Source organism: Mugil cephalus, chromosome 1 (assembly GCF_022458985.1).
Source record: "Mugil cephalus isolate CIBA_MC_2020 chromosome 1, CIBA_Mcephalus_1.1, whole genome shotgun sequence".
NCBI classification, from domain to species: Eukaryota; Metazoa; Chordata; class Actinopteri; order Mugiliformes; family Mugilidae; genus Mugil; species Mugil cephalus.
In genome coordinates, this window is record NC_061770.1 from 24984505 (window position 1) to 25114074 (window position 129570).

The following is a 129570-nucleotide window of genomic DNA, read 5'->3' on the forward strand; positions in this document are numbered from 1 at the left end:
CCATCTGATCGATTTAATGCAACAATAACTAATCAGAAGAGCTAATAAACACAATATTACAGGAGCTTCTAATTACCGTTTACACACGGGGCGGCCATCTTGGAAACTCAACTCAGAGGTAGTGACGATTCTACAACTTCCTGCGTAGAAGATCTGACTTCGGGCCACGTTCCAGTTGCGAAATTCCAACTTGGCCCAGGAGAAGCATAGAACAGGCGCTGCTGGTGTAGTGGTATCATACAAGATTCCCATTCTTGTGACCTGGGTTTCGATTCCCAGGCAGTGCATGGTTATGTTGTTTCTGATTCTTCTGGAAACGCACCACAAAGGATGTCTGTTTGTTAGTAATAACCTTTTAAAATATGTCAAGAATACCCGAAGCAAACAGGATCACAACTTCATCCAAAAGAGATTTAAATACTAATAATTTGAATAAGAACTGAATGCTTTAAAAACAAGACACATTGATGTTGTTTTTGAGACCCAGTCACCACATCCAGAGGCCGTCTGGGCCACTTGTGACTGTTTAGTAATGTGAACACAGATGTGGCTTCCTACCCGCCCGGCCACATTGGTTGGCTCATCACTGCGGCCAACTACTCAGCTAACACCCTCTTTCTTCCTGATCTATTGGCCTTCTAACATCTTTCACCCTCGGAGCTTGGAATGAAGTGATGCAGCAGCTGCTTGCACAACATTCGACCGCGCCCCAAATGATGTGGCCGTTTATTTACAGGCAGAGGGTGAAACTGAGATCAGATCAGCTCGTGTGGAGATGCATTTTAAGGCCAGGTGTGAACCCATGTACTTAAGCCCGAATATGGGAAGTTAATTCCACCATCTTTCCTCAGTAAAGCACCTAATAACTAAACATAAATAAGATGTCACCGGATCCTCTACGTGCTTCTCATTGTCTCCAGAGAAAGACTTTTCCACTTTTCCTTCATTTTCCACCACTTTGATGCATCAGCTGAACGGCTGAAACGTGAGCTCCTGATGTCTGCTCGGGCCATTTTATACTCCCGTCCTATTTTGGGATTTTGCTTCTCACATGAGAATTCTTGAATGGACAACCAGCAGGGTTTGCCATTCTCTGCTCCGTTTGATCGCCAACAAACCACCGGCAAAGTAATAGGAAAAGCTACGCTAACGGAGGAACGCACCCGTCCATTTTACGCGGTTCATGAGCCCAATCTGAGCGGCTGAGCCTTCTGCTTTTCTGACTTGTCTTCACATTTTATAGACAGTAAAGGGTTGTCTGGGTACCCGCTAAGTAGACGTGCCGTGTATTAATAACTCCATCAGCATGTCACAGTGTCAGTGGGCCAGCATGTACAGTCAGGTCAAAGAATGTAAACACTGTCTGCACGGTAAACCTAAACCCCGTCCATCAGCTGCTGCTACAGCTGCTCCGCTTCTCTGAAAGCCAGTGCCTCCATAATTCATCTGCACCCCTTTCCACACTTGCACGCCCCACGTGCACGCCCCACGTGCACGCTCGCTGGAACAAACCTACGCAGCAAGGTTTTGAGGTTACAACCAAATCGTATCTCCATATTTTATGAGTTCCGACGAGCAGGTTTGAGTCTTAATGGAGAGGCGTGGCTACAATGACGAGCCCCCCGGGTGCAGTGTTTAAGTGGTGCACACACGATGCAGCGATGGACACACTCTGTGAGCTGCAGCTCGTCTTCTCTGACTGACAGCAAGATGTGGAAAAAAGGCTCGTGGGATCTCACCTCGTGAAATGTAAAAGCTTCCCGGGTCTGGCACTCAACCAGGCTATTATCCTCACGTGCAGGAACACACTTCCACCGAAGTCTCATGGCATTAGACACACGCATGCACACTCAAACTGCCAGATAGACAAGATTTAACGGTGTGACACCTTTTAAGTGTGACGCCATGGAACGCTCCTTCAACCTTCAACTCTGCATCGCGCGACTGTCGAAACACAACAACAGAAAACGTGCAGAAAAAGATTCCACTTTGACGCTTTTAAAGTGGCCATATTAGCCATTCACTCCACGGTTACACCTTAATAATTCACTATTTTGCCCCTCCCATTCACACACACTCACACACACACACACGCGCAAACTTTATTTCCAGTCTTGCAGAATTCCTTGGCTCGTTCTGGCGACCTAGTTTACAGCCCTCGCCTCTGAGCCACAGAGAGTTGGTTCCTTTTGAAGATGCGTTGAGCTGCTCAGCATGACAAGCCCATTATAGAGCCGGAGGAGGAGAAATCGCTCAATTACCAACTGGCAAATCTTGAGGGAAAAGCAAAAGCAACGTGCACAATTCACCAAACCAAATCAGCTTTTTATTCTGAATATTCTGAAGCTGCACACAATCAACTCTTCTCTCTTCCTCTCTCTGCACAGGACGCACAGACAATACACTTATCGGATTCTGTACGAGATGAATGACGCGGAAAGAATCGTAATTTTGGTTATTTTATCACTGGGCTTTTGTGCGCGCCTTAAATACGACACATTGTCTCAAAGAAAGTTGCAGCAAGTATGACTTAATGTGTGCCAGTGGGGGGAGGCAGGGGCTTCATTTCATGGCGAAACCTAAAAACTAATACGCCGTCGGCTCTACCACATGCACAGTGCTGCACAGCGCTCCTTAAAAAAGTTTTTCTGCCTACAAAATGACTCAAAACATCAGCGGATTTTCCACAAGTCCTGAGAGTAGACAAACTAGAACCCAGTGAAATAGAAATATTGTACTTTATTCAGGATGAGTGAGGCGGTATCACCTTTACAAGTTGATTTCAAGGACAAATTTAAGTCCTGTTATGTGATTTAGAAATGAATAATCATCCGTACATGTGTTACAGGGTTTAACCCTTTAGTTTAGTTCTTTATTTCATTCATTGATTAAAACAAAACTATTCAAGATAAACACAAACGTTCCCAAATCTGAATGAAAAGGAGCAGAAACAAGATATAATCTGCCCCTTTACCCCAAGAATCACACTATTATAATCCACTTTATTCCAAACCACCATGAGCACTTCTGTGAATTATGGGTGTGAGTCTTTTATTTTACAGCCACTGATCGATTCTAAGTATAATTCAAAGGCCTGGTAAAACACTAAAAAAAACGTTGAGACGTTAAAATAGTCAAACATTGAAATAAACCTCTACGGGAAAACGAAACCCGCTGGCAAACAGTGGAAAGTGGAAAGTCTGAAGGAATAACTGAAGCAAACAGGATCCAAGTCCACAGTGAAGAGTGTAAATGCTGTAAATTTGAATCTAAAACACATAAAGTGCAATAAATGAACAGTTGTGAAAAGATGCTTTAACCCGGTGACCTGTGATCTGAAGAGAAAGTCATAACGGGAGAGAGGAACGTACACAACCGTGCTGCACTGATGAAACTGAAAACACGGTGAAAGAGGCTGAGTTAAGCCCACGTGTGCACCTAAATGCACACACACACACACACACACACACACGTACACAAATCCCCTGTACAACGACACAACGGTGAAATATTAATCCAGGATTCACAGAAACAATACACAACAGTAACCTACATATCGGGAGGTCTGCGGCCGGATGGTGCAGGTTACTTCACTTATCATTTAGCAGCATCCTCCTGAAGATGAAACTGAAATAGAATAAAACCAGTGTGACAGCCCCCCCTTCCCCTTTTAATCAGCTTACAGTCCTGGAAAATTCATTTGACAAAAGCAGATTCCTGAAGAAAAAGGAGCGGTGCGTCGGTTTGTGTTACCGCTGCGTTGTTTCGTCAGATCGGACGCCAGAAAAAAAAAATCCTTCTGGGCGTCAAACTGACTGGTTCATTTTCATGTGAAACGTATCTGCATCATCAGAGACCGGCTTTACATATCATAGTCTGACACGTAAAGATGGAGCGTCAGTGTCGTGCAAAGAGGAGGCCGCTTTGTGTCGTGTGTCGTGCTGCACCGTTGTGCAGTCGAGTGTGAGCTTGACATAAACTACCGCACAGCCAAGAAACATTTATAATTAAAGTGCAGTTGTTTTTCTTGTTTTTCCTTCGTAGTAGCTCAGTGAAGGTGAAAGGAAAAAGGAAAAGGAAAAGGGATCACATCAGTCCACCGCCTCACACTTTGATTCAGGGCTGAAACATGGCCGTGCGTCCTGGTTAGTACTAGTAGTAGTAGTAGTAGTGGTAGTAGTAGTAGCAGTATAAGTACTAGTATCATGTGTTAGGGCTGACACATGGTTGTTTTTTTTAAACTTTGTTTTATGTGACTGTTTCTAAAATTGCAGATTTTTACGACTTTGTTCAGCACCTGATTGATTTATAAAGAAATACTGAAATAAAGAGTAGTACTAGTAGTACTAGTAGTGCATTAGTAGCTGTAGTAGTAATAGTAGCAATAGTAGCAATATTCTTAGTGGTAGTAGTGTTATATGATAATCACTATTAGTACTAGTACTATATTAGTAGTAGTAGGACTAGTAGTAGCAGTAGTACCACTAGCAGTAGTAGCACTAGGTAGCGGTATCAGTAGTAGTAGCAGTAGTCTATGACTAGTAGTAGTGGTACATGATAATCACAGTACTAGTACTACATTAGTAGTAGTAGTAGTTGTGACAGTAGCAATAGTAGAACTAGTAGTAATGGCAGCAGCTGCATCAGTAGTAGTAGTGTTATATGATAAGCACTATTAATACTAGTACTATATTAGCAGTGGTAGTATTAATAGTAGCAGTAGTAGTTGTAGCACTACTACTAGTAGTAGTAGTAGTAATAGTGGTAATTGTGTATTTGGTTGTTACTCATGAGCTGATTCAGTGAAACTATAAAGACTCAGAGAAGCTCTGTGACGGGACGTGAACCTGTAACATCTAAACTCAGCGCGTCACAGATTCACGGAGCCGTTCAGACTGAACACGAACAAACGTGGAACTCGCTCACATATTAATATTTCTGTCAGCTCCACATGACAGCTGCTCACGACCGTTTCACCCCGCACATACGAACGGCTTCACCCCACCACCGAGGACCAGCTGTGTCCAACCGTCAGAGACAGCTGGCACGCACAAACACGCACAAACACACACAAACAGGCACAAACACGCACAAACACACACAAACACGCACAAACACACACAAAGACACACTGTGACCAATGGCCATGATGGTGCCAGTGATACAACAACCTCCATTATTGAATACGCTCATTCACTCATTGGTTTATTAAAGATGACGTCCTGGAACCAGATGCAGCAAAACAGGAACAAACTGGTCCCGTGTTACGTTATTTATTTAGGCAACAAAGGAGCAGACAACAAAATGAATTTGATACAAACTAGGGCACAAACGGTGCTGCAGGACGAACCTGCAGTAGTAACAGTAGTAACAGTAGTAGTATTAGTATTAGTAGTAGTAGTATTAGTGTGGAATGTGGACCTGATCACCTCTGATCTGCTCCTGCCTCTAAAATCTAAACACACTTTAATGAGTGTGTGCGTCTGATGAGATAAGAGTTGTTGTTTTGCCCTCGGTTGCATAAAGTTCGAGGGCTGCGGCGGATTCCTCTTTGTTTGGGTTCAAAGAGCAAAAGGGTTCAGTGCTACTGCTGACGAGTGAGATAAAACAGGAGAACACCATCGACCGTCTCTGAGCGTTTTCAGGACGCTGACGTTCACTGTTGTGTTTGTTGACGTCCACTCATAATAATGTGAAGGTCGATGGTGACGGATTATATCAATTTACAGCAACATAGCAGTAACATTAGTAGTAGTATTAGTGACTAAGTTGCGGTGGTTACAGTTGAGGGAAGGGGGTTGATGAACACATTATATCAATTTACAGCCGCACAATCTCACACGTGTGTGTTTAGACGTTGTATGTTCGTTAAAAACAGGGAAGAGGAATCAACTGTCACCAAGGTTCTACTTCTCGTTAAGACTCGTCCAGAACAAAACGCTGCCTGTAAAAACCTGCCCAGCTAACAGAGTTCAAATGCACAACACTAATTACACAGTCAAAACAGCAGCAAATAGAAATATCACCTGTAACACACACAGTTACATCAATCACACTGTACTTCTCTTGTTCTCTACATCAGTGGTTCTCAGCTGGTCTGGATTCAGGAGCCGTTAATCAGCCCTTAATGACAAGACCCAGATCAAAGAAATTAAAAGATTGAGCAGCTTGAACCTGAGATTGTAGAATATTATATATCACAGTAATGATAAAGTAAAACGACCAGAACGTGACGATGCTGGAGACGAAACTGTTCCTTTCTATTCTCAGTGAGCTGCATTTTAATTCAACTTCAATTCTTAACTTCAGCCGTTTTAACACACTCAACTCAATATGTAGCTTTAGCGATGTTGTTCTATTAAAACTATTCAGTCACTTGTTCAACCATTAATCGGAAGGTTAACGTGACATTTTTTAACAGACTCAGTTGGTGTGAGATAAACTGCAACTACTGAAAAATATTAACAAAAATGGAAAAACCAGCTTTAGATTCACTCACTGAATCTATGACAACGAACACAAGTGTTCCTCATGAGAGCGTGAAAGTGTTTGAGCTTTAGATATTTGAGGGGTTTTTCCAAATGTTGTCAAAAACCTGGTTATTGGGAGGGAAAGGTGGAACTTTTTCTGTACTTTTTCATGTACTTTGAACACTGCCAATGACAGCATCCAGGTGGGAAACTACCGACACTGTGTTTGTGTTTCTGGTCAGTCTGTAATTGTTTCTCGGACTGTGCGTCCAAGGTTAGCTAAACATTACCCCGATGGCCTCCTCTTTCTCTTTCTGTTTCACACCCACTGGCTGAGAACGTTTTATTGTTTCCTTGGCTTCCTACGTGGGTAAACTCCTCGGTTCTGGTTGTTTGCTGCCCAGAGGTTCTGTTTTGGCTGCAGACGCAGGGTGTGAGTTCCCTTCCCGTCGCCGTGGTCCACGCTCACATTTTCCCTTTTTACTTTACTTTTCCTTTCTCACTGATTGTCCTACTAAACGAAACAGAATTCATATCAGAGCAAAGCTGTTGCGATAAGGAGCTGTTTTCGTGTGAAGGTTTCTTGGTTGAATCCCAACTCTGCTGGGAAAGTCTGCAGCAAAGTCCAAAATGCATGAGTCATAAAAATGACCAGAGGACACATTGAGGACTGATCAGACACCGCTTTATAGTCGAGATCCAGAACGTTCCATCGCTGTCTCTTCCAGGTCTTGGGAAATGTTGCCCTTTGCTGTGGTGTGTGTTTGCGTCAGTCTGCCTCACAATATAACCGTCTTAATCACAACGTCCTCTCGCACATTCCCACTCCCAACTCCCACGTCTTCTTAGGAAACATGAATAATCCTCTGGTCGAAGATAGTCAGCGCACAACACAACAAGAATCCCGTCTTGCACAATGCGGGTTTACTTTACCTGGTTGATAAGGAAGGTCTGTGGTCAAAATAGTTTTTTTGTTTCCAGGTCACTGTGGCATAATAAGACGGTCCTGAAAGGAGAAACAGAGAATCAAAGAATCGAAACAAAAACATTATTCTTTATTTAGGAAAGTGAGCCAATATTACATATCAGTCAGTTGCAAAAATCACGTGCGCCGCTGTTGGCTGAGCTTCATGCTGTATTTATGTCATGGTTAATTACTTTAATATTATGGAATGCCACACGTTACCCAAAGTTTCAGTGAGGTAACACCTCCTGTCACTGATTGGACAGTTTTTCTACTTAACAATGCAAAAAATGCACAGCTTAATGCTCGAAATTCAACTTTCTGAATGTGGTCCTTGTCCCAGTTTACATGCAACAGAGAAAACTGAATAACTGACGGGTTAATATGGCTCCTTTTCCTAATGCTCATATAATAAACAAGACTCGTTCATGTTTCAGACCAGCATTTCAAACAACAACCAGATGGATAATAGTTCAACTTTTTAATTTCATACGTAATGTGTGCGCTACTTATGGTGCAGATAAGATGGCGCTGTCCTTCAGGTGGTTCTTCTACCGGCTCTGTTTACCTTCTTCTTCTGCGCTGGCTTTCGTGGATGTTTTTGTTGATGTTTTTGCTGGAGAAAATCCTTTTCCAGTCTCATTATCTGAATCTGTCTTAGTCGGAGAAGGAGAACTCTGATTTTAGTCGGAGTAACATGTTTACATACACTTGAGTTGTCCAGTTAAAGTCGGATTAAGGCAATAATTCATTTTTTGACTACAGGGGAATTTGTATTTAGTGATTTGTTTTGACCCAAATGGGGGTGTGGCCTAATTCGCCCATTGTCATCAGTATTAAACATTACATTTGCAAGGTGCAACAGTAAGTCCACGTCCAAATTTTAGTTTCATTTTCACTCAAATCGAGTGTTTACGTGCTGATTTTCCACAAACAATACAAAATATTTCCTCACTGCAGGCTGGGTAGACGACTAAAACATTAAAGATGCTGACAATGAGCCCAACACATCAACACTAAAGCAAAGAGAAACCGGAAATCTAAACCATTGTTATGTTTTAACTGCAGTTTTGACGTTTTCAGATTGGGGGTATTTGAGGTTTGATCCCTCGTGAAGCCGTGAAAGATTAACACTACGGTCCAAACGTATGTGGAAGGAGGATAAACAAAGCCGAGTTTGCTGCGTGCATGGTTCTAGATGAACAGATAGGCAGCGACGGGGGGAAGATGAGAGATAAGGGAAGTGCTCTGCAACAACACGTTAAAGCCAACACGCACAACCCAGTTTTAGTTTTCCCACGGGACGCACCAGAGGGTCCCGACGCAGGACACGTAAATATAGTTAAAAACCCACAGATCCCATCTGCCCCAGCGCCTTAATCAGCTTATCACTCCCCGCGCCAGGGCCACTCACAACCACTATCGAGCTCTGACATACATTAGTGCCACTGGGATAAAGCAATACCCTGACACTCCTCCTCCCCACCCACCACCTCGCACATAAATGCACACTGCAAACATGCACACAAACACATGCAAACTCAGATTTGTACATAAGCAGGCGCGCATGCAAAGAAAACTCATCCCACAAACATTGGAAACGTCGTGTAAGCGGGAGAAAAGTCATCAAACTCTAGATTTACAGAACACGAACAAGACACGCAACGAATACAAAACAGCATCTATGTGTGTGTGTTTGTGTGTGTGTTTGTGTGTGTTTGGCGTTTGACGGGACGCCAAAGCCCAGCTGATCTCTCTGTAAATATGGACATATGGTCGACCCGGAGTGTGGAGAGATGACGACACAGACGATGGTTCTCGGTTCGTTGTTTCTTCCTCAGACCCCCCACCCGCCCCCCCACCCCACAGCTGAGCAGGTCAGAGATTCGTCCACATTCAGTTACGCAACAATCTGTCCGTTAACGGGGTGAAAAACAAGGATGAATCAGGCCGCTTCGTTATGTAAGCGAGCGAAGAAGACATGCGGGAAGGAAGACTGGAATGAAACCTTTCAGGCTGGAGTCGACACGAGATCTCCCCCGTACCGTTAATTACGTATTTGTCACAGGACCGGATTTGTTCCTTTTTAGATGGAGAACGTCACACTACGAGCAAACTTTTTGGCATGAAAGAGGATAAGATGGGAGGAGCTTTTTAAAACCTTTAAAACCGAATGTGTTGCCAGATATCTAGCACGTTTTCTGACCTTTTCTCAGACAGAATTAACACGTAACAGGGTTAATGTTACCTTCCTAATATTGTGGTGACTCATCAGAGAATGGACACGGGCCTTGTGAGGGCGTCCTGTGGTGTCTGGAAACAGAACGTTATTAGTGGGGGTCTTTTAATGTGGATCATCAGTTTGGGATCTAGTGAATTAGGAGGCCAGGTCAACACCTTGTGCTGTTCTTCATGTTTTGTTGAGTTGTTCCTAAGGTGTTATTGTGTATGTTGCCATGTGGTGGGGGGGTCTGGTCTGGTCTGGTCTGGTCTAGGTGGGGGCTACATGTCTAAGTAACGGATGAATGCCAGGTTCCAAAAGTTTCCCAGCAGAACATTCAATTATCACTAGATGGTTTTGCTGTTATTTACTTCTCCTGTCAGTGGTTATAATGTTGTGGCTGATCGGTGTATGACCTCAGTTTTCCATTGGAGGAAAACTTCTAATAGAATGATTTTCTCATCACTTTTCTCCTCATTTTCCTCTCATTTAGCTTCAAGTGTGAGTTTATTAGTATGAACATCCTCCAAACCAAATGCTAGTCGCTATTTTTATTTTAAGCGTGATTTTTTCACACCATGAGTTTAAGGTTTTAGGCCAGTTTTGGGTTTTCGAGTTATATTTTATCCCGTTTAGGAACAGAAACTACACACTAGCGTGAACTTTTTAGCAGGACGGAGAGAACGGATCAGTTCCACCTTTTAATGTCAGCAGCTATTAGCGCCGTCAGGTCGACACTAGAGGCACATTTCTAACAAAACTGGGTGTGGAAGCTGGACTGTCACCAGCTGTTTTTACTGCAGCGAATATAACACTCAACATCCTGAATATTACACGTTTTAGTGACGTGATAAACAGATGAATGCACCACTAAAATGAACTCATCTTGCTCCCTGAACCTCCAGCGGTGTTTTGTAGAGGAACCGGAGCTCTGACGCAGGGTCACAGAGGAGACGGGGGCGTCAAACTGCAATTAGTGGTCACGACGTCATAATAAAACTCGCGCAATGTGTCATGTGAGAGACTAAATCATAGCCTGCGAGTCCAGGAGCAGAGCGAGAGCGAGAGCTCGTCTTCGCCTCTTTTTCTTTCTTTTTCTTTTTTTGAATCGATGCAGTCGGACTTTCACCAGAACGAGATCAAAAATTAAACTTAAAACCCCTCGGAGGGAGCTCAGCGGGAGCCTGCAGGGTCAATTATTGATGCAAAGGTTTGAAGCGGCCGAGAACACCTGCTTCAGCTCGAATGAACCTGCACAGGATTTCACAGTTACAGAAGAAAGAAAAACAATAAACAAGAACATACTTAAACATTTTCTTTTTATTATCATCATTACTATTATTATTATTAACCGTTCAGAATACACCATAGCAAAGCATTTTGGATCTCTCACTTCGAAGACTCTCTTTGGGCATCCAGTGCTGGATGAGAAGCACACTTTGTTCTGACCGCTGTCCACACGGAAAACGTCCTGAACATGTAAAAGGAACATGTGCGACATAAATACAGCCTCCAGTTCACGACGTTCACACGTGGCCTCGTGTCTGCGTGTTTTAAACGTGACCCTACGTGCAGACAAACGCCGCAGTCATAGCATCAGATTGCACTCAACAGCAACGATTGAATTCTGTACACAAAGTTGTCCGATATTAAAAAATACATTAAGTTACATATTCCAAATAAATATTGGTCCATTTTTTTTTAATTTTTTTTGCTAGGTCGCCATCTTCCTGAGACAAGTTTCCTTTTTATTCCAGCTCATCTTTTGATTATTCTCCTGGAGGCTAAATGACTTTTGTCACGTGACACTTGCTTCAACCGTCCTTCATCACGTGACTTTCTCTCATACACAACATCATAGTGAATTTTGACCTGAATGTGCGTCTGTGCTTGTGAGTCTTTCGTGAAGTGTGTGCTTTTTCTTGAGATGACAGAACGTTTTAGAAATGTCCACAAACTTGCATGCTAACGAGGAGCGATAACAGTCGTACAGCCCGACGCCTGAACGTTCGCTGGGAAACTTTCACAGTATCGTTGTGGTTCTCTTCCTGGCTTCGCCGTGCGGCGCTCACACATACGCACACAAACACACACAGACATACAAAGAGTACCTTGTAACGTGAGCAACATTTTGCCTTCATCCTCATCATCACTTGCACGTCTATTATTGCTTTCTTATACCAATGACTGTTGGTTTTTTAATGCATCGTGTGCTCGGTCCTGACTCACAGTCCAGAGGAAAAACGTTTTTTCACAGGGAGCCGATAAACATTATCCAGAACTGTGATGTGATGTAAGGCAGCAGAAGATAAAACTAAAAAGAACACGGGCATCCCTTCTACTTCCCTGCTTTTTGTTTTTGTTTTTTTTATAAAAAAAAAAGAAGTCCTTTCAAGTCTATACGTTGGAGACGGCGTTGTTGACGTCTCTGGCCTGTCGGATGCCGTACAGCCACTTGATGACCCGAGCGTTCCTCTCGATGACGGAGATGCCGTAAGGGACCCGTTCGCTGGCCCTGGACGGCCCGTCCTCGTCCTCGTCCTCCGCCCTGTTGCGGTCCGCCTCGTCCCCGCACTCTGAGCTGGGCGTGCTGACGCTGCGGAGCTTGGAGACGGACACGATGTCCGAGTTGGCCCGCGTGAAGCGCTCCACGCCGCCCATGCCCTCCACCTCCTCCGGGTCCAGCCCGCAGTAGTTGAAGAAGCGCTCCAGGTCGGCGGTGGCGCGCGAGTAGCGGTCGCTCAGGTCCGACTTGGAGCGGTGCAGCGACGGGTGCTTGCGGGAGGAGCTCTTGGAGCTGGCGTTGGAGATGCGGGTGAAGGCGGGCGACGCCGGCGGGATCATGCCCGCCCGCACCAGCATGGGGCTGGGAGGCGGGTACGCCTGGGGAGGGGAGGGCAGGACCTGGGGCTGAGTGTTCAACTGATTCTGGGGGGGTTGGTTCTGAGAGGGGGGCGGCGGAGGCGGGATCTGGGGGTGTGCGACCTGGCCCTGAGCAGTCTGTCTGGGCCTGAGCTGGGCCCTCTGTGGCTTCCTTATCTCCACCTGAGGCCGAACGTCCACCCGGCGCACCGTCACCGAGTTCGGGGAGCTGTAGGGGGCCGGGGCCGCGGCGCGGGAAGCCCTCGCTGGTACGGGGGGTGGCCGGCGAGCGACCTCCGCCGCGGGGGTCCGGAGGTTGGCGTTGAGCGGGGAGGAAGTGCAAGAGGACGTGGAGGAGGAAGAGTTCTGCGGTTTGAGGTTGTTGAGGACTCGGTTGCTCCTCTCCTGCTCTGCCGAGAGGCTGCTGCCGATGCTCTTAGCGCCCGACGACGGAGACGACGACGAGGGGGAGGTGGAGGAGGAGGACTGGGAGCACGGCAGCGGTCCGTCGCATACATCATTGATGAGGTTGTTCAGGATTTCCAGGTTGAGAGCCGGGCGCCTCCTCTCCGTCGGCCCCTCTCTGCCTCCGCCGTTCTCCACGTCGGCCGGGCAGCGCGGCACTTTCCGGGCCGGGGGAGTGTTGATCTGGCACTGGAGCATCATCCCGGACGGGACGAGGGGCTTGCGGATGATCGGGGGCTGGATGGGGGCCTGGCGGTTCAGCGCCACCTGCTGGCTCTTGACGTACTTGGCCTTGTCGGCCTCCAGGCGCTCGACGGCGCTCAGCTTGCGGGAGCTGGAGTCGGCCTGGCGTCGGAAGTAGCCCGGCCCCTTGTTGAGGATCCTGAAGGGCATGGCGGAGGTGAAGGGGCCCCCGGCCAGGCGGCCGTCCGAGGGCCGCAGAGTCTCCACCGGCATGCTGGAACAGCTGATGCAAAGAAATAAGAAGATCAGTCACATGACTTTTAAATTGTAAAGAAAAGAGTTTTTAGAGCCTCAAGTAGCAGAGCTGACAGAAGGAGGGGACGGGGGCAAGAATGGGGCTTTAATGGTCAACGAACATCCCTTTAGAGCTCCCACATGTCCCCTCTAAGCTGGAGAAAATAGCCCTTTTGTACTCTCCCCTTTCTTACCCACTCTCCCCCCCCTCCTCCCTCGCTCGCACCCCTGCTCCCAGAGCCCTCCTTAACTTCCTTACCGGTCGCTGTGCTCTCCTTTTCGTCCTCCTTTCTTCTCAGTCGCACCCTCTCACTCTGTTATCCCTCCTTTTTTTTTTTTTTTTTTTCAGTAAAAGGCTTCTGGTTGTGGGACCGGGTCAGTCGGGGTCAAATTCCACATCAGGCCCTGCCAGACCACCACCTCTTATTAGCTTGGCGGTGACCCAGAAACGGGGTTGAGGATCCGGGTGGGGGTCACCGTTCAGCCACGGAGCAGCTGATGGGGAAGCTCTTTATCCGAATCACGCAGGGGTCCCGTAGATGAGCTGACGGCGATTGCCTGCGCCTCCTCCAGCCTTTATGATCCTCTTTAACGTCCGACCGTGATCCGATAGGAAACCAAATAAAGCTCCTGGAAGAGGGGTGAAAACAGACAGGAGTCCCGGTCAGATAACGGTGCAGCTCTTTTGTTTTTCCGTCTGTCGCTTGTTAACAAAAAAAAAAAAAGCATCCACATACACACACACTCTCTCTCTCTCTCTCGCACACATAGACACACACACACATGCACACAAACTCTGGCTTCTGTGGCTGACAGACGGCCGACGCTCCTCAACACTGAAGTGAGTGGAGTAGACGGGACGGGCTTTAATACCGGCGTCTGGCTCCGCCCAGCCGGCCTAAAGGGGGGGGCGGGGCCGAGCGCTCCCATTGGCCCAGGCGCAACAAAACACTAAGGCAGGGCTTTCATTCAAATGAAAATTCTTTGAAAGGGAGAAAAGGGGGGGAGGAGGGGGGAAATTGGGTGAGAGAAAGGGAGCGAGCGGCACAACGGGGCAGAAACAGATGCAATCTTTTACATTGACTTGCATCAAGCTCGGCGGGGTGCTGTGGAAACATTGTGCAAAAACACAAAAAGCCTGCGCAACCGATCCGCTTTGTTTCAGCTCTTTGTCGTCACCGAGAGGAAGAAGTGGTGAAGGTGTGTGAGCAACGACAGAGGATGATCTGATTTCAAATCTGACCAAGGCTAAATTAATATCTCAACCATTTAAACGTTTAAACATCAGGGGCTGATTATTATTATTATTATTATTATTATTTATGTTTTGAAATGAACGCCCGACCTGTAGTAGTTTTGTTTGTTTTAGGTTCAGAATTTAAAAACTACATCCAACATTTCTTCTTCTTCCGTTTAAATAGTGTGAAAGATGCCAAAAAGTGAAGGAGAATGGAAGAAGAATATGAGGAGAAGATGAAGAGGAGGAAGAGAAGGAAGAAAAATGAGTAGGAAAAAAAAAGAGGTAGAAGAAGAAGAAAGGGGCGATAAAGAAGAGACATGTTTGCTTTACGGACCTATTTTTCTCTGGAAAATAAAATCAGTCACATGGTTGTTTAATCTTGATTCATGAAACTTGAAAAAACTCAGACAAAGGCTGCACCCAAACAACAAACACTCAGTTTCCTCTAGAAAACAACCAGGACATAAACGTTCTGGAGCCAAAGTACGAGCTCCACTCGACATCAACTCTGACAGAAAGATTTATTGGACTGAATCCAGTCAAGACGTCAGGAAACCGTGTTTATTTAAGATCTGGTCCGGACTCAGATCAGCCGATACTCGACGTTAAAAGATCAAATCTGATCCTAGTTTCATCCCACACTTCTTCTAGTTTCTCATTTCAGAGAACAACAAACTCCCCTCCCCCTTTAACCCTCACCCTCACCCTCACCGTGGCTCATCATTTACACCATTACACTCCAGGATTACATCACACTTAGTCCTCCTCCTCCACCTCCAATGGATCCATCCACACATTTTTAATTAGTCTTTTTATAGCCGCCTCCCTTTCCAGTCTCCCACCCCTTATGTTTTTCAGACGGGGAGCAAAAAGAAACCGTGGCAGCTTGTGCTCAGGTACCGAGAGAGCTGGAAAACACAGACGTGCTTTCATCTCAAGCACGCGACGAGCCGAGGGAGAGTTTTAAAATAGTCCGGCCTGGATTAAACACATTTACTTCACAGGAAAAAAATGATTCGCAAACATCAGGCGACACAAGAGGCCTTTACAAAGAAAACAATAAGAAATCTAGGAAAGTTCTTATTATTGAGATAAGGAAAGTTTACCAGGAGAAAAGAAAATGAGATCAGAGACGCTTTCAATCAGTTTAGTGTTTGAACTGTAGATGGTGACAAATAAAAATGGAGTAAACACTACGTCAGTGTGTCCAGCTTCAATGTAAAGGCTGCAGGTAATTAGAGAAAGGGTTGCACGGGTGTCCCTTCATCTGGTCCAACATCTGGTCCCAGAAACCTCAGCTACGTCAGGTTTGGTGTTCCCTGGCTTTGTCATTACCCTCACACTTACCCCCTAGTGTGGTGGGAAATAAATAAATATATATATCCAAATTTAGAGCCTGTTCATGTCTGCAAAAAGACCAATTTGTCGGCTTGGTCTTTTGGGCATAAGGAAGTGGCACAAATACTTAAGGAAACAGGTCCTGGTCCTGGTCCTGGTGCGTCGTGTTCACACCTGCACATCAAGCTGCACTCGCAATCAGATGCTAATGTCTGAACGGGGCCGTTCAGAGCCGCTACATGCAAATATCGGGGCGGCTTTCTAAAAAACAGCAGCTATTGTCATTCATTCTCAGGCGGTTAAATCCATCTCTGCTAACAGCACCATTACAGCCTCTGAAGCCACACGGCAAAGTGTGAATTAATCCTCAAGTCTTTGTGTGAACGTAGTAGAAATGAGTTCCTAGAAAAACAAAAACATCCATCAGCGGGTCCCATCTTGATTTTTTTCAAACTTTCCGTTCATGTTCTGGTCAGCACTTACACAAACAGCTGATGTCTCCAAAAAAGCACGCCGCAAACCAAGGAATGATATTTTCTATTCTGCGATGGAAACTTCATCTCCTGGATTATCATAAAACTATGCACACCGCTGCGTTGTTACGGGTCTGACTGCTCTGACATACAGCTTTCCAACCACCGCATTAGCGGGTTGTGATATGGCTTATGGTGTTTTCTGTGTGTGTGTGTGAGACAGAGGTTGTGTTTCACAGCATGTTAGTGACCGTGGGCGGGCGTGAGATGTTAGCAACACACAGAAAAAGTACAAGGAAAGAGAGGGGTGCACGTTTCCTCTCGGATCTATGTGACCAGAAATGTTAGAAAAGGAGCTGAAAAGGAAGGGATGACTACAACTTCACCACAGCTGATTTACCAACCACAATAATTACAGAGAGCGTCCAGGACTGGGAGCAATTTGCCACGCCAATATTTTCTAACAAGTCGAACTGAGGAACTGAGCAAACAGCAAACTGAGGAAATGGGTTTGGGGAGGGAAGGAAAGACAAAACATCACTTTTTATACTCGTCTTCCACGAAAACACAGCCCGAAACAAAACAAAACAGGAAGACGAAGCCCGTCCAAACACTGGAGGACAGGGTCAGCGTGGGTTTGTCTGTGTAGCCGCTGACGCCAGCTGGCTCGTCGTATCGCCGTGGCCTTGGTCCCAGCGGACACTGACCCTGGATAGTATAGAAAACAAGGCAGACCTAAAGACTAACCAGGGCTGGGGGCTGCTGCTGGTCTCCCGGCTCCATTCAGCATCAGCTCACATGTTGCATATGGCTTTGGATTTAAAAAGTACGACGGCAGAGAAGAACTGCACAAAAGAAACTTCTAAAGTGGACGTAAATAGGATTATTTAATTTGTTTCGGACTAGTGAGGGACGCAGATTCAAGGGAATCACTCAAGGGCACGATGCAGCCAAACATCTGCACCAAACAAACCTCAGATCCTTCAGTCCTTGAGGAAAATGTCAGTGTCAATAAACACTTTTCCCCGAGCAGGGGGGGGGAGACTGTTTTGGTGAGTAAGGCAGCAAAGATTTCGTGGGTTCGTCGACCAATGGAATAGGAGCAGGAAGTAGTAGCACGTTTCTCAACAGGAAACGCGTGAGGAAAAGCAAACAAACGCTGGAGCTCGGCTGGAGCTCGGCTGGAGCTACATATGCAGAAGGCTGACACGGTTTGACATCAACTCCTGGGCTGTGGGACTTGCCTCTTTGTGCTGTGGAGGAATTCCATTGTCTTCGACAGCACTGTGTACAAGCTCCATGGCAATCAAACCACTGCTTTACAAAAATAGCAACAATGAGCTCGAAACAACAATAACCATTAGACTTAACTACAGCTTCTAGAGTGGAGTCAGTCTTGTTTTGAGGAACTTATTCCACCTTTAAAAACCTAAATAGGCACTAGTTTTGGCGCATACAAGATAATTTCATCAGCTTTTACTCTGTGAACCCCGATGTGTCTTTAATGTGTGTTCACACCTGTACTTAAAGCTGGACGTCTGCGATGGGACCGGCCGGGACAGATGTTAATGTGAGGTCTGACCCGATGAGAGTAAGACCAGGGCCTGGACGTACGATAATCTAATCAATTGTCACCCCACCCCAGCTGCAGCTTTCAAGTCAATAAAGAAGAGTTCAAAAGGTTATCTCCCCCTCCCTTTTAAGGGCTGGTTTAGAGAACTAATGAAGACGGAGATGCAAACAGCAGAGCAGCAGACCTTATTTCCCAGGTTTAATCCTCAGCTCTCGCTTTGGGTCGAGAGCTCGACTGGCATGCATGACTGAAGCGTCTGGACTGCACGGTTATGCAACTGTTATATCCACAAGGGTCTAGTCGACTGCAAAAACAACCATTCAACCATAAGACCGTTATTACAGCATCCAGAATCCATCTTTCTATGGACTCGCATTAGTCCACTGGTGCCCATTTAACCCCCTCCTCCACCCCCGGGGGTGTAGCACTGTACGCCTGGCATGAAATAAAATGTCGGCATCCTCGTTTCTGTGTGTGTGCGCGCTCGTGTCAGGACGGGAGTTTTGACGGAGGAGGTAATCAGAGGAGAGCAGGTGGCTGAGTGTTCCCTCGGGGAAACTAAACCAAGCAGTGAAGACAAACACGTTAGAACATCTGGGATTCAACCACATTCGCGAAGAAGAAGAAGACGAAACCCAACAGAATTTTCTCCACACTTCTCCAAATTTAAATGTTACCGTTTTGTCTTTGCCTTTAAAATATCAATGCAAAGCAGGAAGTCACAGTCACAGCATTCAGCCAAAGAACTGCTCAGTCCCATCACTGATATATATTTACATATTTTACTGTGGGTGCAAGTTAAAAAAGAAAACAACTCCTGGGTATTTAAATTTTCTGAATGTGTTATCTCACCTTGACTAGAGGAAACCTTTATGATGCACTTTAAGTAGATTTAATTGAAGAAAAGAAATCAACTAACAGGCGGCTTAGACCTCTGCATTAAACTGATGCAGAAACTACCCAGCTCCACCGTAAACTGACATGCAGAGTGACTGGTCCACTTGGTAATAGTGTGTTTTTGAGTATTTGCAGCTGCTTCTACATCTTTAATTCTCTAATTTATTTTATTTTGGATCAATAAAGACAGAAGTTTTCATTCACCATTGTGGAACGTGAAGTAGAAAGTAGAAACAAAAATGAAAGTGACTGTCAAAAAGTATAAACAGCTAGCACTATGTGTGTACATCATGGTGTCTCAGAAACAATCATTATCATCCTCCATGCACTGGGTGAGTAGCACGCAGGGGAACATCCAACTCCTTGGATTTACCCACCAGGAGAGTTTCCAGAGGGTGAAATAACTCGGATCCAGCAAAGAATTTCTGCTGATTATGTAAATTCAATGAAAGTGAACCTGATCCGAGTATAGATAAAAGAAGTGTGTGTTTGGATCAGTGTCTGGAGGCTACTACTACTCTTACCTCACTCAGCTGGAGCTAATGCGTTAGATAACACGCGCCCTCCCCCCCCGGGGGGCATCAGCGTGCACGTACAGCACATACTGATGCAGTTTCATACCGACTGCACGCTAACAAACACGGTGCCGTGTGAATCATGCTTCGTGCCGCTTCATGCAAGGAAAAGAGAGAGGAAACATGTGGAGGTGAACGTTCCAGAGACACGATCGCATGCCGCCGTCCTTAGTCAGACACGGGGCCACCGCTCACTCCTTCACCCACTGTGGTGGACGGGAGAGCGGTCACTGTGGTGTCGCCTCAGTGGCTGGGCCTTACTGTTGGCTTGGATACAGGGAGTGTTTGACTCACACACCCACACAAGGTTGGACTCACATGTACAAACACACTCACACACAGGGCCCATTCTCCAACGGTTAACCCTTTAGACCCCCACCCACCCACCCACCCACCTACCCCTCCCCGACTACGCCTGCACAGACACAGGTGTGAGAGTCTAAAGGGCGCTCGTGACAAAAAACAGTCCAGTTTCTGTTTGTTTAAGCCAACGTTCTGATGGGATGTTTCCTCAGCGGTTTGAAAAAACAAAAAAATGATCCGACCATCGCCTGTGAGATGAACTCAAGCACCCCGCAAGAGGTGAAGCCTGCGCCTGAAGCGCTTTCGTTTTCTACCAAAACTGAAATTGTCAACGTCGAAAGTTGTTGCAGGCTCACCGGTGCTGCCTCTGTCAAGAGCCGAGAGGATGAAAACAGTCCTGGAGCAGGAGCTGCCAAATGTTATAATCAAGACCAGTATTTTTAGATCTGGCATGCCATGTCAAGGACAAGGAAGCGTGGACAGAGATGCAGAAAAACAAGACAATAGCTGTCTCTCGTTACAACACAGGTCCTCTGCGATAAAGCATTATAAGCCGAAAGTCTTTTTTTTGCAAACAGATTCTTGAAAAACACATGAGAGAATGAAACGTGAGGTCGATAGCTGCCAGAGCAACAAGCCCCCCCCCCTCTTAATGAGCACATAAACACACACTTGAATTTCTTAAACAAAACATAAAGTTTACTTACAGGATACGAAAAAAGCTCTTGAACCCTCTTGAATAAATAAGAAGCCGCAGTGTCAACGTGCTGGCGTTGCTGTGAAAGAAGGCGGCTCTGACTCTGCACGGCTGCCGTCAGCTGCTAGAAGCGCTGATGTGCCGCACGCATGTGCTGCTCGCGAACCGAATGAAGACAAACCTGGAGTCCCGGAGTTAAACCCTTCCCTCCTTCTCCTCCCACTTCTGAAGAAGAACACGCCTCCCTCTGTCTACAAGCAGGAAAAGGAGACGGGAGTAAGAGCTGTTTTTTTTTTCCACCCCTTGGCCACGTGAGTTCTCATCACTTTCTTATTACTCTGTGTTTCTTTGTAAGTGCCGTTTCCACTACCGTGAAAGTAGCATCAGTCATGCAGCGAAGGGAAACTTTCATTTATTTAACTCTTTTGAATTTGTGCTATGAGAAAACTGACTGGCATCCAACCCAACAACCTTCTCTGTGCTTTTAGGATGCGGCGGTTTCTTTTGAAAACTTTTCTGTTTGTTCCAAAAACAAGCTGCTGCTGTAAATAGAAAATTAACTTCTACTTCCTGTTCAAGTGCACTTTTCCTGAGACACAGACAAAGGCAGGTAGAAGAGCGGAGCAGAAAAGACATTAAAGACTAGGGACGTCCTCAACTAGGGATCAAACAGTCCGGAAGAATTTTGTTAATTATGCAACGTGGATGCGTGGTGAGGTGGTCGGAGGAGACTGTTATGTAATTTAATCAACGTGACTTACAGAAACATAACGTAAAACGGAATATGTCAAAGGCTAAACGATTAAAGAAGAGAAAAGTTTCATGGAGACGCCACTAAAGACATTAGATGATTAGAGATTAGAGGACGCAAGGTACGAGCTCCCCTCTCCACACTGCATTAACTTATACACAGAAACATTTATTGGACTGAATCCACTCAACTCTAGGAGAAAACAAGGAAAGACTTGAGAAATCTACCTTAAAAGATCAGTGTCAGATCAGGAGGCAGAGAAACGGAATCAGGACTCTACAATTAGCCTAAAAGTTATTTAATGTATGAAGCCACCTCTTCATCAAGCTGCTGAAATTAAATTGCAATTGGTCTGGACTTACACACTTTTTTTTAGCTACAAGAGAAGCACTTTGTGATAGTTTCTAATAAAGCAGGACACTAAGTAAGAATACACACAGTCGAGATAATTGACTGAGTGAAAGGTGCTAAAGCAAACTTTCACTCCAAGCAATTTCAGATAACATTCAGTGCTTCCTTCCAAGTAACTTCGTCTGAGATAACAAAACAATGTATTCTAGTAAGCGAGAAATTCACAGAAGGGAAGTGGGATAACGGGCAGCTGCCGAATGAAAGAAAAAGATTATCATTAAGGAGGAGGTGTGGCGGAGGATATCCTGTCATTAAAGGCCGGCAAAACAGTGGTTCAGGAGAAGCTTTACTACGGAAATACCTCAGCGGGAATTTCTAAAAGATTTGCGTCCAATTATTAAAATTAAAATATAAGTCAGCATATACACACATACACCAGTATTTACGCAACTTCCTTTACGCTGCAGCTGAGCTGCCCATTGCTCGTTACAGTCCAAACACAGAGCGGTGCTTATTTTAAGGAGTCAGCAGGGCGGGGTGCGTCAGGCCAACCTCCCTGTGGTACTAACACACACTAAAAACACGTGTATACAAACCGATGCACCGTTTTTCTGGCACCGGCACCCACGGTCTGAAGTCAAACGCACACGGTCAGTCATGGTCCAGAGGCAGCAGCGGGGAGCAGACCGCTCCTAAACTCCTCACCGGACAGGAAGAGCCGGCGGCGGCTCCGGAGTCAAAGCAGCGCAACGGGGATTCGATGAGATGGGACAATAAACAGTTCAGCTGGGTCAACAAATTCCAACACCTCTACTTCCACCATCACTCAGGCTCTCCTCCCTCCCTTCCTTCCTCCTACACCTTCATGTCGAGCGCCGCTTACGCTTTTTTTTTCTTTTTTCAGATAATATTTCCGTATAACATTTCTCTCCAAACATCAGCAGGTTTTACCTGAGTCTTGAAAGTAGCAAAGGGAACCAACAAGTACAGAAATATTATACTTGATTTATCTTCTTGAATAAATAAATGCACATTCGTACATATCTGTGAGTTGCAAAGCCAAAACCACAACAACAACTAAATGTTTGTGGTCAGTGCTGATCAGTGTCTACAGCAGCTCGGAGGAACTTTAGCCAGAACAGAACCACTTCAGTTGTGAGATGTTGGTGGGTTTCATCACATGAACTGCATGACTTCAGGTCCTTCCACAACATTTCTATCGGATTTAGGTCAGCACTTTGACTTGGCCGTTCCTAAACATTCATCTCGGTCTTCTTTAACCATTTTTTTTTGGAGAACCACTTGTGTTCTCGGCCACGTTGTCTTGCTGCATGACCCAGTTTCTTTTCACATTCAGCTCACAGACACATGTCCGGACAATTTCTTCTTGAATTGGCTGGTAGAATTCAGAATTCAATGGTCCATCAATGATGGTGAGATGTTCTGTCTCAGATGTAACAGATACAGCAAAACAGGCCCAAACAAAGACCTAACCACCACCATGTTTCACAAACAGGATGATCTCCTGGTGCGGGAATGCAGTGGTGCTTTGCTTTCTTTTCGTCGAGCAGTGTCTTCGTCTGTCCCACAATGGTTGTTCAGTCAGTGTTCTCCTGATGGTGGATTCATGAACATTAAGATGATTAGCTGGACCTCTCAGACTATTGATATGAGTGATCTTTGTTGGTGGAGGGTAACAGTTGTCTTAAATCTCCTCCATTTGTTCTCAATCTGTCCGACATTATTTGGATTTTTTTGTGGATTCCATGGTTTTGTAACCTTTTCCAGACTGATGAGCAACAACAACTCTTATTTCTGAGCTCCTAAGAAAGCTCCTTTGATGTGATTTTCACAACACATGTTTTGTAATCCCGGTGGCACATTTTTGCATTTTTAAAATAAATAAACGCACAAGTATAATAATACCCCATCTACTTTGCTTCACCTTCAACCCATTGTCTCATTCCTCCCTTCAATCATTTCCCTCCAAATATCTTCTGAAATCTATCCATCTACGACCTGCATGCCAGGAGGGAATATTCTCATCATAATACCCTGAGAGCATCCTGGGCTGCCCTCTAGCAGTAGTAATGCACCTCCATGGGAACGCACACCTTCGGTCTGAGACACAGAGGAGGCAGGTGGATTAAACCACTTCTTATATGGCCAAATACTGTGTAATCCATGATACACAGATACACATGCATTGGAAGTTCAGTAAACACACACACACAGTCAGCTCTATTCACCATTGTCTTTCTTGTCTGGGTGAGGGTTGTGCAGCTATCACTAGCTCCAATGATAAGTTGCAAAAAAGCTCACAAAGCTCATGTTGCACAGTGGCAAGCCTGAGCAGGTCTAGTCTATGTTGACTTGAATCTTGGTTTGTGGCACATATCAAAACTAAAACCAACTTCCCGAGAAAATTCACACCGAGACAAGTCAACTGGGTTAAAACAATCTTGATATTCCCAGAATGCACCAGCGTAATAACCCAAATTAAAAGCATGGAGATGCTGAAAGCTGCAAGTCACAGCTCCTGTTTAGCCATGGAAATGAAACAACTTCAGAAATAATAAAGACAGGGCAGCTGAAATTTGGATTTCTGGGGGGAAATTATTGTCAGGTCTGGCTCATGATTACATTCGGTGCATGTTGACGTTCACATGCTCAAAAAAAGCTTGTTTAAACATTAACACGTGACGAGATCCGAGGCCCATGACCCCTTTTCTTGCTGATATATTGACTAAACAAACCATAGTGCTCATCAAAGGAGAAAAACAGTGGTATAGATTTCACCACAGGGGCACATTTTCTTTTAATACATCTTTCTTGTGCTAACCCATTAAGATGCACATTCACAATCATGAAAATACAAGTACATCCCATGAAAGTTGGTGCTCTCAAACACAGACCTAGGGCTGGTAGTTGATTGCTTCCCTGATGTTGCGACTCATCAACAGAATCTCAGGCATGTGTTGTATATAATCATGTCATGATACATAAACACATGCTGTTGTCAGAACCCAGAAATTCTAGCCGTAGCCTTCATCTTTTGGTTTCATGGAGGTTTGCAAAGCAGCTTCAATGTGGTAGAGGGTAACTGTGGATGTCGTTTATAGCAATCCATTTCATGAATACATGAACACATGAGCATGGTTTCAGAATCCAGACATTCCTACCGTTAAGCCTACACATATTTGCTGAAGACAGTTTTCAGAAGAAGAATTGTGGTTAGAGCTGCCTCTGGGACTGGGCAGTTTGCCATCATGAGTCTGAATTGATAAAAATATGCTGCATCATATCAAATATTGCTCAAAGATAATGTGCATCATTATCAACGAGGCGAAGCTGAAGCAGAAGTCGACGTTTTAATGTTTAACACAACAGCTAGGCTAATCCAAAGAATGTGTGTGTGGGGGGGTTAGAACAGGCATTACATTCAAGAACAAACCTCAAAGAACTTACAACGAACGGAAGGAATGTTGTGTGGAAGAGCTATAGAAATTTACAGCTGGCTGACGACCGTTGAACAATTTGCAAAAAAATGCGATTAGAAATGACCAATCCCTGCAAACCAAGTTTCAATTACAAACGCATAAAACTCTGCAGACAGTTTGTGGCTACACGAGGACAGTATTTTAGTCCTGTGATCCCAACATTGCGGCAGTAGCAGTGTCAGCAGGGATCATAACACACAGACGTGTTAAAAGCTGTTTGTTTGAGTTCCCTGATTAGTAGGTCAGTGGGTCCAGTGTGGCGGGGGCAGGGGGGGTGTAGTAGTTGACCAGAAGCATGCGGCTAAATAATGACTTAAAAACAGCCGGAGGCGCCGATGTGACCAGCAAAAGGGCATAGTTGCTCTCACATGCAGCATCAATCCATTGCCCTTCTGGGAATTAAAAAAAAAAAAAAAAGGAGGCAGGGATTTTGGGATGTTTGCTTGGCTTCTGTCATTGTTTATCTTGGAAGGGTTGCGCACGTGAAACAAGGGGAGTCCTCCGAAGACACATCGGCAAACACATGCTCTTTCCAACTGACACACATTGCGGCAGATTAAATAGGCGCACGGCAAAACTCAACAAACCAGATATTTCTGTTTGTTTAGTCATTGTTGATTCAGCTTCAACTGTCTAGTTTCCAGCCTCTCAAGATCACGTTTCCATTTCTGCGGCTAGTGTGTGTGTGTTGGGCTGTTTGGTTGTAATTAGCAGCAGAGAGAAACAACACTTGTACTCTCACCTGGCAGACACGGGCCAACAAATATAGAATAATTCCATCGGATCTGTGCAACTGTGAAAAAAGAAAACAACTGGAGGCCAGTTCAGCTGACAGCTGCATTGGTGACCATCATCTACAGTTTGTCTCCAGCTCACAGCTTCCCTCGGTCACTTGACTGGACGTCTGCATGTGAGGCCTGATCTGCTGACCTCCACAGTCCAGAAGAAACAAAGACGCATCATGCCAGGGCGAGGAGTCACGCTGACCTCATTTCTCACAGAGTGACATGCCCGAACTGGAAGCACCCCCGGGCCAATGACTGAGCGGCTCTCAGGTCACATGACTCCTACTGTTTAGGATATTTGGGCCAAAGAGTGTTAAACCTCACGGGTAAACTAGCGAGAAAGCAAACCTAGCCTAGATTCTTAACAATATGAGTGTGGGAACAATCATATCTTTTCATTATGGAGAGTGTGTAAACTGACGCAGAGAAAGGAGAAGAAAATCCTCTGTATGCAAATGAATGGTTACACAAACAATTATACAATCGACAACTTAGTTGAAAACTAATTCTATGAAGGCAAACGATATGACTGGCCCGGCAGACGTTTGCCTCATCAGTTCCCACGCCAGACTCAAAATCTATTATTAAGTAAGTTCTGTTCAAAACTTACTGACACATCATCCAGTCACATATGTTTTCTTAACCACTTCGATTTGAACGTCAATGAGTGTTAGCGTCAACTCAGCCCAAGATCGTGGTGCTTGGCTATTTTGTCACTTGTAGTGTGAATATAACATAACATTGTGCAACAGCTTGTACATTCAGCATCGTTCCTCGCTTGGAGTTTAATGGACAATGCAACACATTGAACAGACGTAACAGAATAAACTACAGTACTGATTATAAGCGAAAACATAGGATATAATGGACATTTTAAAGAAAATTAAGTTCACACAAATGTGTTTTCACTTTTGCCCTATTTGATTTCTTGTGTGTTGTCAGTACTAAGAGGCAAAACACACAGCTGTCACTTTGTGAAATAAACATTAATAAAATTCTTTGTGTAATTAAAGCAAATAATATTAATTAGACAAACAGAGTTCTTGTTTGTTCAAGATCACGTTTCCACTTCTCTTCCCTGTAGCTGAGCAGGAGCACGCAAGCAAGAAGAAGCAATGTGGAAAATTGGAAAACATCTACTAGGCAGCTTTACCAAGGAGCAATTATATTGTTCCCAACTGTGTACTGAGAATGTTATTGATCTCTTATTGGCCAGACTGTACAGAATGAATTATTCCAGTAAGCCAAATACCACCATCGTTCACGGCTGCAGACATGTCTCCAAATGCACTTTGTATTTACTGATATGTAAATCAGTAATTACCCAGATACTTATCAGTCTGACTCACACTAAACGAGTGCTTGTTGCATAATGTTCAATTATATGTGGCTGCGTGTGCAGCGAAGCAAGATTACTGTCACTACTCTGTAAAAGATGAGCTCATCTTCACATAGCAAGAGGTGATAAACTGCAAACTGTGTCAGTGCTGAGATACCAGTCAAACACAGGTACAGCAACAACAAGAGGAACCAAGCAGGAAGACAGGAAGAGGAACCCAGGAAGCGTCAACGAGTAAGACTTGGCACAGTCAGCAAAACAGCACGACATTGTGACAGCAGCCAGACAGTTGAGTGCGAGAAATGCAGCCACGCAGCCACTGACTCAGGCCATGTGACGCGATGAATAGCACTTAGTTCTGCAACACGGGCAGTGTGGGATTTTCACTGTGGCACAACACTCCAGACAAACTGTAAGTGGTCCTGGGAAGACTTTGACTGGAACAGCATCCAACTGTAAGAAAGGCCAGAGAAGAAAAACTAAACACACTTTCCCATGTTGTTCTGCAAATATGATGTTGGCTATGATGAGCTAGACACATCACCAAAGCCACGCTATGATTTGCTGACTACAGATACAGTATGACATTTGGATTACATTACGGGTCGTGTTTCAACCAAGACAGAGAAGAAGAAAAACACCTCTGCGTTCAGCTGGATTGTCCTACAACCAATCAGAGCGATGGATATGTAGGGCTCTGTGTCACTACTAATTTCCTGGATTGATTGGATTCCCATTCCAATATCAATTCATACTGAGATATTTTACTTTAAAAGGACTTTCACTTAAAACTAAAGTTGTCATACTTTCTAAAGATTTGGAATATTGCCACAATATTTTGCCATATGTCTTTGTTTTCGTGCAGCTCGTCTCTGTCGTCATACTTTTTAAATCCAGGCAGCGTTCAGGTCTGACGGTGCTTTCAGGGTTGGAGCTCCTGTCATGTTTTGGATCGTCCCTCAAATGTGAACTAATCTTGATGCACGACTTTGCAACTAGATGGAGGCCAAATCCACGGATTTTATTTAACCCACACCACTTCCTGCGTCCACTTGTTGTAAATCTCGCTATGGGTCTAAGAACTGAATTGATGTCAGATCTTTCAAACGATCTTTCTCTGATCGTCCCAACTTTAAACGACTCAATTCTCTGATGACAGCCATTTTCTCCAGAGTGCTTAGATGACACGTGCGAATACTGTTACTCTTCAGTGCATCACCACATAAAACCAAACGATGAGTCTCCAGACCAACTTCACTGCAAAGAAAAAAGAAAACATTGTGGACGTTGGAAGTTGGCCCGTCTTCCAGGCTATGCTACATTAGCTTCATGAGAAAAGTGTCATAGTTTCCAGATGATCGCCAGCTTGAGGCCATGAAGACGGCATGGGAGAGCTGAGGAAAAAAACAGCGTAAGCTACAGCGGTTATTGGAGTCTGTTGTGCAGGCCAACGCTACAGCTGAGATTAAATGCACCAGTGTGTCTGTCTGTGTCTGGGTGGCAGCTATGTTAAGTCCTGAATTAGAGAGGATTCCCTAGTTTTACACAGAGCGTCTATATTTAAAAAGAGGCACCACCACGACTAGGACCAAAATACTGAAAAGTAAATATGATGAGCGGACGCAGAGAACTCGGAGCGCCTCCGAGACCTCACAAACCAAACCTCAGACATGGTGACTGGAGAAAAGCTACAGAATCTGCAGTGCACCGTACAAGCGTACATTTCACGATGCTAAGCATGCGTTTATGTTTGCCGCAATTATATTATTTCTTGTCTTTAATGTGTAAACCCAAAACATTTAAGTCATTTTCCCTAATTAGAGACTTTGGTAAAGACTAAGCAGTGAGAAATATTTTCTGTATTTCCTTCATTAATGGATTACAAGTTCTCATCTAGAAAGTGTGCAAATGTTTCACAATTTTGCTTAAAGAATTACAGCCTCCTCTAGATTTGTGTGCATGAAATGACATGAAATAAGAATCGATGTAGGTGGGAGCGACTTTAAGTGCCATTCGGGAAAGATCAGTGTAGGATTTAGGACAAAACTTCGAAATGATTTTGCACACCAGTGTTGCAGAACTGCTGATCAAGTAAATTTAAGATCCCGAATTAAACTGTACAACCAATATGCGTAATAGCTTAACAGCCTCCGAGGGCATTACACGAACAGGAACTCATCTCCCGCCTGTAATACCACTGACAGTACACCCCCCGAACAAGCCACTTGCGGCCTGTGGTGGGCTTCTGCCATTACTTCAAAGCGCCATAAGCTTCTTTCCAGACACCACCGATCCATACCCCCTTGTCGAAAATGGAGGAAACGCAGTCTCTGCAAATTCTTCAAAAGACAAATGCGAATAACAGCAGTCCCATCTGTAGCGTACTATACGCACGCTTTGACAAACTAGTATTTATGTTTGAATAGTTGTTTTCCTTTCTTGTAGATGTAAGAAACAGAATTCCAGTTCAGTAAGCAGATGTTTTTTTTCTTGTTTCACCCTCCCAAGATGAACACTCGCTCGGTGAGGAGCCCATAAAAAACAAAAACACCTCCACGCCGATGAGTTATCTCACTTCTTAAGGCTGCAGGAAACACATTCCTGGCCTGGGAATAATTAAGAACAAGAAATTACAAGGTCTTGTGTTTGTTGCTGTTGCTCTTTGTGAACAGTTTTTGCAAGTAATATAAGCCCTGTTCAAAACTCGCATTAACCTCTGTCCTGGGGAATCCGATCACAAGTAGCCAGCACCCACATTTGAATGACTGGTTTGGGATGCAATGCGACTGACCACATTCCTTTGGTAGTGTGAACACACAATGAGTCTTGGGTCAAATTCAAGAATGCCATTTCAACATGCTCTGTAAGAGGCCTCATTCATAAAAGAAAACAAACGCACACATTAGAAATGATCACCTTATAAAGAAAAAGCACCACAAGTAACTCATGTCTGTTCATTAGTACTGACAGCCTTTTGTAATATTCTGTCCTTGTAGCTGTAAACTAAGCAAAGAACAAACCTAAACATGAATGGACATGTAGTTAATTTACCGCATGACCTGCAGAGACTAAATATTAACAAGTGAAATCTATTGGTTGGAGATTGATAAATAAAGACTGGCTCAACGCTCTCAATAAGTACTTTCACATGCAGGCAACAAAAACAACATATCTGCAAAAAAAAACCTAATTATTGCCTTAATATGACTTTAACTGGACAACTTAGACCCACGTAAACATGTTACTTCGACTAATATCAGAGTTCTGCAATTGGAATTCGATTTTCTCTGGGATGTATATGTCTTTATGTGACTAAACTAGGCAATGTGTGTGTGCATCCTCCACAACAAAAACATCCAAGAAAGCCGGTTGCTGAAGAAGAAAGTTAACAGAGCCGGTAGAAGAAGAACCTGAGGGATAGCGCCATCTTATCTGCACCAGAGGTAGCGTGCACTTTAAAAATCTGTACTATTATCCATCTGGTTGCATTAAACGCCGGTTGTTTATTATATGCACATATTAGATCAACCCCAAAGGACAGATATGTGAAAAGACACATATCGTCACCTAGTGTAGTGGAGGAGGACATGTTCCTGTCAGTTATTTGATTTTCTCTGTTGCATGTAAACCGGGACAAGGACCTCATTCAGAAACTCGAATTTTGAGCATAGCTCGATTAAGCTGTGAGAGACAGAGAAACTTCATCATTTGTTCCAGAATAAGTGTCACTTCCCCAAGTCATGGCACCCACACAACAAACAGCTTGTTCATGGTTCTGCAGGTTTGAACGAGTGAAATTTAAGACTGGGTTAAATTTACACAAAGTACGAAAAAATAAAGAATATCAGAGAGAAGGATTTAAAACTTGGCCAAATGCAATGTGAGACTTCCAATGCACAATATGCTTGTATTAAAGACTTTTTGAAGGCCCAAAATTGGGATTTTCAAATTAAGACTCTGCAGAAACCCTGTTCTGATACAACAGTGGAAAATCACTAGACACAGCAGCAACTCTGCGCAATATCATAGGCGTCCCATGTTGTCACTTACAAAACCTTCTCCCTGTGTAGTCACCGTCTGTGGCTCTGGCCTCAGTCTGCTGATAATACAGGAAGGGACATCAGATTCATCAGCGGTGCATTTCAGGCCTCAGCTTCCTCTTCTGACGGAGAAAAAAGGGGAAGTGCTTTCCTGGTGTAAATACACCAAGAGTCCAAACCGTGGTGGAGCCTCCTATGACCTTTAAACCAGACTCCATATCCTCTTAACACACAAGTGGACTTCCTCTTTTTACATAACAGGCGCGTGGTTCTTCTGGGAATCAGTGTTTAGTCAAGCTAAGGCCCCATTTCCCCCCAACATGGTTCTTTTAGGGGAGGGGGGGGGACATTAGGGAAACCGTAACAATACTACAGTCCTTAAATGGTCGAGCCTGTTTCTAAAATTAAAGACGAACCGATTTGTTTTAAGTTTAACCCCTTTTATTGTTTAGCAAAGGTGGGTTCTTGGCACAGGTGCACAGCATTTATCATCAAAACAACGTAACTTAAACAAATAATTTAAAAAAGACGTACTCACCGGTAAATGCAGATTTTTTTATTTCAAATGTCAAACACAAAAAGGTTGGGTTTAGTTTTCTCTGTTGTTCCGAAGAAGGTAAATCGTTAAATATATTCACGACACACTCCAACGGCATTTGGTGTTCACTTTCACAAAACTTTCAACGGTGGCGCGGGTGATACCATCTCCATCTCCAGCGCTAACCACACTAACATCGATAACTAAGCCTCGTAATATACACACATAAACTGCGTTACAATCCAGTAAATTGTGAGTACTGTGACTATGTATTGATTTCGTAATATGAATATGTGAGCTCCTTCAACATTAACACAATTTTTGTTTAGAAAAGTCACTTAGTGCGCCCCTAAACTGTTTCCGCTTTGGTACGGTCGGGGCTCCCCGTTATTGGTCATTCGGAGGGTTTTGGAAGACGCTGCGTGCCTGTTGCCTGGGTGACCACTCCGTCTTCTCGCGATAATATGGGAATATAATGATAAAAAGAATTCAAAGATAGTCTCGCGAGATCGAATACAAGAGACATATTACAAAATAAGAGTATTCAGAAATTGAAATGTTGGACAGGCCTGGTGCCCCCACCGGTGCAGGCCTCAGGCAAATAACTGATAGGCCAACAAGACTTTTACATTTACACAATTTAAATCCACATTGTTATTCGGAGGAAATATCTATATACTGTATTTATTTATTCATTTTATTTTACTAGATACTACTTATATTTTATTTGTACCAGTCTTATTTTATCTTTCTTTTTACTTGTGGTTCTTAAAGGTGTTTCTTTTATGTGCTACTAAGCTACTGTGACCAGGCCATTTCCCTTGTGGATCATTAAAGTCTATCTAAGCCTAAATTACACATGAGAAATTGCAAAAATCGACCACTTACTAGAAGGTTATTTGAATATATGCAAACCAAATGTTGACCTTGGCTGAAAAAAAGTTCTTTTTTTGTTTTATTTTTTAAAAGAAAGGCATTATGGCGCTGTGTAAAGACATGTCATATCTTCCACACTTTCCGCCATACGTTTCAAACACATGTAGGAAATGAGAGATTACAATACAGAATGAAAACAAATTACATTCTGCAGCATTTTGCAGCCAACATCCCCAAACCCAGCGTCATTTCAAGTTGGATTCATTCATGTTCTCTTTCTTTAACAGATGGGGGTTTGTGGAGGGGCAGTAATCCGAGTTCAGCTAATGACAAAACAAGCCAGGGAATGATCTAATGTTCTGGCAGCAAACTGCTTTAATTAAGTGACCTCAGCTGTAAGGAGAGGAGTGTTTTTCTCCCCCCTTTCTCCACGTGCGTGCAAAGGAGGATGCAACTCTTACCACGCCGATTTCCATGAGCACAATCGTTGTGTTCTTCTCCTCTGTAACCCAAGCGCTTGGCCTATTCCTCCACATGTCCTCCTTTGAGTTAAAGAGGACAGGCAAGAAACAAAAAAAACGGCTGGATGAGCATCGATAAGAATGAGAGTGATGCAATGAGTATACTTGCAAGGCATTAAAGAGCAGCCAAGAGCTGTGTGTGAAGCGATGCTAGTACAAACACACTTTAACTGCAGGCATCCTGTGCTGAAAGCTTCATTTCCATTCCAAAAGAAATACGTAAAATGTACAACCTAGAACTTGCAAACCTCTATTCTGTGATGCCAGCTAACCACTTGTCTTGGGAAAACAAGATTATATAATGAGCATAAATAGAGGAAGGGGGCTTTCACAGTTCTTCCTGATTAAAGGGAGTTTTCCATTGCTATTGTCACCTTAGTGTTTACTTTTGGAGTTTCAGGCTCTGGGATCATTTGACATTTTCTTTTATAAGCTTTGGTGAGTTTGGCGCATAGACGTTTCACCCTAGTCCTCAGTTCTAATCAACTGGTGAGGTGTTGGGATTTAAATAGGAACATCTGTGGGTGTTGACGACCAGACACTTACACAATAAATGGTACTCTTAACAACCTATTACTAGCCAGAGTCTCCAGTCTCAAGCTGTGAACGGGGGTGTTGCTTATTTCTGAACAGAGGTGGTGGGCTGAGTTATGATCGGCCATCAAGTACCATCAGAGTACCGCTCACCGACTGGAGGAGGTAAACATAATCATAAAGGTTTCATCCAACTATATTTATGTTAACAGATCATACTCTTGCAAGTTTTGGATGGGCAACACCCACAGATGTTCTTAACAAGACAGCAAATCCCCACCAGCCTTTTAGACCTGAAGACTTAGATGAAAAATCTTCAAGAACTCTATGAGTCCAGCTAGTCCCATGTTTCAGCTTGTTTCTTCGGATATGCTATGACCGGGACGACTGTTTTTATAAATGTGTACGGCACGTATGCACTTGCAATTACCACACCATCTTGCGGCAATGAAAATTTGGATATGTTGTGACATGTCACGCCAATGTCAACAGTCAACACTATCACCAACCCTCTACGCTGACACCCATGCCGCCAAACCTTCTATATCCCATTGATTTTGAGATTAATTCAAGAACCTATTTCTCAGTACAGGGTTTGTTGGGGAAGTAGTACCAGCAAAAACAAAACAAAACAAACAAACAAGCAAAAAAAAAAAACATTAGTAGGATCATCAAATTGATCCAGAAGGCTGGACATGTGATTAGTAGATTGGTAGAGAGTTGGAGACATTTGTCTAAGTGAGGGACAGGAGGACACTGGATAAACTGCTCTCTATCACAGACAATCCACCCACTACACCAAACACTAGAGGAACAGAGGAGCTCATTCTCCCCAGCAGACGGATTCAGCTCCACTGCTATAGTGAACTCTACAGAACTACCCTTTTTCCTCACTCTATCCAGTTGCATAAAAGTTCATCTTTTTGTAACAATTAAGCAAATTTGACCAATTAATTTCCCTTGTGGATCATTAAAGTCTGTCTAAATCTAAGTCTAAACATGCAAACACAAGGCCGTTAGAAATACTGATGCCCGATAATGGAATTTGGAAAGGTACAGCCCCAAAAGGAATGCTAACTGCATTGTTTTTAATGCAGTTATTTAGGCTAAGTACCTTTATTTTGCACGCAAGTCCACCACATAAATCCCACGACCACCACCTCCAGGCCTTTAAACAGTGGCAGTTTGCCCGGCTGTCGCCCAAAACAGGTGAAAACTTCACACTCTTATGTGAGGAGGAGAGTGTAGAGGAGATTTTAAATGTCTGGAAACCCACCACCTGTATAAATAACACAAAGAAGTGAACGAAATACATGTAAAGAAGATAAAGTGTGTGAACATCGTCTATGTTGTTGGAATGAAAGCGTCAGAAATGAATCCTTCATCTTTATAAGGTAGCAAAGGAAGACAGAGTGTTGAGCTTGAAATGAGCGTTGCCAGAGAATGTTTGACTCTGTACTTGTCACAAACAATAGCGTTGGTGTCTCTGGCTGTGTGACTTATGTCTTTATTTAGTAAGTCTAGAGCAGGGGGGTGTACACTTCCTTCTAACTTCAGCACTGTGAGACTTGGCAGCTCTTCATGTTTCTGGTTATATAAATGCCTTATCTGTTATATCTGCTACCCAAGCCCTTGGCATCAAAATGTGCCCCTACACACCCATGTCATAACAACCCAAACACTCGACATGCAAGTACCTCTCAAGGCAAACCTGTCAAAACGTCCTGCTTATTAATTCACATTCATTTTCTTGAGGATTTGCCAGGAAGCTCATAGTCCCATTTGTAAACAGCGGTGTTCTTACATAACACGGCGAATAATTCTCCCACAGTCATGGTTAAAAATTCTTTCCATAGCTTAATTGTCACTGAAGAGACAGCTTCAAACACCAGTCATCAGCTATTTGCTACCTGTACTGGTTCATTGTCCTTTCAACGACTTCCAGTTAGAGAGGAGGAAGTTCATGACTTTGACCCTCAAAGGAACTGCTGGACTTCAGACAGGAGGAAATCATTCAGGGGCTCTTGGAAGACATAATGTCATCAGCTGAAAAGGCTGGTCATAGAGGGCGTAACATACAGTAAAGTAGGGTTAAACTTATTTACTGTCAGTACATTCTTCGTCGTTGATGTATGTGAATTATACTTCGCAGTGGCATCCATTCCCTTCAAAGAGGACTCACAAACCTCCTCAATAATTATCCTTTCAGGCAGTGGGATTGTAGATAAACATTGAACTTGGATTAGGGTCTGGATGGTTAGCGGACCCATCTCCAGAACTTATTAAGGCAACAGTGATTTTTGGTAGTTGCAGGATGCACTGCTCCTTTAAATAGCCCAGAAGCGTAAGCTCCCCCATCCAGGCCGTGCTTTAACATCCATCCAACATCCATCCTGGATCATCTGAACGCAACTGGCCAGTTCTATGTGTGATCTCACACCTTAACCTCCTGAGACCTGAGCATTTTTTTCCCTCCATTTTTCTTTATTTGGGATTAAAACACTCATAATATGTGCAATATTATTACTCGTCAAGGTTTAAATACTCTCATTTCACTACTTACTCTGTATCCCTTCTCAATTCAATACTTTTTGTTACAATCCAATTACTTTTTGATGAATTCATAACTTACTCTGTACAATCCTGTGCAATATCCAGCAGTTGCTATCTGTTTGCATTTCAATATTTTAGGCTTGTCATGCAATGCTTTTTGATACAATCCCATTACTTTTTGTACATATTCCAATGCTTGTATATTGTTTAGTCTATTCTATTTTTTATTACTCTATTACTTATTACTCTTTATACTTGTTACTTTTCTTCACTATGTATGCTGTAGCAAACATTTTTCTATTCTATTCTATTCTATTCTATTCTATTCTATTCTATTCTATTCTATTCTAGTAGGGCCTGAGAACTTTAAAAACTAATGATTGTCTTTGAACAGGAAGTAGTTTGTCTTCAATCGAATACTTGCTAAGTAGCTTAGTTATAGCTAATGAATCTCTACCCAGTGTTGTTTCATAACCACAAACACAAACATTTTTTTTGCACGCACGTCATGACATGGAGAGACGATACATATTTTGGAACAAGCTGTGCTGTTTTTCATGACAGCTATTTTAGAGACCTGCAGTGACAGAAACATTTCAGGTAATAAAGGTAAATTAAGACAAATGTAATTATTGAGAAAATGCTTTACTAATTTCAACCTGAAATCCTCACCAGGTGTTTTAGATGTGGAGATGCCACTTGGACAAAATATATTCAAGAAAAGTCCCTGGTTCAGTTTTGTCGGAGATTAAAACTGAACACAAAAATCTACACTGAAGCAAAATATATTTAAAATATCCACTAACAATGACTCCTTATCTACACATCTTCTTCTCGGTAAAAACGTCATGTTCTCCAAACAGGAAACACTGGAATTATTTTCCATGTGGAAACAACTGAATGTGTCTTCTGCACAATGTGAAGGGTTTTTTTTCCTTGTAAATGGATTAGTAAGAGAGAAGAACATTGTTTTGACCCCACATAGAAGTTCCTCACGATGCATCAATGCCTCTGACAGGCAGGAACAACGCTCCTTAGAGTATAATCCTTGTACCGTGCACTACATTCACTCTGCTTGTCACAACACCGTTCTATTGCCCCTGAAGTCAGCTTCTTTTCTGGAAACACACTGCGTGACCATATATGTTGATTTGTGCTGCCTTTATCAGCTTTCGCCATCAGGCATTAAGTCCGTGGAGCTATTTATGCGCCTGGTTTCCTGCTATTCAGAAAGCCGGTGTCGGAGCGAGGCCTGGCCTGGGCGCAGGTAGTCCATCCCAGCTGGCAGCTTCACCTTTTTAAATTCTTCCACTCCATTCATCAAACAGGTCGTCCCGGTCCTCATCAACTCTCTGCAGCTTCCTAAGCAAACCTGTTGATGGAACTTCTCAGGAAGTAAGCGTTCAAAAATAACTCAATGCTGAAGTGCTTATTGGAAGTCAGACTTTTTTTTTTTTTTTGGGGGCTGTTGTTTATCTGACACGTCATAAATCAAGCACAGATGGACAGGAGTGATTATCCAAGATTTATTGCTGCTGTTTTTTGGAATGTCACTTAAAGGGGAGAAACTGTCAAGAGAAAGACAGCAGCAAAATAAAAAAGTGGGGGGATAGGGAGGACAGAGGAGAGATGAAGTCTGGTTTGCCTTGGCGCTCTGGTTTAAAATGTGAATTGCGGACGGAGCAATCGCCCAGGCAGCAGACGAGACTTCCAGCGGGGCCGACCACAGCGTTCCTCTTGGTTTTATAATGGTAGAGTACAGCTGGGTTACCTCCACTCGCTGGAATGTGAGAAAAACGGAAAAACTGACACATGCATATAAAGAGGCTGCTGCTAAATAACTGCATGCAGCTCTTACATGAGCTCATAACAATATCAACACGAGCACAGAGACACACGGCTCCCATTATTTATATGCAGTGTGAATAATAAATGCAGGCAGGTAATGAAGAGATCAATGATGCAATGATATGCAAACTCATGTATCCTCCTTCCAGACAAGCATTTTTAAAAGCAACCGTTCTGCAAATTGCTGCAAAAGCATTTCTCTCTCCCGCTTTGTGGTAACCAGCCACGCAGATAGTTTTGGTTTCACTGGCTCCGATCTTGTGTAACCACGTGAAAACACTGAAAAGTGACACAAACAAAATGCGTCTTCTTCCGAAAGGGTGTCATTTCCACCGCAGATGCAGGGAACACTGTAATCCCCTTAAACCGTGTCCCGCTTGTTGTTTCTGCTGCAAACATTCACACAAAGAGAAGATGAAAAACATGAATAAGATCATTGAGGAGATCCTCGGTGTTCACCTCGTGCTCTCACCGATGTGCCCCGGCTGTTTTTTCGGAGACGTTTGTCCTTCGATGTCGGCCCTGTAGCGATGGAGACGATCATAATCTTACATGAGACCTGCATCCATCTACCTCAGTTCTTATCTGTCTGCTAACACGTCTCATGAAGCAAGTCTCAACCAATGCAGAGAAAAAAACAACACCTCTGCGGGTAATTCAGATTTGCTATATATATATATATATATATATGCGAATCAGCCACAACATTATGACCATTATGACAGGAGAAGTAAATAACTTTGATCACCTGGTGATGATTCGACGTTCTGCTGGGAAACCTTGGGACCTGGCATTGACTCATGTGGATGTTACTTAGACATGTAGCACCCACCTAGACCAGACCAGACAACCCCATACGACCCCATATATGTGACACTTCTTGATGGTAGCAGCCATCCCCAGCAGGATGCAGACCAGACACAGACACACAAACAACTCAAAAAATAAACACGAAGAACAGCGTAAGGTGTTGATCAGTTTGGGATCTAAGCAAATTTGGAGGCCAGGTCAAGTATCTGTGGGATGATCCACAGACAAGGCCCCTCCCCTCAACCTAAAGACCCCACTATCAACATGTGTCTCCAACTTATACTGGAGACACATGGGAGACCTACATAATATTTCGGTCATAATGTTTTGGCTGATGTCTCAGTTTCAACTGCCGCCACTCTTTCTTATGCCGCTCTCGTCCAGTGATTAGTTTTGTCTTCGGAGCTAATCTAACCCAAGTCTCCCCATCATGACGCCATCTTGGTTCTCAGCGGATTTCCTCCAACACCACCACCCCTTTCTACTACTCTCATCTTTTGTTATCCCTTTTATTATTCCCTTATCAGGAAATTTATTCCATGCGCTTCCTTCCTCTTCCTTTACAGGGGAAATTTGCCTCTAGGTGCAATTCGAGGCTACGATGCTTGTTCAAGGTGAACCTGGGACCCCTCGGCCCCCATGCTGCGTCTCTAGCCAACAACTCCACATTCTTCTTTTTTTGGTTGAAGAATAAACTTCATTCACTGGAGTTTCCGTCCACGTCTCAAAACAAACCTGCCTCTTCTCGAAACAGCGTCCCATTGACTCACACTAATAAATAGATACTATCAACAGTTTTTCATTGTGAGTTTTTCCCTTCGGTTTAAAGGGCGGTTTCCGGATGATGTGACGACATGTGATGTTTTCACCAGAGAACTAAGTTCTTCCATTTACTTCCACTGAGCCGACTCTGAGACAGAAGTCCTATTGATGGAGAGGGCGAGGTTGTGTTTTGCTTTTTTTTTTTTTTTTTTTTTTGCTTTCCCCTGTCTTTCTAGCAACAACAGCAGATGCCACGTTGGCTAAAATGGAAGAATCTAAAATCCTTGTTGTCCAGCCGAGGCCCCTACGACACACTGTTGAGTTTAATATGTTGCTGAAGTGTGTTAGTTTATCTGAATGTGTGTGTGCTGAGTAACAGGCAAGCAGCAGCAGCAGGCACGTGTGTGTGTAGGGGGGAGGAGGGGGGGTTAAAGGTCAAGGTTGACAGTTTCGGGGTCAGGTGATCAGAGAATCGAGACAGATGGTGATTTACCAACGTTGGGCAGCAGGTTCCCTCGGGGGCGGCGCAGGGACCCTCGGGGGTGTTGAGTGCAAGTCAATGGGCAGAAAGAATAAAGGAATAAAAGCAGAAATACGTTGAAAATGGGGAAGAGATGGAGAATAAAAACTGAGCAGCAGATAAGTGATTCACTGGGGATGATAGGGAAGATTATAAAGAAGGGAAATGGCTAGATGTTTAATTTAAAAAAAAGAAGCTCTTTTATGTGATTGCTGGACATAATTTTTAAACATATATATTTCTATAAAATAACTGCTTTCTCTTTCATGCTTTCATGCTGTACCAGGGCATGATATCTGATATCTATATATTTGAGTTCCTGTGGCGGAGTTTTGTTTTAAATAAAAATTTGGAGATATATCAGTTAAAATGAATTCCCATAATATTATCCCTCCAGTTTCTCAACCTACACGTCTTTACTTTTGCGCAAAGTCGTACTTTTAAAATCTTGAATTCCAGTGTTGGAGCTTCTTTCATGTTTTAAGATCATCCCTCACACGTCAACTATTTTCATTTAAAGGTCTCCCGAGATTTCTAATGAGAACGTGCAGGAAACTACTTGTATTTAATGATGTAGGAGCTTTCAAATCAGAAAATGCTTTTCTTTTGTAGCCCAGCCCTAAAATATTCGTCATAATCAAAAAATCTGGGTTTAAACTCATGTCCCTTCATCATTTCATTATTCCTCCAATGTTGCTTTTTCGTAGTACGCCCCACAGATGATCAAATCCAGCTACTCTACTACTCCCACTCCTGGACTGAGGAACTATACTCACTGGATTTGTGTCGTCAGGATCAGAAGATTCTGGACAAAACAAGTTGATCTTGGATCTTGTAGTGATTTGTGATTTATTCCAAACATGCAAATGATAAGTATATGTGAACAAATAAACAGATCATCCCTATATATGTAATATACAGAACATATATCTTCATATATACATATTTAAACATACAAATATACTTTTTATATAATATAAATACTATATAAGTAGCTAAAAAATAAATATATGTAAACAACAATGAATACCTGGTGATAATCAATAACCTTCACCCCTATATCTTGGGAAATACATGTTTTTGTAAGTGTTTTTGAAGTGGTATAAGTTTGAACATTCAACCTATTCCTGACTCCTGAGTCTGTTGACCAGGGATATGTACTGATATTCTGTACCATAATGGTACCAGTGCTAATGCTAAACCCAAAAGTAACACAGATTTCGGTGCCATTGGATTTTTAATTAGCTTAGCCCCCTTTGCTCTAGTAAACGTGACGTCACGGCAGTTTTTCACCTGCATGGATGGAAGTGAACCTTCAAACATTGTGTCAAAAGTTTGGCTGGACTTCATCTCTAAAGATGTAGACTCAGCAACCTGCAACAAGTGCTCAAAAACGATATTGTGCAAGGTAGGTAATGTAGCATTTAACCATTTTTTTTTTAAAAAATCAGAGAAATTTACTGTAATTAACAGCCTGCTAGACCCCTCGCCAAGTGCAGTTAGCAGCATCCCTGGATGGAGAGGAGAGCCACAGATCTTTCTGCAGAAAAAGTGCTGAAAGTTTAAAGCTGCTACGTGTTTCTGAAACACTTAAAAACTGAAAGTTGACTGTTTTTTTTTTTGGCATGTTCTCTTTATTGCTGCTAGTTAAGATATACTGTTGTTTATATTATGATATGATTATGATTATGATGATTAATTAATTCATTATTATTAATTTCTTAATCTTATTCGTATTTACATTATTTAAATTAATATTCTGTCCAACTTGCATGTATGGAAATGCCTTAAAAATAAAAAGGCACCATTTCTCGACAAAGTTTGCATGTTTTCATTCTTTAAGCACTGATATCGGATAAAACCTTAACGATACGTATCCCTACTTTTGATCAGCCCTTTTTTTTTTTTTTTCTTGATGATGCTCTTCATAATGACTCCTCTTGTGCTGGATCTCATTGACTGGTGCGAGCTTCCCTGAAACTGATCGAGGATTTCATGAATCAACTAATAAATCTTTTAAATGGAGGGTGTTTCTTTGTACCAGAAGAACTGTATCAGGGGCCCAACCTGGTTGTCACCTCAGTCGTGTTTCCTCTAAATTGAGATTAGTAAAAACTGGTACCTCGTTACCATTTTGGTCTAATCATCTCAACCAGTCTCTTCCTCTTTCTCTTAAGTGGGGCGGTTCAAGTGTTCGACAGAGCGTAATGCTGCTCAGCAAAGTAAAACTAAACCATATGAAATCTGAGGGCTCCTGCTCAGCATATGTCACCCCTGTTTTCCAACCATCAAAAGTATGGAAATAAATCTATAACTAATTTGCCAAAATGACAGCTGAAGTCAAAGAAATTTAACAACAATACAAATCTGGTGCAAAGGTTGGAGAATACATAAGAATAAATAATAAGATCAATTATCCAATTGTCTGCACCTCCACCCCACCCCCTCTGTCATCCACCCCTCTACCACCTCCACGTCTTTCCTCTGCAGACAACCAGCTGCTGCTCCACACCTCCGTCTAAACGAGGGCCGGTCCCCAGAGAGGAAAAGAGGGGATGGAAGGAGGGCAGGATGGAGGGAGAGGAGCGGATGGGCGCGACTAGACGCTCTGGGTCGTAGGTCAGGCCTGCATGTGCCGGGATCCTTTGTGCCGACTCCCCACCGCCACATACATACACATATATATACATATATATATACACACACACGCACACACTAACTGCCTTAACCACAAACATAGGATACAAGGATTAGTTCAAGAGCAGAGGTGAGGTCAGAGCCCGTGGGGAGAGGACCCCAACGCTCCATCCATCCTCTTCATGGAGTCACACACCCACATGTGAAGAGATAAGTCATAATCACTCCTATCTGTCATCCCCCCGACCCCCCCACCCCCTCCACCCTCCATCTGCATTAGTCCTCCAGCTTTCAGAAAAGTGCTGCCTCAAACACATTTTACGTAATTAAGGAAAAGCAGGTCAAGGAACTTCACTTTGTTTCCGCCATCAGCAGACCCTAAAAAACGTAATGACACACTTAGCAGTGATTTCCATAACACTGCACTAAACTTGGACTTCTGGGAGAAGAGGTAAAAGAGCAAACGGAAGCATGCTGGGACAAATTTTATTTTTTTTTATGGTTGTGTTGAAAGGATGGCAGGTGTTTAGAGACACGATCTACGAAACTTTGTGATGACGACAGAGGATGAAGGTGGCACATTGCAGCATGAACAATACACTCAGTGCATTTACATGCACAGCTCAATGGAGCTATGCTCAAAATTCAACTTTCTGAATGTGGTCCATGTCCCAGTTTACATGCAGCAGAGAAAATAAAATAACTAACGTGTTATCCTCCTCCACACTAGGTGGCGATGTGTGTTTTTTCAGAGGGTTAACACGGCACCCATCTATTACGCCATATACAAGCTGCAACCTCCAGGTCTGAGCCATGAAGCCTGGCAAAAAAAAGTGCAAAAAAACTGCAGTTCATCTAGTGGCCACTTGAGGCTCCAAAAGGGAAAAAGGGGAAAGGCAGATCCCCATAGACGCCCATGTTAAAAAGTCCCACTTCACAGCATTATTAAACATGTTTTTAAGGTTTCCATGGCAATCAATTGCTTATTGTTATTGTTCTTTCATTAATGTTGTTGTGTTTTAACGTATTTTTAAAGGCGCCAAATCAAATGAAATGAAAAAATGAGGGAGAGAGAGAGGAGCCGGAGGATCTGAGAGGCTTTTCTGGTTCATACAATACAAGCATCACTGAGGTATAATCTGGTGCAAGTCCACACAGTGCTCTAAAAAACTAATAAAAGAACCTTAAAATCTATTTTTGTTTTCAGCCTAACTTCTTCCAGTCCAGAATGAATCCTGCAGCTCCGCGTAATCACCCCATCGTCCCACCGTGAAATCATCAAACCCATCGTCCACACATCAACCGTACTGAAGCCACATTGTTCTCCAGTTTCCTCCACGCTAGTTTCGCTCTCCACCCCCCCGGGCTCCTCATCCCTGATAATCTAGGACATCATGCGAAGTGTGTAGCACGAGTTAGACCGCGCCGGAACGAAACACCCCGCGGACCCTCAGCCGTTCACGTACGCAGACACTTCACCAAGGCATGAATTATAGATCGTATGAAAATGAACAAAGACGCTTTGTAGCAGGGAACAAGAATCACCCTGAGGTAACGATTACAAATGACACAAGGTTTGTGATGTGTTTGCAAACAAATACATTTACTCCATTCAGTAAAGAATTAATGTGTCTGACGTCTAAAAACTCAAGCTCAAGAATCAGAGGCCAAAGACGAGCTCAAGGACAAATAACACTCGTAAAATATTCTACTACTGTGTCCCTCATGATGTCTTAGTTTCTTTTCCTAGGGGTGAATACAGGCACCTGATATAAGGCCTGAGATACATAACCAGATATAAATTTACAGCATTAAATATTTGACCATAAAAAGTTTCAACCTTCAACATGAAACTAAAATCTAAACACGAAAAGTAAAAACTCAGTTTCTTTCTTTAAACAGCCACCAGACTGTTGAACATGTCTGTAAGAGTGTTCAGTGTGAAGTGGGATTTGGACCTCTGGAGCCAGTCTTGACACTGAATTGTCATCTAAGATCCTGATTCTCTTTAATGAGAAGGTTTGAGGTTAAAATAAATCTCACTGCTTTTTTTTTTTTTTTTTTTTTTTTTGCAACAGAAGCTCAGCGAGAAGGTTTCAAACCCGCATGTGTCACGTACGGTTGCATGAGAAGGAAGAGAAGCCAGGAGCAAGCAACAAAATGACTTTTATAAAAAGTCAAAAGCCAGAACTTAAAGCTCTGCGGGGTAATCCAAACGAAACCAGCAGAGATCAGAAACCAAGACGGGAACACGAGGTAGCGTGAGGAGGAACAGAAAGGCAAGACAAACTTAGCATTCACAGACAACGTGAGAAAGGAGGAAAGGCACAGTTATATATATAAATATACACTCAGCACACATAAGGACTGATGGAATAACGAGAGGCAGGTGAACCTAATGAGGAGAGGAGCAGACACAAGACACAATGAAAGATATTGATGTTCGATACCACCGATTTTCATTCTGATTTGATACTGATGCAGCGATACCGATCCGATACTTTGTGTAAATGCACCTTAATGTGTGTGGTAAACCTAAAAACAAAAAAAGTGTATTTCAAATCATTGCCTCATAAAGAATACATACAAAATATGTGAAAATGCTGTTTCAAACACTAAAAAAAAAAGAAACAAGTAAAATAATAATTCCATTAAAAGAACTACTGTAAAGTGAAACTTGCATCTGCATCTCAATAGTTTAGTAATAGTTTATTTTCCACTGTGTTCCTACATTACCTCCAATGACTGAAGTATCCAAAGTATCGATAATTTGATTAGAGAGGTTCAGAGCATAGAGTCCTGGTATCGATGTTTCAGTATCGATCCACACATCACAAGACAGGTGAGTGGAATCACAGGACAGACACTTTTATTGCTGGATTGTAGTTTTACTTCCTTATTACAAAAAAACAAAAAACAAAAAAACAAACAAGGTTACATAAAACTTGCATAAAACTAAAAAACCATGACAGTAGGTTTTTTATTTGCAGAGTTTGCTTTATTTGCTTCCTCCAAACGTCCAAAGACACGCTCATTAGGTTAATTGATGACCCAAGGTGTGTCATAATGCATAATGTTCTTGATCTAGACAGCTAATCTTTATGAACGTCTGTATCATTTTCAAAGTTTCAAATGCTCTTACCCCCCAGAAATACTAGAGGTGACTGTAATATACCGGGGCCTAAAGGAGGATTAAATTCTCCCAAATAGTCTTATCTATAAGAGGAACACATTCCTGGAACAAGTTACCACTATACATCAGAAAGAAAGTCTCAAACACTGGCTAAAAATAAATCAGACATGTCCTCACATAGCCTGAATAGTTTTCTTAATCTGATGCATACTCTTTATTTCATGGTCCATTAATCTCTTTTTTATATATATATCTCTAATTGTAGGTCAAATGTTTTGTCATAACATTGTTTCGCTTCTTGTTTCTTGTTTGTTTTGTTTTGACAGTTTCTATATGTGTCTGGTTCTGTAATTGTCCATTGTGTGATTGTTGTTTTAAAGTCCTCTCTGTCTTTGTTGTGTATCTGCGGTGGCACTACGATGGAATTTAGCATTTACGCCGATGACTAACATGTCAACGTTGATGAATGTGCATTGCTCCAATTCAATAAACTAATAATAATAATAATAATAAAAACATCCTTCGCTGCGTGGGAGGAATTAACAGAGCTTAACAGAGCTTTGCTAAAAGTGGCTGTGATGCCTTGTGTTTTTTTGTCCCAGTTTGATGAGCAAATGGGAAGAGTTGGGCTGAACCATCCGTTCCAGGAAGATCCAATACCCCGAGGGAGAAAAGCAAGACGAGGAAAATCGTGCCACGTGACATTTCCACCTCTTATTCCAGCAAGAAACATTTGCTGGTTCGTATTCTGTCTTTGAGGCCATCTAAATCTAAATAAACGCGACCTGTGGCCAATACCACCCCGTCGCCATGACGCCCGGGCATTAACTACCTTTATAGCTGTGGAAGAAACAAACAGAAACATCTGTAGCCTCCGTGTAATCATGGGAACCGAAATAACTAATGACTCGCCAGCGTTCCCTGTTTGTCTGCTGTTTATAGGAGAAGAGAAAACATTAGCACCAATTACGTAGGAGCTGATTCATTCTTGTCACATTTGCACTGTGTGTGTGTGTGTTTGGTGGGGGGGTGCTCTAGGCTATTTAGGCCACTTGACAAAATAGGCGGAGGTGACAGAGGAAAGACAGTCCTTTAGATTAATTGTTATCAAGTTAATTACTGAGTAGACGGGAACCTCCACTGGGTCAGGACCCTGGCTTTGTGTGCACAGGTGATCCGTCATGGGAGCCGAAGGCTTCCTGACGCGCAGAGGAAGGCCCACAGCTTTCAGGACGTGGACAAACCCCGAGCCTCCGCTGCCACGGTAACAACACAACAGCCTCTAGAAACAACGCTGCTCGGAATACTAACGGAGCAGAGAGGAACCGTGACCACTTAGGAGACTTGGCGAACAAGAGTGGGATCTGAATCACAACGTGAGAGGGTTTTAATTAAACTGTCGGACGTCAAATTGCTAAAGAAGGAAATTTCAGGTCTTTCTTAAACACTTCTTCTTTCCTGTGGCTTGCTCCATGTTTTTGTCTTGCCCTGTTCCTCTTTGTGTCAAAGTCACGCAAAGGAAATTAGATTGAGTTAAATGTTTCATAAATCTTAATCTCCTTTAATTTTGAAGGACTCTTCTCTCTCCGGTCCAACCCCCCGTTTGACCTCCTGAACTCTGGGAGGCGATACTGGTCCACATTAAGCCACCGGACTGTTAAACAGTTTCATTCAAATGGATCTCTAGCTACCAGCTTTTAGCTTTTTTATGTGTGCATCAAGACTTGGGGTTCATATTTTGGAACAAGCTGTAAATCGTCTTTCTCTCATTGGCTGATGTTAATATTGATGAATCCACTCAACAACCATGGACAAAGACACTGCTCTCTGTCCACAAAGAACATTTCTACAAGACTATTGGGACAACGTTTAGTGGACAGATGAGACCAGAGTAGAATAGTTTGGTTTAAATGTTTGGGCATCGTCATGTTTGGAGATGAACCAACACTGCATCAGAACCTCATCCCTCCATGAAACATGGGGGCGCTAATGTCCTGGTTTAGGCCTGTTCTGCTGCATCTTGTCATCACTGTGCATTTACATGCACAGTTTAATGGAGCTATGCTCGAAATTCAACTTTCTAAATGAGGTCCTTGTCCAAGTTTACATGCAACAGAGAAAAATGAAAAACTGACAGGAACATGTCCTCCTCCTCCACACTAGGTGGCGATATCTGTCTTTTCAGCAGGTTAATACATCCCTGGTTGGCCTATTACATCATATAATAAACAACTGGAGTCATTCATGCATCAGACCGGCATTTCAAACAACAACCAGATAGATAATAGTTAAGCTTTTTTAATCTCTGCTGGTAAGATGACGCTATCCCTCAGGTGGTTCTTCTACTGGCTCTGTTTACCTTCTTCTTCTGTGGCCAACTTTCTTGGATGTTTTTGTTCCAGGCGTAGTCGTTGTAGAGCATGTGCACACATGTGCTAAAGTCTAGTTAAAGTCTGATTAAGGTGTATACATGCTGGAATATCCAGCATGTATACACCAGCATTATCTGGGTGTCTTAATCGGATAAGGAGATTTTAGTCCGAGTAACGTGTTTACATGCACCTAAGTTGTCAAGTTAAAGTCAGATTAAGGCAATAATTATTATTATTATTATTATTATTTTTCTGAATTCTACCAGTAAAAGAAAATGTCAGGACATGAGTCCATGAGCTGAATGTGGAGAGAAACTGGGTCATTGAGGAAGACAAGGAGCCCAAGAACACAAGTGGTTCTCCAAAAGAACGGTTAAAGAAGAACAAGATGAATGTTTAGGAACAAGTCAAAGTCCTGACCTTAATCCAGTAGAAATGTTGTGGAAGGACCTGAATCATTAGTTCATGAGAGGAAACCACCAACATCTCAAAAATTCCTCCAAGCTGCTGTAGACACTGATCAGCAGTTACCAGAAACATTTAGTCACAAGGAGCTCACAGCAGATACTGGAAACAAGGCTTCACTTAGTTTAATAGCTCACAGATATGAACAAGTGATTAAATTTGCTAAATTAGCAAATGCACGAGAATTGTGTTTCTGTTTCTTTTAGTTTAACTAGGTTCTCTTTGTCTACTTTTAGGTGTGATAGGTTTGATGCCTTGAATCATTTTTATATAAGAAATCTGCACTTTACATCTTATCAAATGATTCCATTTCATGTGCATGTAAACGTACAGAGAGAGAAATGAGGCGAGAAAATTTCAAAACTCCAAACTGTGGGTGAGAATCGTTGCCCAGTGGAAACATGACAGCGCCAAGCCAAGAGAAACAATGTTATCGCGCCGCGCCAGACCTCTACTTTGGAAACTCGCTATCAAACAGAGGAACTGAGCGGAGGAGTGACAGGGATAGTGAAAGTATGAGGAAGAAGACAAAGAGGAGAAGCCTCAGAGCTGATTAGGCACTTTATCCAGGTCAGCGTCGGAAAAACAAACAGTGGAAGCCTTTCATCGGCTGAATGGACATATGGAAGGTGATTTGATGATTATTTTTGCGTGCCGCGGCTTGAAAAGTAGGCAGGCGACCGGTGTACGTGATTTCTAATCTGGAATTTCCATCTGGGAGTTTGCCTGGCATCTCACCAAAGTAGAAGGAAATAATCTGAGATCATATCCAATTCCAAATTGTAGAAGAAATGTTCATCTGATGAATAGAAAGCGGGACGTTGGAGCTAAATGTGGATTCTGTCTTGTCGTCTTTCAAGAATACGTAAGGAGTCCGTCCAGTTTACTGGGGACATGGACGTGGCTCATGACCTTGTCCCCTGTGGTATCTTGTACAGGGTGACGTGTAATTAGAAAATGCCGCGGCTGTTGCTCTGAGCTATTTGATCTTTGAATGCTGCCATGCACATATTCTTGGCAGGAAGACAAGTGTCATTTCACAAATGTCAGGCTTCATGGCTGGAGCCGTGCAGCAGAGCTGAGGCATGCAGAGTGTCTCTTGTTCATCTGTTTTAATTTTCACAGCATGTTGATATTATCTACGTATATAAGTCTGTGATGTATTTTCACTGTGTACCTGGATATTGCTCAATGTAAGGGCTCCCAGGACGGACGTTAATGGAGCCTCCTTTAAAATAAATACAGCCTGTCGCATGTGTCATTTATTTTTATTTTACTCTTAAAGTCGGACGTCATCCTGAGCCTCCACCTTCTGTGGCGTCCCCCAAGGTCCAATACTTGGCGTACTCCTCTTTATTTAACCCTCAGGTATCCGTTTCATTTGTGACCTTCAGGTCAGATTTATTTTTTCTGCATAAATCTCTTAAACCACATAAGCACTTTACAAAACTACCAAAAATTCAATCATTTTAAGTCCATATATGGCTTTGAATGCACACACACAGACGCACACACCCCTTGAAACAGCCACTAAGCTCTAAAACACAAGCACAAAAACGAATTAAATGACAAACATTTTATGCATAGGCCCTATAACGGTTGATTCTTTGGCTGAGAGATTAAAGAATGCATTTATAATGGAAGTCAATGAGGCATTTTCTGCCACATTTTAAATCTGATGCTACACAAAAAGTAATAATGCAATCAAGTCAATATTTCAGACAATCTCGGTCATACCCAAGACTGATCTGAAAAAATGCCCCAGCCTCCCAACATTAGTTTTATGGAAAATAGGTAACTTTTCAAGCTTTTTTTTGTTTGTTTTTTTGTAAAAACATTGACTTCAAGTAATAAAACTGGCATTTAAAGTGGTTTAAGATATCAGAAAAAAATCTTAAAAAATTATTAATCTATATTTTAAAGTTTTTATAGCAGTTTTAGACATGGATGTTTTTGTCCACTAAAGTTTTTAGAATGATTTATTTATTTTAATTTCAACATTTGTGTAGAGATAGACTTTGTTACACAAAAAACACACATTATGCAGCCTAATGAAGAGGAAAATTTTGCCAAAATGCAACAACATGTCCCTAGAGTTGCCTGAGGCTTAAGTTGTAGTTGATGCTGAAGATGCATTTTGATGCCATTTATGAAGAGTTTTACTTTAAGCTGGACTTAATCTGAAAAGGGATAGTAACACAAATGCAATCATAGGCCGCACAGAGGAATGTATCCCTTCAATTGACTTGAACCTTTCCCTTGAAAACCGATGTGTTTTCTTTATGCACTGCTGCAAATTATGTATGAAAATTAAATATAGCTTGTATGTTCGGCCACTGTTTGCACAGATTATGCGTGCTTACCGGTCCCTTTCATCCTCAGTCATGCTTCTGGTGTTTGGCTTTGAGGGGAAGCCAACGAGGAGGCGAGGGCAACCGGAGCCCACCGATACAGCACACACACACACACACACATACACACAAAAATAAAAAAAGCAGCCGGGCAGATTATGAGAATAGGAATCAGGATGAAGAGAAGAGGAGGCACATCGTTAGCATGGGGGCGAATGGGAGAATGACCCAGTTACGCACAATGCCTCAAGGGTGGTGGAAGCGGAGGGGGCAGACAATCAGGCAAAATCACATGCCATCACAAACGCGCACATGCGCACGCACACACACATCAAGGTTCATACAAGTTTTACAGGCAGGACAAGGCTAAAGCCAGCAAGCCCGGACATGCTGAGGTTGTAGGCACGAGTCTGAGGCCTCCACTTTACGCTGGAGCAGAAAAGAAAACGCGAGGCCACACACCATCAGAACGGGGTTTAGCTTTCTGTGACCTACATTCAGCCTGCTGGAGGAATTAAGGGTTTGTTGCAGACAAGCAGACACTCAGCTCCTTCTGTCCCCTTCCCCTCAGCTGAGTAAGCTGCGTTATGTATGCAGCATATGAAGAGATGAAAGGGGGAAACTTTGCATCCTCAGAATCACGTTTTCCTGCAGGAAAAAAACGGAGATGATGAAGGAACGATTCTCAGTGGCATCAACCCATCGGTGCCGCTGACAGAAAGCGGTTTTGGCTGAATCTGCCTTTTTGTGGGGGTGTCATGTTTTGAGTGAAGGCTGCAGAAGAGGGATCTACCGTTACAGGGCTACACAAAAAAAAAAATAGGGGGTGAAGGCTGAACAAAAGGGGGAGAGGAGAAAAAATAACGGATGGTGAACGTTCCCTCCAGGGAGACGGAGAAAGATCTCCAATTCTAATGGGACGGGGGGTCAAAATGGGGTGAAATCTCACAGGAGATGAAGCACAAAGTGTGAGGAGGAGGAGGAGGAGGAGGAGGTCGATTGTGGGATATCTGCACCGTCACGGCCCCTCATCTAATTTCCATAAATGAATCAGGGACGCGTGCCCTACTGTGTTTGTGTTGCACCAGCAGCTGTTGCCTTGTTTCGACAGACGAAGGAGCCGCTCTCTGTCTGAAGGCACCGCTCGAAAAAATCGGCCGCGAGGTTCATTTGGACGCGTCTCTGGAAAAATGTGTCTCACGACGCTTGCGTTTTATTTGCTTCAGATGCTCCCAGCGAGAAATGAAAAGAAGCCGAACCCTCTTGAACGCTCGGGCGACGTGTGGTTAGTTGTTAATGGCACAGGCAGACAATGGCTTTTCCCAAGAAGTTGGAGCTCTCTCTGATGCATCTGCGTTAACCATTGCATCCACACGGACAGACAGGACAGACAACTACCAGGAAACAAGGAAATAGTTTTAGAGTGTAATTATCGTGCAACCAGATACCGCAAAATAAAGTTATGTATTTTAATACATCAGATAAAGCCGCACCGTGCCATGCCAAGACTTAAATATTTATTTCAGACTAAAGTCATTTGTCTCCTGTCTAAGCAGGGTTATTTAATACACCGGTCAGCCACAACATTATGACCACTGCCAGGAGAAGTAATTAACATTGAACCATCTTGTAACAATCCAATGTTCTGCTGGGAAACCTGGCATTAATTCAAGCTGATGTTACATGTAACACTCACCTAAACCAGACCAGATAAAGTATCTGTGGGATGATCCACAGAGGGCCCCTCTCCCCTCAAAGACCCCCCCGACAAACTACACCCTGTTGCCAGACACCAAAGGACACCCTCAGAAGGCCCATGTCCATCCCCTGATGAGTCAAAACTGTTGTGTGGGCAAAAGGGAGGCCTGCACACCATTAGAAAGGTGGTCATAATGTTATGCCTGATCTGTGTATTCTGGTGTTAAATGTTTAAATACGTCAAGGACAATTAAATGAATTTAATTTTCCAGATGACTGATCCTTTATATGACTTCTTTAAAATACTTTCATTTTCTATTAAGCTGCAACCATGTGGTTCTTCTTCTGGAGGCTTGTGCCAAAGGTTTGTGTGGTGCTGCCATCGTGTGGACAAGTACGGTGTTACCACTTGAAGCACAACACAATCCTGGTAAAGGGTGGTTTTATTTTTAGCACTACTGTTAATTCCACAGGTTCTTTTTACTATTAGACTTTATAATGTGCTGTATGTACTCCTGTCTTCTGCCATTCCTCAATCTACAGTGTTGTTTCACTACTGCTATATGTTGCTTTATTTGTATTACTGTTAATGCTATATATGAGTCTTGCACTGCTGCATTTGTTCACTACATGAGTATTTGTAATCTGTTGTTGCTGTGGCCACCAGGTGTCAGTGTTTGACCTGATGTTTTTTTGTTTCTGTCATGGTTTTAGACTTCATTACTAATTAGAACTAACTGGACAGGAGGTATCATAATGTGAGGTGCAATGTCAAAAATATTTCTTTATTCTTAAAGTATTTACATTTTAAAGACAAACAATGAAATTAAACAGAAGACAGAAGCAGAAGAAACAATAATAGAAAGACAATGTATGTGTCATTTCGTTCTGCATGCAGTCTTCCTTTAGAGTGTGTCTTTCTCCAAACCTTGACCATGTACATTACATAATAATAATAATAATAATAATAATAATAAATCAAAATATATTGATTTATGCTGACTATGGGAGTGTGGTTGTCTGTCTTACATTTGAACAAACACGTCTGTCGTCTGTGCTTTTATTGTGATTTATTTACATTAATCACACCTTTCACCTTCCTCTTTTCATTCAGTAAAAAAATAAACAAAAACTACTCTAAACTTCTCTCTTTGCTCCTATCATAGTGGCACCAATCACCCTCGATACATGTGCACTACAACCCTGCTTTATTAATTTTTTTAATTTCTTTTTTTAATATATATTTTTGTATTTATTTGTTTTTGACCAAAAAGGACCAGCTCCATGTGTTTATATTACTAATGTCCTATTACACGTTTTCTATTATCAATAATAATAATAATAATAATAATAATAATAATAATAATAACAATATGGAGACAAGATATATTTTATTTTACATATATATTCATTTGGTGGCATCATGTTTTCTTTCAACAAAATAAATAATAATAATATTAGGAACATGAAGAACAAGAATAATATAAAGAACATAGTATATATTGTATTTCGTCTAAGTGGCACCAATCACCCTCCATACCAGTTAACAAGTGAACCGCTCCTTAAAAGTAGGATGCTAACCAGCAGTGTTGCAGTTAATAGACTATGCTAGGCTATACATATATATATATTTAGCTTTTTGTTTTTTCTCACAGCAGACTGATGAAGTCAGTCTGTTTAGTTCACTTGTCTATATTTTGTATTCAGTTATATGACAAAATAGAAAACAACTCTCTTTTTTTGAATTCTTATATACAATTCTTTTTAAAATGAATTTTAGACAAGAAAGGACCACTCCTTGTGCTTATGCTACTGATGTGCTATTAATAGTTTTCTTTAAAAAAAAGTAAATAATGATACAAAGAACAGGGTATTTATTTATATATTTTATTTTTATTTTAGTGGCACCAATTGGCCTCCACACAACTGAACATGTTTTGCTTCAATAAAATATTAATATAATAATAAACTGAAAAAGTGAAGAAGAAGAAGAAGATCGTTATTATTATTATGTGAAGAAGAGGTTTTTTTTTTTTTTTTTTTGTGGCACCAGTCACCCTCCATACAACTGGACCGCTCCATAAAAGAGGGATGCTAACCAGCAGCGTTGCAGTTAACAGGCTAGGCTACACTTTTTTTTTTCTTTTAGCTTTTTTTCCTCACAGGACCTGAATGCCTGAACATTATGTGAGAGGAAGCGGGCGGATGAAGTCAAGGTAAGCCTGTTTGGTTCACGTGTGACCGGGTGACGGTGGAGGATGCGGGTCCTCCGCCGCCGCCGCTGCTGCTGCTGCTCATCATCACCATCATCCTCCTCATCCTCATCCTCATCATCATCCTCCACGGCGTGATCATCATGTGTGCACATGTCTGTGGCTGGAACCATCGTCTCGTTGTCGGGTTGCATTCAGTCTGCAGCATCGTGGGCCATCAGGAAGTAAATACATTTCAGAGCCTCTCTCTATTTTTTATGTTTTTTCTTGAATGGGTAACGTGGATAAACAAAAGGACTTTATCATCAGCCGCATCTGTTCGCATTAATCCCTCACACTGAGCTCTGTGTAATGCATGGGCATGGTCTAACTACTGAGAGAAGCCTCCAACGCCCCTGACAGACAAAGACACCGGACTGCCTCTGTTCCTCAGTGCAGCCTCAGTCTGGCTTTATTTTTTATTATATTATTATTTTGTATCGTCATCCATGAAATTTAAAGTCATTATCTGCAGGAACAGGTGCAGCGTTTATTCATGTGTCAGCGGAGGATCCCCTTGAGGAGGGGCCCCAGAGGAGCATTTCTAGGTTTAAATGAACTAGTCTGTGGTTGTACATAGCTACCGTCGGATGCTGATTTGATCTCAAGGGTCAGTAGTCTGATGTAACAGCATAATAACGTATAGATAGCTGCTTTTATTTTAGTGCAAAGAAACACATGCACAATGTGGAAATGTTTAAATGTAAATTTTTTAGGAGTAAGATGAAGAATAAGTGTAATTTCTTGTTTAGTTCCTGGTGTCAGTGTCCTCTAAATAGAAGTGTGTGGCCCCTAGTGGACAAATTAATGAGAATATCAGCTCAGTTTTACTTAAAAATTACAGTTAATGTCTTCTGTGTCATTTCCACAATTTCACGCCCTGGGTCTGATGTTTTATTTCATAGCCACCACGGCTACAGGATCGGTGTGCGCTGCCGAGGAAATGACATTTTAGAGAGGCAGGTATGAGTGACTGACCAAAAAATGAAAAAGAGAGTGTGGGCTGCTGGAGCATTGACTCAGCACATCCTGTTAAAGCATGAGAGAAATCAGATCAGGGGCCTAAAACAAAGGTCAGACCTCCTCCACAATGGCCACAGCTGAAGCAACATGTCATCCAGCCACACAGTGCGTTTATACACAGATCAGGCATAATATTAACTGTGTGTGTGTGATACTTGATCAGTTTGGGATCTAGTGAATTTAGAGGCCATGTTTTTCTTTTTGTTAGTTGTTCCTTAAGAGTGTTTTTGTGTGTGTGTGAGTGTCAGGCTGCATCCGGCTGCTGTGTCATTGCTATGAGGTGGATGGGGTGAGGGGGGTGTCTGGCCTGGTCTAGGTGGGTGCTACCTGTCTAGGTAACATCCACATGAATGAATACCAGGTCCAAAAGTTTCCCAGCGGGACATTAAATTGTTGAATTCACTTGTCCTGTCGGTGGTCATAATGCTGTGGCTGATCGGTGTATGTCGTACGTTCTGCTGTGTTCCAGTGTTGTTTTAAAGCCTGGGTCCTGGAGCCAGACAGATAGCTGGAAACGAGTGAACGATGTGACCTCCAGTAGATAAGAATATATAAAACACATGTGCTCATTAGCTTCGTCTCTGCTCTTGGTGCTTTTAACTTTCAAAGCATAAAAACACTCAAAAGAGTTTGTCGGGTTTGAAGGAGGATTCAGTTTGTAACTAACATCACTGTCATATGATCAAGTATCAGAGTTAGTGGCAGAGGGACAAAGTGTTAACACTTCCAGAGGCATGTAAGTCTGGCATGTTGTGCATGAGTTTGGTCGCCTCCGAGTCTACGGGAACTTTTTAACATCGACAGATTGCAGTTTGCAAATGCGATGCTCACACCACCATCCTAGATCGTACTTCACGAGGCAACGATGCGTCAGTTGAGGGTATGCACGTGACATCACAGCAAGATAATCTCCATGGTTACGGCCACCGAACGGCAACAAGTGACAGTTGAGCGTGGAGATTAGCAGCATTAGTTTGAATCATCGGCTTTAATAGCGTCTAAACTGTAAAAACTAATTAAGCTGTTGTGTGATTGACTCAACCAACAGATTTGAAAAGTGGTCAGAGATAAAAGAGAAGTAAATGTATCACTGCATTAGAAGAAACAACTGGAATCCAGGCACAGAAACCTGGTGTTGTGGTTCATTTAGTGTCAGGTAATAATAGTTTATGTTGTATTTATTGATGAAGTCAGACCTTAAATTACTTCTTAAGTTACGTTCTGGAGGTTCTGTCAGATAAGTTTGTTGATGTTGTTGTTTTGGTGTAGTTACAGTCGACAGTAACTATTTCAGCTCCAACAATAAATAACAATAAAACAATAAACTGAATATTTGTGATCACTCCTCGTCGTCCTTTTAACGCTACAGTATTTTATGACTAACGTAACTTCTCAGTGAAGCTCTTAGCGTTAGCATCTTTTATTTAGCTACATTTATCAGAACTGAAACTGACTGACACTGAGGCTAATCCACTTTTCTAAATAAGGGATTCCTCTAGTACAAAGCCGATCTGCCGAGCTGTGTTGTATAAAGTACTAAAAGGTCATACTTTAGTATCAGTGTATTGTTTCCTGGTGTTGAAATCAGGTCCATATAAATATCAGGAGAACTGATTTCTGGCCACGTGTTAACATGCACAGACCATTTGTTATTTGACAGTTCATAGGGGTCATTGTCAAAGTCCAACTGTCCTTAATTTGATCTGATAATCCACATTTTTCCGGGTCTCTCAGTATTTTCTGACACATTTCACCATGTTTTTGCTGCTCAGGGAGGAAGTAATGTCAATGCATAGCCTCTATATTTCTCTGTTTCTCACCCTGTTCTATATTTTTTGCTGAAATACAAATGAGAACTACTGCAGTAATGAGAAGTCGCTGTTCAGTAACTGAGGAAGTGTAGTTCTACATACGTTAACTGAAGCAAATGGGCCACTCACCCATTGTACAACAGGCTTTTTATTATTATAAGTAAACGGGAAGTTTGATTAAGCACAGAGCTCTGTCTGCTGATTCACAAAACCTCCAGACTCTAAATCAGACTAGTCCTCACCGAGGCAATCAATAAAAGCAAAGTGAACCTTTTCCCATTTGCTGATTAAAACTATTTTTAACCACAGACACTTATTAATCACTGCTGCAAGACAAGGAGAAGGGGACCTGACTAACGTACTTCTAATGTCGTGTCTACAAAAAGACAAAAATACATAATCATATAGTGACACGAACCAATAATCCTAGCGTGTTTCCTTTTTCACTTCGCCAGCTCATTTCTATACTTCAAGAGAGACTCACGAGGTCAAAGGGAAAAAGGTGAAAGGGAAACTCCGCCGTCAGTTTCAGGATAAAACGTGTCCTCTCTGTTCTCTCGTAGCCACAAACAGGATAAGGATCCTCAGATATTCTAAAACAAAAAAGGAAAAAAAGCACACAGCGTGCCCAAACGTGGAACATCACATCTCTGTTAATGACACCAGAGTGATTTCACAGCCAGTGTGGGGTCAGCCTCGGTAGCTGTGGCGAGCACTGTGCAGAACTAATGCAGCTTTATTTGGGGAGTTTGTCCGACCCAGTTCACAGAAACAGATGGAGGCCGGAGAACGATGAAGGACTCACTAACCCAGACTCTGCTGTGGCCCGTGAGTTATACAACTTTTAAACCATGACATTAGCCATTAGCTTGGGTTAGCCTTTGCTAAAACTATATATATAAATAGATATAGATATTGTTCTTATTCTTCTATGTAACATTGCATTTTAAGTATGCGGTTGCGACTACCAGGAAGCTGCAGTTTACATCCTGCCACCACGTGTTAATACGTTGCTACATTGTGCAGATTGTGGTTTGTTTGTGGTCTTTGTTCAACCTTTTATATGGTTGACATGCTGACAGGTGCCTCCATGCTTTCTGTATGTTTAGGTCTAAACCACAGAGCTGGCTTGTACCGCCTTCTCTTAGCAATATCGAAATTCACGTAGTCTGCACTATAAAAGGAAGCTCGATTCATCTCTTGTTCTTGTCTCACTCTCTGCAGACTGCACATCACTACGGGGTAATGGCTTTTTTTTTGTGAAGAATTACACAAAGACAGATTGGCTCTTTTGGTTTAGCTTAGATTGCTGTTGATTTGTCTAAGTCAAGTTCAGTGTGAGTCTCTTCCTGTATCCTCTCGTCAAATTTGTGCCTTCAGGGTCTGACTGCCGATCTGCATGTATTAACGGTCACATATCTGAATTCTATTCATAGAGAGGATGAGCTGTTGCTAACGCTAAGCCTAGCTTTTAGCAGTGCAGACAGACAAATAAACCCCTGCAGTTAAGGAATACGTGAAGGAATCTATCTATGAAATCTATGTATCTATGAAATATGCAAAGTATGTTCAGAAAAATATACAATATGCTAAAATAAATGCACTACGGACCAAAAGTTTGGAAACAACTTCAAGTTTTCTATTCACAATGCCTTTCTTTAAAACCGGCATGAGTTCTGTGTATTCTGGGATGTATTTACTCCACAACTTCAGTGCAAAAGTAAAAAAAAAATCAAATCACAGTTTGTATAATTATTGCATTATAACTCTTTTCAGAGTCTGCATACACGAATGCATTGTATATGCCATGATGTCATGATAATTATAATTATAGTAAAAATTTCATCTGATAAGTTACTCTTTATATAATAATCATGTTTATTTTGATGCAAAAGTAAACCAAAAATCTTTTATGTGTATTTCAAAGTCATTTCAGTTGAGTTAAGCAAACTCAGAGTGGGATTTTAAGTGAATTGGCTCCAAACATAAAGATCAGACTAAATCTTCATTCCCACAGGATTAGTTTTACCTGGAGACGCCATGTGATTTAGAAATTATGCCACCACACACACGTGTTTCAACTCTAACCCTAATCCTAATCCTAACCCTTTGCACAGGATAAATAAACTTTGTTTATTGGGGCCTTTCTGTGTGGAGTTCTCCCTGAACTCATGTGCATGTTCTCCCTGTGTCTGCGTGGGTTCTCTTCGGGTACTCCGGCTTCCTCCCGCTGTTCAAAGACATGCTGCTTAGGTTCACTGGTGATTCTTAATTAGCCGTAAGTGTGATTGTGGATGGTTCTCTGTCTCTCTGTGTGAGCCCTGAGACAGACTGAAGACATATGCAGGGTGGACCCCGTCTCTTACCAAATGACAGCTGGGATTGGCTTCACATGTGTAGATATTGTGTACAGTTAATAGTATAAGATAAGTAGTAATAAGATATTTAATGTTGCCCATGGAAAAAAAAATATTTTTTAAACCTCTTCTCGTGAAATGATTGACACACTGTGAGTTCTATGAACAGGAATAAAAATAGGAATGTGTCTGAAAGCAAAATTAACTTCATGGGCAAGAATGTGAAAAAATATACAGTAAAATATATAGTATAGCAGCAGAGCAGCCACAGTCCAGTAGGTGCAATGGAAGTAGTCCCTCAGGTGACCATTTCCTAAGGCTGGAGCAGGACCAGATAGTGGTCTGATGTCTCTAGCAGTGGTAGAGGTGTCCTTTGAGAATCCTTCATGTTTGCATACGGAAGGTTTATTTTCCTGTTTGCTCTGGTGGCACAATCCACACACTTGACCGTGTCCACAGAGTCCACTGTGACACAGTTAAAGTCTCCAAGGATGGGGCTGCTGTGTCTGAAGCCTCATCTCATGTTTTTATTAATTTGCCAGTGCCATTAAAGTGACAGTAAACACGACTCCAATCTTGCATTTTGAAACGTAGCCACGTCTTCCAGTTGATTTCATCACCAACAGGAGGCAGCAAGGTCTCATGTGACGGTGTGCCTGTGAGAATTAGGCCAGTGGGTTGATGTATGCATGGCAACTATACAGTATGTGTTTATGTCTGCAGATACAGGGCTGTAAAGACTGAAGTATGCAGTTTATGGTGGAATGAAAGGGACTGGCTGCAACAAGCTGCAATGCAATGTCACTGGGATCCAGTGATAGGGCATGAAACTTGAGCTGGCTTCACTTACATTATAATTACATTATCAACCTCAGGGTGCATTTTACCTATATGCAACATTAATTCCATTAAGAAGCTCCCTTCAGTTACCCTGACGGGTTTGTAGCTGTTGACGCTGATGACAGTCAATAAAAGGTCATGCAGAAGTTGCACACCGACTATTTGCATGCAGCCCACATTCGGTTGGTGTAGTTTTTTTTTAATACTACAGTATATTAACTATCTGTATCTGGGAGTGTGTTTGCCCGCTTGTCACAGCTCAGGCCGTTAGTTTTGAGCTGTGCGTGGGCAATCTTGAGTCCCAGTCTTTAAAGCTCATATCACATCAGTAGATATAGTATTTTTAGTTGTGCATATTCCCCAACAAATTAAAAGCATTCAAAGTGCCAGAAAGATTTGTCACACAGGAGGACTATTTCAGACATTAATTTTCTCAGTAGGAACATGCATTTATAATACATTTGTACACTAAGAGCTAGGGCTGGGTAGTATACTGGTTCATACCAAATACCGTTTTTTTTTTCCATTATGTGATTTTTTAATATACCGGTGTATTTGATTATAGAATTAGAGTTAAGAGTATAAAGGATTAAATGCAGAAGTGTATTTTGGGATTTTCACCTTGGACATGGACTGCGCTGCATTGGACTGAACCAACTCCCCTGCAGTGCCATTTTGGCTTTAAAGGTTCTTTCTGTGTTCCCCCTGCGTAGCAGTTGAAGATTGGATTATCTTTCGCATTTTGGATTCCTACTTCTTGGACTTTGTACTGAGTTGAGGAGACATATCGGATTACAATGCGAGGGTTTTTTATTTTTATTTTTTTTATTATTTATTATTTATTTTATTGGTCTTTCTAGCCATTAATTGACATGCAGAAAAGGCCCCCAGATTCGGGATTTGAACCAGGGTAAACACTGTCCCACAATGTGAGGACTTTCTGAAGGACGTAAACATTGTTCATTGGGAACTTCCCTATATTACCAACTCACTGTGAGAGTTACAGACTGGACTCAGTGTGGTGCGCTTGGGGCAGTGGTGATATACTTGGGGGAGCCACCCAAGCCTGAGGGTGCAGTTGAGGAGGCAAAGGGAGAGAACAACACAACAGAGGGTTCCTATCTGACCCCTGACAGTAACTCTATGGTGACAGTGATGAAACCAGAGAAGCTGAGACCAAGCAAGGGGAAGCCACCACGGGTTTCATCAGCTTAATAATTATAATAATAATAATAATAATAATAATAATAATAATAATAATAATAATGTGTACTGTATTGATCCCCAAGGGGAGTTTATGTTCCTGCTGTTTGACCCATCCATTTGTTCACACAGTAGTGTGTACAGTCGGAGCAGTGGGCAGGCAGCAAATTGGGAGTGAAGTGCTTGCTCAGGACACCAGAGAGCATCACAGCCATGGAAAGGGCGGGAGGCGAACCTGGGACCAAAGGGTCACCTCCCGCTGTGCATCTAACCACTGCTAGTAGAGGAGTGCATGAGGGAAAAGGCTTTTAACCATGATCAATGTTATTGGAAATTGGGGCCTATTGCCTGTCAGGAGCAGCACTATTGGGTCCTGAATCCCTGGAGTTTGTCATGGGTTTGGAGGAAGACAGCGGCCCACCTGAGAGCGACTACTGACACTGCGACGCAGCCGAACCATCTAGCGGGTCCACCCCTGCCGAAAATGTATGTCCAGAAGATCCCAACACCTGAGGATCTATGGTCTATACCTCCAGGGGATTTTGATAAAATCGATAAATGTGTTGGATGGTGGTGGTAGGATGGTGCAAGACCAGGATGGGAAAGACAACTTCCAGGGCGAGGGGACCAGGTCCCCCAGCTGGTCGTCACCTGGATGTGATATCACACAGGCAGGGGCCTGGTAGGTGGGATTTTGGAAATATAACTGCTCTCAAGTGCAGGGCCATAACACCATGAAGGGGGAGTTGGAGCAGTGGCCGCTATGATGGGATGAGTCTGATAAGACTCGACTGTGGTGGGGGCTGCAGAAGGAAGAAACCACTCAATGACTGGGACCGAGTGTGTGCATGGTGGTATGATGGAACTTATGATACCTGGGTTAAGAATAACATCCATCTCTTTGGTAAAATGACCAGACAGAAGCAAAGCAGTCTGGAGTGGCAGTGAGTGCAGGGGACAAAGCAGTGGGGTAAAGGATGTGTGAAAGATCCTATATGTTTCCTTCAGCTTGATGTATGTATCTATGACAGAAGTTTATCTGTTTCTTCTGTTCTTCTTTTCTCTCTATATATTCTCTGTTTCTACCCGGCTGACCTTCGGCAGATGGGTCCTTCCATACGAGCTGGGTTCTGCTCAAGGTTTCTTCCTGTTAAAAGGGAGTTTTTCCTTGCCACTGTCACCCTCAGGGCTGCTCTGGAGGTTGCAGGCTGATTTTTGTGAAGCATCTTGAGACAATTTGTATTGATATTGGCGCTATATAAATAAAATTTAATTCAATCGAACTGAATTGAAAGCTTTGTTAGGCTTAATGGCCAGAAGGCGACAAATCGCTGGGAAACTGGTGCCTGCTGTGAAGAAAGCAGAGTTGACCAGGCTGGAGTAGCATGCATTATGTAAGAGCCTGTGTGAGGGAAAAGAATTTGAAGGATTTGAATGGGTTGGACCTAACAAGATGTACAACAATGGGACCTGCGAGATCCCACAAGAACACTGGCTATAATGTAATGGCCATGATTGCACCGTAGCGGAATTGTATGGAAGAACATTGTTGCAAAATGCTGTGGAAGTACCCAGGGAGACCCTGGAGAGGATTGAGGATGGGGCCTTAGCTCTAGGATGAGAACTTTGTTGGTTCATCAAAATGACTCTGCCATATGCAGTAATTGGAATAGGGATAGTGCTACCAGTGCCAATTCTATCAGGACTGATCAAATCTGGAGTCAAGGGTCCGGGTGTGGGGCCACCCTGAGTGATGCAGGCTGTCTGTGGAATCTGGGAATGGCGATGCAGTGTTCCAGGTGCTACATGGTGGATCCTCACCTGTATGCAGTCCATGACGTCCTCCGGGGAGCTAATCGCCTAATCAACCCACAAGTACCACTGGACATGGCCATAGAGCTCAAGGAGAATGTGATAATTATTTGGAGCTCCTACTGGAATAGGGGAGGGTCCTGGATGCCTTGGCTCGTGGCAGAAGGCATTTACTCACCAACTGACACCGGGATCTGGGAGTTTTGTGACGTGTCTCGTCTGGGTACTATCCATACCTTGGATGGAAGGATCCTCATAGCAGGAGCACGGTGAGCGCCGTCACCTTTCCAGGTTGAGCCAGTGACACCTCCTCAACAAGAGCCTCGAGAGTCAGGAGGAACATCGAGATGTTTGAACCCAGACAACCGTCACTGGAGTTGATCCAGGGGAGGCTGGTCAGCTGAGCCAGAGGGAGCATCGCAGGACATCACCACATCACCACCCCTATTGGTGTGGTGGAGGAAAACGAGGATGATGATTCAGAGTGGGAAGGGATGGTTGAGGCTGTGGAGCGTCAACTGTGACCGGAGTTGTTGGACCAGCTGCATACGACGGAGTGGCAGAAGGAAGCCTCCATTGCCAAGTCACCAGAGAATCGAGTTGAGAGAATGGAAACTTCGCAAGAGGAGTATGTCCCTGATGTTTTGGAATTGATATCTGATGACCCTAGGATAATATGAGGGATCCTGAGCTGCGAATTCACCGAAAGGCAACTTGCGATCTCAAGAAGGGCGTGTCTAGTGAGTTGAGATCTCAGTTAACCAGCTGCCTGAAGTATGGTACTATGTGTAGATTAGAACTTGAGTTAATAAGTTTTCAAAGAATGATTTTGAGTAATGTTGATTTATTGTGCTGATTCTTAGTGAATAAAATATATTAGTTGAATAAATATTAGTTGAAGAAATGTGACCAATGATTGCGAAATCATGGGCAGAATGTGGAAAAAAAACAGGATATGGCTGCCAGGCAGTGGGGTAAAAAGAGGAACTGGTGGAGGCCTATGGGCCTTGGGCCATGTCAGGGTATGCCCAGGCACAGATGGTGGAAAGATACAGTAAATGACCTAATGTCCGAAGTATTGATTAATAAGTCATGAGGGTAAGACCCTTATTGGATAAAGATGCTGGCATGATGCTTAGTCATGATAATGTACTGGAGGTAGGATGTGTCTTAGAATAAAGAGTATAAAGGATTAAATGCAGAAGTGTATTACGGGATTTCCACCTCGGACACGAACAGCACCAACTCCCCTGCAGTTATTTTGGCTTTAATAGTTCTGTTCAAAGATTGGATTATCTTTCGCATTTTGGATTTCTGCTTCTTGGACTTTGTACTGAGTTGAGGAGACATATTGTATTACAATGCAAGAATTTTAAGATACTTTTCGAAGGACATTAACATCGTTCATTAGGAACTTCCTTATATTACCAACTCACTGTGAGAGTTACGGACTGGATTCGGGTGTGGCCGCATCGGCCGTGCAATGCGCTTGACGCCTTTCCTTCTGTAAAATGATTTTTGGACAGATTTTGGACATTTTTCATTCCCCTACTTCATCCATCCAGCTCATAAGTTATTCTTTATAGTATTTCCATATTGATTTTTAACGTTTATGGTTGATTCAACAATAATTTATTCGTTTTTGACTGATTATCTGATTTTATAATTACCTTTACAACAATTATTTGATTTTGGTTATTTGATTGATTTCTGAGCTGTTGCAATGCTAAAGCTGAACCTGCAAGTAAAATTTGACTCTAAAACATCAGAAGAATTATGTTGAGAATTATTTCCCCTATTTTGGTACAATCTGTCTGATGGAAGTTGTAGGTAACTTTCATGGTAGCTCTAACACCTAACTCTTTTTGGTCACGCTAGTCCATTGAGTCGACTTGAAACTATTATATGTCCCTAGGGTTTACAGCCTAGCCTTTTAATCCTAACCTGGCACGTACCAAGTGCACAGATCCATTAGGGGTAAGCGCCCACAACTGACGGGACTCTACTTCCAACCCAGCTGCAGGAACCCTCCCTGACTGGTGGTCAGAAGCCAGACGAGTTACCCTGCCTACAGCTTGAGTAGTGCTGTCACTAAATTAAGTTGGGTTAATACTGATGTGAAGTCGTTACCCTATATAAAGGCAGAAGCTGATTTACCTGTACCTGTGGGAACAAGACATAGCAGTTTAAATATGTGTATATTATAATATGTGTATAATATTTACCCATCATCACAGTAAAATAGTCCATCCTTAGTCAATCTACTGCATTAATTGCTCTCTCAACCAGTAAGAAAGTATTTTGAACATGTGCTCATGCATGCAAAAAAACTAAATAAATACAGCGATATACATACATACCGCCCAGCCCTACTAAGAGTCAGAAGGATTTGTCAGTTGATTGGTTACACAAAATGAATTTAGATAATTTGATAGTTGCTGCTTTCACTGCTTTGTTACTCTTCTGTTTAAATTCCTCAATGTTGCTTTGGATGTTGTTCAACACTGCTGTCGCTTCAGCTTCACTTCACAAAGACGTAGAGGGGGTGTATCTGTGCTGCTATTCCTGTTTCCTTGTTCCTGACCTTGCTGTCATCTTGTTTTTCTTTTTTTTTTTTTAGCAGAATCCTAAAAGGGGACAGAGACAAGAGACGGGACCAAGCGGTGCAGAAGACAGAACTTCATTCCGAGGGGTAAATGAGCGGTGCTGCCTGTTGAACATGGGACGAGCTGTTGCTGGCTCTCAAAGCTGCAGCCAAGCAGAAGAGCATTAGCGGGTCAGTGCCCACTTTGTCCCATCCCATTGATGCACATTGATGCTGTGACCCCCCCCCGGCTAAGATTATGCTTCCTACTGTAACATGACTGATTCCTGCACTGGGAAGATTGGAACAACAGACAGGACCTCTCCTGGGTGATGTGCTTTATGTAGTATAGTGGATTTGACATTTATGTCACATTTTTTGTCAGATATCCAAATAATATTACGCTTATTGGTGTGGATGTTTCTTAGACATGTAGCATCAACTCTAGACCAGACCAGACACTCCCACCCACAAGGAGTTGACCTGGCCTCCAGCTTCACTAGAACCCAAACTGATCGAGTGTCTGTGGGATGTGGGAACAACATCCTGTTTCTAGACAGCAGAGGCCTCCCTCAGAAGGTCCATGTCCATTCTCTGATGAGTGTCAACTGGTTTGGAGGCAACAAGGGAGATCTACACAATATTAGGAAGGTGGTTATAATGTTACGCCTGATCGTTGTAAGCAGCATAAAACTTGCATGAAGTAATTCATCAAGAAACATTAAGGATTTTATCTAAAGTCAGAGATATTTTCGGAGAAACCTGACATTCATGTGTTTGCAGACATTTCATGGCCTTTTGACTTAATAGGAAAATCGCAGGTGAAACTAATGTTGTTATCAACGGCCCAGTTCCATAAAATGTCACTTGTAACTGGGACAGTGAACCAGCGTTGGTATTAGTCTCTAATAACTACTTGAACAATAGTATCACATATTAGCACGCTGGAGCCACCTCCACCGACTGGAATGCAGTCATTTTGAGCGCTATCAGTTACACCTGTGCCTTTTTCCTGCTCCAACAAGTCAGAATGTTTGCTCTGGAAAGGTCGATGCCACATGCTGGTAAGTACGCAAGTGAAAGATTACAATAAATCCAGAAATAGAAATACAGGCTGACAAACTGGACAGCAAAGGAGCAAAGGCAGAGGGATATCTACTCTGAGTTTGTGTGTCTTGTTTTACCTGGTTTGCCCTGGCTGACGACTACAAGTCTGACGCCCACTTTCATGATTACTTCGTTTACGTTCTTCTTCTTCTTTCATGCATGTCGTCTGTTCTTTCGCCACAAGCAACTTTGTGTTTCATGTATATTTTGGTACAATGGTACAAGTCCTGCATGTGAGCAGTTTATGGACATTGTGTTGTTTCATAAACTAGGAGAATAATAAGTTTCTGGAAAAACAAACAGGCCTGGATGTGAAGGGCTTCGGCTGAAGGTAGTGAAGGTAGAAACGAAAACCAGAGTAGAAAGGTAAAGTGTTGCTCACATTAGAAGTGACTGTTCTCTTCAAGTGTCTCCATTAGCCATCAGAGTGTGAAATTGAATCAGAACAGATAAGTCCCTATTACGGAGCTACTTTAACTCCCAGAGACAGTTTTTACTTGCTTCAGGTAGAGATGTTCCAGTTACCCCACTGATTATTATGACGAGACTCTACAGGTGAACAGGGTGAAATTTTTAACTAGCAGATATCACCATAAAACTTCTCCAGTTGATTACTTACATAAATACAATATTTTTTGTATTACAAGTTTTCTGTAAATTTTTATTTAAATATGCAAATGATGAGTTATTTTCTTAAATATGCGCTAATTTGCATACATTTCCAGTACAGAAATCTGAGTAATGGATAAAGCAGGGTTCAAAATTCTTGTTTCCTTTTGTTAATGTGTTAGATTTCCAGGTATTTACAGAGGAATTTTTGGATATCTCTTTTTATCACTCAAAAATCACAAAAAACTGTCCAAAAAAATCAATTTTCGTCATGTTTTTGGGAGTAAAATGAAAAACTAATCGAGTTAGAAAGATTAGTTTTAGTAATTAGGAGCAAACTAGAGCTGCATCCCAGATAAAGTATATGAAATAAACACCTAAATGTACATTTTGACCGTTTTTTTCAAACTAGTTTGATAGAAGACATGTTAATGAAGCAAAATAGCCAAAAAAATTCTCAAAATTGACCAGTACCTGTCCTTAGCCCTGCTTGGTAGGAGTTGTTCCTCCTGGTTTTATGAACCTGCGCCAACCACAAACCTAGGTCAGGGAACAAATACAGAGTTATGCCCTAAATCCAGACTTTCTTGAGGAGTTCTATATGAACTCCACATGGACATGGTGTTACCTGGTGTTTGGGGGTAACCTGCAGTGACAAGCTAGTTCTCGAAAAAGTCTCTTGTCCTGTGCTACGTTTTACTAGAAAGATATTCTGGTTAAAGATATTCTGCAGTGACATTTCAGGTCGTCTCCGAGAGACTGACAGTTCAGAGTTCATCTGAGTGTGTTGCAATAACGCCATGAGAAACTTCCTCCTGATACTTCAAAAGCCTTTGTGTACCACAGAGGGGGAAAGCGTCGCCATGCCAAAGCAAATAACTTTCTGCTGTGAAGATAAAGGACGCGGTGGAAAGGCCAGCCTATGTTGCTTATTAATAATCCAGTTCCTCGCTCTGATCTCACTTTGAAAACAAAAAATGAAAAGGCGATACGTGGAATAGGATTGGACGGAATTAAGAAAACATCAAAAACATTCATTTATGGCCTCAGAAAAACAGTCGGGCAGGAAGGCGTTACTTAAAAGTTAGCGCATTGTTAACAGAACAACCCGGTTCAACTTTCAAGACACTCCCATCTCCGATCACCTCTTTATCACCTGATACTCTGATCCACCCCCTGACCCCTCAGGGTGCATTTTAAAACCCAGTCCCAGTGTCTCAACTCTCTGATTTCTCTCAGTTGTGTCCATTCAAGAAAATCTTACCCCTACAACTCCACATCCTCAGGCCTCAGAAGACAGGAAACAAGGCCTAACTTCATTTGGCCAACTGTCAATTAAATGTAATGAGTTTTTAATTGGACCAAAGCTTCCCTCAAAAATGTTATTCATAGCTATCAGGAGCGATCAGACAACAGCTCACAGACTAGTGCATATTATGTTTATTTTGACAGGACATTCTGCACTCAGTCAGGTTGACAATTCTTTCCACCAGCCATGTTATAAGCTAATGGTTAACAGACAGTGCAATTTGATGTCCAATTTTGCTTTGTGGTCACGTCCATACCCATAAAACTTATCCACACTCTCTTCTTAACTAATTTTTGCGTATGTTTTTACGTGGTCAGCGTGACCCACTAGTCATGCACAACAAAGGCAGAGAGAACAATACGTGTGCTACAGGACAATGAACGAAGTGTTCTATTCTACTTTCTTTGAAAAACTTGAGAAAATGCCGTTACAGGTGGATTACTGTATGTGGGCTGGGAGAACTCCCTCTCCTCCCATTTGATGATGTGCTGCCTCAGCACTAGAGTATAAGAGGCTTTAAGAGACGGGCTTAGGACCAAGCATGGATACCTAACTCCGACTCTCCATCCTGTCTCTGTTATTCCAGCTCCATCCGATGCTTATTTTTATCTACTTTCATGAACACTCGCCAGACCTGTTGGTTATGCTGCACTTGGAGGTAGGATATTGATAATTTGATTTATGCCATCGGCTTCACTTAAGTGTCTTTGTGATAAAGTTGGACAGTTAGACGTATGTACTGTATGTGATTAAAGTAAACCAAGTAAATGCAGTATGAAAAAGCAGATAAAAAAGAAGAGACCACATTGTTGAAGTTGCATGAAAACCTACTTTGGCTGGTGCAGCTGCAAAGTAATTCAACTGGGACGGCAAATTGCATAACGGGCGTCCTCTCGTAGATGGAAAGGTTTGTGCTGTAATAACACACCAGCTTAATTTACTCGTAGGGCTGCTTTAGTTCATCCTGAGATATGTTCCTTAGCTCCATTCGTTTTATGTAACATTTAGTCATTGAAGTGCGCTGTTACCCTTTGTACTTCTTTAAATTTTAACCATTGTTATAGGTTTATTATGTTTTTGTGGAATGCCAAGGTTAACTTGTTTGTTCGGATCACACTCACTCGCATCAAACACACACACATAATATATGTGAAAACTCTGCGTAGAAAGTTAAGTTGTTTGTTTAAAGTATACAGTACGTGTGTGGGAGGTGGTTAAGTGAGACGTGAAACTTATATTTACCATTAATATGGGTCATGATAACCATCTCTGTAATATAAGATTCTGGAGAAGTCGTCCCAGATAAAGGCTCCTAAAGAAGCTAATGTTTAATATGATGGTCCAGAACTCTTGGAGTTGGATGAATGTGATTTATAACATTTTTTGGGGAAAAATATATTTTGTATATTTGTTCATAAAGGTAATTCTTAGATTTCAGTGTTTATTTTTTTGTTTGTTTGTTTTACTTACTTCCTCATTTTATTTTATCTTTATTGTGGTTTTTATGAGTGTTTTTATGTGCGATGAAGCTACAGTGACAAAGTCATTTCCCTTGTGAATCATTAAACTCTGTCTAAGTCTAAATCTAACCGCGGAGCCTCGACTGCCTCATGGGAATGTGGACAATACTTATCTTTGAACTGGTAAGAATATATGAACTTTGGGGTTTTCCTGTCATAGTTTATGAAAACGATAAAGGAACAGCTCGTAAAATCAAAATGTGCTTTTTGAGTACGTGAAACTGATCCTCTGAAATCACTGCAACAGGCAAACCTGTGAACACTGCTAGTAAAGGCAATGTTACTTGGTCAGATACTGAATGCAGTATTCTGACTAATGTGAAATGTCAGGTGTAACGCCCATAAATATTATTCTATTTATCCATCTTTTTCCTCAACGTCCAATCTCAAATATGGATCAAACAGAGAATAATTCACCAAACTTTAACTATTGAACTCTGGTGCTGCAAATGAATTACAAAGACACAAATCTGAACCATATTATTCACAGTTTGAAGCAGGATAAACTATTCTCCTTACACAGATATCACCTTGAGACAGACTGAATAAAAGTAAACCTACGTACCACATATCAATACAAATGCTTGATAATAACATTACAAGTTTGCACACATTCTGTGGAGCACAGGAGACACCACATCATTACCCAGGTATTTCCGGAAATTACTTTTTGCTCAATGAGAGACATTATCATGTACCATGTGTTGTTCAATGACCTGTCACATATTGTAATTCAAGTGTCATGAGAGAACACTTTCAAGAAACATTGGTAGTCAGTAACTCTGCTGAAGTAACGTTAGTAATGCTAAAAGTACTTGTGACTCAGTCATAACAGAATAATTGCTCCACCAACAGGGGAGGGGGAGGGGCGTGGAAATTTTGCATAACCTGTGGTCTGTATTTGTTATTTCTGGAGTGTGAGACCTCTGCTTATGGTTCATTACTGGTGTAAGCTGTTTGTGTGAGCCTTTGTGTGATTTTTTTTTTATCTCATTATTCTTTGTAGACTGTGTTGGTAATTAGAGCAGTTTTAGTCCTGGCACGCTGTTGGAGGCCAAGTTCAGTCTCGCCTGTGGTGGTGTGCACAGGGGATGGAGTTAAGATTAATTAAAGGCAAGGTTGATGCATGTGTGTGACTTTTGTGAATTGAAATCATGCCCTTACATTACTGAGAAAGTGGGGTCCCCACAAATCACCTTTTAGTCAGGCGTCTTCATGATGTAGGAAAAACTTGTGTGTGTGTGTGTGTGTGTGTGTGTGTGTGTTTGTCTCCCTACACAACCGCATGTAGCGGCCACAGCCGAGATCACAGATCTTGCAATAAAGAAAAAAATAATTTTTCGTTGCATCTGTGAGTCAGTCATTCAGTTTCACATGCATCATCCATCCACGCATCTATTGAAAGTGTTGTTTCAGTAATCAGTTTCCGTTTCTCTCCACAGGATGCCATTTCTCTCTACCAGTGTGAAGTCGTCCGTCCACGCTGCACAGCCTCGCACAGATAAACGGCAGCACCTGAACCGTCATGTCTACAGATTGAGGGGCAGCCACTGAAGCAACTTAAAAAGATATTTTAATCAGCGTTTGGACCCATGAAGTGCACGATACACTCCAAGAACAGATTTGCAACAAATTCAGTTTTACTACTTTGCTGATGGTAGACGTATCACTTCATCTCCTCGGTTCTTAGACCCCTGTTGCCCCATCCCACAGAGCCCCTCAGAGGGGGCGATGCCTGTCTTGCTCAATGCCGATGCCTCCTTCAGCTCCAAGCAGGAGCTCCTGGACCTGCAGGACTGCCCTCCTAGTGGAGTTCCCTTGACGGACACTCCTAGTCCTGTGGATTCCCGGACAGGCAGCCCTCTAGGCTCTGGCCCCAGAAGCCCCGACAGCCTCGGAGGAGAGGACCCACTCCAGCCCCACGTTTTCACCAGGGCTTCGACGCTCTCCGGGCCCATATGCACAACCGAAACAAGATCTCACGTTGACAGTCCCACTGAGCTAACGCTGAATTCCAGTGACTCGGATCAGCTCTGTGGATGGGGGTCTCTGACTCCCAAAGCCATCCAGGTCTTCAACACCCCCCGCTGGGTGCTGTTCTTCCTCTGCGTGGCCTCTTTCCTCCAGGGAATGATAATCAACGGCTTCATCAACACGGTGGTTACCTCCATCGAGCGGCGCTTCGACCTGCGCAGCTACCAGGCCGGCCTCATCGCCAGCACCTACGACATCGCCGCCTGCGTCTGCCTGGCCTTCGTCAGCTACTTTGGCGGGACCGGACACAAGCCCCGCTGGCTGGGATGGGGTGTGCTGATCATGGCGCTGGGTTCTCTGGTGTTTGCCCTGCCTCACTTCACCACGGCGCCCTACATGGTCAGTGTGCCCGAGCAGACAGGGATGTGCTCCGCGAACCGTACCAGCCCATGTCAGGGCAAGGAGCACGGAGGATTGTCCAGCTACCGCTTTGTGTTCATGCTTGGCCAGTTTCTTCACGGTGTGGGTGCTACGCCTCTCTACACGTTAGGGGTCACGTACCTGGACGAGAACGTCAACTCCAACTATGCGCCTGTTTATATAGGTAAGGCTTCGAGGGAGTAATCTCTTTTCTAATCATTAAGATTTTTTTTTTTTTTTGCATTTGAATATAATTCTGAATATGAAAAAAACGATTTTGCAGCAGCATTTCTTTGGTTAGTTTTGTTTTTTATTCTACAGTGAAAGAATCAAAATGTTTGAGGTAAAAATTCTAGTTGGTGACAAAATTCACAGATTATCTACAGCTACTTTCAGACATGAAAATGTATGTGAGTCATATGTAGATGACAAAAGAAAAAAGATGATAGTGTGCTGTAATCACAGCTGAGTGGTTTGAATCTATATGTTCTGTTACTTTTTCACATAAAGAACACTTCACTTTGTTACATGAGTGTCTGAGATCTCTGCACTGGCCACATAGTCGATACTTACCTGAAAAATACTCCCTGGTTATCAATGCTCTGCAGACAGTAGCAGACTTTTGGCAGCCATCTCCAAAATGGCTACTTTCACGGGCAATTTTGAAAAGTTTACAGCAAGAATATCATTTATATTGTTACTGATCTTATACATATGAATAAGGGGTGGAGTTGAACCTGAAAACAGTATTCAGAAAGGCACAAATAACGTGTTTTTACAATTTTTTTTTCAAACAAATAGTTTTCAAATTACTTTATTTATTAGTTAGCTATTCAAACTATTGTCTAATGGTAAATGGTAAATGGTAAATGGTCCTGTTTTTATATAGAACCTTTCTACCTATTGGTGCACCATAATTATTAGAATGGCTAATTAAAGAATACTTATTTTAACACTTACATATCCTAAATGAGGATTTTTACAAACATTTTTTTGCAAACAAACATTATTATAATGATGTTACGAATGCAGGCAAAAGGTCTTGCAGGGTTTGCAGGCTCAAATATTGTTGTAAATGTAGATTTTCCTTTAAGGATATTGAACATACGAATGCTTGACATATGATATGATCAGATTGTTACCACTACCTTAAATTCCCTCTATAAAGACAGGACTAGATGCCAGTAAAAGCGCTTACTGTGTATAAACAACACACATCCTCAACATTTAGTATTTGCTCGGAGCAATCCAAAGAAAATGCTCACCTCCAGCCTTCTTGATCTTCTGAGACCTGAGCTTTCTAGATATGGAGCCCATGAACCGAACAATGGGGCCTTTTTAACTTGTTGGGAACAGGAAGAGGTAAACATTAAACAGGAAGTGTACTGACACACCCTGGCCCTGCGTCTGTGATCTCTCTCGCTCCTCAGGGATCTTCTACACGGCGGCCATTGTGGGTCCAGCAGCGGGCTACCTGATGGGAGGATACTTCCTCAACATCTACACCGAGATCTCCGTCGCGTGAGTCTGCTTTGGGCCACAATAGAACAGAAGAGACTAGAACTAACTGGAATAGAAGAGATTATTATATAAAAGAATAGAACTGGCTGGAAAACCCCCCAGAAAAGACCCGAGTACAAAAAAGCAAACTGGAGAATAAAGAACTCACTAGTGAATAACACACCAGAATAGAACATATAATTCATAATTATACAACAGATGAGATTATAATGACTTAAAATAGACTCATTTAAAATAGAATACAGCTGATAACTGTAGAACAGAAAGTGTATAATTGAATTACATAACGTAAATTACTTAACATGTTTTTACTTTATATTATCACAATGCATGATGCATCTGCATTATTCCTGCCACAACACAGCTTTTTTTAAAAATTCATTATTTTGCAAATTTTTCCATGCATTCCATGAAAGGGGATTTTTTAGATAAAGTGATTCAGACTAATTCAAACTAATTCACTCCATAATTATTGTCTTTCTATAACATAATATACTGTATATTTAACAATTCAGAAAAGAAATGTTGTTTGGGAAAAATAAAATGAAATGATTTTTCATTTTATTCTAAAATATCCATTTAAATATTTATTCATATATATATATTAAAATACATATACTTTTTATTATACATAAGTAGATATTTTAAATATTTTAATGGATATTATAGAAAAGAATACTTTTATTAAAATATTTTATTCATCATTTGACAATAATTCAATATATTAATATTTTTGTTGAGCATACAAACAGTAGTTCATCGTTCATCGTTTCCCGAACAAGGACAGAAAAGGAAAAGGTTCCAGATTCGTTCAAAATTTTTTAAAAACGTGGTCCGTAAATTACCATAAATGCCAGACGTATCAAATGTGATACACAACAAAAATTTAAAAATACGTGGACATTTCCCCCCAACTGTGCCGCCCTCCCTTGATTTCCCATCATAGTTTGTGAACAGTTTGTGAATCCTTGATTGCATAGAATAACACTTTTTAGCCTGTGTTTGTCCCAGCTAACACAGGAACAGTTTTATCCCACTAAAAAATAAAAATAATCCTAGTAAAAAAAAGTACTGTTTTAAATCCCAGTGCCTCGGTTCACTGAACATTAATTAACTAAAACATAACAGACTCACACAGCAGACGAGAACATAATGACTCTAAACTGACTCAATTAAAATCGGATGCGTAATCATAGAACAGAAAAGTGTACAATTGAATTTAATAGACCAGAGATCATTGCAATACAGTTAATTAGAAGAGACAAGGACAGAGCAGAATAAAATAAAAGAATGTAGAAGATTATCTAAAACCCCTGATCGGGTGCAAAGTTTTAGCATTCGGAGGAAGTGGTTCAAACGTTGTGTGTTTGTCTGCGTCGCAGGACGGAGATGACTCCGGAGAACCCGCACTGGGTTGGAGCTTGGTGGATCGGTTTCCTAGCAGGAGGAGCAGCGTCCTTATTAGTAGCGTTTCCCATTCTTGGATACCCACGTCAGTTACCAGGTACCTGCTGCACAAACACACCCTCCCATCGTAGGGTTAAATGCCCCTTTCTGACGCCTATCTCATCTTCCACTTCTCGCAGGATGTCAGGAACATGTGGCCATGCGGGTGTCCGAGGCTCACCAGCTCAAGGACGGAAGTCACACGACGGCATCAGACCCTCAGTTTGGCAAATCAGTCAAAGACATGCCGAGGTAGAGCACTTAACTCCCAATTTAGAAAGCAGGTGTCTCTGGAGCCAAAGTACGAGCTACCCTCTCAACGCTACGTTAGTCTATAGAAAAAAACCTGATCCACTGTCACCTCACAGAGGGAAGGTTCTGGGTTAGAATCTGCCAAGTAGGGCTGGGCGATACTGGGAACTTTGGTATCGATCTGATACCAAGTAAATACAGGGCTAGTATCGCCGATACTGATCCTTTTTACTTAAAATGTCATGATCATTGAATAACTTTGTAGTTATGCCTTTAGTTATTATTATTATGCCTTTACAAGACAAATATTTTAGCTAAATAAACCAGTTTCCATTAACTGATTACAATACTTCCCATTGTACTACACACAGTTGTTTTAGAACAAAAGTCATTAGTGCAAAATAAGAAAAAGGAACAGTGTAACAAAAACATTAATGTAACAATGGAATATAAAGCCAGTAACAAAATCAGCTGAGCAAATAAGTAAACAAAAGCAGCAGTGTAATAATAGACATAAGAATTGCTCAGAGAAGGAAACTGACTTGTATACTAGTCTCCTCAGCCCCTTCCATGTGTTAATAAGCTTAGGACACAGGCAGTTTACAACCATGTTTACTATGAGCTCAGCAACCAGAGTGTAATCTCTTACTATGAGGATTATGCAAGATTATATAGTACTTTATGTAACATGATGATATATCCCAATGAATGAATGAATGAATGCTTTATTGGCATTGTACATCTGTGCAAAGAAAATAAAAAGATAAAAACCCTATTCACAGAGCCACCAATATCCACAATCAAATGACAATAAATACTGTGTGATTTCAAAGGAATAAACTACAAATACAAGTTATTGCACATGAGGTCCTGCTTTTCAGTCTGGCAAAATGCAAAATGCTCCTGAGAAGACAACAGCCACCTGATGATTTTTCTGAGCAGTTCTTGTTATCCTCTGAAGTGGGTTCATGTCCACACAGCGATGCTGTTTGCTATGGTGTAGCGATTGAGTGCCACCAGCAGAGCTGTTCCAGCAGGTTATTGTTGGAGAGCAGCAGTCTGATGAAGAGTCTGGCACCTTCTGACCTAATGCAGCGTTTATCTTCAGAAAAGTTCACACGCTGTTAAGATTAAATAGGTAGATAATCCACACACTCTTTCTTTTCTTTTCTTTCCAGATCCGTTCTGCTTCTCTTAAAGAACCCCCCCTTCCTGTTCCTGTGTTTGGCCGGTGCCACTGAGGCCACCCTCATTGCTGGCATGTCCACGTTTGGTCCAAAGTTCTTGGAGTCACAGTTCAGCCTCAGCGCATCGGAGGCCGCCACGTGGTTCGGTAAGTGACTCATTAAAAAACACAAAGGGGAAACTCTTCTTTTCATTTATATTTCTACTTGCATGCTGCCAGAACAGTTTCACCATACAAAAAAAACCCCCCACATAAATTGAGTCAAAATAGACCCCTTCATGGCCTACGTCACTGTGACATCACAACGCTAGCTGGAGGCAAAAGAGAGGGAAGCTTGAACCGAATACTGTCACTGTCAACCACTGCATTTTCCGTGAAAAATTGTCAAAAAAACTCAGTTTTTAAGTTTTATCACATACTAGTCAGTTACTGTCTCAGAGAGTGAGTGTATTAATATATTCTCTAAAATATGTGTTTCCTTGTCCATTTTTTATAGTGTCTGAGATATTTTGCCTCCAGCTAAGCCCCCACCCCTCAAAAAACTTCACACTGTTTACAAACTGTGAAGGAGTCTAAAGCACAAAATATCTGCAAGACACAGAATGAGAGAATTCAACCTGGAGAAGGGAGGGGAAAAGTCAGGATGGACATGACGAGGACGCCCCAACTAGACCATGGAAGGTGCAGGGCTTAATATACATCTTCTCCTCCCCCCTCTAAGGATACATGGTGGTACCAGCAGGAGGCGGGGGCACCTTCCTCGGTGGCTACATCGTGAAAAGGTTGAACCTGCGCTGTCGAGGCATCATCCGGTTCTGCATGATGTGTGCGATGGTCAGTCTGCTGGCCATCTTCATCTTTCTCATCCACTGCCCCAACGTGCCCATGGCTGGCGTCACGGCACCGTATCAGCCCGATCTGATGGGGGGACAACAGCTGGACCGGTACAGGCACCTGTATGACAAGCCCAGCAAACTGCGCCTCAGGAATAGGTATGTTAGCACCTGTCAGTCACGCTTATTTGGATTCAGTTAAGGAATGTTTATGTCCCCTTCAAGCTTCATACATAATGAATTGTTGAATTGTTGCAAACTGATTTTTCCCTCTCGCCTTTGTCTCCTTTCCGTCCCGTCTGCAGCTCTTCCATAGACGAGAACCTGATGGTGCACTGCAACGCCAACTGTAGCTGCGTCAGGGAGCTGTACAACCCAGTGTGCGGGGCGGACGGTATAATGTACTACTCCCCCTGCCACGCTGGCTGCACCTCCATCAACCACACTGACCCTTCCACGGGCAAACAGGTACAGCACACTCTGTCCGGAGGGAAATTAAACTTGATTTATGTACAGGGCACAGCCTAGTGTTGCTCGCTCCTGCTGGAACTTTTCTTCTGATGGGATGTCCTTCAATTTGAGTTCTAACGAAATGAATGCAAAATAAAGTCATTCATATTTCCAATGCTAATGCAAACTGAAAAAGGTGTAATTTGCAGCAGAGGACTTATGATTATCAGCCGCATATATGACATTTGCCGCAAGTACACTCTGTGATGCACAAAGCTTTTGGAGGAGATGATAAAGTTATCAGATTTATCAGATTACCTGGTAGTGGTTAGTTTGAAGATATTTGGGGTCAGTATAACTGAGCTGAAGGAAGCTTACCAACAAGTGCTCCAGCCATAGAGTGTTTAAAGTAAGATTTATCAGAAGTTAAGGTTCTGAGTTATCAGGATCATTGGTATATTCACAAGTCTATCTTCTTTCTCCAATGGCTGGTGCTCCAATGACTCATGAATGTCCAGAGGCTCTAGTCAAAATGTTCAGGTGGCCTACGATTCTTCTGACACAGCCATGATTAGGGCTTAGTTAAAAATAAATAAATAATTAAATAAATAAAATAAAGAAGCCTCGCACGATGCTCAGCTCAGACTTCAGGGTTGTGCTGCAGAAAGACTCAGGGCTTAAGCTCTGTAAATCCACCGCTGGCGCCGTATTTGGATGAGCACATCCTAACCGAGGGAAGAAGCCCATGTTCAAATCCAGCCTTTCTACTAATGAGCAAAGCTTTTAAGAAGCTGGCATCCACGGTTTGTTCTACGTTGTGTGTGTGTGTGTGTGTGTGAGCTTCACTCCCTGCATGTTGGGATATTGATACATTCATTCTTTAAGATAACATATGTAAAGAATTACCTCCAAAAGCTTAGCTTAGCATAGCTGTTCTCATGGCAACTGTTTGTCATTGTGATTTCGCATCGAATAACCGAAACAAAACTTCTCAGAGAAATGGACACGTGAACATAAATCAGCATTTTATTAAATGCCTACAATGCAGGAAAATGAAGAAACTTGGCTCAAGTCCCGCCCACTAACAAGGAAGGGGCGGGGCTTATTACATATACTGCAGCCATCCACCAGGGGGAGCTCTACCAGTTTTGGCTTCACTTTTGAGGGGCCGTCATGGCGTCCGTTTTCTACGCAGCCTGTATTGTTTAGTGGCAGATTGACCACACTAATTAAACCGAGTTTAACCGAGTCTGTTCTGTGTTTTTAGGTGTACTCTATGTGCAGCTGTGTGGTGGGTAACGTGTCCTGGGGGGGCGAGGGCTTCGCTCTGGCTGGGAAGTGTCCCAGCTCCTGCCACCACATGCCAGTCTTCCTCTCCTTGCTGTTCATCGTCATCTGCTTCACCTTTCTCTGTAGCATACCAGCCCTCACGGCTACGCTCAGGTGGGTGGCCACGACGAAATCTGTAACCCCTTCAATCCAATTCACCGATCAGCCACAACATTGTAACCACTGAGAGGAGAAGTGAGTAACATAAACCATGTTGGGACAATTCAATGTTCTGCCCAGAAACTTTTGGACCTGGCATTCATTCATGGACGTTACCTAGCCATCAGGATGCAGAAAAACAGTTTAGGAACAACTATAAAAAAACATGAAGAACTGTGTTGCCCTCGCCTCCAATTCACTAGATCCCAAACTGATCAAGTATCTGTGGGATGATCCACAGAGGTGGAGGCACAAGGGGAGATTTACACAATATTAGGAGGTGGTCACAATGTTATGCCTGATGGGTGTATGTTAAATGGAACTGCTTGTTGCTTTGTGTGTCTGCACCTGCTGCTTCATCATGGAAAATAATAATAGCTTTTACAGCAGAGTGCGTTTGGACAGTTCCCACTGAGGCCGAGTGTGTTTCATCCATGGCAACCGCAGCGTTTTTAATTTCCACTTCACAGCAACATAATGAAGGAGGCTCTGTGATATAGTCTGTGCAGGATGCAGCCCTGCGTCTAAGAAAAATACACATTTTTGGCGCAACATTTGCTTCTCACAGCGAGGGTTAAATAATTCCCACAACGAGTCAAACTGCGTCCGCTGGTTTTAACGCGTCTGACAATTTGCACTGAGTCATTCTGGATGCAAAAATAACCCAATCAGCCAGACATGTGTCCTCATTATCCACTGCATCCCCACACGATTCAATTTATTTTAAATACGTAAACACTTGTTGCATACTCAAGTTCTTTTCATGCACAAACACAGCCTCAGCATAAAAATGCATTACAGGAGTGAAATATGTAGTGAGTTTAACTGAGTTTCTGACTGTCACTCAAAAAAAAAAAAAAAATGCATTGGCCAGTAGTGCAATGGATAAATGCATCACTTTCTCATGTTTCCCCCAGGGGATGAGTGAAGTATTTTCTTTTTATTCTACATGGTATAAACCAGCCTTAGAATGCACATGACCTGGCAAAATTCAGGCTATGATCAGTAAGTCATTCTCATCCTCAAAAAGGAAATTGTGATTTTGTGAAACCCCTTCAGAAAAATATCATGTTGTAATTAAGCCCAGGATGATTCAGAGCCACATTTTTTATGACAGCACCAACACCTCAGTAATGATTCAAAAAGAGACGGAAAGACCAAAGCAGAAGCACCAGCAGATGTGGCTTAGGAACGTGTCAAGCTGTGTTGGAATAAAGTTAGAGAATCATTATCTCTACATGTCTGACAACAATGTCCTGCGTAGGTGTGTGCCAGACAGCCAGAGATCATTTGGACTCGGCATCCAGTGGATTGTGGTGCGCACACTCGGTAGGCTCCCGCTGCATTCTCTCTGTCATTTCTACTTTTTTAAACCGAAACCAAAGTGTTTTCTAACGTCAGTCTGCACTGCTGTGTTCCTGGCAGGTGGTATCCCAGGACCCATAGCCTTCGGCTCCGTAATCGACATCTCCTGCTTGCTGTGGCAGGATCAGTGTGGTGAGCAGGGTTCCTGCTACCTCTATCACAACTCAGCCATGAGCCGGTACACACTGGTCGCCGGGATTATCTACAAGGTAATGCTAACCAGTGGTGGGCCGTCAGGGCCTGCAAGACCTTCTCAGCAGGCCTTAACAATATCTGAATAACTGACTTAATTATATTTTCCATGAATACTATTCAATAATTAAAATGTCTATTTGCTTCCTTTCCTAGCTTTTCCCCTCGTTGCGCTGCTTCCAAATATGTATTTTAACATAAAAGCTCTCATCCAATCACATTTCAGCCATGATTTGTTGCTAGGCTCAAATAAATCTGCCTGGAGGCCTTCAGAATCAGTTCTGCAGGCCCTGTGGCATAAAAACAGTGTTGATCAAACTGTTGCTTTAACCAATCCGATTTTGTGTTCAGGACACCAGGGCAGGCTAGCAGGCGCACGGTGACGTCAGCATATTCACGCCCTTTGATTGGATAGTCAGAGTGTGGCTAGCCAGAGCTAGCAAACTGAATCTGTTGTGAGCTAGATGAGAAAAAGGGTAGTTGTGTTGATTTAATGCTGCTTTGTCACTGCACGATGGCTGACGGAGGAGAAGAAATGGATTGAGTTGAGAATTTATGTCAAAGTCATTTTCAAGATGGACTTTTCAAGAAAAGCTGGACATCGTTAAGAAAGGTTGGGCAACTCAGATGCTACAGGAAAGGATTTGTCAGCCACTTTTAGTCCACTAACTAGGAGCAGTATCCCTGGGTCACAGGCTCAGAGGGAAACACTATTTTTTTTCCATGGGGGGTGGGGTGTATAAAACAGGAGGGCACTGAAGGCCTAGGTGGAAAATGCACTACTTACCACGCCGATGCTGACGCACAAGCTAACAGAGCATCTGATGTAGAATCCAGATCTGTTCTGCAGTCAGATTTTTTTTGGAAACATTTTGCTAGTGCAGTAGGATTTCATCTTGTGCAGTTTCTTTAATTTCTTGCATAATAAGGGCGTTTCCAGCTGCCAGGTGCTGGTGAGAAGTTCTGTTGTCCAAGGATCAAAGGGAATAAAAGTTGTACAAATCCTGTTCATGGTTTCCAAGCTCATAAAAGACATAAGCGCCACTTTTCTCAGAAGTATTTCTTATCTTCTCTTGAAACACTCAAACATTAAACCACAGCTTGTCTGCTGCCGGTCACTTCTAAGGAAGTCAAACGGATTTTCTCTGACTCAAAGCATTTTAAACTCCGTCTTACAGCAGCTCTTGGCAGTTTGACACATGACGGCCACAAGACTTTGGAGATGATTTTGAGTCTGTTTCACTCATCTGGACTTTATTTCCTCTGTGGCAACATTTTGTTGGTTCAACAGGGTTTTATAAACAGGCCTGACTGTAACCACAAATAAAAGTATAAACCAAGTTGGAGCAAACGTGCTGCCTTGCCGTGGGCCTATAAACATCCCATGATAAAACATTCTTCATTCTAAAAGAATATGTGATGTTAAAATAAACATTTTTTCATGTCATTGGCCATAATATTGACATATTTTGGCCAGTGATTATCAGACATTTGCACCATCTGAGCAACTATTCAGACCTCACATCAACATCTGTCCGGTGGAATTGCACGTTTTCAGTTTTAATTACAGATGCTAACACACTGAGGACGTATTTGAGAGTCAGTCCACATGTGGAGGTGGTCCGGCACATATTTGACCTCATTCTTTTGGTTAGTGTGATGAGTCCTGGGTTCCATTAAAGACCAACTGCTGAACAGAAGGGGAGTTGAAACTTTAAAAAACAAAACAGAAAAAAGACAGACCAATAGAAAAACGTTTTTTTTAACTCTTATTTTAAGGGTGCTTGACACGCCTATGTTCAAGCGCAATGTATGGGCTGCTTGTGGATGTGCCTGTGTGTAAATCTTGCTGGGGAAAAGAAAAATCCTCCTGAACTCAAGACCTTTCCTCCTCCCTCTCATCATCACCTATCCTCGTCTTATTTCAGGTTTTGGGGACGATGTTTTTCCTAGTAGCCAGCATCTTGTACCAGCCTCCGCCGGAGTCACCGCAGAGCAGCTGTGAGAGCACCGACCACGGTCTGGGACACGGTTGCGACCTGCCCATCAAAGACCTGCCCGAGGACGGCGTCATCGTCAACCTGCACGCGAGGTTATGACGTCAAGACGCCTCGTAGTAGCCACCGATGGAGTGCGTGAGACAAACAGCCCCAGAATGCCTTCATGCACACACTCACACTAACACACACACTTTTTCTATAGCACATTATGACTCTTGACATGCTGCTCTTTTTGGAAAAAAAAAAAAGAAATCCTGCTTCGGCTGCATGTGTGTGCATCTGAGTGTTTGGTTGACAGGGCTAAGCCACACACTTCGTTTTATTTATGTACAAGAAGCATCAAAAAAGTCATCAGTTCATGAGCTTTTAGAAACTGATTTCATTTCTGTTTCATGAGACTATGAGACGTCTGACAACTACTGTGTGTGGTGCGTGAAGCATTTATATCCATCTTCTTCTTCTGTTCCGTCGACTTTATTTTCTACCCACAGACGAAGCCATGGCCTAATATGCTGTGCACAAATATCTACGGCCGGTTATAATCCAGTCCTTTCATTTCACATGTCTTATTTAAGGCCAACAGTGTCAATGGGCCCTCGAACCTATTTCAGAAAGTATTCAGAACCTTTTTTTTTTTGCTCGCTAGTAGTTGAATTAATGTACTTTCGATTTTTCAAATAGCAGAAGTATCCAGACCTCAAATGAACCCCTTTGGCTGGATGTCAGGGCTTTGGCCGATTGGCTCATGAACAATCAGAGACTTGTCCTGAAGCTCCTCCAGCTTTGTGTTGGCTGTTTGTTCCAGGCCAGCGAGCGCGGTGCAGAAATGAGACATCCAATCCTGGGTCGTCTTTGAGGTCCTCCCTCGGGATTCCGTCATGCGTCACTGATGGTATCAAAAACAAAAAAGTGCCTGAAATACCTGCCCCAAGGAGAAGAAGTTTAATACAGTGAAGCTAATTCCAAGTGGAATTGTAGGTGTCTAATTTTTAAATTGGCTTCCAACATTAAGATCAGACTAAATCTTCATTCCCACAGGATTAGTTTTGCGTGTGATTTAGAACTTACACCCCTATGTCTGTGTTTCCTGTGGTGCCTAACCCCAACCCTAGCCCTAGCCCTAACCCTAACCCTTTGCACAGGATCTGGGTTTAGATCCATCGTCTGATTGGGGCCTTTCTTTCTGTGTGGAGTTTGCATGTTCTCCCTGTGTCTGCGTGGTTTCCCTCCGGGTACTCCAGCTTCCTCCCAATGTCCGAAGACATGCTTGTTAGGCCAGACCAGGATATATCCTGCCTCTCACCCAGTGACAGCTCTCTCAGGCTCCCGACCTCCCCATCGCGACCCTCCAGAGGAGAAGCGATTCCAGAAAATGAATGAATGGTTATGATGTCTCTGCTACTCTCCACTTCACTCCAATACAGTGTGCAGAGTTAATAGCATGCCTTTTATTCCTCTCATATTTTTAAAATTAAAAACATGATGAGAATTCACAAACTACCTGGCAGTATTTGAAACATCTCCACCTTTACTGACATTAATCTCTTTACTTGATAATTATCAAAGCCTGAACAGACGTGTGGGTGCAACGTTGGTTCACACAGTCTCTCTTGGGATCAATGCAGCCTAATTACATCGTGTTGTATTTATTTATTTAGTTTTTCTTATGAATGTAAATCCGCAAAACGTCAAAAAGCATAGGGGTATAAAATGTGTAATAATATTAGCAGAAAGAAAGTAGCAGAGACGTCATAACCAAGGACAAATTCAGTCACTTCTATAGAGAGTTCTTGGACTTCAATGCAATTCGATGCAGTTTGGAACGAATGGTCTGATACTTTTAAGTTTTAGTTCTGTTTGCAAAAATTCTAAAATCATGTTTCCACATGTTGCCATTGAATCTAAATGAAAACGTGAAGAAAAAAAACTAGTCTGAATACTTTCTGAACTTATACAATTATGAATGATTAATATGTGACAAAACAGCAGCACAAATACGTCACGACTATATTTTGAATCAAAAAAAGCACATGTGTATTTTTGATAGCTACAAGACAGTTTTTTGATGCATCGTGGGTCGTATTTAAATTTCAATGTAGTAAACAGACGGGAAGAAAAAAACCTAACTGCGATGGACTTGAAATCCATGTACATACAGATAGATTACTCTCTGCCAAATTAACAGCAACAGCTCCGATGCTTCTCTTCGGGAGAAACTGCATTGCTGCACTTTAACAAACTTTAATGTTTATCTTAAAAAGGGCCGCTGACAGCAGCTTTTTAAAACGGTCAGATGTTGCAAGAAAATGACATTGTGTTGTAAACTAATTCAACTCGAGGTTAAAACTTGCCATGAATATGATTCACTGATTAACTTAAGAAGCCAGACCGACTGATCAGGCCCCCGCAAAGATCTCCAGAGCCAATGAAATTGCCTGGGTGGGGCTTCGTGCACAGTGACATTTCTAATAAAGCAGCTTGACTTAAAGCTTATGAAATGTAGCTTTTCTCAAGACCATGTTAATTTACAAGTTCAAGTCAGATTTTGTGAGCCGTGGCCAAAAGTTTTGAGAATGACACAAAGTGTTGGTTTTCACAAAGTTTGCTGCTTCAGTGGTTTTAGATCTTTTTGTCAAATGTTACTGTGGCATACTGAAGTATAATCATAGCCATTTGTAAATGACAAAGGCTTTTATTGACAGTTACGTTGAGTTTTTGAAAAGAGTCAATATCTGCAATGTTGACCCTTCTTTTTCGAGACCCTTATAATTTGCCCTGGTCAATTAACTTCTGGGCCACATTCTGACTGATGGCAGCCCACTCTTGCATAACAAATGATTGGAGTTTCTCAGCATTTGTGGGTTTTTATATGTCCACCAACCTCTTGATCTACTGCAAGTTCTGAACGGGATTAGATGGACCCAAAATTTCGATGTGTTATTCCCCGAGCCATTTAGTCATCTCTTTTGTCTCATGGCGGAGTGCTCCATCATTCCGGAAAAAGACATTATTCACCGCCAAACTGTTCTTGGATGGTTGGGAGGCGTTGCTCTCGGAGGATGTTTTGGCGACCCCACAAATGAATGGTCTCAGGATTCTTTACTGTTGGCGTGATGCAGGACTGATGGTAGCGCTTACCTTTTCTTCTCCAGACAAGCTTTTTTCCAGATGCCCCAACCAATCAGAAAGGGGATTCATCAGAGTAAATGAGTTTCCTCAGCAGTCCAGTCCCTGTCCCTGATGTATTTTCCTGGAGAGAAGTGGCTTCTTTGCCGCCCTTCTTGACACCAGGTCATCCTCCAAAAGCCTGCAGATGCACTCACGCCTACCTGCCACCATTCCTGAGCAAGCTCTGCACTTATCATGCCCCCGTCCTGCAGCTGAATCAACTTTAGGAGACAGTCCTGGCGCTTGCTGGACTTTCTTGGGCGCCGTGAATTCTTCTTCACAACAATTGAACCTCTCTCCTTGAAGTTCTTAATGAGCCAATAAATGGTTTATTTAGATAAACCCTCTTAAAGGCAGCAACATCCTCACCAGTGAAGTCCTTTTTATGCAAAGCAATGGTGACTGCACGTGTTTCCTGTAGGTAACCATGGTTAACAGAGGAAGAACAGTGGTTTCAAGCACTTCCCTGATTTAAAAGCTTCCAGCCTCGTTTTAACAAACACCTGTGTTGACTAGAGAGTCACTGGCATGATGTTAGCCGGTCCTTTTATGGTCCTTCATTTTCATCACTATTCAAATTGACATCATCAAAAATGAGGCAGCATACTTTCTGAAAATTAATACGTGTCATTTTCAAGAGTTTTGGCCATGGCTGTACCTGCACTGCTAAATAACCAACCTCCCGCGTCCAAACTTTTTTTTTCCTGATAACGCATCTGCAGAGACCTGCTGGGCCAATCAAAATGTTCGGTCTGGTTTCTATGTGGTGATGGACAGAAGAGCTACAGCAACTCGGCCTCATACGTCAACTGAGCATCATGGAGTTGAATTTATTTACAACTAGATGGCTGGTTCTGGTTGGTTGTTGGACTATTCAATTGCTTGCCGAGGAGTTTTTCTTTCTTTCTTTCAGTTTAAACACATTTGAAATCCAGATGGCGCACTACCAGACTCATATTCTGAATTGCTACCCGAGGCTTTGGCCCTGTGTTTGCAGCAAACATTGACGCAATGTCTGGCTGGTTTTAAACGCTGATGTCAGAAAGCCTTTAATATTCTAGGAAGCTGCTTGTAAGCTGGGTCTGTAATGGCCGACGCACAATTGGCAACTCACACAGCATAAGAGAAAAAAAAAATAAATCACAGCACTGTTATCTGGACCTAGTTATCACAGTACTGTAAGTACACAAATGTGCCAAAGCAGCTTTGCTTAACAACTCTTGCACTTGTTATTTTTATGTTTGTTTTGTTTTTATCATTTACCTTATTTATGCAAATAATTTATTGATAATGTTTAAGCTTTTACGTTAGATTTTTGCATCAAACAGGAATGCTGCCCTGGCTCCGCCCCCTTGTCCTCTCATCTGTACCGTTAACGTGATATGAAGTGAAACACAACCTGCTGGATGTTGCCTGTTTTGTTGTTGTTGTAGTAGTTCTCTGTTCCAGCTGATGTCGAGGGGTTTTTATTTCCATATGAATGTATATATATGCAGTCATCCTAGCTGTGCTTTTACGTCCCTGAGCTTTGACGAACATGTAAACTGATTTCTATTCATTTTTTTATTATTATTATTATATTGTTTTTGATTTTTGGTACTGTATAATTTTTATTTTTATTTTTAAAGGGGAAAAAAAGAAATGAAGGAAACGTTAGACTTGAAATCTATTATCTTTTTACGGAATGATTCTAAGATGTCAAGTGTTTTCTAATTACAAAAGCTGAACAGCAGATTGCTTTTGCATCTCTTGTGTTTCTTAGTCATTTCGTGTGAGTGTCTCTGGTCTGAAAAGCTTAGACACATACTGTATTACGTCCAGCCAACGGTTCCTTTACTCAATAGGCTCTAACTCAACAGAAATCCTCCCAGCTGGGTTCATGTCTGTGATTATGAAAGGAGTCAGGTTCTAGTACACTCGTCCACTTCATTACTTACTGGGGAACTTAATGCAACAAATCTATGGAAGACCTAAGCGGTTATATTATTTTTTCCTGTTTTCCTGTGATAACGAGTTAATTTCCTCTGATTTTTTGAAATCTCGATATATTTAACTCAAGCGAGCTGCCCTTAAAACTGGTATTAATGTCAAAATAACAATAATAATAATAGCCTAATGTAATAGGTCTACTGTAAGTGAGCTGTTTTTTTGTGCTTTTACATTTGCTGGGTAACGTTTCTGGAGATGTTGAGAAAACAGAGCTTTGTTTTCTGAAGATCTCGAGTTATTTATTTAAAACCATTTAGGGCTTCCATACAAATCCATCATTAATACGTATTCTCAAATTTAGCATCTAATGCTATATGCTACCATTCACCAGTAATATTCCTGAAATAAGGTTCAATACACTGGAACCAATCTGTAATTGAAGAAACATGTAAAATAACTAGTAATTGTATCCAGAGCACTGATGCCTCACAGCAAGAAGGTTCTGGGTTCTAATCCCTCGGCCAACCGGGGCCTTTCTGTGTGGAGTTTGCATGTTCTCCCTGTGTTTGCGTAAGTTCTGTCTGGGAACTCCGGCTTCCTCCCACTATCCAGAGACAAGCTTGTTAGGTCTGCAGAGGTCAAGCGGTTACAGAAAATGAATGAATAATTTCAGGGTGTTTAAAGCGAGTCAAACACAAACACTGTCAAGTAAGAAGAATGACCTCCCTTTAGCACGTCCAGTTTGAAAATAAAATAGCATCAGATGACATTTAAGTCCCTGAACAGGTTTACATACCTGGGAGATGCAGCCTTTTCAACTCCACGCTTCAGACGTGAGAGGTAAGTGAACATACTTATTAAATGGTTCTTGGTGTCATTTCATTGTTGGTTCTTGCCCAGAAGAGTTCGCATACGGTTTTAATCTGTAATTAATTTATAGATAAATATGAGGAGTAAATATGTGGCCGTGTAAAAGATCGGTAGTAAAAACCAATGAGCTGACACTGGAACTGATGCACACCTTGTGGAGAAATACTTTCATGTCAGCAATGTTCTCCAGGAACTGAAGAGGACTCACCACGATATGCAAAAACTCCAAATGAGAAAAGTTTTTGAACAAATGGACTCATAAATCAAGATACCTCAACACAGCGGTGAGGGCAGAGATCACCGACTCGGTATAACATTCACTTCCAACCACTAGGTGGTGCTACGCAACCATGTTTCAAAGCCGCCACCATCCTGGCTTTAGGGACCACAGGGACCACTCTGTTAGATGTCCTTCCCACGCCTGTAATATTAAATATTAATGCAGAATAATGACGTCTAATGTTTAAATGCAGCTAACATAATAATTATGCTCCAAGATACAGAAACTAAACATCCTGGGTTTGAGTGTCTCATACAGCATCTTAACCTGAGTGTGTATCACAATTCTCTTCTATTATACGGACGAAGATAAAGAGGAGTGACTGGAAGGATCTGAATCAGCATGCAAAGCATTTATAGGCTGCGTGGGAGACATCATAGGTCATATTTTATTGGATTGAGCTCTAAATAAGTCCATGTTCCTTTTCCTGTCACTCTGACCTTCTCGAGCGAGCACACATTCCTGTGAGTCTTTGTCCGTGCTGCTAAGTTACAGCGAGGCCTGGGATGTGATGGGAAGCATCGTTCAGGAGCTTCAGAGAAATTAAATGTGCATCTTGAACCGCGGGCGCCCTAAAAGGGAAGAGGCCTGCTGCTGTGGAAGCTCTGACACTGTGATTCACGTTGGAAACATGAAAAGAAAAAAGTCACGTTACAGGAGCTGTATTCAGTAGCTGCTTTACAGTGTGTTAGTGATGAAGAAGAATCTAAATGCATATATTTTGTCTGGATTCCCTGGTGGAATTTATCCACTTGCAAATCACTGGTGAAGAAAGTGGACATCTTTGAGAAATAAAAATTTAAACCTAACGGGTTATTCATGTTTATGAATAAACAAAGTTGCAACACAGGATTTCTGTGTCTGATGTTTAATCAGATAGAAATGCATTATTTATTACAAATCTTTTAATATTAAAGAGAACACATTTTAACCAGGGTGCATAATTCAGAGTATATCAACAGTTGCTGCTCCAAAAGGGTTGGACTCTAGGACTGTATTGGAAATCCATTCTTGGGATATGGATTTATTTATTTATTTATTTATTTATTTTTTAAACCAGATATCTGATCCAAATAAACCAGTTTTTATAAACTAATGAAAATATAAAATAATTTAACATTATGAAAATAATTCCCTTTTTGCTACACACAATTGTTTTAAGAAAAAGGAACAATGTAACAAAAATATCAACACAAAAACAATGGAAAATAAAGTCAGTAACAAAGTCAGTTGAGCAAAATAAGTATAAAAACTGATTGGGTTTGGGCCTGTTTATTCCGACTGAGGTGTTTATATGGAGCAGTTTTATTCGGTCGGGGCTTCTAAATCTAATTGTAATCAGAATATTTGTCTGAGTGTGAACCCAGCGACTCCACAGAGGCAGAGCTTGAGAGGATTTGCCACAAGCAATGAGATAAACTGCACAAATCCAGGCATGTAAGGCCAATAGAGACTTACCCAAGAAGTTGTAAGTGCTGTCAAAGCAACTTATCTAAAGTACAGAATTAAAAGTGTGAATACTTAATAAAAAGGTTTACACTGCAAAAACAGTATTTCTGGAAAAAAGAAAAAACTCAGCCACTGGGTTAAACTTTTTTTGCTTGATAATAATTCTTAAAATAAGCACAAAGTCCTTGTCTCTGAACGAAATATAAGATGTATGTCTTTGATAGAAGACTTTTTTTTTTTTTTTTTGCTTTTTTTAAAGTTGCAGTGTAGTTTTCAGAAACAGCCCCAAACATTTTTCTTATTTCCTTTGACAGTTCGTAGATTGATGTAGCCGGCGGCTTAGTTACCACACGGATGTTCACTAAAACACTTAAAGGTCCACCAGTGTAAACATTCTCCCTATCGCACAGACTTGTAGAACAACATAATCACTCTGGAGTGTTTGACCTTCCATGCTCCAGGCCACATACTTTGAATTCAACATGCCGAGCGCAGCCTGTTTACATTCTGATCAACGTGGTGGGCCGGTGCAGCACTCAGACCCCAGTACGTCACTGTGATGGAGCACCAGCAAACTCAAAGCAGTCTGTACTAAAACATGGAAGATAAAGGTTTTCATGTATTTCTCATCACGCAAACAATGGAGGAGAACATGATCCTTTCACAAGGATCAGTTATTACAAAAAGTGAAAAGGAATAAAAGAGAAGAGCAGCAAGGAGGTGAGTGACACAGTGAAGCGTATATTTATTCATTTAAGGAATTTTAAGGATTCACTTTGTGTGATCTTGGATCAGTCCAGGTTAGTAATGGTTTGTCAGCTTTACTGCACGCATTCAAGGACAAACAGAAAGGGGACTGGTACAGTACAACGTGGACTCATGATAATAGCACAGAGAGGCACCGACCCTGCTGCATATTTAAGTCTTCCAAGTCCCACAACCTCAACGATCGCATAAATTCATCCTTCTATACTCTTCAACCTTTATCCGAGTTCGGTTCGGGTGGGAACAGGCTAAGCCAGCAGCACAATCCAGTTCTTCCTCAGGGATTCCAAGACGTTCCCCAAAATCCCTGATTTCCTTTTGAATATTTCCCCATTTTGATAGCCTACCCGCTCAGCTGCTTCTGCCTTTATCCAATCATAGTTCAGCCGTCACAAGTTGCACTTGTGTTGCTCACAATAAAATTGCAGGCAACTGAAGCTTGAAACACATGATAATGATGCTGTTCCTTTAAAGGACTCATATTATGAAATATATCACTTTATGAAGGTTTTCTACCAGTAATATGTCCCTATAGTCTGTGTATGAGGCCCCAGAAGTAAAAAAAAGTTGTTCCCTCACTTCCTTGCTCCACTTTTTAGCAAATGTGTGTTCAAACAGGCGGATCTGAGATTTTTCCCTTCTTGACATCATGCAGGGAAATAACCACTCCCTCCAGTAGTGGATACTGCCTTAGCCCCGCCTCCCCGAGAGATGACCCCACCCTCTAAAATTTCTCCTTGCAAACACAGGGCAAAGGTGTGTTCTGTTGTTGACTGCATCTACAAACCATAACCATTACTCTTACAGCTAGCAGAAGCTAGCATTAGCTATGTGGTAGTAACTGTAACAACACATACGAACAAACTAAGACACAATATTTTTAACTAACAATTCAGAAACATCCTGCTGCAGCTGCAGAGTCTGAACTTGTTCAGGAACCTCTCCTTCTGGGTCAGATTCTGGTTAGTCATAAATCCACAATAGACACTAGCACATGGCCAGGGAAAGCCTCTCCCCTTTTGAGAGGGGCGTGGACAGACGCAGCTCATTAGCATTTAAAGGTACAGTCACAGAAGCAGCCTGTTCTCAGTAGAGTTCACTAGAGACACTTTTTGACTGGTTGAAATTCAGGACCAAGGCTGAACTTGAGGTAATTCAGTCAATGAAAACAATGATCTTGGACCTCTGACACTGATATGAAATTGTTGAAAAAAAAACTTATAATATGAGACCTTTAACCAATCACATCTCAAGTTGGTACTTTTTGGCCTTCTCTGTTCAGTGTTTCCGCGTCTTTTGATTGGAAAAGTAAATTGTTCCATTGTTATAGGTATTTTTTGAACCCACGATGGCGGTAGAGGGGAGAGGCTATCGATTTGTTTGCATTGTTAGTGGTGGTCTTTGAGGGGAGGGGCCTCTGTGGATCATCCCACACATATTTAATCAATTTGGGATCTAGTGAATTTGGAGGCCAGGTCAACACCTTGTGCTGTTCCTTATGTGATTTTGTGTTGTTCCTAAAGTGTTTTTGTGTCTGTGTCAGGCTGCATCCTGCTGGGGATGGCTGCTACCATCAAGGAGTGTCATTACTATTGGGTGGGGGGGGTGTCTGGTCTAGGTCTAGGTGGGGGCTACGTGTCTAAGTAACATCCACACCAATAAATGCCAGGATCAAAAGTTTCCCAGAAGAACATTAAATTGTCACAAGATGGTTTTAATGTTATTTACTTCTCGTGTCAGTGGTCATAATGTTGTGGCTGATCTGTGTCAATTAGCCAACATAAGATGGATGGATGTCAGAACAGACCTTAAAACAATGTGATTTATTTGCATTAATCTCTCATTAAATATCAAAAATATTTTTATTATTATTATTATTATTATCTTTTTTATATATATCTGCTGTTTTCATCCCAGTGCCTTAAATAAATAGAACGTAGTTGCAGAGGAATAAGGGGCTCCAATGATGATGTTCATGACTTTTTAAATAAATTATTATGTCTCTAGACTCCGTGCACCGAAGACCAGAGGCAAACAAAGATTGTAGCGGTGAAGGTAATGCTAAGACGGATGACAGGAAGTATATGTGTGTGTGCAAAAATTGATCCTCGGAGCAGAAAATTATTGTTTTCTATCACTGTGTTACGTTAATGCCAGACGACAGCTGGATGAAGTATAGACAGCCACGTCAAGAAACTAAAAGAGATTTTATTTTTCCTTTCTCTGGAAATAAACACAGCATCGTGCTCGTTCCTTCCAAAGCTATCAGGCTGCTCCTCTATCAGCCGTCACTGATTCCCAAACTGAAGCTGAACACACGTCAAGCATGAAACAAAGAGCCTCAAGCACAACAACGCGACCCGTCTCACCTCAAAACATGAATTTATTCCTGAAGATTTAGAGCAAAACACAAACACAACGGTCACAACAACGAGCCTCGGAGAAGAGCTAATAGTGAGCTATGCTCTCTGAGCTAACAGGCAGGAGGCCTCTGGGGCACTGAGAATTTATGAATTGTGCAGCTTCAGGCTCAAAAACAACTTTTCATGTTTTCTTCCATCACTCCATCTGTTTTTATTTGTTCTTCTGAAACATGTTTTCTTGTGAAACACTGAAAGTGAATTGTGAGAATATCAAACCTACCACTGGACTTTTTATCTTTATCACTCACTCCTTTTATCACTGTCTGAATAGTTTCAATAGTTCCATTACTGTTGGTTCGGCCATTCAACATGTTACAGTATTTGTAATTAACTACTTATGTTACCTTAACTCTTTTACGACGTGATACAGAAATAAACCAGCGTTCACCACTAGATCTGTGTCTTTACAGACATACACATGGATGACAGTTGACGACGGGTTCATTAGTGTAACCCTCATGTTGCCATGGAACCTTTTTTAAATCTGAGTTTTGTTTTTAATAGTTGAACAAATGTTGGACAGGTTTGTTTCTGAGTGCGGTGCTCAGGTAACGTTTTTCTTTAAGATTTTCCAACTACACACCTTCTAAAATAGACTTTCAACACTCTTCATTTTAAGCAAACTGAGCACTCTGTGAGGCATCAGCCATAACATTATGACCACTGACGTGGGGTCTTGGTTGATTAGACATTTGTTTTATATATTTATTAATTTAATGAATTTAAATTGCTTTAAATACACATTAACACAAATCCAACATTTCAGTAAAGTGATAAGGGATAGTTTAATTTTGAATGCAAAATTATAATAATAATGTATATTTATAAAGAGCACTAGGCTGAATTAAAGCCACTTCATCTCTCATCAGTTTGGGGTCCTTGCCCTGAAAAACGTTGAAGACCCCTGAATTAAACCATCTTGTCACAAGTCAAGTCGTTTATACCCGACATTCATTCATGTGGATGTTACTTAGACATGTAGCACCCAGAATCCTAACAATAAATTCACTAGATCCCAAACTGATCAAGTATATTTGGGATGATCCACAGAGGCCCCTCCCCTCGACCCATAGGACAAAAGTCCCCTATTGGATGCACAAGGGAGACCTACACAATATTAGGAAGATGGTCATAATGTTATGCATGATCTGTGTACCTGAACCTTACTAATTTTCATTGCACTGAAATCAGTAAAACCTATAACCATGTGATTATATCTCCTGAACATGTGGCATCTGGATTGACATGGTTTATATCTTTGCAGGACTTACTGTACACAGCGACTCTAGACACCAGCCAGCTGTTGTCTTGATGTTGCGGGGTCCTTTGTGTGTTCATTTTGGCAGCAAAGTGTGAGAAAAAAATATAAAAACTAGACTCAACTAGAAGAAGCCGGGAGTGACGGGCTGTCATGAATTTAGCTCGTAAAAGCCGAATTCTGTCCGAGAACGTGGGCCTCAAACTATCTGTCTAAAAGACAGTTTTGACTGGTTCAAAAGGCTCAGAGAGAGAGAGAGAGAGAGAGAGATGCGAATGCAGTCAGATGATGAGGCGAACCCGTACCCGAGGGGCTGAAGAAAGAAGATCAAAAGCAAAACAGGAACGAGACTGAAACACTGGGGCGGCATACACAATCGACAGAGAACAAATGTGGCAGAGTTTGGTACTGAGTAGGAAAGACGTGGCTATGAAGACAAGATGAGTTCTGCAGATTTAGACGGACGTTTAATGATACAAGATTAAAAAATATATATGTATTATTTAAGTAAACTTCATACACTACGGTTTGCTTCTGCGGTATTCTTGATATTGCTGTTACACACACCACGAGGAGCCAGAAGTTTGTTCTCACGTCTTCACGAGAATAAGTTACAAGATGAAAATGACGTAGGTTTGTTCTCACAACCCTCGTTTGGGATTTCTCAATTTTTTCTTGTTCTCACAGCCCTAGGAGCGAGAACAAATTACTCCCTTCTCATGGGGTATGTATCAAGCTTAACAACCCATTATCGAGAAGAGAATCCAATCACAAGGTGTCATCTGTTTTTACCTCGGTGTTTAGTCATAGAGCAAAATAGTTCTGGCAGTTCAGGAAGGAAGTCTTGTGCAGATGCACAACTCAACACAGGAGAACCAGCTCTTGGGACCAGGATTCAGGTGTCCACATACACCTGAAGGACGAAGGAACCTCCTCTGAGGACAATCTTGAACTCATTGGACTTGTCTATGGCTTTTCTGGCCTGCGATATGTATCCTTGTAGACTATTTAAGGAAAGAGGTTCACAGAAATAGGGGTAGACAGAAAGAGAAGGAGTCTGAAAAGCAATTAGTATGTCACCAATCATTTTTCCCTCCTTATCAGCTACTGTACGCTCAGTGTTTTATTGTGTCACCTCATGTCCCTGAGGTGATTAACCATCGGCAAACAAACAGCTACTGCTCATTCGCTTTGCCTCCCGCGCATTTAATTAGTGAAAACATCTGTTAATCACTGTCCACAATTAGGCTGGCCTTTAATTCCCGCTTTACAACAGCTGATTGATGAACAGAAACACCCACCCACCCCCCATCCCCACCCCTCATCCCCACCCCCACTCCCTCCATCCCTCTGGGCCTCTCTTTGCCCTTCTCCACTTAATGAGTGGATTTCTGCCTTTGACCAAACCTCAGTCGCCGTCATCAAACACCTTCAAATCCCTTAGCGGAAAAGAATGTGTGTTTCAGCCCAAATAAAACCATTTAGAGGTTCAACATGCCTAACTATCCCAGTCAGTCTTTTATTTCTTTTCTGTTTCCTTCGTTCCGTGGTCCCATGTAGTGGCTCCTGGGACACGTTACCATGCACACAAACATTAGACTGAATCAGGTTCTTTCAGACGTCTGTAGACACTCGTTCACCTTGGTTCACAAAATAATGAAGCGCAGTCTGTGACAACTCAATTCAATAGTCCTAGATAATACACTGTCCGGCCAAGTCGCCATCTGGATATAACTAAAGTAGGAGTCTTCTATTGCGTAATTACTGCATGGGGAGATTATCTTTCAGCTGGTATTCAACAAGTTATTTAACACCAACTGATGCAATGAGTAGCCTTCTTCAACAACCATATGGAAAGACACATCCCGCGGTGGTGGAAAAGATGTCAGTCTGTTTGAGAAGGATCAAATCATTGGCTGCATCAAGCAGAGAAAACATCTGAGGAGATTGAAGCAGAAACTACTGAAACTGGGTTAGCAACTGTCCAATGCTACATTATTAAAAACTGGAAGGATAGTGGGGAACCTTGGTCTGATGAGTCCGGATTTACCCAATTCCAGAGTGACGGTGCATCAGGGTAAGAAAAGAGGCAGAAGAAGAAGAAGAAGAAGGTATAGGTCCAGGTTCATTATGTGCCCAAAGAAACGTTTGAACCTGGCATGTTCCACCCCATAGAAATGACACTCCTTGATGACAAACCCACAAAAATAGTTGAACACGAAAAAACATACAAAGAACAGTTGAGCCACAGAGGACCCTCCCCTCAAAGGCTCTGCACTAACAATATTATGCTGCTAGACGCCAGAGGACACTTTCAGAAGCCTCATGTCCATTCTCTGAGTCAGAACTACACAATACAAACCTCTTCATGGCCTTCGTCGCTGTGACGTCACAATGTTAGCTGGAGGCAGAACAGAGGGAAGCTTGAGGCGAACACTGTCACTTTTAACCATGAAGATGTCGTCTTGCTGTATTTTTGGGGCCAAAACCAAAAACTCAAAAACACTAACTTGAAGTTTTACCACATACCAGCCACTGCCAGTCGTAGACAACTTTGGTTTTGCTTTGGCGATTAAAAGAAACAATTGAAGTGAAACAATCATTAACAAATGCGCACACATGCTAATGTTTTAATTAGCATTAATGCTAATGCTAACGCATCATTAGTTGTGTGTTTCAGGGGTGTCCAAGCAGAAACTGCATTTACTACATTACCCTCCACAGTGGTTCCACTTACTTCTTGGAATGTCTTTGTTGGAGAGACTTCACTTGATAAAGACAGACCAGACTTCGTCCCCTCTGTGTCCTTTGGTCAAATCGTCCATCCAGTGAGTGAGAGCGTAGGGGTTGGTGAATCTAGTCCCATCAGTCATAGTCAACTTTTTAAAATAACACTCATGGTCTCGAGGAGTGAGTGTATTTATATATTCTCTAAAATATGTATTTTCATTGTCTATTCTTGCCAAAACAGTTGAAATATGCTAACAAATATGTTAGCAAATATGTTAGCGTTTAAAGGCTACAGTGTTTGACATGTTTTGCATCCAGTTAAGCCCCGCCCCTCAAAAACTGTCACATTGTTTACAAACCGTGAAGGGGTCTATTAGGAAGGTGGTAAAATTAGTCAAGACTAAATTAGTCCAGTTGACTTGACATATACACTTTGGGACAAGCCCTGTCCGACTAGTGAGAGGACACTGAGGAACCACCAACGTTTTAACCTAAGATGCAGGCAACACAAGATAATTCCCTCCAGGCTACGTCTAGGCTCCACAGCGACAGGCCACAGAACGAAGGGAATCTTCTAGAAAAGCCCACACCCACCTGGCAGGTTCCCTTCACCTCGGATGCTCTCAAAGCATTCGCCAAACAGATGCTGAACAGCCCCGAGGACATTCTGGAGCAAGTTTCCAAATTTGTGTGAAAAGGCACGAACCTTGCGTCAGCCACGACGTCGTCATGTCTTTTAACACAATCAGCTGCTTCTTCAAAACAGACCACACAGCTGTTTGATGTGACGGCTCATCAGCGTGATTAATGTCAGCGCTCTCCGTTTGCTCTCATCAACCTCATCTACCAATCTATCACTGATTAGCAGCTAAACATTTGTAAGCACTACATCACCGTGTGCTCTTTACTGTGATGGTTTTTGCAGGGTTAATTACCCACGATTGAGCGCATGATAGACACTGGCACTTAAAATCTGGCCTCTTCTCATATTATTGTCTAAGGGTACAATTAACATTTGCGTTCGTTGCTGTGTCTGCCACGTTTCAATCTGGTCCTCGTCAGCAACAGAACTCAGTGAAATGTCATTTTTGCAGCAAGAACTTTATCATCTTAAACCAAGCTGCATGTATCTGCCCTTCAATCAGCCCCCTGTTGAGAACATTCACTTAAAATTTTGCATGCACAGGTACAACTAAATATACCCCACATGGAAACATAAATGCCCCCTGTCATCATGTCGAGATGACTGCAACAAAAACTGAAAATAACACAGACGCACAGGTGCATCCATTAAAGATAATAGACTCTGCTGCTAGCAAACAAGCATAGCGTAGGAATCATTACCTCATTACCAGAGAAAAAGATAGAAGCATGTGCATAAAAGAGGTTTACAATGTACTAAGTGCACTACAAGAAAACACAGCTTATGGAAATACTGACTGCAGCCCGTGTTACAACGCCATTCAATTACTGACATCGAACGCCACTGATGGCGTGAATTATTAACAGGATATAACGGCTATTTCTGCAACATGCTGTAAACATATCACTGGTGACTGGTGGCACTAGAGCGTTGCCGTGGTTCAGGAAATACAGATTTCCTTTTAGTTCTGCAAAGACTTTTTACAACTATAAGGATAAATAACTCAGTGGTTGGTTGGTTATGGAACAACAACGTGGTTGACATAATAAAATTTCCTTTGTAAAAAGGTTCAAGGTTCATTATGGTCATTTAAATGTTTGCACATACTAGGGGCATGCAAAGCATCGAGTATTTGTATTTGTATTCGAATAAAATTCAAAATAGGTGTAAAATCCAGTTGTTTGAGTCACTCTTCTCGGATTTGCATGCGTAAAAATAAGTATTCTGTAATTAGCCGTTATAATAATTATGGATGTATCTGCAGTTTTGGTCGATGTTTTGCATTAAATGCATTAAATGTAGTCAATACAGAAGAGACCATTTACCATTAACAATAGACAATAGTCTGAACTACCGAGCAAACGAATGCTATCTAAGATGAATGCTAACATGAGAGAACCTGACTGCAGATGTCTCAATACGAATGTAGCATTATGGAATAATCTCCCAGTCAAACTCAGCTTCCCAAAAGTTCTATGATGCCTCTGTAACCCGGTTATGGTAAAAAAAAAATAAATCTATTAGACAAAACTACTGATACAGTTAAGTCGTGTTTCATCCAGTCAGAGCCTCCTCTGTTATGGAGTCCAGACTTTTCACCCTGAAAAGGATTTAGGCACATTGTTTGTGAGTCTCACAGCTTCTGGGAAGAAGCTGAAGCCTTGATGTTTTGGCCCTGGAGTCCTGCGCCTGAGGGGAGGAGGCTGAAAAGCTGTTATGAAAAAATCAATGAGTGAATGTTTCAAAGTGCAAATGTGTCTAAATGAACTGATATCGAATCGATCAGATCAGAAAATCAGTAGTCCTATCCAGTTCAAGCCACAGAAGCAAAATAGTCACAAAGTCAGATTAGAGCCTCTGTGCGCGTGATTTTTATCCTGCATTTACATCGCACTGACATCCAATCGAGTCTGAATAACTTTAAACATGACCTGGTGGATGGAAACACAGTCGGAGTTCTACCTACGCCTTCCTTCATCAATACAACTTGACCTGCTACAGACTGCATATTGATGCTCGCCTGTTATGTCTGTGCTAGGTGTACAGGGGAGTGTACGCCCTGGGCTCTTTCCTGGAGGCAGAGTGTAACTGTGGAGAGCTGGTACATACTAATTTAAAGAGCGATCTATGCATTGGGCATTACTCACGTATCAAAAGGCGCTCTTATTGAATTCCAATGCTACATTCTTTCAGCACTTTCGTATTACAACCAGTTGCAAACTACAACCAACATCTTAGCTGTGTGCTAGTCTGTCCTTATGAATATACCTGAGCCTGACTGTTTTAATACAAATGGCTGAAAGCATTTTGATCTCTCTTGATTAATCAACCGTTTGTCATTAACGGTGACACCTGTCATCATTAGTACATTTATTGGAACAATACTACTAAGCTTGCTTGAAAGGCTTGGTCTGACTGTTCTGCAGCAGTGACTATTTTCAGGTTCAAATTCACAGTCTATTGAGCAAATCCTCCAGAGTGCAGAAGCATGGATTACTATATTCCAAAGGCTCTGTGGACACAGCGGCTTGTGACCTTTTAAAACACTGCTTTCATTCCACATCACAGAGCTCTCTCAGAACCTCCACCATGGTCTTACATAGGTGTGCTGAAAACGATGTATCCTACCGTACGTTATCGGCATAGCTAATGCTCCTAAATGCTATGTAGGAGCAGGCTATGAAGGGCCATGGTCAAATATTCTGGGACATGCACACGAAGATGCCACCATGAAGAAGCAGAAAATGCAGGTGAATAAATGAAATAAATTTGTGATTTATCCGTCCATTGGTACTGGTGTTACGAGAAAAACTGAACACACAGGCTTGGCAAAAGATTTTTGATGGTGTAAAGTAAAGAGCCAAGCTGGTGGAAGTGGCAATCTGGAGAGGTGCCATGAACTGGTCTCTATTTGGTGCCCTCACCTTTGGAAGCAGGTATCTAAAGCAGTGCATTAAAAAGCTGAATGCATGCAGGGGTTATTTAGCTACTTAACTGGAATCAGACATAAGGGGGTCCCTGGTCTGGTCTAGGTGGGTGGTACACGTCTAAGCAACTTCCACTTAAATGAATTTCAGGTCCAAAAGTTTCTCAGCAAAGCAATTGTAACAAGATGGTCGATATTTACTTCTCCTGACAGTGGTCATAATGCTGTGGCTGATCGGCGTATTTAGACCATGTAGTTAATAATCATCATCTAGATTATCCTAACTAATCTAAATTTTAATGTTGTATGCAACAAACATGGAAAGCACCATAGATCCAAACGTATACTAACAATAAGTACCTGCTTTGTTTTGACGTTAATGATAGTAGCTGCAGGACTCTTTTGAACACAGTTTTGTTGGACGCTGAGACGAGTCTTTTTTATATTCTCTTTATTAGAACATATTCAAGTTAGAATTAGAGAAAGAGCATGGCCTGAGGAGGTAACTCTCCCCAATGACTTCAACAAAAACATATTATGGCTCCATTTTAATTCACAGCCCGAGGGCCTCAAATGTAATTGAACAAATCACCATATTCATAAATAAAATGTACATATTTAATACTCTTTGAAACACACGGACATCCCCATCAAGATGTGCAGAGGTTTCTACCTTTGTGATGCTTCGTCAGGGCTTAAATCGTTCAGTAGCATCAATCTGAACCTCGTGGTGAAGGAAGGAAGGGAACTAAGGATGAGGGATTGGTAGAAGTGAAGGAGATGAAGCCAACAATGACAAAACCACGTTATGGAAAGCGGTAAACAGCACAGTGAGAAGCAAAGAGGCTGTTGGTGAGAGGCCGACTGCAACATACAGACGTTCTGCTGCCGTTACGTCTGGAGCTTCCTCCGCCTTTTGGTGAATCAACAGAAGTGTTATTATTTCTTTTATTTCTCAGCTACATACTTGGAGTGGCAGAAGGGAGGCGTTTCCCAGAGGCTCATAATGACACTTTTCACAGAGCCTTCAGTGGCCGGGCTGAAGAGCAGCGATCACACCTGAGTGCAGTGAATAGGGAAAGTAATTACAAGTCATACGCACAAAGAGCAAAAAGGCTCAAAGGGAACGGAATACCACTCTTCTTCCAATTAACATGAACCGAGAAGCCGTTTTGATGGAGAGAAATGAGGGTGAGGACCTGGTTTAAACCAAGCAGGGGGCCCCAATGAAGCATCATTAGTTAAATATTATAATTTTTCTAACACACTATCTCAAGTTGACCTTCTGCAGTTTTGCTAATACGGCCTTTCAAACGCTTACAATTATAGTTATTGTCGACCACAGAGAGATAAAGAGCAGCTGATTCAACAACCTGGAGCACAAAACCTTGCAAACCTAATGACTCGGACTAAAATGTCTTACATAAGAACCGACATTCATGTCAGTAAACTGTTAAATTAACAGAAAACATGGCAGGTCTCATTCAGTTTAGGATTATGTAAAGCTGTCATAATGTTGAGGAGCTGGGTGGTCTTCATTATCTCTGGGCCTCTTACAGAGGCCTAGGAATGAAGTGTCAGATCTGGAATTACATGGAGTCACTCTACTAGTTTCTAGTGTTCCTAGTCACCACATGGACCACTGTTGGCGAATGTCTTTCGTGAGCGTCTTGTATTCCTTCTTCCTGACATTGCCATCGCTATGACCCTCTTCTGCTGTTTGTCCACCACTACAATGTCCAGTGGTCAGTCTGTATCTGGAAGTCCTTGGGACTTCTCTGTCCATACTCTGCACAGATGTCCCTGCACACTGCTCCACTGACTTGGTTCGTGCCATTTGCCAAGTTTGAAAGAGGACTTAGATGTAAATAAGAAATCTAGCCACTGCATCTTGTGCTCACCTTCTGCTGCATCTTCTGCGTTCACCTTTTGCCCATCTCTCAATCACGAGTAATCAACCCTGCTTCTGATTTCAAGTCCAAGTAATCCTGCTTTTGAGCCAGGTCTGTCTGAGTGGTGATATTTTGGTATTCTGGCCATACCCCAGTAGACTGAAGTGTCGAGACAGAGGAGACGGAGAGCGTGATGATTATGGGGGAAAATGAGTGGTCTGCACAGATGTTCCTGTACACTGCTACATTGACTTGGTACATGTTGTTTGATGTGATGTGTGCAGTGTGCACTTCCTGCAAACATCTAACACACCTGCTGTCATGTGCTGGACTTTCTCAGGGGGTGTCCTGGTGCAGCCTGCGCCTAGCATTGTAGATCCCAGCTCGTGCTTGAAGTCTGTTTATGTGCTGCCATAATGTCATGTGCCTCTGAGCCGGCTTTCAGTCCGACCTTTTCCAGCCACTGCTGCTCGAACGCAGGGGGTTGTCCTTCAATGATGGTTCCTGCTCTTCTGTGGTTTCTGCTGCCTGAGGTGTTCCCTAAGCATGAACTCATTGAAAACCGTCAATGATGGAGTCCTGATGTACTCCTGGATCTTTTCATCCAGGATACTGACTCGGTCGCTCACTAACCCTCAACCTCCTCCCTGCTGCTTAGTGTAAGAACCTCAGGGTGGTGGATTTGAGATGAAACCCTCGGTGCATCCATGCACTGTGAGGAACTTCCTTTAGTCAGCTAAGGGAAAGCACCATCTACCCAGATGCCTTCTCTGTGCTGCAGTGACTTCACTGAAAGTTATTTTAATCTACATTTATTACCTTGAACTCCAACACGAGCTTCTGTTTGAAGTACAGAGTGAAATTTAACGCAGCGTGCTGGATGCTAGATGAGTTTTTTAGTGGTGTAATTACAGAGCAATGTCAACACACCAGTGCACATGATTTCACCTGCAGGAGTAGAAACCAAGCTTAAGTGTGTGAGCTTACTGTACATTGCCATGTTCCCATGTCTCAAAGCAGGGGTCACAAACAGCTCAATTCGATCTCTAGCGACAACTACAAATACAACCAGTCTTCCCTTTAGTTTTAGTGGAAAGTTCTAGATCTGGACCTAAGTGCAGGACACTTAGGAAACTCAGGACACAGGAAACCAAGGAAGTTAACAAAGAATTTAAGCTGACCAATTAGCCTAACGAGCATGTCTTTGGAGGTGGCAGGAAACCGGAGTACCTGGAGAAAACCCACGCAGAGACAGGGAGAACATGCAAACTCCACCCAGAAAGACCAGTGCTGAACATTACTACCATTTATTTTTTAGGCCTCAGCGTTGTGTTACGTCTGCAACTTTTACTAAAGTAATACTGCAGTTAATGTCTTCAGTGTGATTCTTTAAAAAGTCAGAGTGGGCCCCCTCTACTATAAATCATTATACTTGTCATCTACCAGATTATTTTCATAAAATTTTCCCTCTCACTCAAAAAGTCTTCAGCATTGACCCTCATTTATGTAAACGAGATAATCTATAAAACCTGACAGCTCATGCATCAGTATTCCAGCCATCTGATGACACTTAGTCCAATCCACTGTTCGTTTCACTTGAGGAAAAAGCCTAATCACGGTCAACTGCTTGGAAGGGTCACTTCCACAAATAATTGACTGCTTCTGACTTTCTGTGAGACATCCTCACATCACCACATGTCCTTTCTCCTTTCTGTGAGCACAATTGGCAAAACTTTCCTACGGGCTCATTGATAATTGATCCAGCAGACAAAGACATCATCATTCTCTCCCCTTGTGTTGTGTAACAGTCATCACCATATCAGACGTCGGACCGTTTCGCTGTTTAATTCATTCATGACTTTCATGCTAATTCTCTAACAATCGAAGAATTGAAAGCCTCCTCCATGCAGACGGGAACTAAATGGTTTGGAAAGGAGTCTGATATTAAGGAAGTTTCTGAACAAGAAAAAGTCTCCGTCTGCCACTAATAAGCTTGAGTACACAATGATTTCTGCAGAATTCTCTTGGACATCAAAGAGATGAAAGTTTGAAAGTGGACTTAAAGGTAAATAAGAAATCTAGCCACTGCATCTGGACGTTATTCTTCCTTCCAGCACCACATCTTCCACTACATTTACTACACTTTCTCAACCATTAAAACATCTCTTTCTGCAACTTTTCTTCTGTGTCTACAACTTCCAGCGTTCACCTTTTCACTGCCGGCCTCTCAACCACGAGCAATCAACCCGCTACCGATTTCAAGTCGAAGTAATCTTGCTTTTGAGCCGAGCAACGCCAGCCAGGTCCGTCTGAGTGGTGATATTTTGGTATTCTGACCATACCCCAGTAGACAGAAGTGGCAGAGGAGAAAGAGAGCTTGATGATTATGAGGGAAAATGAGTGGTCAAAAAATATCAGGAACTGAGGGGAGGTTGGGGGGGATGGAAAAAATAAATATCAGAAAGAACAGAAACGACGTGATGAAAATAAAGGGTTTGAAGCAGCTGGGAGTGGAAAAGACAAAAATGATTGGTGGAGGCTGAGGGAAAAAAGAGAAATTGAATGTGGAATGATTTGTTTGAGGATGACGGGGGGTTGAGCGGTTGAGTCATGGAAACGTTTTTTGTATGATGAAAAACGTTAAGGTTTACCAAGTCAAGTCTTTTTGACCCGTTTTTGAGCCGTAAGTGGAAAAGTTGTCAAAATGTACAGAAGCATGGCGTCGTGAGCAAATCTTTAGCAAGGCTTGATGAATTTAACATTTATATTTTATTTAAAAAAAAAATAGGAAAAGGAAAAAGATAAGATTTCTAGTTTTAGATCTAAATACAAAATAATGTAAAAAAGAAAGCAGTCTCTTATTCTTTAATATTAGACTTAATTTCCTTTTTTGCTAATGTGATTTAAAACATAAAAGTCGAGTCGTATTTTACTTTGATAAACCAGGAAGTATCCAACATCTTGAGTTTCCAGGTCTTCATGGTTCTTCTCCAGATTCACAAGACAAACTCTTAGAGATAAAGTCAGGTGACCAGACACCTTGTTTCAGAAAGTCTAAAATGAAAGAATATTGTTCCAGTTAGACGAACGGAAAAGATTTTGTTGGGGACGACTTCTACCTCTTCTTCACATTCAAAAACATCTGCCTTTACATGAATGTGAATCAATCAAATAAAGAATGTTTTTTTATATATATATATATATATATTAAACGACAAAAGGTAAATTTACAGATTTGGGATTTTTTATTTTTGCTTTTCAAACTAGAAAATCTAAATAAATAAAACTAAATACGAGGGTTATTCTGATTTCTCTCTCTGTTCTCATCTAAGTGGTTTAAAACATCAATGCACCAGAAAAACATGGAGAATCAGAACATGATAGAACCAAGAGATAAAAAATAAATTAATTAATAAGAAGACAGAGAAGTGATCCAGTTTGGTTTCCACATTTGATCTTTCAATGCAATGATTTCGTTTACCCATCTCACTTTGGTCCAATTCCAGTCCGATCCCTAAAGACTCAAATCCTGAACCTTCACTGACTTAAGTGACGTCAGCTGTGAGTGATTGAGTGTGGGAGTCTAAAGGGCTCCACATCCCATAAATAGAAACGGAACAGCACTTATCCTCTTTCACGTGACCTTACCCTTGACACCAGCTACTCTGGGAGTTTTGATTTATAATCCACTTGTAACACGTTATAAAGTCATGAAGCTTACGAGGCCAATACATCTACTGTGAAAACTAAAGCTAAACCCTGAACAGATGTGTCATTTATGTGTCATCATTTGTTGCTCTCTTTGTAAACAATGTGTGATAATCAACACATAAAATTCTTCTTTGGTGCTCCTTCCATTACAATTAGACTTTTTTTTTTTTTAGATATCAGGCATTCAGACGTTTTTCCCTGTATTTGATTGGACAACGCTATGAACTGTGGGTAATGTAGGGTTTGGCATATCAATCTCAATATCGATAGCATCGATACACAGTATATGTATCGGATTGATACTAACGCGATGAGATCGATACTTTTTTATCTTAAATTTAATTTAAATTTTATCTTAAATTTTTATCTTTTATCTATAATTATAATCAACTAAATAAAGGGAAAATTAAGTTATTCAATAATCATTACATTTCAATAAAAAGTACCAGTATCGTATCGTCAATACTATCTGTGGTATTGATCCCAGTATCGCCCAGCCTTAATTCACAGACCCAATGATCTGACAATGGAACAGCCCTAATACTCACAGAATTCCTAAACATTATCCTTTCATCCAGTTCTTGGTTCCTCCACTAATCCATGGATCTGGTCTGAGAGATGAAATCTTCAGTGGAGGTGTCTCACCTGGCCACACCTGAGACTATGTGGATGTAATGGTGCGTTCACACAAGAAGCTCTGCTAAGCTCAGCTCTGAGTAATGAAATGCCCTCTGTCCTGTCTCACATTACATGTTCGTGGAGGAGCTGGTAATAAATCACATCATGCAGATGACTTGATTCTGCAGCTGGTGAAGCTTTGCCCCGACTTCACCGCTCACCACTGCTGTAATTAAGCGACGGCTGAACCAGAGGGTGGGATGCTTTCTGTTTTTGTTTTTTTACTTCTGCCTGCCTCTTGTTCCAGTGAAACTAATGACAAGACTGAATAATAACTGAATAAAATTTGAAAACTATGGAGAAAACACATATAGCTAGCTTATAGCCAGGGGTGCTGTCAGGGCCCTGCACCTACTTTTATACCTGTTTTCCTAATTCTCTTAGTTGTATTTTTAGGGCAAAAATGATAGAGTATAAAGTCTAAGTAAAGAATTGGGTTAACAACTTTCTACATTCACTTTGGGATGGTTCTGTCATGGTTTATGTCTCTCTATTATTTTGTGATCACGTTTTGGAGTTTTCTGTTTTATTTTGTCATGTTTCTTAGTTTCCTGTCTGTGGTTTGTCATGTCTGTCTGTGTCACGTTTTGTGTTTCCTGTTTTATTTGGTTAAGTTCTGGTTTTCCTGTCTGTGTTTCCTCATGTGTCCCTTGATTGTTCATTGGTTTCACCTGTGTTGATTGTCCTTATGCGTCTCACCTGTGTCTTGTCATCCCTCAGCCCTCATGTGTATTTATAGCCCTGCTTTCCCTTTGTTTCTTGCTGTGTCGTTGTGTTTCCTTCCTTGATGTTACCTCGTCCACGGTCCTTGTTTTTTGCTCCATGTCATGATTCTTTTGGTTTTTGTACTTTGGACTTACCTGCCTGTCTGCAGCGCCTTCTGTTGGATGTTTGTTCGTTTTCATTAAAAACCTCTTTTTCCAGATTCCCTGTCTCATCCTTATTGTCCTGCATCTGTGTCCTCACCTCAACACTCACCATACTTGACAGGTTCTAATTATATTTAAGGTCGATTTCTGGACAGTGATCCAAAAAAGTTAGTTTGGAGCCCTTGTAAACCTCCTATAAGATGTGCAAAACTTTCACCGCACATCCACCAAGAGACGCCAGAGTTGTAGGTCAGCTGATCCACTATCAAAACCCAAAAACCCTGTGACAAAGTGAATATGAACTTGTCAAAATAACACAGATAAGGTAGTTCCTTCGTCAGTAAGGATTTACGAGTGATGAACGATTTAACTTATAAGCGCAGCTTGCACAAGGATGGACAAATCTGAAGGACCAGAGGGAAGGCGACGAGCTCCTGCCATCCTCTTAAGATCTACCAGAGAACAAAGATAAAGACGAGAGCGAGCTTCAGGAAACAGAGCGGCCGAATGCTTTACATGCACTCAGCAAGTAAACACTCAAACTTCAAAGATGGAGGGTGGTGGAGGGGGGAGACTTCAAAGTCAGAAAAATACAGTTTCTGCCTCATCACAAAAGTCCGTGATAAATTGTTCCTCCTCAAAATCATTTCCTTTTCTTTTTATGAAAGGTCGGGCTTTGGAGTTGCTGCATCCTCCAGCTGTAAATCAAATCTGTGCTGACTGGCTCATTTGTATGAGGTCGGTGTCTTGCTTGATATCAGATGCAGGAATTTCTCTGCAAGTTTCTACACAACAGCAACGTTTCGTCTATTCTCTGAGAGATATCCATCATTATAATAAACACACTAAGTTAAAATAAGGCAGTTGGGCTCAACTGATGCTAAATTGCCCCAAAAAAATAGTAATCAGTTGAGAGAAATAGGTATTGTAAGTTGTACTAATTAGTGCTTCTTTAGTAGAGTATCGTGTTATAAATAACTTACTTTAAATGTACTCTCGACTTCTCAGAATTTCTATTTTAATCTATTAAATCACTGAATGTGAAATTTACTCAGTGTGTAGTCCACACAACATACTTATCTAAGTTGGGCTAATTTAAGTGACATTCCCCGCAACTTAGCATTTCTAATTTATTTTCACTTAAACAGAAATCTGACTGACCTCGAAAAAAGAAAAGAAGTGAAAAAAGTGTTACTTCTGTAATTAAAAATCTATGATAAACAGGTTCCAGTCTCCTACACTGAAAAAAAATGTAAGTAAAATCAATTTACTTTTGCAGATGATGTTAGCTTATTTTTACAAGTTAACTTTGCTCTCTTTTGTGGGTACAGTCAACTTGTAAAAGTAAGCTGTAAAAGTAAATTGACTTTAGCCAAGTAAAGACACTACTCTTGTTTAATCTATGTGATAAAATGAGACAAAAAGTTGCCTTTTTTAAGTAGATGAAGCACCATATTTTTATCAGTGCATGGCCGACTTACAGCTAAAACCCCTTGCTAACGGTGTGCTAGCTAACAGTGTTAGCTCCGTAAGCTAATGTTACGTAGAGGTAAAAACACATCTCTGCTTACTTTAAATAAGTCATTTGCCAATGTTAGCTTCAAATTAAATTTAAATGAAGTGTTTTAAAGCAACTTTCTGACATTATTTTCACATGAAAAGTCTTTTGAAGCCACTTGTTATTGTTAATTCCAAATTACATAAAGAGCCTTCAGTTATTTTACTCATATAGTTGATATCAACTATATCTAATAACATTAACTTAATTCTTACCTTAAAGTCAAGTGTCCCACTTTTTCCAATTTCTTCTTTTGTGGAGTTGGTTGGTTGGTGGCCCTCTATGAAGGAGTATTAGGGCCAGCCCAAAAAAAAAAAAAAAAGCCAGGTAGAAAAAATTGCAGATGCTCAACCACAGTATCACACAGTGGTGCAACTGTGTTTAGTCATTTGTAGAGGCAGCCATGGCCATTGACTATAGCTAGTAGTTTGAGCGCAACAATATGAAAAGTTAATGAGTCTACTCCTGTGAGATTCATGAGATTTGCCAAATGTCACCACTTATTCTATCTCCACAGGAGATTTTTAAGACTTTGCAGGTGGGAGTTTGTTGTTTTGTAAGTCGAGCATCACTCTTTGCATGAAGCCAAAAGTGTTTTTCATGGCTTGAGGTTCATCCAAATGTAACACGTATGTCAGGCAAAATGCCCCAGGTAGATTCTGGAGATCATCCATCACAACACCTCCCTCAGTAATGACGGCAGTGGACACTGACAACATGTGCAGTCCATGTCTCACCACTGTCACAATCCTGTAATAAAACCAAACAAAAACAACAAACTGTCACCATATCACCTCTCTTTCCAAAACTGCCTTCCAGGCATGCACATTAAGTGGGACATATAACTGAAAATTCACTTTTTGAGCACTTTCATATGTATTTAGATGTATTTGGCTCATCTCCTGGTTCACCGACTGTGAGATTTTACAGCCGCCTCATTGCTGTGAGGGCTGATCGGACAGAAACGCCTGTGGTTCAACGCGTGGATCAGAATTTAGATTTAATCTGTTATGTAACAGATTATGAAGCTTTGCACAGACCCCCACAGAGAATGCATCGGATGTTTGGTCACTTTCAGACAGCTGCTACGTCTGCATACATCGAGCTGCAAACTTCATTTTTCCTTAGAACAAACAAATTCTATTTGTTGAGTATTATTATAAGAACAAATCCAAAGCTTTTCCCAGTCAAGTCCAGCTTTTCTTTTCTTTCTTTTTTTTTTTAAAACTGACTTTTAAAACACTTGGATGAAAGTCACGGGCTCTCCAAGGTTATTCGGATCTATCCACTGGTGACATCATGAAGTCCACTCTATTTTCAAGCTTAATAATGAACAATAGCTCTGGACACAAATTTTGAAATGCAAATGCAGACGGCCACTGGTCCTTTCAACTGAACCACCTGAACGGACGTCCGTTTTTGATAATGGCGCAGCTGTTTCCACTATCGGCCTGTGATCTGCCCACTACAGCCTGGGATTAGCTCCCCTAAACAAACCTCTGTAAAGGATTACTCTCTTTGACGTGCACCTGTACATTTATTTAAAACCATTTTTATTTTTTTTCATGGTTGTTTATCCCTGCAGTGATGTCGTACCAGAACATTCTGAGCAGCTGCAATATCCAGTGACGGATATGGCTCTTCAGAAATTATGCCTTGTTTCTCAATCCTCCACAAATGAGAGAGGTCTGGCATCGTCTTTGAGATTGAGCCCTGGGATTGTTTCAGGGACAAGTGAGTAAAGGACAACAGAAAAGGAGAATTGGAAGACATTTCATTATAACAGAATCTTATATAGTTAATGGTGGTGGTGGAGACATGGAGCCTGCAGACACATGATGGAATATCCAGTTTGGACTCCATAGATTTCAGAGCGGCAGAGCAGCAGAGAATGTATAAGAGTAGCAGGTCACAAAGGCATAATGAGATTTTTTGCAGAGTGAAGGAAACACAGTTAACATGTCTTTAGTATTCACAGGGAGTTCTATAGCTTCTAGTGATGACTTCATGAAGACGGCTGCCAGAAGGCCAGTGATAAGATCATTGTTGATGGGAGAAAGAGGCGACTCTGAATTCTGGTTGACTGCAGATAGGGAAAGATTAAGGAAATCCATGATGATAATAAACACTATAATTAAAGGTCTTATAGACTATTCGTCTAGTCACTGATCATATGATAGTAACAACATGAACGCCTCCTAGAAGACAGGTGAGGAGGCAAAAGGTATTTTTACTATGCTATACACTGATCAGCCACAACATTGTGACCACTGAGAGAGAGTAAATAACATTTAAACCATCTTTTGAGAATTCGGTGTCCCGCCTCGAAACTTTTGGACCTTGCATTCATTTATGTGAATGTTAGTTAGCACCCACCTAGACCAGACCAGGCACATCCACTCCTCACCCCCACCCAACATAAAGTACTACTGCAAGACATCTGCTAATGGTAGCAGAGAAACAGTCCAAATCCTCTGGATTCAGAAGTCAGTAACAACTTCACCAAATGTCCTGTTGTAACAGAGAGAAGGAGGCCGCACATCAACTATGTCATAAAGTTGTTAAACCTTTGGCTGCAGTACACAAGTTAGGAATCAGAGAAATATTAGACTAACAATTGGTGGAGTACCATTAAATGCTATTGGTGGTGCTGAGGTGCAGCCTGTTTTTATACAGGCTATACATATCTGCAGGTCACAGTATGTAGCAGATGAGCAGGTCTGTTCTGTGTTTTTATTGATGACATCATCAGAGACCCGTCTGAACCTTATTCGTTTGTTTCCATGGTTTATTTTTGACCGAGGGGGCTCTGGCAAAGTTACACGATTGTCACATGTGGAAGTGAACATCTCCTCAGACACAGACGCCACCTGATTGATGGTCTTCTTTTCTATGCAGCCGGCGCCTCTTGCCTCTCTCTACCTCTGAGTAAATATTGAGCTGATCAATTTTATGCTTCGATACCCGGAGACGTGTGATTACACCGTGCCTGTGGTGGCCTGCGACTGCTTCTGAGCTGCACGTGTTAATGACAGTGCTGGCTGGGAGCTCAAAGTCATCGCAGTTAATCCTTGTGATAATAAGTAATTACATTAACTGGCACAAGTCAGGACTCGTGTTTGAATGCAGACCATGTGCGGGACATAATTACACCGACCTCTGAGGCTTCTTGTGTTTGTGGGAAAGGCGGATCATTATATCCACCGAGATGCTCTGTGAATTACCACCTGTAGATTCTGATACGTTTTCAGATGCACGAGATGAGTGACAACAGTGGACGGAGGGAATTGAAGTTGAGAGAATTAATGATTTCTTCCTAATTAATGGGGAGCAGGAACTTTGACTTAAAACCCTGGTGGAAAACATTCCCAGCCAAGTCCTGGAATATTTCTGCTCATTGATCCTCTATGTATTTAAATATTTGGCTGCTGCCAGGATGGGGAAAAAAAACAAAAACAGCCTGTGATAATGAAAAGCTTAATTTATACTATACTTGGAACAAGAAAAACCTCATTTAAAACCAAATGCATGAGGCAATAGTCAATAAAAACAATCAACAGACCACTGAAAGGATGCTCGAAGGATGTCGTTATACTTTCATTAGCTCAAAAGGTCTTTGTATTTCGCAGACATGGTGGAACTCGGTCATAATGAGAGTCCATCTACAATGAGAGTCTGCTTTGTTGATGCGCCGAGAGCTTTCATTATATTGACTGTGTGATCTCATGGAATACATCACTAATGGACCCAGCAGGACAACAAGACGCTGATGCCGCACAGCTCTTGGATAGCGGTTTCACTTTTTAAACTGAAAATCAAGTTAGAATTTGAGTACCAGACTGTGCTTATCCATGTTTTTTCCCCTCCATATGAAACAAATGATTCAATGTCACTTAAAAAGTGGCAGCACGAGCACAAAGCAGGGACAACGAAGCTTCACAGGCTCCGTCCACAACATGAAAGGGACGACAGCAGCTGCGGATATTAATTTCTTTTCTATGATTACGTTGAACCGTTATTTAAAAACAAGGAATGGTTTGAAATAATGAGTACAAAGTGGAAGATACTGTACTTGAGGTTGTGTGTTAGGTTTAATTGTGTCCAATTTGAACAGTGGACGTACGTTAATCAGTAATCAGGAAAAAAATAACTTGGGCTGATTTTTGGTAAATCAAGGGCAAAGAAATACTAATTATGACAGACCTGTGTTGATTTCAAGTGCCATAATTTAGTTTTAATCTCAAGGCAAAAACAGTTTTGCTATGATATACACTGACCAGCCACAACATTATGACCATTGACAGGCCAAGTCAATAATGTTGATCATCTTGTGACAATTCAATGGGAAAATTTTGGATGTTTCTTAGGGTTTTAATCCGAGTCCTATTATTTTGTCTCCCGTGTGAAAGCGACTTCCTCAAAATAAATTAGGTATATCTTTACAACTCTGCTGTATAACTAATTTGAACACCTGTGAGATTGCTCCAAAAGTGTCAGAATTGAAGTGTATTTACTGTGGCAGAGAAAATTCATTCGGGACACAGAAAATATGAATTTCTGTTCTCGCCTAAAACAAAATATTTCGAGTGAAAGTGAAAAACCTCCCCTGACATGTGGGATAGAAGCCCAGTTCAAATATCTGATGTGTAACTGTGCAAAAGTAGATGGTAAAAACAATTTTAGAGATGTTTCAGCCCTTGTATGTCCAGGTGGAGCCACCATTTGTGTCTTTTTGTCACATTTTGCCGCCATCTGTTTTCTCAGGTAACAGTCTGAAAAACTAATCGGTCTCGCTGATTTATCAATAAAAACAAATACAAGAGTTTTTGACTCATTTTGAAAATTTACCCAGACCACACATAAAAGAAACACTTCACAGGAGAATATTTCAAAAACTATTTTAATGACTGACACGTCTATCGTCCAATCAGAGTCAAGAGAATAGAAAGAAATGCCCAAATTTACCGTAGCAACACCAATATATATATCAGTACAGAACAATAGAGTAGCAGTCAGTGCAATTGCTTTAGGTTTTATTTGTGTTTCGTTCAGGTTGAAATGCCTGATGGAGGCTTTTAGATGGGTTTCTCCTTGTCATTTTGGTGTGTTATATGTTTGTAATGGTGCATGTTATCATGCAGGGATGTTGGGATGGACATGTTAGACTTGTAGCACCTAAAACCCTAATTCACTAGATGAAGCCGATCAAGTGTCTGTGAGATGATCCATAGAGGCCCCTCCCTAAAGGCCCCCACTAATAACATCTGTTTCCCTCAGAAGGGCCATGTCCATTCTCTGATGAGCCAGACCAAGGGAGACCTTCACAATATTAGGACGATGGTCATAATGTTTGGGCTGATGGGTGAACTGCATGCATGGATTCCTATCGTGGTCAAAATGACAATTAAAGAAAACAGTGTAAACATCTCAAATCAGAATCAGCCTTATTGGCCAAGTATATGTGCACATACAAGGAATTTGCACATTGGTACAAAACAAAGCACTTAAATAAGTGTAAAAAATATAAAACTATACAACATAAATTAGACTTTCAAATTAAAATAAATAAATAAATAGAACAAACAAAGGTCAGGTCCCAGAGAGACAGACAGCGACATCTTGTAGAATTTAAAGTCAGCACAATGCAACAGAAGCCAGAATAAATGAATATATTGACTTTCACATCATGTTTAATCAACTGTAGTTGGCCATAAAGCCTTTTTAAAGGAAGGTTATTGAGGAGGACCACGCAAGCAGAAAGGAAGACCTGTCTCGGCCGCCAGGGATTTTTTTTATTTTTAGTTTCTTTTCAGGGGTGATGTGGCTTGAAATAAGGCGGTGGCGTGAAGTGTTGCGGGGCTGCATGTCAATGAGTGCCGGTGTAGGACGGGTTGATGCACACCGTTTGGCACCATTGTGTTTTTGGTCTTTGGAGACCAGTGTGAGTGCTTCTGCTGCAAGGGGGCTCATAAATGTGATTCAATTCAACTTTATTCATATAGCCTCAATAACGATTCAGATAGTCTCAAGACGCATTAGAGAAGTCAGAGCCTGAAACCCCCAGAGCAAGAGCTAAGTAGACGGTGGAAAGGAAAAACTCTTTGAGCAGGGAGAATCCTTGAGAACTATTCTCTTCAGGCCGGTCAAGTAAAGAGACGGAGAAAGGAGGGAGGTGAGACAGACAGTGAAGTCATAAATGTGCAAATATGTTTGGCAAAACAACCGGCAAAAAGGACCGTTGTTAAGGCGGTTATGTAACCCTATCAAGTGATATACGTTTTAAATCGAAAGCTCCATTTTTCACTGCACTTTGTTTTTTTAGTACCACCTCATCTTTATTTTTAGAGCACTGTTTGAATGTCGCCGTGTCCTTCCTCCGTCCAAGTTTTATCTTTACTACTGAGATTAAGTGTCCTTGATCTGCTCCTGAAACATTTAATAAATGGATTCTTTTTTTTTTCCTGGCGTATGTGATCAGGACCAATGAAATAGAGTATCACGTAATGCACTTATATATATATTTTTTAAATAATTACATAACCGACTGTCCTCAGTTGTACCAAGATGAAACTAGTGTTCAAACTCCAAAACCATTCCATGCACAAGGTCCTTGCACCAGAACACCACTGTATGATATAAAATGGTATTAAAATGCAACACACCACCATTATCTGGAGGTATGTGGACATTAGACATTCAGTGAAGAGGGCATCTAATTATACTATTTAGAAAAATGGATGCAGGATTGTTCAGTTGTTTCAATTCTTTTGCCTGCATGTGGTGGTGCTGCAGACGAATATTTTTAGAGCAGGTTCGACATCATCAACCCGTTTGAAAGTACACTGATCAGTCATAACATTATGACCACCTTTCTAATATTATGTAGGTCTCCTTTGTGCCTCTAAAGCAGTTGTGACTCATCAGAGAATGGACATGGACCTTATTAGGGTGTCCTCTGGTGTCCATAGTCAGTACATTTACATGCACCTGAAAAAAACGAATTACTGCCCTAATTCAACTTTAACTGGACAACTTAAGTGTATGTAAACACGTTACTTTGACTAAAGTAGGATTAAAAAAGCTGAACAATTATCTATCTGGTTGTTGTTTGAAATGGTCTGACATATGAACGACTCTTGTATAACCGTAAAAGGGGCCGTATTAACCTGCTGACAAGACACATATCGCCACCTAGTGTGGAGGAGGAGGAGGACATGTTCCTGTCTGTTATTCCTTTTTCTCCATTGCATGTAAACTGGGACATGGACGACATTCAGAAAGTTGAATTTCGAGCTCCATTAAACTGTGCATGTAAATGCACTGAGTGTTGTTAGTGGGAGTCCTAAGATTTGAGGAGAGGGGGCTCTGTGGATCATCATTTCACAGATACTTGATCAGTTTGGGATCTAGTGAATTTGGAAGGCAGGCATGTTTGTTTGTTTTTTAGTTTTTGTTTTTAGAAATTTGCGTGAGTGCCGTGTGTCAGACTGCACCCTGCTGGGGATGGCTGCTGCCATCTAGGAGTGCCATAGCTATGGGGTAGGTGGGTGGTGGTGGTGGTGAGGTACCTGGCTTGGCCTGGTCTGATCTAGGTGGGGTCTACATGTCCAAGTAACATCCACACCAATGAATGACAGGTCCAAACGTTTCCCAGCAGAACATTTAATTGTCACAAGATGGTTTAAATGTTCATTCACTTCTCCGGTCATAATCTCGTGGCTGGTCGGTGTATTTCTAAGTTTGTCTTATCCACTGGGCCTCATAGTTCTGGAGCGGTTACTGGCAAAAACTAACTTGGGCTTAGGAAGTTTGGCTAATTCTGTTTTGACGATGGTGATGCACCAAATGACCCACGTTGCTGTGCTCATAGAGCCACAGTATCTCAGTGAACAGACTTAGACAGACTGAGTAATGGAGTCATTACCGCAAAACCAGATAGGGGCCTTCAAAGGGGCAAATGCCAAGACTTGAAGCTGAAGCCAATAAAGAAATACCTTAAAAAATGCAATCCTGAAGGCAAGGATTCCCTGTCTCCCATTTGAACAGCAACAACTTCTCTCTCTCTCGGGTCTGAAGTTGATCGATTTTATTGCAACTACTCCGGTAAGACGAAAACAATTTTAATAATAATACCGAGCATGACTTGCCTCTTTTTTCAAACGACAAGTGCAGCGCTATAAAAATTGGCTTTGTCCAAAACACACCGAATGTTCCCACGAAGCATCAAGATGACAGGAAAAATTAAGTTTGCCCTCTTTCCCGTCTGAAAAATAGACGTTACTGAACAAGCAAAGGCAATGCTGACCACAAAAACAACATTACAAGAGCGCTCCATTTGTATTCATTGCTTCCTTTTGAGACAAATGACCCAGGGGCTGGCGAACCATGGGGCCTGACCACCCAGTGAGGGAGTATTACTTCTAATATTAGAACATTTTGTTGCTGTTGTTGGGGCTCAGTGGATGTAAGATCAGTGTAGGCTGATTTAAATATGAACGGTCGACATCTAAAGGTATTTTACATGAGTTTGCTCTAATTCTAATTTATAAAAGTATTACAAATTGTCCATAGAGAAGCTAAAATTATAGGAAGACATTTTGTGAAGTATTAAAGATATTGTTTCCTCCGTTCATTCAATAAACTCAGTTTAATCCTAAGAAAGGGACAATATTGCTAAATTAGACACGTTTTAAACACTCTTGAGATGTGCGTCTCATTGTGACTTGTTGTGCTTCCAAAACATTTACCGAACATTGTCTCCAAGGTACAAAACAAAAGGAAATGTTGGATACAATATCCATCTGTCGGGCCACCTGTGATTTATGGAAATGTAGAAGTACTGCAGACGTGTCTCCCCGAAACAGAAAAAAGAAAAAGCCCCGAATGTAATGGAAGCAGCTCTGTGGCTCGTGACGGATGGATTAGGATATCTTCAACGCGGCAGAATCCTCTCAGTATGAGACATAGATTAAAAATACAATTTGGCCTGGACATGTGATGGTGGGTCTGATATTAGGATGTTACAAGAGACGGTGACAAAAACAAAGTATAGGTATATTCTATAACTGTGTGTATTGGAAACCTCCAATGTTTGGTTGGCCCATCCATCCACCCCCTGCACTCCTTCCTAAGTTGACTTTGCATTTATTATACTACATACCTATAGGCTGTCAGAAGCCATTTGCACAAACAACCCGCAGGGTTGGTTTTTATGTCGGAGTAGAAATCTACTGAAGAGATACGCCGATCAGGCATAACATTATGACCACCATCCTAACATTGTGTGCTTACAAGACATTTTTGAGTTACTAAATAAATGCTAAATTGTGCACCCTGAACATATAGAGCATCATAATTTATTTTTAGACCTCAACTTATTCAACTTATACGCTAGATATTGCAAACTCAAAGTATATTTGTATTTGGTTGCTCTGTTAAGTTAAGTTAATATCTCATGAACTGCACAATGTGCTTGAACGTTTTTATCATTTATAACTTTGTTAATGAAGCTTCTAGTTCGTTACAGTTCTTAGTTGGTTGACATGAGTGTGATCCGTCTGTTTGCTCCAACCCTGACAGCCTCTGGATTCTTATTAGCTTCTTCTAAGACAAGTCTGAATACTCACAAAGTATATCTCTGTGCGCCAGCGAGTTCTGAGGAAATGAAAGCCAGCTTATTATTTGTTTTTATTGAAGTAGACACTTTGTAGTTCAGTGTCATTCGTTCTGATGAATTAGGGCCACTGAGTGAATATGTGTTCTGTTCCAAGGTGAGAAGATTCTTTCTTTCTTTCTTTCTTTTTTACCGTGTGCTTTTAAGAAGCATTTCATATTATTTCTACCACTGTTTCATTATTCTTCATAAGCCACTGTTACAATACGCAAAACATTTGTGGCGTTTTGAGTCTGTATGTGGGCGTATGTGTTCTTCTCACTTCTACTTATTTTTTTTTTCCCTGCGACATTTAGACTTAATGCTGTCTAAACGCTCCAGCATGTGGCAGAGCAATACACACACACACACACACACACAAAGGTTTTAATCCATTCGGTTTTAAGCACCTATGAAATTATTTAAGATTGAATGTCCAATGCTGCAAAAAAGACAATTTTCTTTCATGAGACGCTTTGCATGTGCAAAACTGCACGTGCTCTGCATGTGCATTTCCTAGGCTTTGAACAGTCTACATCTTGTACATTTTTTGATTTAATGTGATGCAACAACCAGTGAGCCATGCTCAGCCACGCTCAAGTTAGAATTAATAGTGCAATATTAGAATGGAGAGGTCGGATCTGTTCATTGAGAAAAGCTGAGTGTGAGACTCTCAGCTCTCTCTGCTCGGTGCAGGGAACACACGTGTACTTATAATAATGATAATAATAATAATAGTAATAATAGTCATAATAATAATGCATTAGTTTTATATAGCACTTAGCACTCACTTTTCAGCAATTAGATGTTCAAGGTACTTGCAGTTGAATGCATTACTCATCCACTCACACAGTTACACCCTGGTTGTAGTAAACTACCTCAGTAGTAGAAGTACTCTGCCGCAAGTTTACAGGTAAACTAGAGCCCCAAGCTGGATGGGGCCCCGATAGACGTCTGATATTGGTCCATATCACTGACATTGATGGAACCGCCTTAAATACTGCAGCACGTTGGGAGTCTCACTAAAGGCGCCCCCTACTGGCTTCAGCCTACTGGGCAAAATGAAGTGAACCTAGGAAGGTAAAAAAAAAAATAAACAAAAAACAGTATGAATGTTTGTTAAAAGTAGTTATTGCTCTCCAACCACCACCTAATGTCACTAACTTGTGACCTTACACCAGTGTGTACACACTGGTGTAAGGTGCGTTACGTGTCTCGTCCAAGGACACAACGGACGGACGAGGGTGAAAACAAACAACTCCAGGATCACAGAAGTCTGCCGAAGTCACTAGTGCTCCATATAAAAAATAAATAAAAATGGAGTTCAAACTCTTTCAAATGATGAAAAACAAAGCAAGCTCTTGGTGCTTTCAGTGGAAAAATAACAACATTCTGAATCACGTCAGTTTCTTGGGTTGATTTTATTAGCGACAGCACAAAAAATGTTTGAAATGTGAACGAACTAAATGGATTAAACACTTTCTGACCAGGACAAACATTCAAATGGACATATTTACATAGTTTTATTTTTTTTTACAGCGGCAGATCTGTGGCACTGCTTTCCTAAATCCTTCATTTGATTGATTTTCCATGACTTTCAACTGTCCCAGGTCCAATTATTAAAATAAAATCCAAAATATTAACTTCATTTACATTCGTGCTGCACATTCATTGAACCTCACATGTGATGATTAACAAATCAAAACACTCTACACAAATAACACTGATTCCTGACTAGTACTACCCATTTCTACAGACTGCTCACTTATTTTAATTGTTTGCTTTAGTTTATTTTAGTTGTGTGAAGGAACTTACAAATTAAGAATTTTAGTTTTCAGCGTGACCTTTGCTGTGTTTATGATAATAAAATTCTCGAACCTTGAACATTTCCATTGAATTTCTAAGCGTAAGGATACTTAGTCAGGGTTGCAGCTTAGGAAACTGCAACAAAAGTCGCGAGGTGAGGATGCGGTAAAGCTCAGGGAGGAGGTTCGGGCGAATGGATGCGTTGCAACGTATCATGTGCAGTTTCTGGTCACTCGTTTTGGAGGTTAATTAACTCCCGATATTTACAGTGCCAGTCAGTGGACACTGAGGATTTCTACAGTCTCGACATTAACCCCGTCCCACTTCCAGAATCTGTTCTGTCAAATTAGCAGCCTGTTGTTTTTCACCGAGATGAACTTTGACCCTTGAAATCAGACCTTCCCACGTGTGTCAACCTTAGACATTTCTTTAAGGTCCCTCCGGATTTAGGCCAAACTTAAATCAATAGCTCGCAACCTCGAGGTGCTCTCCATGCAACAAATATGAAACACACACACACAAACACAGGGGTACAGATGGCCAAATCAATGGGCAGAAAGGCACAGTGGGTATGAAAGGAGTCATCATGAGGGGTAAATTGCCGTCCTTCCTCATCTGGGGCTCTAGGCTGCAGCACTTGTCATTTTTATTTCTTTATTTTTTAAAACAAATCTATCACCCAAACTGTCCCTGGCTGATATTTCATGCTGCAGTGGGACCTTTGAAAATGCTCAAATGTCAAGTGGATGCTAGCGAGACATTAAAGTCCTGTCACTTAACATAAAAACCATCATTTGCAAAGAAGCACTTGCCCCGATCTCACCACACGTAATGAGACGGACGACGTCTTCGGGCTTCGTTCCGTCGTATTAAAGGTTAATCAAAAAACCAAATTGCACGTTTTTCCCTTTTTCTTTCTCACAATGATAAAATTGCGGTACCAATAATAACAAATATGGAATCAAAAAGAACGCCGCTTCTGTGTTATTGCTGTGATTAGCTATGTGTTGCATCTGCCCTAACCCTCCAACCCCTTTTGATGATTAATAGATGCCGGACGAACACGGGCGCGTTGCAATGCCTCAGTGTCACATCCTCTCCACGGCCGGTAACAAACAGTTATTCTCGCGCTCATATTCCTGGTATTTATGAGGCCCTGGAGGTCAGCAGCCTCTTAGACGCTGGACTCGATGTTGCCCGTGACATTTAACCCGCTTTTGTGCAACGAACGCACACACAATATAAATGAATAACAACCGAGAGGTATCGTCTCCAGTGATGAAAGGATCTGAACCCCTTTGCATGCGAAAAAAAAAAAGAGCTGCAAATTAAAGGATGACATTTTAATGGACTAAATATTTCCCTTGACTCAAGCCTTGATAAAAGAAGACTGTTAATGAGGCTTTTTAATATCTTAGAGTAACAGATGGGTCTTAATAAAATATTGTGACTTGTGGAAAGGACGTCTCCCTCTGGTGGGATCCAATTAGAAACCTTGTGATACCAATCGATTGACTATTTTTTCTTGTCAGAACATTCTAGGCAGAGACATTGAAAGAATGCAGAAACATGTGAAAAGACCTTTCTGTCTCTCTTTCATTGTCGGAAATGACAACAAAATGTCCAGTGACGTTACAAATCCTTGAAGATCTCAAGCACCGAGTTGTTCCCTTGTTCTCTGTAAATGCCACGGTGCATTATTTCTTGGAAATATGTCTCGCTGAAAAGGAGCGTTTTGAACAATTACAGAGTGAGAAGTTGTTCTATTAGATCCCAGATAAACCAGATGTATTCATGTTTTTGAAGAGTTCATGCTTTATTTATCCCACTGGAAATTCGGGATCAGCAGAGCGGATTATTTCTATCTGTGCATGGAACAGCTGTTAGCTAATTATTTGTCAGTCTTTCTTCTGATCAGACGTTCAGCTGAATTAATTCATTCATTTTCCTTAAACTCCTGAGACCTGAGCTTGGGTTTGCTTTGCATTTTTAATTTCACCAACGTATTGGAGATAAGTAGGACCTAATAAGTACAAATACTGAGCATCATATCTGAACAAGAATAGATAGTTTTTGAGAAACTAATGTCCCCGTACATGGACACAGGGATTATTTTGCTGTATAATAAAGTCACCAGTAACAAAATATAAAACTATTTATTTCAATTCCTGAACGTCACTGAGCAAAAATAACAGTGAAATCCCAACATCCTCAAATGAGAACTTGCTAATTAGCGACGTTGTAGCTCGTTACAATCGATAGAATTTGTTAAATTTGAGCGTAATATCAAACTACAGAAGTAAATAAGCGTAAATAAATAAGTTTCAGGCCTAAATTTTGATGAGGTTTTGTACCTTGTCCACTTTTGTCCCATTTTCTAAAAAGTCCGGTACCATGTTTTTACACCGATGAGTGTATTGACCGTTTTCTGCCACTAGATGGCAGACTAACCCGTCCACTTATGAGGACAATAGGTTTAAATGAAGCAGAATAAGAAGCTGTCACAAGCCTCTCAGTCTCAGGAAGTTTTGTTTTTTTGAGTTGTTTCCAAAGCGTTTCATGCTGCTGGGGATGGCTGCTGCCATCAAGGAGTGTCATTGCATAGGGTGGGGGTGGTGTTGGGGGTGTCTGGTCTAGGTGGGTGCTACATGTCTAAGTAACATCCAAATTCCAGGTCCAAACGTTTCCCAGCAGAACACTGAACTGTCATAAGACGGTTTTAATGTTATTTACGTCGCTTGTTAGTGGTCATAATGTTGTGGCTGATCAGTGTACATGAAATTTCATATTCAGCAGTCTGACTTTTGAGATGTGTGTTGTGTTGTGTTGTGTTGTGTTGTGTTGTGTTGTGTTGTGTTGTGTTGTGGTACTTTGAGATGATGAGTATTCTTGGAGGAAACTGGTGATTCAGGGATGTTTCACACTTTTTTTTTTTTTATATATAGCGAACTGAAGCACATTTCAGCCTGAAGTCTGGTACATTTGGTAAATGGGAACATTGCGTGCCACACCTGGGCCCTTTGCTGTTAACATTCACAGCCAGTTTTAATTTGGTCTTTAGATTGAAAATGCTTGTTAGTCACATTTCACTAATTTTTATCTTTTGCATTGTTGTCAGCTTCTTTTGATACGTCGTCTTTGGGCAAATTAGTAATCAGAATTTTTCTCACTTTGGACCAATTTAATCAAGCTTTTCCTCAGGCTGTTGTGGGAAAACTGCATTTATTTTCTCAATTTTCAAATTAAATTGCAATAAACACAGGCGACCAGAAGCTGAACACGTATTCCAGAGATAACTCGTTTGCCGGTTTGTTCCAAAGGACGATATTCACACATAATAAGTTAATTCAAATACAAACACAATGAGGTGGGTGAACCAGCTTCAATGGTTTTCTGTATTAGCAACCACATTTATTAGCCGCATTTAAATGCTACATGCTAATCTACACTCTATCAGTTATTGCCTTCTGCCTTTTTACAGTAAAGTATTTAGATGAGACTTCATGTATGAACGTTCTAGTCTCGTGTCACGGAAATTTTGTATCCTTTGCTTGTACGGAACGTGATAGACGATGCTTGGTCTGATTTTTAAATTTATTTTTATAATCTGGCTCCAAATTAATTGTAAAAGAAGCTGTGTATTACGGCTAAAAAACTAGCATGGAATATTGCTTAAAAACCGTAATTGTCAATACTGATACACCGATCAGCCACAACATTATGACCACGAACGGGAAAAGTAAATAACATGGACCATCTTGTGACGGTTCAGTGTTCTGCTGGGAAACTTAGCACGACTTGATGTTCAGCACTCATCCCCAGCTGGATGCAGCCTGACACACTCACACACACACACACACACACACACACACACACACACACACACACACACACACACTTTAGGAACAACTAAAAAAAGCATGAAGATCCCATTCACTAGAACCCAAACTGATCCAGAATCTATAGGAGAATCCATAGGACCCAATGACCCCCCCACTAACAGTGGTGCCACGTTACTCTAATCTCACCACCTTTTTCCAGTAACAAGTAATTTAACGGTTTACTATTTCCAAACCAGTAATCACATTAAAGTTACTTATCCAAGTCACTGTATTTTTTCCCATTTTCTAAGTCAAGACTTTGGAGCAAAACCAGTCAGTTGGGGAGAGTTGAAGAAGTTGGTCAGGCAGTATGTTGTAGAGGAAATGCTGCATTTTTGATAAAAACATGTAGTTTATTTATTTATTTGTCTATTTTTGATGAGGAACGGTGGCAGCTGCTGAATGTAACTAATTAAGTAACTTGTAATCAAACTTAGTCACTTTTAAAATCAAGTAATCGGTAGAGTAACTAAGTTTTAAAGGAGTAATCAGTAATGGGATTACTTTTTCAAGGTAACTGTGGCAACACTGCCCCACTAAGGACGCCACAGGACTCCCTCTGAAGACTTATATAGATTCTCTGATGAGTCACAACTGTTTTGGAGGCACAAAGGAAACCTGCACAGTATTAGGAAGGTGGTCATAATGTTATGCTTGATTGGTGCATTTATGAGTTTATTTAGTTTTTGCATTATACATAATAAAATATGCACTCACATTACAGCCATTGCCACATTAAACTGCCCTAACAGGTAATGGCCTGCAGCTAGGAGGACTGAGCTTCTTATGCTAATGTTAGCTGGTTTAGCTGCAGCTAGGAGGAAGGCTGCTACTTCTGCAGAAACAACCTCATACAACTCAACAGTAACTTCCTGGTTCCTCTTCTGATCTTCCTCTAAACCTTCACTCATTCGTCCGGTGTCTGGGAGTCAGGAGCAGCCATTCGCCATCATCAGGACACCTGCTGGAAAACCGTGTCTCTTTGTCTTTGAGAAGGTGATCATTAAAATAGCCTCTGTGCACATTTATTCATTCGTATAATAATCCGGTGTCTAAATAAACCGGGTTTAGAGGCGCGACTCCCTGTTGGTTTGTGTTCAGTTTATTTTACAGAGCTTAGTTCGGACCAGGTAAGAAGTCTGAGCATATGATTGCAGCAGACTAAACCTGTTTTTGTTGTTGTTGTTGTTGTTTTAAAGGGAAATGGGAGGAGAGCCACCGAGAGAAATAATCTACTCAGTCCTTAATTAAAAAACAACATGACAGCTTTTTATCTTTAAGTCAAAGAGGTGGTGAGTTTTATCAGAAAAAAAGGTGATAAACATTTATTTCCAGGACGTGTGAAGGAGGAGTTTTTATCATTCTGTCGCTAAGTGGTTTCGTGGTGGTTTTCATTTATCTATTTGTTTCTTCTCCGCCTCCATTCACCTTGGTCTCAGGTGAAGTTGCACCAGAAATACAATGTTTCCTGTTTTTAACCTTCTCAGAGGTAAGCATTAATTTGAAATGCATCTTAATTTTTTAAAGATAAAATTAAGATCTTTAGGTATTTGGGATTAGAAGGACCTAAGAAGTATAAAATATAAGCATAATCTTTACAATTTAAGTCCCCAGTGTGAACCAAAATATAAAACTGAGAACATTAGGATTTCATTGCTTACAATATTGCTTTGCATTAAAAGAAACAATTTGTTAATTTGTTAAATTGTCATATCAAACTAGAAAAGTTTAAAAGTATAAATAAACAGGTGTATTGACCCTTCGCTACCAGTACATGACAGATAAAAGTGTCTCCTTATGAGGACAACAGGTCTAAGCTGCAACAAACCTAAAACATAATGTCCCCATATGAGGACGCCGGGTCTCAAGGGGTTAAAACTGCACATCCATCATCATCATAGATAATTTCTCTCCATATTTTCTCCCAATGAGTCACATACCATCATCAGAAGAGAGCTCGCTGTGCTTCTTTCTACAGTGTAGGATTTACTCATAGCTCCGTGCGTCTTTCACACTGTATGTTGATATGGTAGCTCTATTATGTCGCCTTCTTTCAGTTCAGTTTCTTTGGGTTCCAAATTCTCTTTCATTTCCTCCAGGGGTGCGCTGAGAGTTGTGAGGCCGGGAGCAGGAGATTCAAAAAGGTTTCCTGGCAGTGCTCTCCACCGGTACACTCTGTATCCAAAGTCTCTCTTCTTCAGGCTGTAAAATATTTGATTTTACAGCTCATTCTGTATATTATCTGGGGACTTATGCACTTTTCTTTTTACTATATTTGAAAGCAGTTCCTTTTTGTGTACAGTTTTAACTCAGACAACAACAAAATAAAAACTTATTTGATACTGGAGAAACTAACCTGTTTGTGTGCAACTATTGACTTGAAGTGACAACAAGCAACTCAGCATTTTCCCGCGCACAAAAACATTGGTGTGTTTTTTTTTCTTTATTATTAGTATTTGTACTTGACTCCTCGTGTTTAGCCTAAATTCAAAGTTTAAAAATAACTGTGCACACGTTTAGATCTGTGGAAAAAAGTCTTTGGTTTTGTATCTATAATCTGACTGTCCAAAAGCCCTTTGACCCCTTTAA

General features: G+C 41.7%; 2 protein-coding genes and 1 non-coding gene across 6 annotated transcripts; 2 read left to right on the plus strand and 1 right to left on the minus strand.

The window, feature by feature from the left end:
* The first annotated feature begins 215 nt into the window (after nucleotides 1-215).
* trnag-ccc lies at nucleotides 216-287 on the plus strand. The gene has a single exon. It is a non-coding gene; the product is annotated as a tRNA-Gly (tRNA).
* Nucleotides 288-10957: 10670 nt separating this feature from the next.
* On the minus strand, nucleotides 10958-31999 carry wu:fa11c10 (protein FAM110B). 3 transcript variants are annotated; one of them, XM_047602746.1, is made up of 5 exons: nucleotides 31860-31999; nucleotides 31332-31443; nucleotides 20566-20806; nucleotides 13719-14089; nucleotides 10958-13448 (listed from the first exon to the last, which is right to left on the minus strand). In XM_047602746.1, the coding sequence occupies exon 5, from the start codon at nucleotides 13436-13438 to the stop codon at nucleotides 12053-12055; it is 1386 nt and encodes a 461-aa protein (XP_047458702.1). In that variant the 5' UTR covers nucleotides 13439-13448; nucleotides 13719-14089; nucleotides 20566-20806; nucleotides 31332-31443; nucleotides 31860-31999; the 3' UTR covers nucleotides 10958-12052. The 3 variants fall into 3 exon arrangements, with proteins under 3 accessions (XP_047458702.1, XP_047458710.1, XP_047458719.1); XM_047602754.1 differs by lacking the exon at nucleotides 20566-20806; XM_047602763.1 differs by lacking the exons at nucleotides 20566-20806; nucleotides 31332-31443 and having other exon boundaries at nucleotides 31860-31980.
* A 23020-nt stretch (nucleotides 32000-55019) lies between these two features.
* Nucleotides 55020-89393, plus strand: slco4a1 (solute carrier organic anion transporter family, member 4A1). Of its 2 annotated transcripts, XM_047611442.1 has the most exons (13): nucleotides 55020-55155; nucleotides 66858-67013; nucleotides 72809-73944; nucleotides 75191-75281; nucleotides 76664-76785; nucleotides 76868-76979; nucleotides 78158-78312; nucleotides 78887-79157; nucleotides 79304-79466; nucleotides 80716-80891; nucleotides 82201-82265; nucleotides 82362-82510; nucleotides 84422-89393. In XM_047611442.1, the coding sequence occupies exons 3-13, from the start codon at nucleotides 73098-73100 to the stop codon at nucleotides 84590-84592; spliced, it is 2322 nt and encodes a 773-aa protein (XP_047467398.1). In that variant the 5' UTR covers nucleotides 55020-55155; nucleotides 66858-67013; nucleotides 72809-73097; the 3' UTR covers nucleotides 84593-89393. The 2 variants fall into 2 exon arrangements, with proteins under 2 accessions (XP_047467398.1, XP_047467389.1); XM_047611433.1 differs by lacking the exons at nucleotides 55020-55155; nucleotides 66858-67013 and adding an exon at nucleotides 70216-70504.
* Nucleotides 89394-129570: the final 40177 nt, after the last annotated feature.

Coding starts and splice junctions, on each gene's coding strand:
- wu:fa11c10 (XM_047602754.1), bottom strand. CDS start 13,438: ATGCCGGTGGAGACTCTGCGGCCCTCGGACGGCCGCCTGGCCGGGGGC.
- slco4a1 (XM_047611442.1), top strand. CDS start 73,098: ATGCCTGTCTTGCTCAATGCCGATGCCTCCTTCAGCTCCAAGCAGGAG. Junction 76,980..78,157: donor TCAGTCAAAGACATGCCGAG/GTAGAGCACTTA, acceptor TTTTCTTTCCAG/ATCCGTTCTGCTTCTCTTAA. Junction 82,511..84,421: donor TCGCCGGGATTATCTACAAG/GTAATGCTAACC, acceptor GTCTTATTTCAG/GTTTTGGGGACGATGTTTTT.